A 115775-nucleotide genomic window follows, 5' to 3' on the forward strand; every position below is an offset into this window, starting at 1 on the left:
GCAACCCTTGGCATATTCCCAGTAATAGTTATTGTCCTTCCTCCCTGGTTTTATTTATATTTGACCTTCTAATCAGTCGTTTCTAGACTCAGAGCAGAATTCAACATAATTGAAATTGCATATCAAATTCTAAAAAATACAAAAAATAGATGTTTAGATTGAAGACTCAAAACATCATAAAATTACAATACTAATATCGGCCATGACGGTTTATTATATGGGGAAAGGGGTGGTCGGATTATAATAACACAACCCTCACCGGTTCCGATAGCTTGTGTTTTTGCTGCATTATGTTATCATCATTTTAAATAAATGCTTTTAATTGCTCAAATGTTTAAATGTGCCCTGCTTTGAGGACCTTGTTCCGGTGAAAAGGTGGCATCAAAATGTTTAAAATAAATTGCTGCTCTGTTGGGACTTTACATCTTAAGGTTGCATGAATTGTTTTAGGGATCTACTTCTGGCAAAAAGCTTCAACACATCTAATACACTTCTGTCGTGCATTTTTCTCCTGCCCTTCCTCCAAGAAAGTCCGCCCCGCTGAAGCGCCAGCCCAGCGAAGTGAGTCATCGGGGCCACCCAGTCAGCCGAGGAGAGCCGGGTTAGGAACGCCGGGCTCCCCCGCGTCCCAAACAGCGACCTTTCCACAGGCTTTCAAAGTTGGCCCTCAGGAGTTATCCCTCGAGCTCCCTTCAGCGTGTGCCTTGTGTGCGGGGCGGGGGGGGGGGCACATGCCTTCACACCTAAGTTGCCCCGCGAAGGGCTCGATGTGAGCGCCGGCCTGACTTAAGAGCTGGGCAGCCACAGCGCACGCGCCTCGCGCGTCGACGAGGGCGGAGGGGAAATGTGTGCGAAAATCCGAAGCGGCGTGGTGCCGTCATGACGCTGTACGTAACCCCCCCTCAAGTGACGCACGCCCTGGCGAGCCCGTGAGTTTTCCGTTATGGATAATATTTTTATTATTATAAATAATTATTTTTGTGGGTATGGGCAAGTGACCGTTGGGGGAGGGGGAGCCCCTCGCGGTGTCGAGGGCCGAGCGTTGTCGGGAGCGCGCGCTCCGGAGAGCCCGAGGGGCGAGTGGGGGAGGGGTCTCCGTTCCCTCCTGTCGCATCAAGGAACATGGCGGCTGCCGCTGGTGCAGCGGAGGGACTCGGCCAGGCCGGGCCGCGGCCGCCCGGGGTGAGTGGCGACAGCGAAAGGCGGCCTCGTGAGCGGGGGGTTCCCTCCCGGGCGACGTGGGGGAGCGCAGCGGTGGGACTGGAGCGGCCTCCTCCTCCCGCGAAGTTGCCGCCGGTCCGTGAGTGGGCCGGACACAAAGGGCTGCTGCGCCGAGGAGGGTTTTGTTCGGTCACATGAAACGGAGTAGCCAGTCAACGGGGAGACGCTTCTGGCCTCCGAGCAGCAGGAACTTTGGGTGGTGGGCGAGGGGAAAGCCCGGAGCGGTAATAGCGGTGGTGACCCGCGCAGGCCGCAGAGTGAGGTCACCCTGGCGGCGGATGGGCACCGCTCTGTAAAATCGCTCGGGGAGGCTGGCAGGCTTGTGCCACCCGGCCTCACCTTGCCGAGGACCGAGGATATTCATATTTTGTAGGTGAGGAGAGCACTTGGCGAGGCTTAATTGGTGGTGCAGCACTTCAGATTGCCTTTGCCCCCTCTGCAAGTCACACCAGAGGCAGGAGATAATGCTGTGAAGCCTGCAGCCCTATGCACACTTACTTGGTAGTGAGCCCCATTGGTTACAGTGGTTCCTTAGGAAACATTCCTTGGTTCATACTGCTTGTTGGCCAGTTCTGTGGCTCCTTGTGGAATTCAGGAACTTGTTAACTAATGCTGCATGATCCAGTTTCTTCAGGCTTGGGAGTGGAATGTGCTAGTTACTGCTTTGCTCTGTTGTGTGGTTCCTAAACTTTCTGTTCTGGTTCCTGTGGAGTGTTAAGGCCTGTCATTTTATTTCTACAATATTTGAGTCCAATAGCACCATTAAGACTAACAAAGATTTATTCAAGGTGTGAGCTTTCATGTGCATACTCACTTCCTCAGACATCTGAGGAATGTCTGAGGAAGTGTGCATGCTTACGAATGTACACCTTGAATAAATCTTTATTCAAGTCACACCTTGAATAACTCTTTATAGGTCTTAAAGGTGGTATTGGACTCAAATTTTGTTGCGCTACTTCAGACCAACACAGCTACCCATTTGAAACTGTCCTTTTATTTGTTATGGTACAACCTCTGAAAATATAGGACAAGAGATCTTGTCCGGGGGGGGTGGTGATACTGTGTAATTAACACAGATGTATGTTACTTGGTACCTGCTGCAGCCTTCATACTCTCTTATAAGGCATGCTAAGTTGCTATCTATTAAAGATGCTGTGTATGCTTTATACATCTGTTGCCTTTCTTAGTGTTTAGCATTAATTTGCCGAGTAAAAAAGAGTTTTAATATATCGATCCTGCAAAGTTTGTTCACTTTTTAAACAATTGCTTAACTGTTATATGCAATCATTGTTGAAGAATGTAATTGGTTTTTGATTGGCAGTCTAATGCTTTTAAATTTTTACTGTATGTCTAATACAGATGCAAGATTCAAGATGTGAAAGAATTTGGGCTGAAGAGTTTGCTGCTTAAGCATAGGTAAGATTAAAGGACACCTCAGCTTAACATATTTTGCTTCTCTCTGCCTGACAAGAAAATAGTTTGATGAAGAGGATTTGAGAACCTTTGGAATCTCCAAAGCAAGCTGTACCTCAGTGTACCAAAACAATGCTATTATTTTTCTTACAGAATGACACTAAAGAAAAGGTCAGTGTGACAGGACTTAACATTTGCCAACACAGATGGTGCAGGAGGCTTGGTGGAAAGTGCTGACTCAAGAAAGCAATTTTTGTGAACTTTTAGATGCTGTGAAACTACTTGTTATCTGTCAGAGATTCCACAATTTTTGCCTTTTCTCACATGTGTTTAGAGTGTGAGATGGGAACCAGAGAAAACAAGGATCTGAAAATGTTATTTGGTTCATGGTAAATTATGAAATTCAGATATAACCAGAAATTTGCTAAGCTATGGACAGTTGACACCATGCAATGAGAAGTGGTTTAGGATTTGTTACAGGGCTACATTTTGGTGTTCTTCTAAAAAACCCTATGTTTTCAAAATCAAAGGATGCCTATTTTGAGTACATCTCAATGTATTCTGATTCTTGGACTTTGGGAAGGTTTGTGGTAATGTACTATTCTGCATAAAGAGAGTGAGTGAACTAATTTTCAGAAATAGGTTTGAAATACTGTTTTAGCCACATACTGACGTAGTCGCCAGCCACTCTCTTATGCTCTGCCTTCCTTTGCAAGATTGGACAAAATAGTGATCTATCTTGTAAGTAAGGATTACTATAACAATGGATATTCAGCACTGACCAGCCATGGATAAATACCAAACTAGCACAAGAAAAATGCCTTGTATGTTTTGAAGAAAAATGAATGTAACATAACCTATATGCTTTATCTCACATGTTCCTCAAGGTGTATTTTCCTTAGAGTGTCTGTTTAAATTGTATTCTTCCAGTACCTTCCAGCACTGTACATGATTCTCCCCCCCCCCCCCTTTGTCCTGACAACAGTCCTCTGAAGTGAGTTAGAATGCGAGAGTGATTGGCAAAAGGTCACATTGACCGTTTATGCACTGGGAACTTCAGTGCCCCAGCTCCTGTGCAAGAGCACAAATTGGGGGCGGATGAGGTGCACCAGGCCAAGTGCTCCCCCGTGTAGGTGCAGGAAGAGGTGGGGCAACCTGCCACGACTAAAACTCCAGCCTGCAGCCCGGCATGAAACCTCCAGTGCATAAAATTATCATTGGGAGCATTATGACTGAGTGGTGATTTGAACACAGATCTCTAGTTCTATTCAGCACTCTTCCACTATACTACATCAACTGATATATAATAGTTATGAGTCTTTTTCAGTTTTTCATCACATCCCCATGTATTTCCTTACAGATCATTTGATGCTTAGTATTCAAGAGTGCTAAGACAAAATTGGATCTAAATCTCCTGTATTGGCTAGTTCAGGATATTGCTAAATCCACAAATAGGAATTTCTTGTCAAGAAATCTCCCCCAAGATTGGTTTAGGCTAAACTTCTATATTATTAGAATTTCTTTGAAATCTTTGTGAAACCTAGAAATAGTTATTTGTTTGAGATAATGGTAATTTTAGAACTGATGGATCTATGCTTATCCTGAAAATACACAGTACTTACTTAATTTCACTTTGATTTTATTTCATTGTTAAAATTTGAGAAAAATGCATAGCTTGTTTGATAGCTTATCACTGGCCAGATTATTTTAAAAAAGAGTATGCTGCTCTTCCAGAGACTTAGTCAGATTGACTTAGTGAAATTAAGATATCTATGTCCCTTCTCTTGTTTTCTGTTCCCTTCTTCTGTGTGCATCTTAAATAGATACAGAGAAATTGGGTCTAAGGGTCAGTGATTGGGGGAATGCTGCAAGAGCTGCTTCTGCAGTTGCTTTGGGGTTCCTGTGGTGAGCAGGTAGTGGTGAATTTACTGCTTTTTGTAGGGGATTGGACTAGATGACCCTGGAAGTCCTTTCCAAGTCTATGCTTCTTCCATGTTAGCTCCCATCTAAACACCAAACATCTATTTATTTTGTAGCCATCCTTTTTCTCTATATGCAGAGGGTAAAGGTAGGGAAGTATCAGCAAGTGAGAAGGCACGTGAGCTGGTTCTGTTCTTCAAGGAATAGCTCCACCTCTCCATACATTCAGATTAAACCTAGAAGGCGTAGAGTGCAAAAGGAAGTGCCACTGTGTGCACAAGCAGGGCACTCAGGAAGCTGGTAGCTTTTGCTTATTTCTCCCAGAATATCTGCCAAAGGGGCAGAGGGAGAAATACACCAGGTAAGGATCTAAGCATTCTATCATATATGCTATTTCAGAAACAGTTCAGTGTGGTTTATTATTATTATTACATTTGTATACTGCCATCCCCTGAGGCTCATGGTGCAGGTGGCTAGAAGCTGTGTACAAGGTTATACTTTTCATTCAGGATTTGTGCTGTTATTTTAAGGCTGGAACAAGTTAAAGGCTCTGTGCAATCTTCAGAAAGTAGTTGCCATACCATAAAGTTCTCTAAATCTGGGGCTCAGTGCTATTCCTTTCTCTCTTCCGATAACAGAAAGTCCATGGTTCTTCTGAGAAACAACTACTAAATCAGATGAGTGGCAATGACATATAAAACAAATGTGATATATATGTAAGTCTTGGGCCTATCACTTATTAAAACAGGTCACCTGTCATAAGAATGAATTGTCAGATGCCAGCTTTTCTTTCAACCTCAAGATTTTCTGGATCCTGGACAGAGGCTTAAAGAGCAGAGAAGATTTTAGCTGCTGGATTATTAGTTTATCACAGAACACAATGCTTATGTTTGTTTAATTGCCATAATTCTTTAGGTTTGTGCATTTTAGTAAGTTTAAATGTAGTATATGAATTGTCCATTGTCCAGTTTAGCTGTTAGAATTTATTTGCTAAGAACAAAAAACTCTTGGGTGGAAAATGTGAAGGCTAGAAAACTGTTGAATTGCTGATATGTGAAGTTCTCTCCTATCTGGGTGCTGGAAAAGGGGCTTTTAATGTTTTTTGCCCCTGCATACAGCTGCTGTTGTTAGATAGTGAGTGAAATCAAACACATTTTTTGATTTGCAGATGACTATTTTGGAACTAATAAGAATATCACCTTACTTTTGACTCTTTTATGTGATAATTTGCCCTCTGATTGGGTTTATTGCCAGTCTCTAATAGTATTTATAGTAGTTGTCTGAAAAGAGTTTGCATTTATCCAAGGTTGTGGGTTGAAATGGTGAATTTTGTGATTGTATAAATCAGGGGTGGCCAAACTGTAGCTCTCCAGATGTAATGGTGCCGGCAGGGGCTCGTGGGAATTGTAGTCCATGGAGAATCACAGACCATTTATGCGCTAGAAAATTCACTGCCCCAGCTCCCGTGCAGGGGCAAAAATTGGGGGCAGATGAGGAGCACCAGGCCAAATGCTTCCCCGTGTGGGTGCAGGAAGAGGTGGGGCAACCTGCCATGACTAGAACTCCAGGCTGCAGCCCAGCATGAAACCTCCAGTGCATAAACGATCACAGTTTGGCCACCCATGATATATAAGTACACATTATATAAAATTATAAAATGGTTCTGGAATGCCTCCTGCTAATAATTCTGGATATCCTATCACAGAAACTTGGCTTTGAACTGGGTTCGGCTACAAACCCTTGTCTTTAACATATACTAGTATTATTCCAATAATATAAAGGTTTGAATTGATTAAAATATAACATTTAAACCACAGTGAATTTACTTTTTTCCACTCTGATATTTCAGTGCAAGTATTCGTTGCTATTCGGAAATAAAAACATGGAATAGTTTTTTTTTTAATTTGGTTACTAAATGTGGGTAGAAATAAACATGGTAAATCAAATCATACTATGGGTTGGGGGTTTCTGGCAGAAATGATTGAAGCTATGTCTTCAGGACTTTGTAAACTTATGGCAGAAAATACCACCTCAATTGCTGTTGAGATTGCTCTGCTATAGTGTAAGTGAAGTAATAGTCATAGTTTTATCCAGATTCTAATTTTTTAAAGTATTTCTTTTGTTGGTCTGCATCTCTGACTTTGGAAATAATGTGAAAATGTGTTAAAGCTTGTGTATCACCTTTATCTCCCCAGTCCTTCTGAATCCCAAAGCAAAGATGCTCCAAAGCATCTTGTTCCACAGAAATTGCAAGGTATGTTGTGTACCTTCTACTTTTAATTGAGGTTATCGTTGCACACCGTTAAATGATTTTTCTGTTCTCAGCAACATAATAGTTTTCTGTTCACTTGAACGCATAATAGGAATTTGGGTTCTCAAATGAAAGAGGTCAGGGAAAGCTGTCCAGAGGCCTATTGATACTGTAGCAGCTGTTTTACCTGCTACTTGAAGAATACAAGTTAAATCATTTGAGAGAAAAGAGAAATCAAACTGTTTCTTGTAGGAAAGAGACATGATATAGTTACTTTGAGATGTAGCGTGGATAATAACTGTTTTTAAACTTGAGGGGCACTGGGGTGGTAATTCAGTCTGGCTAATTAGTAGTTCATTTTTAGTCCATGTAGTAGTGTTTGGCATTTTTAAATTTAGGACAAAACTGAAAATGACATAAGATCTACTTGAAATTGTCTATTAAAATCATATATCTGGCAGTATGTTGACAGATTATTGTGTAAAGTGATAAAATGAGATTTTATTCCAGCATATATAACATGATATGTGATGCCAGTGCCAGTTTGAATGTTTGTTAAAAGAACACATTTATAATGGATTAAAAATGAATAGATTACATCCTAGTAATAGAATCCATTGGAGACTCAACGTGGTGTTTTTTAGTAGCCAAGGCTGATAATTTAAGTAATAGGATCAGGATCTGATCTTGTTGTAATATAACATAGAAGTAAATCAATATTATAACCAACCCCATTGATTTACTCTTAATTTTGTTCTATAGTTTCGCATTCTCTGACAAATTTCTTCAGTTGTGTGATCTGCCACTTACTGTATATACTCACATATAAGCCAAGTTTTCCAGCACAGTTTTTAGCACTTAAAAGCCCTTCTCGGCTTATACAGAGATAATTGATTAACAGTCTGCCCCCAGCCATCCAATCGCAGCATTGCATTTGCAACTTGAGCTCTTTGCAAGTGAGCTAGTTGCCTCCAGCTAACCATTGCCTTGTGCAGATATCTTGAAAGCTTACTCTGGCAGCTTGTAGGACATCAGTGGTTTGTCTGAGGGATTCTGATATTTCTCCCCCTTCTTTTCTTAATCACTTCTTCCAAACTATTCTTTTGGTTTCTGTGGGTGAGGTGGGTTTTGGGGGTGCTTTGGGATTTACTGTTTTTTTAGTGTTTCTTCTTTTATCTGAAGGGCAGCATTGTTTGCCCTTTCTTCATGGAGTTTCTTTTAAAAGTTGATTTTTACAGTTCTTTTTTCAGTTTTCAGTTTTACAGTTCTTTATTTCAGTGTTTTATTCTGGGAGGCACTGTAGCCGCCAGTTTGGTAGCTGTTGTACTTGCTTTAGTAGGTTGCCAACTTTGGGTACTATTGTTCTGCTCTGGTTTACTGGCCTGGGGGGCACTGTTTGGTTCTCCTGCCAGAGCTGTTCTCACAGAGCAGTTCTGTTAGTGCTCTCTCAGGGTGTTTAGCATCAAGAGAGGAAGGGAAGGCAATTGTAAGCTGCTTTGTGACTCTTGGTTAGTGAAAAGTGGGGGTACAAAAACCAGCAGCTATTCATCCTCTTGACTTTTCTGTATTTGTCAGGAGGGAGGCTGGATAGCCTGTGATGATTGAGCATGGATTAAGCGCTTAGGCCACCCTGTAAATTTACCAGTAGCCTGCTGCATTTCCCACCCTTGGCTTATATGCGAGTCAATAAGTTTGTCCAGATTTTGTGGTAAAATTAAGTGCCTCAGCTTATATGCATGTATATACGGTGGCTTGCCTTGTCTTTCTCTTAGTTTGACCACAATTCTGCTTTCTGTTCTGCTACAGGCCCTGTTTCTATATTGTTTTAAACCTCTGTTCTTTGCTTACTAATGTTACAAAGCTTGCAAATAATGTGCTTAAAATGCAGTTTTCAGTTTTGTAATGTCCTTTTTATTTGAGTCAATCCTCTGTACTCTCAAATTATTCTTTCACCGAATCAAATGAGATGGATTTTGGGTTTATGTGTTGCTTTGGCATATGCATTGTCAGCAGCATTCATTGTTTAGTGCACTAGGCAGTGAGTAACCTGTTGATTGCTGAGCTCCTTTCTCTTAAAAATATTACTTGACTTCTGAAACCAACAAATGCTCTTTAAATGGAAATGTAATTTTTAGAGGAGAATCTGAATTTGCACATACCCCAATATATAATGAAATGGTAATTAATTACTCAGTCCTACAGTTTATTAGTGAATCTGTTACCTGTTTTGTAAACAGGCATGTAATTTAAAGAACAGAGTAAGCTCATTATATTCATGATGACAAAGTCGCACATGCCATGATCATGAGAACATGCATACATAAAGTGTTTGTGATCTAATTTATAACTCTTGATGAATTAAAATATACACATTCACAATTTGCAATGATAATTCAAAAGGAGAACACTTTTGCCATCATTGTTTTAAAGTGTTAGTACTTTCTTGCCCTTTGCTGTCACTTTTCTCTCTGTATGACTCTTCATCTTCCTGACACATTGCTGGAATCATTCTCTGTCATTCATTTGGAATGCTCTGCCTCATGACATACATGCTGACCTCTCCATTTGTCCTATGAAGTGATGGTGAAGATTCACATTTTTTAAGCTTTTCCTACCTATCTTTCTTCTCATTCTCTTGCCCTTTGATGTCATACTCCAATTTCTTTGTAATTATGGGCTTGCAGTCAGGCTTTGTGTTTTTGACATCTATAAAAAGTTTTAGATACTTTCTTGAACTGTTGCTCTAGTAATAAATATCTGTTCCATTTAATATTTCTGTCAAGGCCTTGGAGGAGGAGCGTGTCTCATGGCTTAAGTGCCACTCAGCGCTTAACACCCACTCAGGGTGAGTGCCTACTCCTCCAACCTGCTTGCCTGTCCAGCAGCTTCAGATTGACTTCAACCCCCACCCCTGACCACCCCCTCCTTCCACTTCCCTCTGAGGCTGCAGATCCCTGCTGCAGAAGAGCTGCCCCTGCTGGTGAGTTCCCTAACAGCTGCCTGCAGCCTTTCCAGTTCCTGGGGGGATGGGGAGGCTGTCCACAGAGTCGTGTGTCCCCCCCCCCCCAATCTAGCACCCACTGTATTCCTGAATGCAACAGGCTTAGCCCCTAGTTAGTTAATATTACTTTTATACTCCAATTTTCTGCCATCATGGAACTGAACATATCATACATAAATCCTCCAGGAAGTCTCCGATCTCATGATTGTTGCTTAACTTCTCCAAGTGTTTTGTGATACATCTTCCACTTATACCCTGGGACTACCTCCAGAATTGATTTCTGTAACTCACAGTACTCTGGCCTGCCCTTGTCTCTGACCCAGACATATGTACAAGAGGGTTTTGTTTTCAGCACTTGCTAAATTTCCAATTTTTTTATTGGGAAAATTGAGAAAGCTCTCAGATCATCTTGCATTCTCCCAGATTTATTTACATTCTGAGTGGAAAACTCCTTTCTTTAAGAAGCATTTAATCACTTTAAAAGAGAAAATATTTCATGGGAGATTTTTCATAGAATCATAGAGTTGGAAGGGGCCATACAGGCCATCTAGTCCAACCCCCTGCTCAATGCAGGATCAGCCCTAAGCATCCTAAAGCATCCAAGAAAAGTGTGTATCCAACCTTTGCTTGAAGACTGCCAGTGAGGGGGAGCTCACCACCTCCTTAGGCAGCCTATTCCACTGCTGACTGTGAAATTTTTTCCCTGATATCTAGCCTATATCGTTGTACTTGTAGTTTAAACCCATTTCTGCGTGTCCTTTCCTTTGCAGCCAATGGGAACAGCATCCTGCCCTCCTCCAAATGACAACCTTTCAAATACTTAAACAGGGCTATCATGTCCCCTCTCAACCTCCTTTTCTCCAGGCTGAACATTCCCAAGTCCCTCAACCTATCTTCATAGGGCTTGGTCCCTTGGCCCCAGATCATCTTCGTTACTCTCCTCTGTACCCTTTCAATTTTATCTACGTCCTTGAAGTGAGGCCTCCAGAACTGCACACAGTACTCCAGGTGTGGTCTGACCAGTGCTGTATACAAACTCTCCAAATTTTCTAGGATTTTTTTCTGTTGGAAAAAATAAAAGCCCTGAAAAGGGAGAGGAAAAAAGTATTTTATCTTTCCTCCCCTTTTAGGTTTTCATTTTTCTGTAGTGTAGTTGCATTAGACATCATAAATCCTTATCCATTGTTGTTCCTCTATATATTTCTGAAACAACCTAGGGGGTGGGACATGTCTGGCTGTCCAAGTTGGAATAGGGCCAATTAGGGTGCAGCCAGCTTTGTCCTGATTGCCCCTGCCCCTGCAGCTCCCACCCTCCATCCCTGGATTCTAGCCTCTTTGCTCTCAGACACCTCAGTGCCTGGAGCCAGCAGCAGGTAAGGGGAAAAGCCCTGGGCAAAGGATCGTGGTAGAGGGCCTCCTAACGAGGGCCTCTTGGCCTGCTAGGCTGGGCCTGCTGACGAGGGCCTCCCGGCCTGCTGATAGCTCATTAGGGACTGCTAAGGAGCTGACTAGCTGACTGCGTGCTGCCCAGCCCTGGCCTGCCCCACTTGATCTGGCTGCAAGCTGAGGCCCAAAGCCACCTTAAGTTGCCTGGCCAAGGGAGGTGGCCTTTTCAAGGCCTGTTCTTAGGAATAGGCTTTGAAGCTAGTATTCTAATAATATCCAAAGTAAATTATGAAATCTCCTATGAACCCTTTCTGGGATTAGGGTTTTGTTGTTGTTGTTGTTGTTGTTAGGTGCAAAGTCGTGTCCGACCCATTGCGACCCCATGGACAATGATCCTCCAGGCTTTCCTGTCCTCTACCATTCCCTGGAGTCCATTTAAATTTGCACCGACTGCTTCAGTGACTCCATCCAGCCACCTCATTCTCTGTCATCCCCTTCTTCTTTTGCCCTCATTCGCTCCCAGCATTAGGCTCTTCTCTAGGGAGTCCTTTCTTCTCATGAGGTGAGGTGGCCAAAGTATTTGAGTTTCATCTTCAGGATCTGGCTTTCCAAGGAGCAGTCAGGGCTGATCTCTAGCACTGACCGGTTTGTCCGCCTTGCAGTCCAAGGGACTCGCAAGAGTCTTCTCCAGCACCAGAGTTCAAAAGCCTCAATTCTTTGACACTCGACCTTCCTTATGGTCCAACTTTCACAGCCATACATTGCAACTGGGAAGACCATAGCCTTGACTAGACACACCTTTGTTGGCAAGGTGATGTCTCTGCTTTTTAGGATGCTGTCTAGATTTGCCAAAGCTTTCCTCCCTAGGAGCAAGCGTCTTTTAATTTCTTTGCTGCAGTCCCCATATGCAGTGATCTTGGAGCCCAGGAAAATAAAATCTGTCACTACCTCCATTTCTTCCCCATCTATTTGCCAGAAATTGAGAGGGCCGGATGCCATTCGTTTTCTTGATGTTGAGTTTCAAGCCAACTTTTGCACTCTCCTCCTTCACCTGCATCAAGATGCTCTTTAGTTCCTCTTTGCTTTCTGCCATTAGAGTGGTATCATCTGCATATCTGAGGTTGTTGATATTTCTCCCTGCAATCTTGATCCCAATTTGTGACTCATCTAACCCCACCTTTCTCATGATGTGCTCCGCATACAAGTTAAATAGGCAAGGCGGCAGTATACAGCCTTGCCGAACTCCTTTCTCAATTTTGAAGTTTTAGGCAGCCTAAATTAATTGTTGCCAATTTAGGCCAGCCAAAGTTAGTTGAGCATGCTTTTGCTAATTTACCTAAAAAACCAAATAGAGATGTAAATAACAGACACCTATAGTAAATCTATCAGTTCCCCCCTAACAGTAAGCTAAATGCTATGGATAGTCCAGGCTAGCCAAATGTCATCGAAGCTAAGCAGGATCATCATGACCAGTATTTTGATGGGAGACTCCCAAGGAATGCCAGGGTCACTATGCAGAGGCAGGCAGTAACAAATCACTTCTGATTGTCTCTTGCCTTGAAAGCCCTACATAGTGGTGTCAAAATCATTTGTCACAAGTTCTGGATCTGAAATAAATGTCGCTTTCTTGGGTTAGGCCACGTATGCCATAAAATATAATGCCAGCTATCAGAGAGATACTTTGTAAAAGACAAAGGCAAACCCAAGTAATTATATTTTTTACCCAAACTACAAACAAAAAAAAATTGATTCCTAGCAGTGGAAACTATTGATTTATTGGGGAACCCACAAACCCCCCAATAAACGTATTTAGTCATATGCAAGACTATTTCCCCCCAAGGGGATTCCATAAAAGTGGGGGTATCATACATTTCCATACAAATTACTTACTTTTTGTATATACAGCACTATTAAGAGATGATTCATCTTACTTCAAATAATAAGCTATTTTTTCAGTACCCCCTTCTCCCTATATGTTCTAGCCTTGGCAGTCAAGCATAGCTATGATCCATCTCTTGCTCTTCATTTTCTCTTTCCCCATCCTATGGCTGCAAATCTCAAGTAGTTACACTGGAGTTCCTCCTCCACTGCCCCATCTCCTTCCAACAACCCTATGTCATGGGCCAGGCTGAGCCCTGGGTCATTCAGATGGTGGGATCCTTGCTGAGGAGAGGTGGGTTCTAAACCAGGCTCTCCTAGATACCCTCACCTCTACTCATTATTCCTACATTTCTCACAGAAGGAATGGGGTGAGGTAAAAGCCTGACTGTGTTGTTTCTGAAGCCTCCATGTGGTGTTTTTTGTTCTCCCGTGATACCTTTTCCTTGATGGGCTGATAACAGGTGGGGGGAAAGGGGATCGTTGTCTCCCACTTCCACCCACACTTCATTCTACCTCCCAACTCCTCAGATATTTAGATGTGTAGCGGTATCCCTTTTTCGTTTTGCTCTTCCACTTGCTTCCAAAGTCAGGACTTTTTCCCCCTCAGCAGTGCACACCAACCAGCCCAGCTGTGCACCAGCTCTTGCGGACCTCCCTCATGGATATAATTTGAAAAAATGCAAAGCTAGTTGATGCAGTGATGGTAATGCTGGCTGCTCGGCTCTGCCATAGCACCCATGTAATGGCTTTGCCAATCCTTGCAGAATCGCTGTCAAAGGAGGGAGGAAGGAAAAAAAATATTTTTCCATTGGCGTTGCCATTCCACTTCCTCACTATTTTTCTTCAGGCTCATAGTCCCACCCCTAACCATTTCCTTTCTCTTAATAGCTTTGACCATATCACCTTACATGACAGCATCCCCCCCCCCTCCAAAAAAAAAAGACTATGACATTGGACAGACTATTGAAAACTGATGGTTTGTGAGGAAAGTGACTGAAAAGAATGCTGTTGAAGGTCAAGAGAAGAAATAGGTAGAGGAGAATGAGAGAGAAGCAGGGTGTGATAGAAAGACATGAGTGGAAATCTGCCTGAATATCACCATGTCCTTGAGGTATTGGCTGAATGTGGCTGTGTCACAGAACAATTTGGGAGAAAATCTTCACATTGACTAGAAAGCAGTAGGTTAGTGTGCTATTTAATGTGAAAGTGGAGAAGCAAGAAGACTTGTTTTGTATGGAGTTTTATATGTAAAAAAGCAAGTATTTGTTTTTGTGTGTTGTAATGTGTTTTCCTTTGGAATAGTTTCATTCAAGTTCTTTAATAAGAATAATAAAAATCAAAGAAGTTTTGTTGTGCAGCTGTATATATCTGAATGGTGGTGTATGTGGAACTAGACCGCAGTAGTGCTGCTGACTACCTTCACTATGATTGAAAAGAACACACGTTAATTGTTGCCACCTTCAGGCTTAAAGAGAGAGTGCAATAAGAAACATCTGTTTTATATGAAAAGAAAATGGCTATCAGCAATGAGTGCTGATGTGACAGCATGGCTTGCCCGCACCACTTTTATGTGTTCTCTGTTTTTTCAGTGGTTCTGTTTATAAATACCAGAATAAATAAGAAGTGTGACTTTAAAATAAATAAAAATAATTACAAGTCTCAGCTTTAGTCCATTAATATTTGTATTTAAATATTAGATTGCTCAGAAAGATGTAGAATAGCCTGGCTTTTTCTATTGCTTTAAGAATTAGATTCTGATCCATCAGAAATTATATTTTTTGGACATATTAAGAAAACAGAAGTGTTTTTAGCTCTATAAAATAGTTATGTTTAGACACTATAGATGGTAATGGAGCCTATGATTGTGTTAACCCTTGAAGTATTTTCTTAAATGCTTACAGACGGCCTTTGCTGCTTACTGCAGTGACATGTCAGTCACCTCTTCTTTCAACCAGTCTTTTCTTTATTTTGTTTATGGTTCGCCTTTTCACTAGGACTCAAGGCAGCTAAAATTGTTTGTGGCTTCATAGGGTGGGGAATGATTAAACCTAAAGCTCTAAATCTAGGAAAGATTTACTCTGAGGTTTGACAGCTGATTGGTATATCAGAGTGGCCTGTGAGTGGGTCTCAGGTTAAGGAATGAACCCAGTGGAATGGAAACAGTTGGGCGACATTTAGATGCCCTATAAATGTGGGGTATTTACTCTTCCATTCCTGATCATTGTTAAATTGATTTCACTCCTTGCTTATCTTTTCTTCTCTTTACCTAAATAAACTGTGCCTAATTTGCTCTGTGGTAGAGAGAACAGAAAGCGGTGATACTTTGATGGGCATACTGAGATGACAGATATGGAGCATCCTTTTTTCATGTGTGTCTTCACCATTTTATTGCAAACATTTGATTCTATGCAGAAGTATTGCAGTATTACAGAATAGAGTTTTTAACTTGCATGATTATATTGCCTTTGAAGAATGGAGGTACACCTGATTATCTTTCAATGATAATGGCAATTGAAGTATCTGTAATGAAATAATTCTAGATTACTGTTGTTTGTCCATGTTTATTGCTTTTAGTTGGAGCACAAAACATAGGAAATGGGTCTCAAACTATAAACTTGACAGAAAAAGCAATTTGAAAAAACTTAAATCCTCTTTATGTACACCAACCTGTCTCAATTCTTTTTAACATTGAGAAACCCCTGAAACATTCTTTAGGTTTTGAGAAACCCCAGAAGTAGCATCATCATGCAGGATATGCTTGGGAACTATAGCTATGTACATACCCATCTTACCCTCCCTTCCCATCCCTTCCCATCCCGTAATTGACCATTTTGGGAGGTGGGGCACAGGTCAACATGACCATATATCATCTGATAAATGTTTGACAAATTTTAAAAGTATATTAAAATCAATCCTGCCCATTCAGGAAACCATTCCAGGGCCATCAAGAAACCCCAGGGTTTCTCAAAATCATGGTCTCCTACCACATTTCTGGGCTGAGGGGAAGGGGAAGAGTGGTGGTGATCTCTCTCAGAGATTTGGCATGTCATCAGAAGAATCATGCACATATTAGAGCAGGGGTAGTCAAACTGCGGCCCTTCAGATGTCCATGGACTACAATACATCTGGAGGGCCGCAGTTTGACGACCCCTGTATTAGAGGGTATGATGTTTTATTCACTCTTGACACTTGAATGATGATAGTACAAAGTTTCAAACTGGGGGAAAAGCCCTTTCATTTATAAACTAATATTTGTCCTCTAAGTCAATCTACTTCAGTAAGAAGAAGAGGAGGAGGAGGAGGAGGAGTTGGTTCTTATATGCTGCTTTTCTTCTCTTTCTTCTCCCCACAACAGACACCCTGTGAGGTGGGTGAGGCTGATTAGTCAGAACAGCTTTATCAGTGCCGTGACGAGCCCAGGATCACCCAGCTGGCTGCATGTGGGGAATGCAGAATCGAACCCGGCATGCCAGATTCGAAGTCTGCACTCTTAACCCCTACACCAAACTGGCTATTTTAGCACCACATTTATTAAGTTAGTTTATGATTGTAGTTGGAAACTTGGGGACAAAAATGTATATGCTGTATTTTTCACAGATTGGAAAAAACAGAAGCTTAAGCACGAATTTCAGTGGTTGCTCTGATAATAATAATAGCAATAATATTAATTTGGATAGTGCTCCTCCCCATATGGGCTTGGGGCAGTTCACAACAATAAAAAAATCAATTAAATCAGTTACAATATTAAATTACAGCAAAATACAATAATATGCAATTAAAACCCCCATCCCCACCTCCTTCACACCCCCCACCATCTACCCCTGGCTGTGGATGACATCAAAATAGCTAAAGCCAAGAAAGAGGAGTTGGAGTGAGGTCAATATAACTTTGGACTTGCCCTGGTCTCAGCCATAGCCCTGGTGGTAAAGTGTCTTCTTGCAAATCCTGTGGAACTTTGACAGTTCCATTAGGGCTCAGATCTCAATAGGTAACTCCTTTTTCCAGGCTGGAGCCAGGGCCAAAAAGGCCCTGGCTCTGGTCAAGAATAGATGTATGTCCATGGGGTAGGGATCACCAAGAACTTGGGGTTAACTAGGTGTAGTGCTTTCCAGGGGATATACTGGGAGAGGTGGTTAGATTTCAGTTATTATTGGTATTTCTTCATATAACCGGTATCCTACTCAAGAGTATAAAAGCATGGTTTCAAGATAGGTTTCTATAAAGTCTTTTATTTTTTGTTTATAGGTTTGTCTTTGTAGTGAATTTGAACTTGCAGCTTGAAGAACATCAACCTGAAGTAAGTTGTAAAAAGTTCTGTAAATGTATGGCTTTATTGGACCAATAACAGATAACAATTACTCAAAAATGAAATGTTACATATGATATTAGTTGCTTTTCTCTGATAAATTCCATTAGATGAGCACAGGTTATTGTTTTCCTAATAACTGTTTGCTAGCAGAGACCTGCACAATTGAAAAGCAAGAAAACATTTAACAGACTGCTGTAGTCAGAATGCAAGAATAGAAAGTGAAGCTCCAATTTTACTGTTGTAACTAGAAAATGACAGCAGCTGTTTCCTTAGGAGGCTCTAGGCCAGTGATGGAAAACCTTTTATAGACCAAGTGCCCAAACTGCAACCCCAAATCCACTTATTTATCGCAAAGTGCCAACTTGGCAATTTAACCTGAATACTGAGGTTTTAGTTTAGAAAAAACAACCTCACACATTAACATCTTTTGTCTTAATAGAAAAACACAATAACAAAGCCCTTTGTTTTTGGACCATTTATTTTTAGGTTTTGTTCCCCTCTCCCTATTTTCCCCGCACTTTCCACTTCCTCCCTCCCTTCTTCACCATTGCTCCATTGAGAGGATTTATGCGTGCAGGCAGCGATGTGTGCTGTCTCTGGTGGGGCTTGGCCTGCCTCTCCTCTCCCTGGGCTCCATTCAGCTCAGTCTTCCTGCTCCTATCGATGCTTGCATATGCCAGCCCAGCTGAGTGATCCATCCTAGCCAATCACTTCCCGGGCCAGGGAACACGTGGGAAGAGTCCTCCCCATCCTCTGGGTGCCGGGAAGCCAGACCTCGTGCAGGCTGACTCAGCGAACTTTCTGCTGGGGCAATGACACGCGTGCCCACAGAGAGGGCTCTGAGTGCTGCCTCTGGCATGTGTGCCATAGATTTCCCACCATTGCTCTAGGCAAAGCAACAAGAAGAGAATGAAACTAATGGTGGAAAAAATAGTGCAGAATTAGAGTGTACACATGCTAGAATATGATTGTGATTTGGGATGGAATGAGGTGCTAAAAGGAAGAAGCCCTTATGTGTTGTCATGGGAAGGAATAAGCAGTTTGTGGCTCATTTAATCAAAAAGCTATGTTGAGTATCTTAGGGTAAATACAAAAGAAGCAGAATACATATGCCTGTTTATTTTGCCGTATGTATTTGATTTAAATTCGGTTTATTCTTTGTCCTTAATTGTACACATATCAGCTCCATATGTTTTATTCAGCCAATGTCTCTATGTTTAGATCCATGTGGCACATTTGATTGAAGCCTAAAATGGGTGATAAAATTGTTTGTCAAGGGAACGTAATTTGTGTGCAGTCTGTTCAGTGGTTGGGTGGTACTCAGTCTTGTAAGCATAGCAATCATGGAATGGGCATAGAATATGTGATTTGAATGATGAGGTAGACAGTAAGGTTAATATTGCCATTAGATCATCTGATTTTATACTGTGATCATAGTTTTTATTTTTAGGTTTCTGGATTTATCTTAAAGTTTCTGAAGAAATATCTGCTTTCTTTTGAATCTTTGGTGATATTTTTTGATGACAGATGACCTGTTAATTACTCAACCTCTCACTGTGAGGTCTAATTCAGTGGTCCCCAACCACCGGGCTGTGGCCCGGTGCCAGGCCGTGAAGGCCCCGGCACCGGGCTGCAGCTCCCTCTCCCCGCCCCCCCAGGCCGCAAGCTTCTTTTTGCGGGGGGGGGGGAGAGGGAAGCACGGCCGCATGCGCAAACACACATGCGCGGCCGGGCCGTGCATGCGTGGTTGCATGGGCGGCCCAGCTATGCATGCATGTGCGAAACTGCCATGCATGAGCGGCCGCCGGATTGCCCTTCCACACCCACCAGTCCGCAGCCTAAAAAAGGTTGCGGACCACTGGTCTAGTTGACCTGGCCAGGATAACCCTGGCTATACTGATCTTGTTGGATCTTGGATGATAAATAGGCTAAGGCTTAGTACTTAGATCAGGGGTAGTCAAACTGCGGCCCTCCAGATGTCCATGGACGACAGTTCCCATGAGCCCCTGCCAGCATTTGCTGGCAGGGGCTCATGGGAATTGTCGTCCATGGACATCTGGAGGGCCGCAGTTTGACTACCCCTGGCTTAGATGGAAGGCCAGGGCAAAGCAAGCAATAAACTACATCTGAATGTCTCTTGCTTCAGAAACTCTATAGAATTGCCATACTTCAGCTGTGACTTGATTTTTAGATTGTACTACACCTGAAAGAAGAAATGAGCACCTCTGATTAATAAAACAAACCTCATCCTGTCTTACAGATGCAAAATTTCTAGCAAATTTGAAGCCATGGAAAAATTTCCTAGAGAAAAAAATGAAATTTGTAGGAAAAATTAAAATATATACAATATTTTCTCTGAAACATACATTTATTTTAGCAGTATAAAATTATTTATCACTTAGTTAGCATATAAAATTATTCTTTGTCATATTCATGGGATTATAAATGCCCGTTTTCCACAAACAAAACTACTATTACTTGTATCATTTCATTTATGCCCCACCTTTTCCACAATGGGGACTTGAAAAATGGTCTTATATTCTGCATTTGATGTGTGTGAAAACAATTATGTAAAGTAGGTTAGGACAGCAAGCTTTCATGGCAGAGTGAGGTTTTGAACGTCATTCTCCGTGATCCTACTTCACCACTCTAACCACTACAGTTGCCAAAGCTGCAAACTCTTGTGCTGTGTGGCTACAATCCTAAAGACACTGTTCTGGAAAGAACTTTCTTCTGAGTAGACCCACTTAGGATTACTCCCCAAGTTATCCTAGCACATGTTTCTGAATTTTTGCCATCTGACTTGTAGGAAAAAAATAATGTTGACATTAAAACTGTGTAATGAACAATTGTATTAACTGGACAGAAATAGTCTGAAACAAAAGATTGCCAGCATATTTGGATCACTTTTTAACATTGGAAACACAAAATTCTTTAAGAATGTATAATTAATGTATCCTTGAAGATACCCTATAACAGTATTATTTATCCAATACTGTAGAATAGATTGATAGCAATAAAAACATTATGCTGCACATTTTGAAAGAATAAATCCTTCAGCATTTCATTAATTCCAAAAGAAAACTTTTTAAGTGAATGTTTTTAGTGCTCCCCAAATGTTCTAATTTTTCCATTAGAAAAAAAGCTTCCCACCCTCCAAGATTTTCATATCTTGATACTGCTTACATTCTTCTATTCACTCTATCAAATCTATTTGATTTTATTTGCTTATGTTTTTTTAGTCCACCTTTCTCATTGAAACTATTTGAATTTGATCCTTTTCTGCTGTCTGCTGCTCACCATGATTCTTGACAACACCTTACAATGTTAGAATATACATTATTGATAGAATTTACATTCACCCATTTTCCATGGCCTTCCTAGAAACTTGAGGGATTAGAATTTCCCTTTTTCAGTATGCGAATGTTTTTCAGTACTATGGATACGTATGTGTTCTGCTTGGCACTAATAAAAATTTAGTGTTTATCAGCGTATATGTGAAGTAATACTCTTTTGCATTGATGTGCACTTACTTGAATGAAATCTCACCTGTCATTTTGATATCTTTCAATTAGAGATCCTTAGAGATCCTCTTGCATTTGATGTAATAATTCTTTTGCTAAATTTTGCAAAAATTTACAAGTTCGGTATTCTTTTATTGCATAATTTCTCAAGGCAGGGTATGAACTAATAATATTGTTATTCCTAGTAGCTGATTTAAACTTTTCAGTTGATTGCTTAAATGAGGTATGTTATAGTGCTGAGGGTGCACCATTGTTTGCCTGTGTTTCTGAAGCATCATTTGGCCTTAATCTAGCCCTGGGCAGCAGCCATATTTTATACTAACTTGTCTTTAACCTTCCAGAAATACCCAGGTATGGGTATTTTCTCAGCTTCTACATTGAAGAATGATATAAACAATGTAACTTCTTTGGTATTTTTCATTCTTCCTTCAGTATTGTTTCTTTGCTAAATGTAATTTATTTACATTTCAGTTTTTCTTCTTGTAGATGCTTATCAGACAAAGATAAACTAATGAATTTGAGAATAATACTTGGTCTGTGTTTTTGATCCTGTTTTAATACAGTGTTGCAAACCAGAACTGCAGTTCTGATTTTTAAAAATTGGGTAATATTTATGTTGCCCTGGCCTGGATAGCCCAGGCTAGCCCAATCCTGTCAGATCTCAGAAGCTAAACAGGGGTCGGCCATGGTTACTAGTTCGATAGGAGTCCACTAAGAAAGTCCAGGGTTGCCACATAAAGGCAGGGGATAGCAAATAACTGTACAATGTTTTAATGAATTCTGTTTAACGTGTTTTAAAGTTTTAATGTCATGATTGTATTTTACTATTGATGTCACCCCCCTGAGCCACATGGGAAGAATAAAGTTGGTGGTTGTTGTTGTTGTTGTTATTAAGCACCTCTGAATGTCTCTTGACTTGAGACCCTTATGAAAGGTTGCTATAAGTCAGCTGCAGTTCATTGGCATGTTCCACCACAATGTTTATGTATGTATTTTCTCAGCTGTTGCCCCTAAACACATGGCATACAGTGCCACTAAATAAATGAAATCAAAATTGAACAAAATAATAAAGTCTACAATGTAAGGGGGAAATAATTCATTTAACAGTCACCTAGACTGGACTACTATAAAGTGCTCTATGCAGGACTATCTTTAAAAAAGCTTTGGAAACTGTAAGTGTTCCAGAATGCAGCTGCACTGGCACCCAGTTCATTTTTGATTAAAAGTTTCAGTATTCATCTTTAAAGCCCTGTATGGCCTGGACCCTCACACATTCAAGACTGCCTCTCCTGGCATGATCCTCTCCGTCTTCTCTGATCTTCATCTCAGAAGTTATTGAAGGTTTTTGTCCCGTGAACTGCTCACCTTGTGTCAACAAGGATGAGGGTCTTCTCAATAGTGGAACCAGCTGCCTGAAGAAGTACATGCCTCGTGGGGCCTTCCTAAATTCTGCAGGGCATGCAAAATGCTCCTCTTTTTCAGAAAACCTTTGGGTGATTGTGATCCACCAGGCAGTTGATATACTTCAGCTATATCTTCATCATCCACATTCCTACCAGGCTTGCTAAGGGATAGATTTTAATGGGGAAAGATTGTCAACCAGTGTATTGTCAACCACAATAAAAATTATTTATTGTGTCTTTGTATTGTTTTTAGTGGTGTATTTTAAATCCTGTTAACTGCCCTGAGTCCCTTTTAGTCCCCCTGAGCCTTCGGGGAGGGCGGTATATAAATCTAAATAAATAAATAAATAAATAAATAAATAAATAGGGTAGAGGAAGCAGGATAAAAATGTGATAGATAAAGTAAGGAGACTGATAAGAATCTTGAATACTTGTTTCAATTGGTGTTTGTCCTTGGATTTCAGTGTTGTTCATAATTTCCTCAAAATATTTCATTTGTAAATGTAATATAGAGGGCATATGCACCTCACCTGCTCTACAGGTTTGGATCTCAACCAGTGTAAACTGCATTGTACTAGACAAAGACAGCTTTTCTATCTCCTCCCTCTCATTGTAGCTTTCTGTGTCTCTTCTCCCCCCCCCCCCCCACAATGTTCTTGTGGATCTATAGACTGAAGGTGGGGAGCGCTCTGATAATCTGCATCAGGAACGGGAATTCGCAAAATTTCCTCTTTCCTCTATGGATGCAAAAGCCATTTTGTCAGAGGGTCATGGATCAAAATGGGTAGCTGTGTTAGTCTGTTCCCAGTGGGAAAATTTTAACCTCCCAGGACATTTATTTGTAAACCTAGGAATAGCAGTTCTCTTACAAAGGAATTGCAAAGGGAAATTAGAAAAAGTGACTTCTGAATTGCAATTGATAATGAAGCTCAAGACAATGGTTCCACATGGACTTAATTGAGACCTAGGTTTCCTATCATTACCACCTACTGCCCCTCTACATATCACACCTAATCCAGCCACGCTCTACTGGCATTCGTCTGCTATTGGCATTTCCTTGCTAATGTCATTTGCCATCTGAAAGCACTCCTTTTTCCAATATAGAGGACAGATGGACTCACATTCTAGCTATATCTGAAGAAGTGAGCAGTGATTCATGAATGCTCATACCTTAACACAAATTTTGTTAGTCTTTAAGGTGCTACTGGATGTTTGCTCTTTTCTACTTTCAGAGTTGCGTCTTCAGAACAGCACCTTAGAATCCAGTCCTTTTCATTTGAATGCTTGGTTATTCAAGTGTTGTGTACCCAACATAAGGGGAAAAATGGGATTTTTTCCCAAATAAATATTGTCATCCTTGTCTCAGTAAGATATATATGGTTCAAAGAAGAAGCTGTTAGGCTGGTCTAGGCACAAATAAACTTACTGAATCAACTAAAGGAAAAATTGTAATGTGTTAAGATGGTATCCATAATTTTAAATAAGTTAAGGCATTTAGAAAAAAAGTAACTCCTGTGTTCTGTCAGCTTTATTGTATTGCATTTACTTGTTCTGTATTTTTTGCATATTCTGTCTGGGAAGTTTTGATATTTGCTTATCAGAAGTTAACATTGAACAGTATTTTGGATTAATTTCATCCAATGAACATAAAAATAGAAGTTAGAGTAACATCTATGATGTGGCTTTAAATTATTGAAATTTATACTAAACGGATGTCTCAGCAATAGTAAGTGAAACAAAAATTGAGTATGTAATAAGCAAAAACTTGTTAGCAGCTTTAATGAGTGTTGAATTGCAGCTAGAGGAAACTGCTGGTTACTTGCCACTGAAAAATATATTCATTTTAAAGGTAATCATGTGACAAAGGTGCATACTAAGTTCTTAGTTCACAAAACAAATTTTCCGGTTCTTGACATTTCACTACTTTAAATGGAAAACTCTGTAGTGTTAATTTAGCTCCAGGCATTTTTACCTTTTTACAAATAGGTTGATTTTGTTAATAGAACATGCATAATGTATGCTACTTAAGTTCAGAAAGAAGAACCCATCCATTTATAGTTAAACTTTAAAGGTTCCGATCTGTTAGGATTTACAGCATATGTACATGATATTAAAAAGTACTTAATGTTTTATTATATATGCCGTAGGATTGTTAAACTCCCCACATATATATATATATTCTGGTAATTAGAAGTATATAATTTTAATTCTGGAAGATTGACAGTACCTTATGCTCAAATGGAGAAAAAATAATTCGACATCTACTCCAGTGATTCTTGAATTATCAGTCTTTCCATTCTCAAGTACTATTGTTTTCAAGATCTTACTTGCATTTTAAACACCTATTTGTAATTCTGCCTTGTGTTTAGTTCTCCATATATATATAACTTTTGACAGTGTTTTTTTTTTTGTTTTAGCATAGGTATTGAGGTTTTGAACAGAAAACTGAAATATTTTATAACAGCAGTTTTTGTGGCATATCTTGTGGGAAGGTCTAGATATGCAAATACAGCAACATATAGCCATTGCATTGGAACATTTTGATTCTTTCCATCCTGATACTCATATTTATATCTGTCCTAACCCGGATATCTTTTTCTGTTATCAGTAATGAATCTGAATGGCACAATTAGTTTTTTTTCCTAGAAACTAAAAGTGTTTCATGTATAGCTTATATTTGAAATTGCATGTTAGCCCTCTAGGATTTAGTGAAACAGCTGATTCTTTGATATTCCTACTTGTATTCTATAATGACGTGGTGCTTCTGTTTGAAAATTAATATGGAAAGATGATATCTTTGCTTCTTTCAGGAACTATACAATGTGTGTCTTACTGGTTTTGCTACCCGAACTATTGGGCAGTTCCTGTGTCTGTGTATTACCTTTTAAAATGCAGGGCTGGGTTACAGATGGCATTTCATTTGAGGAGGATATCTTCTACTTACAATTGAATCTATTGTTTGGCAGATTTTTAGTATGAAAATTAACATGAAATCCAAAGATGCGCTTCTGTTTGTGCAAGCGGAAGCAAGAGAAGTAGTTGCCTATGTATGATAGCACTGCATAAACCAGGGGCAGTCAAACTGCGGCCCTCCAGATGTCCATGGACTACAATTCCCAGGAGCCCCTGCCAGCGAATGCTGGCAGAGGCTCCTGGGAATTGTAGTCCATGGACATCTGGAGGGCCACAGTTTGACTACCCCTGGCATAAACACTTCTGCTAGTATGTACATATTTGCAAAACACTGCTAGTAGCTATACTTCCACTCATAGTTCTTTAAATATAAGTTTAGTTTTTTTTAATTGAATTCGACGAATTCTTAAATGTAACTGTGCTAGTGGGCACTAGCATAACATTTAGTTTGGTTTTGTGTTTAAACGAGCTAGCATTTGTATGAGGAGACTGTCATAATTTGTGTAACCATCTTACATGGAAAAGGTTGCCATTATGAAACAAGAATTCAATGTATATTAACCCACTTGTAATAAATACAATTAATAATGTACATAAAATACTAAAATTAACTGCCTTTTGTTTCAAAGAATTCTTAATGAACAGAAAGTGGGCAGCATAGATATGACAGGAAGGTTGAATCTAATCGGAATTACTGAGTGACCTAGGAAGTTTGCTCAGAGGGGATTACAGAATAATTATGTTAATATGCAATTATCACCTCATTTCTTCTGTAGTAACCTCAAGATGTAGTGTAGCAAGGGTGTTATAGCAAGTGCTGATAGTTTGCAAAAATACTGATGCTTGAGATTTTTGAGACAATAAGATTAGCCTGAGGCATTTAAGTGATGATCTGTCATCTTGAAGACAGATTTGACCTTTGTGCTTCATTTCTTGAAGCTTACATTATATGGCTACAGGCAGCTATAGCTACAGAACTCATTATGATTTTTTCCAGAAAATGAAATGTTTATGCAGAAAATTAAATAGAGCTCTTTAAGGCATGCTTGTTTCTTTCTGAAAGAATTGTTAAGTCACTGTGTCATTGAGTACTCACATAGAAATCTGAAGTACTGGTTTGTAACCTGAATTATATTTTACAGATCAAAACAAGCTGGATATTTGCTGGGGAGAACATTTTGGAATCCCCCCCCCCCTCCGCTAAGTCTCTCTCAAGCTCTTGGAAGGCTGGGCAAATGGTCCCCCTTCTTTAACTCACACTCAGTTGCTCTCAACATCCTGATCCTTATGGAGCATATTAAGTCCTCATTAGACTGTATATTTTTCCTTTTGATTAATTTACTAAGTTATATTGCTTTGTGTGCCTAGGATGTTCCCCAAGTATGTAGAAATACCATCCTTGTCTTTGGATGGCTCAATTGGAAGGGACTGCCTGGGTCATCTAGTCCAACCCCCTGCACTATGCAGGACACTCACAACCCTATTGCTTATCCACTGTAACCTTCCACTCCAGATGGCTTTCCAGCCTCTGTTTAAAAATTTCCAAAGATGGAGAACCCACCACCTCCCGAGGAAGCCTGTTCCACTGAGAAACCACTCTTTCAGGAATTTCTTCTGGATGTTTAGACAGAATTTCTTTTGAATTAATTTTATCCCATTGGTTCTGGTCCATCCCTATAACTTTAGTTTTAGCTATAATTATTTTTAGGACTTTTGCTCAGATTAGCCAAATGCAGACCCCCTAATTGTAAACAGCTTTGTGTCCCAATTATGGAGAGAGTTGGGGTGTGAATGAAGTAAACAAATGCTGATCAAGGGTTCCCTCTGCCACTTTAGCTCCTTGAGGGGATGGATGATATTGTTCTTGGCATGTTAAAGAAATATAATGTTGAACCTTTAAAACCAAAGAACTCTTTTTCATGTTTAATCATTTTGTTACTAGCTTTTTAGTTGACTTTTTAATACTTTGTTGTTCCATCTGTGCAGTAGCATCATTATTAACATAGCATGTCATTTATTGTTTTCTTAATCATTTCCACACAAATACTCGTTTAAAATCTTAATCTGTTTCCAGTTTAGGAATAAATTATTAAATGGGGAACGGGTCTAGACTGGAACCATCAATTATTTTTGCATTCCAGTATCAGAAGTCTGAAATGTACTGTTTAAGATTTTAGAATCTGACAGGTGGAATAAATTTAAAGACAACTGTTGTGAATTCTAACAGTCTAATCCAGGGGTAGTCAAACTGCGGCCCTCCAGATGTCCATGGACCACAATTCCCAGGAGCCCCTGCCAGCATTCGCTGGCAGGGGCTTCTGGGAATTGTGGTCCATGGACATCTGGAGGGCCGCAGTTTGACTACCCCTGGTCTAATCCATATTTTGTATGCACTTTAAAGCGTAATAGACAATCTAGTTAAACATAAAATAAAAACTACCGAACCTTGAAGTCCATTGCTAAGAAAACAATGTCATAATGTTCTTCTCACAAGGTCTGCAAATCAGTGTTATATAACTTTTCTGCTGCTTTATTGCACAATAAGAACTACAGGCAAACATTCCTAAAAAGGACTGATGGTGTTTCAGCATGAAATTTAGACAGCAGAATCCAAGTCTGTCATGTAATAACCCTTTAGACATGTAGATGATGGTGCAGTCCATGTTGAAACTTCTGACTTCTGTGGCTTATAGGGATTGAATGTGCTACATGATCTCTTGAAATAGATTGGGGGGGTTAGTTTTGTTAGTGGCTTCTTTTGATTTTTATGATTCTCATAAACATTCAAGGCTTATAGTATTTCATTTAAATCAATTAAAAATCAGAGTCAGTTGAACAGGCTTCATTGCATGAAAATATTTTATCTGATTTAACAAAAGAAAAGCATTTCATAATTATCAAATCCCAAAATCATCTAAAGTATTTGTGCATTTAACATTTCCTGTATGTGGAAGCAACGCAGCTTGGTATCTTCATGCAGATTTGTGGAAGGTTTCCTTGGAGCCATTCTGATAATGAGAATTGCCATCTCTGAGCAAACATGATATCTTAGTTTACCACCCTGCTGTTCAGGGGGTACCAACAAAGTTGCTTTAAATGGGAAACGTCTGTTCTTTCTCTGAACCCCTAACACCAGAACAGATGGATGGAACATGGTACATGAAAGGTTTTACCTCAGAGGTGGCAACAGTGAAGCCACTCATTAACACTGAATTTACCACTTCGTTAGCAACGTTGCTTCCTGTTGAGAAAAGCTAATACAGACTTACAAATTGACTGAGCATACATTTGTCTACTTCTGTGAGTGTAATGTGCTGGAGAAAATATACATCTTTCCAAGATCATAAATATCCTAAAAAACAAAAACTTCATTTCAGTTGATACGTTTTCAAAGGTAACCAGTGCAGTGAGTGATCTTGAACTTTGCATTTTATTTCATTAACCCCTTTGTAGTCTTGCTTAACAGCTTTTGTACTGTTTTTCACCCCCTTGAATGTACTAATATAGCTCCTACTGGGTGCTGCATTATCACCATTTTAGGGTGATTAAGTTGAATATGATTTATTCAGAATCTATTTTTTTCCTTTGTAAATCTGTTAATATCAAAAATGCACAGTTGTTAAAAGCAGGTAACTCTTGTTTAATTAAAAGCTTTAACAGGGGCTGGAGTATAAATCACTTTCAACAATGGAAGATAATACATCCATAAATATTTATGACTTTATTTTCAGCTTTAACTCAGCATGGAAACCTCACTACTCAGCTTTTAAAATAGGCTGCAAGCAATGATCTGATTTTAATCCCATCTGTTGCCCATGAAAGTGTGTCCATTACTAATATATTTTGTAAGCCTGTATTTGTAAGTCTGTATTTGACAAATGCATTAAGATGTATTTTCCAGCTACTTCTGATTGTAAAATGTTTACCTTATTAGCCTTAGAATACTATTTTTATAAAGTTCTATAATATGATTTCTCAGACAAATTGGTTAGGAGAAAAATTATTTATTGAATATGACATATTCAGATAAAGTATAATGAGAAAACTGCACTTAGATTCTTAATAGCTTTTGTCTAGTAATATCTAAGAATTTAGTCACAGCGTGCTTTGTAGTCTTCATTCATTTAGCCAGGGTATCTAACAGTACCAACCAGTCAGTGGGCTATAAGGTGTAACTCTGAGCAGGGTGGCACTGTCTGTTACTTTAGACAATTGGGCATGTCTATTAGAATTTGGGAGGGGTGGGTTCCTCCTTAGAATTGCATATTGGAATGCCATATAATAGATACTTAGGATTGACGTATATGTCATAAAGGTAAAGGTAAAGGTATCCCCTGTGCAAGCACCGAGTCATGTCTGACCCTTGGGGTGACGCCCTCCAGCGTTTTCATGGCAGACTCAATACGGGGTGGTTTGCCAGTGCCTTCCCCAGTCAGACATGTCATATGTATATGTCATAGAGGCCTAGTATTTAAAAATACAAACCTAAAGCTGTTTTGAGAATTTGGAGCACTGTCAGTTACTTTAGACATGTCCCCAAAATTAAACATGTCTATTAGAATTGGGGGTGTCCCCTTTAGAACTGCATATGTAAATGCTATATAATAGATTAGGATTGACGTATATCTCATAGAGCAGTGGTCCCCAAACCCCGGTCCGGATCAGTCGGTACCGGTCCGTGGCTCCTCCTTGTCCTCCTCCCCGGCTGCTGCCTTGGGGGTTGCCCTGCCACTCTGCCACAGGCTCACCTTTGGCTGGGGCTCCCCTTCGGCTTGGCACTGCACAGCTGCTGCTGGCAGCGCCCCCCCAGGGGGCGGCGGCGGGAAAGCAAGTGGAGCAGCGGCGACATCCCTCGGCAAAAGACTACCCCCCCCCCCGGGCCTCAGTAAAATTGTCAAGCGTTGACCGATCCCCAGTGATAAAAAGGTTGGGGATCACTGTCATAGAGGACTACTATTTAAAAATACAAACCCAAAACCATTTTAAGAATTTGGAGCTAGACGTACATTTTATATCTAGGTCATGGTGTTAAGTTGTTTTACATTTTGTGTCCAGCTGATGCTCTCCTTTGATGGTGCTCTGCATGAGAAGGCATTTCTTATCTTCCCCCTCCCACTGCTGCCTGAAATGCAGGAGACCCAGAAAGCACTATAAAGGGCAAGTTAGAGGGTTGCTGCAGGAGGTGGTGGTGCTGAAACTCTTACTCCTTTTATGCATGTGGATCTCTTCAGCAGGTCCAATTCCATCAGGTTGTAATCATCCATATTTTTTAAATTAAAATATGTTACAAATGTGCAGTAATTTAGAGAAATCTATGGCAATATTCTCTTGTGCTACTGCTTACCATTAAAACAAATATTATGCTGTGTTTTATGCCATCCTTATGTAACTCCCATTTGCATATATAGCTGATTCTTGTTCATAGCATCTCAGTGGTGAAATTGTCATGGCTGGAACAGCAAGCCACGCATACAAAATAAATTTGAATTATAACAAAGACCTTAATATTGATATTTAAAGCATATATATAATATTGATTGCTATTTAAAGCATGAAATGCGTAGGGTGGGGAAACAAAACACTGAAACTGGATTTCTTCGTCTGGTGTTGAAAATGCGCACTATTAGCAGAAGGAGCTCTAGAAGCAGATATTTCATTCTACCTCCTTTACTCTGTGCCTTCCACCAGTCCCTTGTGACCCTAGAAAAATTGATGCTGGTAGACTTATGGCTGCTAAAATTGCCCATTTCTCTCATGTGTAAATGGAAATCTTGCTCTGCCATTCTGCTTTCAGCAATGGAAGAGAGAGATGGAGACCATTTTGTATGATTTTTCTCCAGCATTTACTGCCTACAATACCTGGTTGGATCAAAGAGGTTCCTCTAGGCTTCATTATTAAATTTCTAGGGTGTATTTTCCACTTTCTGTTTGGAAACCATTTCAGTTTCTTAGAAGTAATATGGAGGATAAATGTTTTTAGATACAGTATTTGCTGGTGTATAAGACTACTTTCCCCCCTGAAAAACATGCCTCCAAGTGGGGGGGGGGTCGTCCTATACGCCGGGTGCACTTCAGTTGGGATAGACATAGCTGCCCATAGTGGCCCATAGCACTGTAATGTAATGTGACAAACTCTATATTTTGAGTGGAAATGTTGGGGGGTCGTCTTATACGCCGGCAAATACGGTAAATGGCAGTTTTCACTGAAATTGCTTACCTTCATTAACTATTGTGAAGCAGAGGGTGTCGAATCATCTTAGATTTGAAAATTGCTTTAATGTCATCTAAATGTAAAAAGAAATTTCCTTAAGATAAATGCAAAACTGTTTTCCTCATTTACACAGTAGAAATTCTAATAAGGATGTCTTTGTTTTTGTTTTAGCATATGTGATCTTAATGGGCAAACCAACAGTATGGATGATACAGAGATAAATACTGAGATTATTGGTGCTAAAGGAGGACTGCTAGATGACAGCAGTTTCATCTCTGGAAAATCACAAGAGACTGAAACATCATTTCAGAAAAATACATTGCCTGAAGAGCTATCAAAGGACAAGTCTGAAAAAGCCTTAAGTGGAGGCCAGACATCTTTATTTATACACACTGGTGCTCCTACTGTTTCTAGCGAAAACATTCTCCTGCCTACAGAAACTGTTGTTAATGGACCAGTTTTACACTCCACTTTATCTAAAACTTCCATGATGAATAAAGGCAGCATTTCATTAACCACTGCACAAACTGCGGTCCATCAAGCAGATTCTTGTTCATCTACAACAGTGGTACATGATCCCCAGCTTCCCACAAAGACTTCATCCCAGAACTCAAATCAAAACCAAGCTTTGTTTTTGTTACCTGAAACAGCACATTCTAAGAACCTGACACATTCCACAAAAAATCTACCTCCCTCTGCTTCAGTTGCTTGTGATACACAGTCATCTATAGGAAAAAGCATAAAATCAGACAGCACTTTAGTAAGTCAAGTAGATGCATGTGAGGGTAGCAAAAGTTCACTAGAAAAAGATGACAGTAACAAATCATTAACAGGTGCTTCCTCAGGTACAGGTGATTTCAGAACAGAAAGTGATGCAAACTGGGATCCACAAAAAGAATTTATAGAATTTCTTATGACAAATGAAGAAACTGAGGAGAAGTCACTAGCTCAGCCTGAAGTGGTTGTACAGAAAAGGAGAAAAAGAAAGATGGATGTTAGCAAAATAACTCGTTATACTGAAGACTGTTTTAATGAATCAGATTATATTCCTGATAACTCAGAGTCATTAGATGTTGAATTTTTGGAGCAGGGTGAGAACCTTCAGGTAGTAGAAGCAGAGAGATTTTCATTAGCAAAAGTGAAGCCTGAATCAATAGATGAGGAGTTGGATGTTGTGGATGCCATCCAGCAATTAATCTATAATCCAAGTGATAAATGTGCAGGTGATACTTCTCCTGTTCACACTGGCACTTTTCTTTCTAATTCTCTGTTAAACAAATGTGAACAAGATGATTTAGAATCACCATCTAACTTCAGTACTGATGAGCCATCATTTTACCCCTGTACCAAGTGCAATGTGAATTTTAGGGAAAAGAAACACCTGCACAGACACATGATGTATCACTTGGATGGCAATAGTCATTTTCGACATTTAAATGTTCCAAGGCCTTATGCATGTAGGGAATGTGGCCGGACATTTCGAGACCGCAATTCCCTTCTTAAACATATGATAATTCACCAGGAAAGAAGACAGAAGCTGATGGAGGAAATTCGTGAATTGAAAGAACTCCAAGATGAGGGTAGGAGTGCACGGTTACAGTGTCCACAATGTGTATTTGGTACCAATTGTCCCAAAACCTTTGTGCAACATGCTAAAACCCATGAGAAAGATAAAAGGTACTACTGCTGTGAAGAATGTAACTTCATGGCAGTGACAGAGAGTGAACTTGAATGCCATCGAGGAATCGCTCATGGGGCAGTGGTGAAATGTTCAATGATCACTACAGATTTATCTCAGAGAAAGTTCCAGAAGAAAACATTGGTAAAAGATTCCTACATGGAATCATCAAAGAAGTCAGTTGACTATTTGTGCAAAATGTGTCCATTTACTACATCAGCCAGAAGCATTTTAAAGAAACACATGGAATACTTGCATCCAGCATCATGCATAGATCCTTTTGGTAGCCATTTTAGATTAGAAAAGCGAAAAAGTCACATGATAGAAGAACCTTTAGGTTTTGGTAGCAGGACTAAACATTTGATCAAACAATCATCTACCTTTCCAAAGAACTCTGTTTTGAAACAGGATATAAAGAGACCGTTTGGTTCTGCATTCCAGTCAAGTAACTTTGCAAAACTTCACAGGAGACCCTCCAGGATACAGAAGGCTCGGAAAAGCGTTGCACAGTCAGCTGTAAGTGTGTACAGTCAAAGCTCTACAGACAAGCCTATTTTGAATAAAAATAGTGTTGGCCAAAAACTTAGATATTTACATCATGCAGGAAAGCAAAAGACTACTGTCAAAGCTAGCGGTAATTATTTATACAGGTATAAACATGAAAACCATAGGATTAAAAAATCTAGCAGCCCTTATCTTTTATACTTAAAAAAGGAAGCTGCAAGATCTGTCAGATCTTTACCTTTATTGTCTTCAAATAATTCTCATAATAAATTTATTATGGATTCTCTTAACTATGAGGCAAAAAGACCAGGGGTCTATTCAGATAGACATGTAACTGTAAAAAGATCGGTTAAAAGACCCAGAAGGGAAGGCTCTGTAACAGCAGATGATTTGGACAGTTATCCAGACTTTCTACATAAAATGACTGTTGTTGTTTTGCAGAAACTTGCTGGGAAAAAAGACAGCTATGAAATGGAGGATGAAAGTTCATGGGATAATGTTGAACTGTGTGATTACACTACTCGGTCTGTGGAGGATGGCTCTTACAGTGATATTAATCAGGAACATGTAAACCTGTTCCCTTTATTTAAAGGTAAAATTGAAGAAGCTGGCGGTAAATCTTCTCTTAGATATGAGCAAAATGATGGATTTTATTTTGAGTATTATGAAGACGGAGAAGGTAGCAATTACCTGCATGACTTTCAAGATCCTCATAATTTAGAAAGCATAGGCACAACATTGCCAAAGCATAACTCAGTTTTCCATTGGACTGACTTATCACTTGAGAAAAAAACCTGTCCGTATTGTCCAGCAACTTTTGAAACTGGTGTCGGATTGTCTAATCATGTGCGTGGGCATCTTCACAGAGCTGGGTTAAGCTACGAAGCTCGTCATGTTGTCTCACCTGAGCAGATAGCAACAAGTGACAAAATGCAGCATTTCAAAAGAACTGTGACGGGAACTCCAGTTAAACGAGTTAGAAAAGGTAAGAGTCTTTTTTAGCAATGGTGTGCTGGGTAGGGAGAGATGTAAAAGATGTTTGATGTAGAACTAGTTTTGTCTCTCTAGGGATGATTTTATTGTTTATGCTGTTGGCTGAAAATGTGACACAAACCGTTTGGGCAGGCTGCTTGCTAGTGTCTGATAAATTGATAACATATTTTCCTTTTTCTAGCTATTGAGAAATCAGAAAGTTCTTCCGAACACACCTGCCAGCTCTGTGGAGGTTGGTTTGACACTAAAATTGGATTGTCTAATCACGTTCGAGGACACCTGAAAAGGCTTGGTAAAACCAAATGGGATGCTCACAAGTCTCCAATCTGCGTTCTAAATGAGATGATGCAGAATGAAGAAAAATATGAAAAAATCCTGAAGGCACTGAACAGTCGGCGTGTGATTCCCAGACCATTTGTTGCTCAGAAACTTTCATCCAATGATGATTTTTTATCTCAAAATGTTATACCTCTTGAAGCATACCGCAATGGCCTAAAGACTGAAGATATATCGGTGTCTGCCTCAGAGGAAGAAGGGCTGAGTTTCCTCAATGAATGTGATGAAGCAAAATCAGTACTACATGATGAAAAAAGAAATCAGTCACTTACACTGATAGAACTTCTGAAAAATAAAAGGTTAGGAGAAGAAAGAAATATTGAGATATCTCCTCAAAAGATCCATAATCAGACTGCAAGAAAGAGGTTTGTTCAAAAATGCGTTCTTCCGCTAGATGAAGACAGTCCTTTGATGTATCAGCCACAGAAAATGGACTTGACTATGCAGTCAGGTAAGATGCTTTGTTATAGTTATTTTTATCATTCCATTACAGCATCAACTATAAGAACACAGTGCACCATAGGATTTTGTTAATTTAAAAGTAGTTCTTACTGAAGTTTTTTCTTGCATGATTCTAAGCATGTAGAATCAATTTTTTGCATGTAAGGTGAGTTCTTAATAGAACACTGCTTATGATCTATAACAATTAAGGATCTCATAGAGAAGAAAATATGTGAACTCAATTTAACCAAACATGATGTAATACTCAGATGCTTCACATCTTGGGTAACCCCTACATCTTTCAGAGATACATGGTACAGATAGAACTGTAACAACATATAATCTGCTCATATTGTTAGGATTGTTTTTAATCTTAGCGAGTGGGAGAAGAGACTGTAAACATTTTGTAAGCTTAATGCATGCTTGGTTGGTTAATTGTAGATGATGGATGGACTGCTCTATTTCTAGGTTATTATATCCTGTGTGTGCCATAGGCTTGTTTGAACACAGTTGTTGCCATGAGGGTTCTGATACAAAATCTCTGAAATTTTATTAACTGAGAATTTCTTAGGCATTGTGCAAACAAATTAATACTATAGGCTACTCTTGTTCATAGTCCTCATAGCATAGTTTTAGAGTACTCTTTTTAAAGATACCTCAATCTTGGCTCTCATGGCTCAGGGACATTCTACTTGGAATCCTTTGACAACACCTCTGCACAAACTGTCTTACAGCTATTATTGTTTTATTTTGAGTAAATATTTATGTAAAATACTCTGTGATTGAAGTGCATGATCTTGTATTGTTATCATTGCTTTAGGTAGTGCAGTAATTGCCCTAATACCTGATTCTTCTTTAGGAACAGTTACGTGATCAGCAGACTTCATGCATTAGGTCTGTGGCTGCAGGATGCTGCTTCAGACTGCAGGTGAAACCATACGTTTTCTTGATGGGCTAACTTTGAAACATTGGGTCCTACACCTGCAGCATGAAGTTGTATAATACAGCTATGGGTACATTGCATGGTTCTACTGATTATTCTCTGGTTCCTTTTTTTGGACATTTCAGTGATGTCTTGACATTCTAAAACTTGATCTGTATAATAAAGGCACTGGAAAAGTTATGGTATTTATAAGCTATATATGGTTTATTTAAATATTTTGATGAACTCCTTTAAGTTAGCTTTCCCAATAAAACATAAACTTTGAAGACAAGTACCTTAATGCTTTGTTGCCTTGTATCAGTGCTGCTTAATGTTAGGTGGCACATTTCCTAAATTTCATCCCAAAATAGAAAGCCACTTGCATCATTATAGTTATAAATAGGACTCTTTAGGTAAATGTGATTAACATAGGTATTGGCTATTAAGTTGCATTGCTCTATTAGTTACTAAAATTAATGATCTCAAAACTGTCCCCGTGCAATACCTTTTTTTGAATTAAATTAAATTTCATGTTTATTATATAGCTTTTTTATTTTAAATATTTTTATCTTTCATATAGCTAAACATCACTATTTCTTCAACTGGCTTTTTCTTTGATAAACGTTTTGAATTGTTTTTTTTTTCCTAATGTAGTTTAAGAAATATGAAGAAACCTGTGTTGTCCAGGACAATATCATTCTGAGAAAGGCAGTGAAACTTTTATTTGTGTATGAAAGTCCAATCGAGAAGAAACCATTTGTACTGGTTTCTTTGTCTGATGTAGTTTGGTATTGTTTCACCATGTGTTCTCCCCTGTGATAGTTAAGATGTTAGTTTGTTGATCATTTGTTTAGCACAAAGATTTTAGCAAAAACTACAAATCATTAACTTTCAGTATTGATTGCGCATTCAAAGTAATGAAGATAAAATGCACTGAATAAAATGTTTTGTCTAACAGCTGTGCAGTGGTGTGTTTTACCACCTTTTTCTCCCAGCCTTCATCAGCAGCCTAATTTAGTATTGAGCCTTTTACAGTCGTGTGGATAAAACACTTTAATTACCACTTTGTCAACTAGACTTTCTAATTCTCTTTATTGGGAATGTTTCAAGCTTTGAAACTTCTTAACAGAATTGTGCTATTCAAATCACAGGATTGCATTTTGGGGTTAGGAAATAATCTGTATAATGTGAAGATCAGCAGGAAAGTGATAATAGGTGTTAAATTCAGAGAAGCTTAGGGATTCAAATCGCGCCTTCCATTTTTCTCACAAAATAGCATGTTTTGTGCTAAATGCCACATATGAAAGTAATAGCCATTAGCTCGAATCCTTCTGGTGTATGAAACAATTGTTCCAATGCCGTGAACATACTTTAAAGCGGTCAGTTTTTAATACAGAATTTTTCAAAACGCTTTGAGAGTTTCATTTTTTTTAAAGAGAACTGGATTATAGTTTTCTTTTGAATGATAGGTATGCCTGTGAAGCTTAGAACGTGTGTGCATTGCAATACGGCGTTTACAAGTGCTGTTAGCCTGTCCAACCACTTACGCGCTTATACACGAAAGAAGAGTGCTGGACTTTTGACTGGGACAGGTATGTTTGTTACAGACGTAAAATCAAGTCTGTCTGTATACGTTTTTCTCATCAGACTTGACAAATTCATTTACTAATTCAGCTGACATTTGAAATTCTCTGAAACAGACACTGAAATTTGAGAAACAACTTTAGCAACTTGTAAACTTAGGTTGCTATTGTCCATTTTTTCATGCCTGTTTTTTTTTTTAATTCTCATTGTTTTATTTTTGATCCAGCGTTATTTCATGTATGTAAATAGTTCAGAGATGAATTCTTTCCATTTTCTGGCTAAATTCAAAAGAGGCTGCTGCTGTTAATTAGAAGATATGCCAGCTTGATCGTGTTGGATTTTCTTTCTTGTAATCCGTCATTACAACCCATTTCTTAGATAAATTAATACTGATATAGACTATACACAGACAATTGTTTGTACTATTTTTGGCACCTCATGTTTAATCATTATTTTCCTCATATAGTCATTTTTTTCTAGTTTATGTTGGTCTTTCACAAAAATAAATTGGATCCTAATATCCGAGAAGAACGATATTTTCTTATCTTTTCAGTACTTTGTACTGTGGCGTGGCATTTGCGTGTACTGCATGGGTTCTTGCATGAAACAAATGCACTTAATTATTGTGGTCCATACTAGCAAAAGAAGCAAGAGGAACCAAGGAGACATTGGGTTATTAAAACTTCATGAACATTGGAAGTTAGAGGAGCTTGAGTAGTCAAATGTTTATACAATATTTCTTCAGGTGAAAATATTTCACAATGCTGCCATCTAAATAGCTATCAAGACTACTCAGTGGGGCTAAAATGGTAGAAGCACATGCATATGAGCCCTGCAAAAAACATTATTAATTAATCCAGACATTTGAAATAATTAGCAACCCATAGAGAAGCTTGAAAAATGGAATTTCTGTCTTAGACTTTACCAATTTTTATGCTATCTGTCTCCTAATAACAGTTACTCTCTGGGCATACCAGTACTGAGTTGCTTGAAATTGTTCTGCTTTTTGTGAAGGATGTTTGAACAGCACATGGGGTTTTTGTTTATTTTGCCTTGCTACACTGTTCTGTGATGAAAAGATAAGGAAAACCTTTTTTAAAAAATGAAGGCAGCTGATTGTTTGACCCTAGCATAGTGTTGTCTAATGTGAATATATAAAGTTGCTCATTGGCACTCTTTAAGTTCAAGCACAGTAGTTTAAGAGTTTGCATACATTACCCAACTTTATCACTTAACTATAGCGAAGGATATTGTGTCCTTTGTTACTTCCCTGCCTCCCTCCCTCCCTCCCAGTCTTAATCATAGTTGTTGGCTGATCCAAGATTAATGTTTACCTAGATTTGTTTTTAACTATAATTTGAAGCTGGGCTTAAATTTGCTTGTAAATTAACCTGTTTAATGTTAATACTATTGCAAGCTTGGGGGGGAAATTAGTATGTAAAAGGAGGAGGGTCTAAGGGTAGCTAGCGCAACGTACTACAGGTGATCCCTTAAAGATTTGGGGATGTTAACATCTACATAAACTCCTTGAAATTATCAAAGTATCCAGGCATTACCTACTTTGTTGTCAGAAATAATTGTGATAGTTTCCATATGTTAGACTCTGTTGTTGGAAAGTCATGCTTTGTCATCACACTGCAAATCACTTAATAATCAAAATTTATAGGAATATTTGTAATTTGTACAGAACTTCCAAATTTCACAAATTTAGACTGCAACAGATTTTGGATCTGGATTTCTTGTTTTACAGAGTTTTAGTCTTGCAGAAAATTTAACTGTCTCCAAAGTAGAAATAAATACCTCATGGCTGAGTTATAAATTTTAGGGTAGATGAAAAGGTCTAAATCTTGCTCATCTCTTTCTTCCCATTGCAACCATCAGTGTTCCCTGAAAAGCTGAGCTCATGGTGGGAGGGACATCTCCAGGACATCCTCAAGAATAGTAGTGGGTACAAGGTAGGGGTTTACAGTGATTGGCAAAAGTTGCCACTCCTTTTTACATGAGCAGAAGAGGACTGTGAATCTAATTCTCAGTGCTTGAGTGTCAGCGCTATCTGTGAAAATTGTGTACATGCAAACTTCTAATTTTCTTCTACAGGCTTCATAAGAGGATCTCGGATTGAGTATTTTTAGCTGACTTACAAACCACTGTAGTATAGTCCTGTCTGCTCTTTTAATATAGACCATGCTGCTGTTATTCTATATATTATAGTTCTATTGTGAGTAAAACCTTGATGTTCCAATGGACAAATGATATATCATTTAGCATAGTAATAGTCTCATATTCCTTTCATTTTCAAAACAGTACACCACTATTTTGTGTATTTATATAATTTTGAAGAAAATGTTACTTCCTTAAAAGAAATTCCTTTCAGCTTTTTAAGTTTCCCCTCCCCTCCCTAGTGCATAATGGTGACCATAAATGCCCATTATTGGTATATATGACAATTGTATAGGACTTCATCTGTATTTTGTTTTTAAATAGGAGAAATATAAACTGACAAACTAGTTGAAGCTGAAAGAACTGTTTTCCTGGGGCTAAACTGGTTTTTGGGGCAAGGCTAACTGCAGCCTTGGAAACTGGACTTTCCCTTGACAAATGGCTCAGAAAATAGACCTCTCCTTCTCTTGTCACCATAACATTACTTGGTTAAGAAATGGTAGGCAATTCAGTTCTGAAGTCTGAACAAGTTCATGTTCCAAACAGCATGGTAATTCAAGAATCAGTGCTGCGTAATGAGAGTCTCATTCTACTTCCACTCAGTCAATTACAGTATTTGCTGCTGTATAAGACTACTTTTCCTCCTGAAAAACATGCCCCTAAGTGGGGGGGGTCATCCTATATGCCGGGTGCACTTCAGTTGGGATGGACATAGTTGCCCATAGTGGCCACCCGATGCCCGCCCAGTGCCTATAGTGGCCTCCAGATGCCCGCCCACCTCATTCTACATACCATCCAGTATCGCACGGTATCTAGCGTGGTCGCAGCGGGTCATCAGCGTGGCTGTGTCAAGCATCAGCAGCGAGACAGGGGTGCCAGCCTTTTCGGCATGACCGGCCCGTTCTGCTCGGCAGGAAGCAGCGGCGCTCTGGCCTGCCCCTTGTCTACGCAGAGCTCGCACTTGTGCACTAGTGCCGGTCACAGGGAGATGCAGGGGCGGGCCAGAGGCGCTGCGGTCGCGCTGTGGCTGTACAATGGTGACAGTGACAGGTACTGTATTGTAACAAATTCTATATTTTGAGTGGAAATGTTGGGGGTCGTCTTATACGCCCAGTTGTCTTATACGCTGGCAAATACGGTATTCCTGCCAACTTGAAATGAGAAATTGATACAGAAGCAGTTGCATGGAAAAGGCACCTACCAGATTAAAAGCAGTGTTTTCATATAGAACATTTTTTTACTGCTCTTTCACCACAGAGTTAAGGGATACTGTATGTGATTTTTCCTCCTTAAATGTATCCTCACAGCAACTAGTGAGTTTGATGGCAGTGTGTAAATTTGAACTTGGGTCTCCCATATCTTTTAACAGTCTAACCCAGGATTTCTCAATCGAGGTTTTGTGAAACCCTGGGGTTTCTTGATGGCCCTAGAAGGGTTTCCTGAATGGGTGGGAGTTAATTTTTAATATATTTTTAAAAAATTGTTAAACATTTATTGGGTGATATGACCATATGTGGCAGTGGTTCTCAACCTTCCTAATGCCACGACCCTTTAATACAGTTCCTCATGGTGACCCCCAACCATAAAATTATGCAAGTGTTCTTTCACAGAAATTAAACTGAAACTGACCAGTGGCGTAAAGATCCATTGTTCATGATGATTGTATATAAAGTGGTTTTTTCCGGGGTTTCCCAGTTCTGTTCTGCCTCTTGTCCTGCTGAGCTGTGCTGCCACCTGGAGTGCCTGGCAGGAGACTACACTGTGCTGGAGTTGCTGCTGGAGTGGCTGACAGCTGAGCGCGGGTGCCTGCAGGAGGAGCAGCAACAGTGGTAATGTTCCCCTGGCCAAGCTGCTCGCCCTGCTGCAGCCCCTGTGAAAGGGTCGTTCGATCCCCAAAGTGGTCCCGACCCTCAGGTTGAGAACCACTGATATATGGTCATGTTTACTTACCCTCTTACCCCCACCAAAAATGTCCAATAATGGGCCTAGAGGGGGTGGGAAGGGGAGGAGCCCTGGGTGCTTCCCAACCATATTCTGCATGATCACACCACTTCTGGGGTTTCTCAAAGCCTGAAGAAGGTTTCAGGGGTTTCTCAATGGTAAAAATGTTGAAAAAGGCTGGTCTAACCATTACATTATACAGAAGCTGTCGTGCATTTTGCCAGTGGCAAACAACGATCCTAAGAAGTTTAATCCTGATTGATAGGGAAAGAGAAGAAAACTGCAGTTCACCACTGTAACTGATTTGGAGCTCACAACAAATGATGACTTGCTGGCAATCAGGTTATCTTCAGTGTATGAGCTTTGTGCAAGGGGAGGATGAAGTATATGAGCCCAGAGACTTTCAAGACTTGTTCTGATAACATGCTACTGTCTGCTGTTTCATCTAAATGAAGACAGTTTTCTATAGCATAAGAGAAGCATAAGAGAAGCCAGGTCATCTCTCAGGTGCTAAGAATAAGTTTGGCATAGCTGGGAATGGCAAAGATATTTCTGTTATTCCTTCTGAGATTTTTCTTATCTCTTTTTGCTTTGTAGTTGTCTTCTTGTTGAAATACTTCCTTAGTAGCCTAGCACCCCTCTTTTTTTTCTTCTTTTTTCTTTTGTTTTTGAGTCTATGCTTTCTTGCAACTGAGACTCCTTTCTTTTTAGTGAGTTGTGCTCTAAAATTTTTTCCTGTGAGTCTGGTAGAATATTTTTCATGATCAATCCATCTGGCGTTGATGAATTAGTTGGAAGTATCAGATTCTCTTATGATAAAATATTTCAATTTACCACTTGTTTCTCAGTTGCCTTACAGATTGGTTTGGCAGCAATTTGATGGCAGGTATCATACAAGTATTGTAGACAGGAATTTACATCTTTTCAAGGAAATACTATGTTAGAGAGAGGAGTTTCACATAAACAGGTTTTAGGGGAGTTAGATAAAATATAACTTCCTTTCAACAAAGATAGAGTCCAGTAGCACCTTTAAGACCAACAAAGATTTATTCAGGGTGTGAGCTTTCGAGTGCAAGCACTCTTCGTCAGACTATGCTCTTCTTTCATGACAGTGAAAATATAGCAAAAATCAATTCTGTTACATCAGCAGACTGTGTCGATTAGAATAGTTTGTTTTTATATATTAAGTGTAATTCTTCTTGGTTCCAGTTTTCATTGAGTATGTATAATATTCTTCCCAACATATATTTGGACTCACTCCCCTTTTTTGCATCTTTTATCATCTAAACCTTGATCTGTAGTGCATACAGTTTACTCATTTTATACTCTTTTCAATTATGTTATTGGATTGTATTTACAGGATACTTATAGTATAATTTCAGTGAGTCTTAAGCTTAAATTATTTTCATCTATTTTTGCCATGCTTAAAAGTTAAGAATAAATTCATTGGTTGCATAGACAACAATTAAAGAAAGTAAATGGTTAATTGTGAAAGAAAGAGGAAGACTTTATAAGTAAACAGAGCTTATCAAAAGCACCAAACTGACATTCCTAGGGAATAGATGTACAGAAAAACTGTGCTATAGTTTGTTGCTGGGCAATGTTAGTGTTTCAGGTCAGGTTCAAAAAACATCATTGGATGGAAAGCTACAGTTGCACATTTCACTGTATTTATGGACAATACTTTTTATGAATGTGAAAAAATGAGACATTTAAGAATGTCATAGAAATGTAGTTTATCTGAAAGCAATTAATTAAGAATATGGAAGACCTTAACCTGCCCTCAAATCAGAGGAGGATACAGCCTTTGAAGTCCTGGGAATAGTATAGAGGAGCAGAGAGATTTGAAATGGAAAGCAAGGAAGAAAAGCCTCTCTATAACATAAGGGTACTTGAAATGTTGTAAATAAAAGCTATTGACCTTCATTTGACCATACAGAATTGTGCCAGATCTAAGCACCCAAAAGATTCATCAGACCCAAATTGAAAAAAATTCCTGAGTAATAAAGGAACTCTTCAATTAAATGTTCTGAAGCTATTGGACAATTTTTTTGGTCAGGGGGGTAGGAGGGAATCTGTTGGAATGGATCAGTTCTAATTCAGCGGGGGAAGTAGGTCATAGCTCTGGTCGCTCAGGGAGAACTATTCAAATAACTTGGGTGGCCTTACTGTGTGACCAAGAACTGACCTTTCCAAATTTGGATAGCCCCTTCGCTCAGCTAGTTAGGCTTATGGCTAGCTCCTCGCAATTTTTCAAGGATCCTATATTAGCTTCAGGAAATGTTTCTGATATGGAAGAAAAATACATGGAGGTTGCATTTGCAGGTCAGTCTGGCCCTGCAACCCCAAAGCAAAAAAAGAAGGACTTCAAGGAGGCTGCTGAGTCCTGGACGGGGGCTGCTGGCTTTGGGAAGGTGTACTTTAAGGACTGCTGAGTCCCTTCCCAAGGCTTCCAAGTGGGGGAAGCAGTTTGCAGTGTGCGCTGGGTTGCAGTTAGCAGCCCTACTGAGTGGGCATCCTGAGGTCTCAGGGAGTGTGCTTCTCCACCACTGCCCTGGATGACACTGGAGACTCCGAGTGCCACGGGACTGCGGAGGAGCCAGCGTTCCCTTTGGGTGAGAGCTTTCTGGGCCTTGGGATCTCTGCACATGGCCAGGCATCTGGGACCTCCCTGGGCTCAGGAACAGTCCCAAGAGGGTGAACGGGAGCAGTTCAAGACACCTCAAGACATCTGCAAAGACCAAGGGTGGGACTAAAGGCCAACGGAACTGAAGGGGAAAAGGATGTAAGCTGGTGGGCTCTGTAATGGCAGCACTGAGCATAATGGCAGTATCCGTTTACACCATATTTTAAAATATGGTGGCCCACTTGAGCTCACTGCTGGTGGTAACCTCTGTGCTGCATACCAGAACATCCGCGGCAACTGATAGGGCTTGGCTGTAGCAAGCTCTGGCTGGGGATCCCACCAATTCTGTCGCCGCTTTGGATGCATCAGGGCCTGCCTTTTTACCTGGCGCCCCTTTCCATGTGGTAGTTGGGATTGCTGCCATGACTGTCTCTGCCCCAATGGCATCAAGTCCAGCTGGCCCATTTAGTGCACCCTTTCTCCTGGGCCACGCTCTCGTGCCTCTGCAGCTTTTTTTCTCTGGTCCCAGGTGATATGGCACTATCTATAGCAGCCCAGGACCCTTTTTTTCAAGGTTGGAACTGGCCTCCCTATGAGGTTTTTTTTTTTTGGCCTTTTACCACAGTGTGTGTATAGTGGTGGTGGGGGGGGAGGGGTTACTAACAGGCAATGGGTATTCCACCTCAGGGGCCTGACCCTTCTCCGACTCCAGTCCTTTATGGATCTTCCCCACTGATGACCTTGGTTCATCATGCTGCCATGGGGATGCTTTTATGCCAGACTGCTGCAGTGGACACTCCTCCCCCACTTGGGAACGATAGCAAGGACCAATTCACATGGTGGTTGCTACCCAGCAATTTGAGCCAGGGCATGTTGTTCCTCCTGCAGTCCCCAGTGGTAGTCACTATGGAGGTCAGTAAGAGGGACTGGGGGTACACTGTGGCGGACAGTCTGTGTGGGGGTGGTGGACTCAGACTAAGTCAGGACAAGCATCAACTAATTGGAGCTGCGAGCATTCCAGGGAGTGTTAAAGGCCTTTCACGAGCATTTGTCAAGTCTTCATGCAAACCAACAATATGTACACCAAGGCACATATCAAGCACCAGGGCAGGATGAGGTCAAGGACACTGGTCGACAAGTGACAAAGTTGCTCTGATCATTGAAACAATATCTGGCCGGTCTCAGAGTAGAACACCTCAAAGGAGTTGACAACATCTAAATGGCTGAGCAGACAGGGCCTGGACCCAGGGGTGTGGGGCCTCAATCTGGACATGTTTCTGCTCCTGGTGGATTGCTTCAGTCTTCTGTATCTTGACCTGATGGTGTCAGAAAAAATCTAGAGGTATCCTGATTCCTGTCAGGTTCCCCGGCTCTCTGTCAGTGAGGGTGGATTCCATGATACACCACTGGCTGACGAAGCTGCTTATGCTTTTCCTCCCATCCTGTTAAGCAGTCACTTGATCAACAGGATCTGGGTATAGCAGGCGAAAGTGATCCTGGTTGCTCCCTTTTAGCCTGGCAGCCAATGGTATTTGGATTTCATGTACATGGCAACTGAAGACCCTGGCACTTGCTGACCAGGTCTGACTATCTACTTCAAGGGCCAGTGTGTCATCTGACCTGGCCTGAGGTCACTGCACCCAGTCCGACCCTACAACACAGATGCTGCAGGAGTTTGCATTCTAACAAGCACATCAAATAATTCTTCAAGGACTAATTCAAATAGCACCTCTAGTGTGACATCGTTTCCCTTCCTGGAAGTTGTCCATGGTACTGAAAGCAGTAACATTGTCACCATTTCAGCCTCTTCCGGCAGCGGAACTCGCATTCCTGAATTAGATGGTTGCTACACCAGTGTGGTGTAGTGGTTAGGAACGCAAACTTCTTATCTGGCAAGTACATCAAATAATTCATGAAGGAACTGATGCAAATAGCGCCTCTAGTGTGACATCATTTCCCTTCCTGGAAGCTGTCCACAGCGCGGACTTCTTATCTGGCAAGCCTGGTTTGATTCCACGCTCCCCCACAAGCAGCCAGCTGGGTGATCTTGGGTTCGCTGCAGCAGTGCTAAAGCTGTTCTGACTGAGCAGTAATAGGACTCTCTCAGGACTCTCTCAGCCTCACCTACTTCACAAGGTGTCTGTTGTGGGTAGATAAAAGGGAAGGTGATTGTAAGCCGTTTTGAGACTCCTGGTAAAGCAGCATATAAGAATCAACTCTTCTTAGTGGCTGTGATGGTGGCATGCTAGGTGTCAGAAATAGCAGCGCTGTCCTCCGGGAAGGAGTTCTGTTCCTTTCAAAAACAATCAGTAACTCTTTTCATGGATCCTTCATTTTTCCCCAAGGTGAACTCAGATGAACAGATGCCAAGGTCTCATCTTGTCTTCCTTCTGCCCTAATCCCAAAGTCCAAAGGGAGAGGGAGTGGCATACCTTAGATGTGCACGGAGTTTTGCGGATTTATCTGAAAAGGACAGCATGCATTAAACTTTCAAATTCTTTGTTTTTTCCCCCATAGCCCTCAGAATATAAGAAAGGTTTTATCCAAGTCGGATAAAGCAGTGGTCCCCAACCCCCGGGCTGCGGCCCGGTGTTGCGCCGCGAAGGCCTCGGTGCTGGGCCGCGGCTCCCTCTTCCCGCCCCCCCCCCCACAGCGAGAAGCTCGCCAGGCTGCGAGCAAATCGGCCGCCGAAGCGGCCGATCAGCTTGCGGCCCGGCAAGCTTCTTGCTTTGGGAGGGGGTGGAAAGAGAAGCTTGCCGGGCCGCAAGCTAATTGGCGGGGAGAGGGAGCCGCGGCCGCTGGCATGCCGGCAGCGCAAACGTGCACGCGCAGACTTGCCGCGCATGCGCATTTGCTCCAGTCCCTGCAAATTAAGTACTTATGTAAAGCCAGCCTGTCTGATGTAGTCAGAATCTATGTGTCTGCTGTAGCTGCCTAGCCCTGCATCACAGTACTCTTAACCCTTCTCAGGGACTCTTCTGTTTCTATCTAACTTCATCTCTCAGCACTTTAAAACTAGCAGAAATAACTTTATAATGTTCTTTTTAGAATGATAAAAGAGTGATATTATGATTGCTTCTACAGTCATAATGGTGTTATACTTTTCACCAGCACTGGAAAAATCTGATGAATTAACCTTGAATGCGTGTTCTAGCCTTAACACCTTAAAAGATTCAATCAGGATGATGTTTTAGTGGGTCTGGGGGTTTGGTCTAGGGAGGGATGTGGTGGAGGGTGGAAGGCTGTTCGACTTGCCTCAGTTGAACAGGTAAGTGAAAACTGCATTGTGCCAAATGATTTCACACAGCATATTATTTAAAGCTTCTGTTATTTTATAGCCATAACTTGTCTTTGCAGCAGTTAACTGTAGTTTTTAAAACTCTATTTTTAAATGTTTTTACAAAAAGGTTGCTTTTTGTGGTAAGAAATTTTTTCTCTGTATGTCTGTAATGGAAAAGTGGTACATAAGATTCTGTCGATTCATGATCAGTGTCAGCCATTGTTATACAGATATATGTTAATCTTTTCAACTGAATAAATTGAACAACAAGAAATGTATCACAGAAGTGCCATGAGGAGTGTTACATTTATGTTTTGTTTTTTAATCTACAGAATCTGGTTAGGGCTAGATTTACAAAATTTGTACTTAACTTCCCCCCCCCCCCTCATAACAGCCAAGGCAGCTAATAAATTAAAATATACATAATATAATCACACCTTAAAAACCAATAAAATAAATTTAAAAACTCATTAAAATAACTAAAACCAGAATAAAGGAAAGATCTGGAAATTGTTAATATCATGTGGCTGCTGAGCTTAAACCTCTACAAGAGACTTGTTATCACCTATAAATGCACCTTCCTCCCTTCTCTCCTCCTGAGTAGATGGTTTGTCATTAGGAAATTTCAAATATTCCCTACTAGAGTTTTTGTTGATATTATGTGCCATCCTCTTTGTAAGTTAAGGGACCATCATACTTCTACCAGAGGTTCCAGCAAAAACTTGCTTTTGGGATGGACATTGAACTCTAAGCTTTTTTCCAACACCTCTTCCCATAGAAAAGAACATGAAACCTGTCCCCAGGTATACTCAAGATTAAAGCCCAAGTTGTCATCAGCTCAGAAGTCTACCATTCAAACAACTACAAAAGATAGTGAGCTGACTGCAATATATAAATATGGCTTTATCCTGTGTAATTCAAGAGGCCAGAGCAACTTCCTTTGCCTCTTTGCCCTCTTTAGAATCTTCTTTTTGCTCATTAGTTGGTGTTAATTGTAAGAAACCCAGAGCCTTTCCAAACGAATCCAGTAGGTGTGGGAATCACACAAAGTGCTCCAGGCGTTACCCGAAAGTATACCAAAGGAAAAATTGGAATATACAATGACTCCATCTTATTGTCCAAATAGCTGGGAGGACTGTGATCTCGATTCACATGTAATCCACATCTACATCTCCTAAAAGTCACCTAGTAGACATCATAAAGCCAAATGCCTCACTATGGAGCATGCTGAAGCAATAAAATAGAGCTTAGACATCAAAAGCTTTGAAGAAACTCGAAAGTCTTAAAAACATCCTCACTCAAGAAGTTCCAGTATTCAACATCCAAGAAGACCTTCAACCCCTTAATCTACCAGATAATGATGGGACTGTGTTGCTTGTGAATTTATCTTCCTGTCTTCTCCAGAATGTTCCAAGGGATGACCCTGTTCAACTAAAGACTGTTTTTTCAATTCCAGTTTTCCCAGTGATCCAAAATTGACTATCTGGACCCTTCTCAAGAATCCATATTCTTTTGTCAAATATAGCAGGCTGGGCCAGAGAAACAGGAGATTTGGGTTTTTATTCATTCATAGAGGATTTTTATTTGTTTTGCTTGCAAGAAGCTTGGGCCATCAAGGAACCTACCCTCCTTAGTATTTCGCCTTCCTGTTTCTAAATCTGATAGTTGGAAATGAAATAGAGCTGGCCTTTGTTTCCTAGTAAGAGAATATCTAGCTTTGGTTCTGCACAAGAGATTGCTGAAACGATGTTATTAAGATGCATTCCCAATATCATTTTCGTTAATATTTGTATTCCCCCTGTGCACAAATATCTAATAGAAAACTTTATTGGGAGGAGCTATTTTCATTTCTCTTTGAATAGGGGTTATTTTATTGATTTATTTCTTATATTTTTAGCCCTCCACTCTCTGGAGACTAGTGGTGGAGTACAATATAACCCCCCCCCCCAATAAAACATGATAAAAACCCTATCACATAACAGAACAACAGAGCATAGCTGAAAAGAAGATAAAACAAGATTGGTGGTATAGTCCTTTCCTCCCATTCCCTGCAGCTGTGCACCCCCCAGGAAGGGGTAACTGCACGTTACCACATAGCGTGAGAAGCATCCCCCATTGTTCTTGACTCTGACCTCAACCAAAGACCTGACGTAAGAGCTCCGTTTTGCAGGCCCTGTGGAACTCTGATAGCTCCATAGAGGCCCTCAGCTCTCCCAGGAGCTCATTCCACCAGGTCAGGTTCAGGACCGAAAAGGCTCTGGCCCAGCTCATCGCCAGGCATGCTTCTTTAGGGCCAGGGACCTCCAGTAGATTAGCACCTGCAGAGCAAAGTGTCCTGCGGGGGCATAAGGAGACAAGCGGTTCCTCAGATAGGCAAGGCTCAAACCGCAGATGGCCTTAAAGGTCAACACCAAAACCTTGTAACTGATCTGGGCCAGGATTGGCAACCAATGCAGCTGCCTCAGCATAGGCTGGATATGGGCCTTCCAGGGTGTACCTGTGAGGACCTTAGCAGCTGCATTCTGCACCAGCTGGAGTTTCCAGGTCAAGGACAAGGGTAGGCCCGCATAGAGCGAGTTACATAAATCCAGCCTAGAGGTAACCTTTGCATGGACTACTGTGGTTAGGCAGTCTAGGGGAAGATGGGATGCTAGTAGCTTCGCCTGCCGAAAACGGTAAAATCCCATGTGGGCTACTCTTATGACCTGGGCCTCCAATAGAACGGGAAGTATCCAGAATTACCCTATTATCCTGATGTGAAGTGTATGTTGGTGGGAGATTTTAATGCCCCTTTTGGGGTAACTAGGAAGTTTTGTAGCCCTTCCTGTTTACCAATTCTATTGAAGATCTGTGCCCTATTAAAGATTCTAAGTTCAATATGGCCTCCAATTTCTTTGTCCAACTGTATCAAAATTATAGACTAAAAATTTTGAACGCATTTTCTGCAGAATCCAATCACTTTATTCACTTTTCTTCATAAGGCAATAGTGTTATTATGTTTATATATCTCCTGAGCTTTTTGATATGATTTCCAGCGTTAAGATTGGTTTGCAGGTTGATAGCAGTTACATGCCCCCAATGGTCTCCCTAAAGTTCACAGCTCCATCTCTTTCCCTGGATTCTGTTTTAACTAGCATACCATCTTTTAAATTTTCCATTATGATAGTTTGGTCTTCTGAAAAGATTACTAAATATTTCAACTCTCCTTTAATTTTAAAAATGACAGAATTTATCCGTGGTCCTTTCCCAAACCCCTTGCCGATTTGTTTCTTCGAACTATTAATTGATTCCTTGTCCCAATTTGGGAAATCTTGTACTGGACATTTCTTCCTCTTGGTTTGATTTGGACTACCTTCATCTTAAAAGAACCCTGAGGGAAGTTTTTAACTCAACAAATCAATTCCAACTCAGTTACATCCGAAAGAGAGAATATCAGTCTATTCTTAAGCAAAAACCGTGTATTTCTTTTAAAAGAGATGGGACTCTCTTTTCTTAGCATTAAATTCAACAAATAGTCCTCTCTTTTGGAAAGCCTTAGTTAGAGCATTAATCCCTAAGAAATGTTCTCAGTGTCCTGTATCTTCTTCTGATTGGGTCAACCACTTTTCAAGGATCTTTAAATCCTTTCCCCTGCAGCCACTCCACAGCCGCTTAGACCACTGTTCCAATCTTCCTCAGTAGAAACTGAGAAGGTTAAAGAACACCATAAAGCTACAGGTCTAGACAGTATTCCAGACAAACATTTAATACATGTCAATTGGTGGACCCTCTCTTAGTGAAATTGTTCACTCTGATAAACCATGCTGGCTAACTACCAGAATCTTGGCTAAACAACATTATCTGGCCAATCAATTAAAAAAAGTAAGCTAGATCTCCCAGCAAATTACTGATTCATTAGTTTACTTTCAATTTTAGGTAAACTCTATGCAAATTGCTGGCCTCAAAACTTACCACTTGGGTATCCTCCCAAAAAATCATTGGTCCTGAACAGATTGGATTTAGAAAAGGAAATACCACAATAGATCACTGTGCCATATTAGCTTTCCTTAGCACGAAGTACTCCTGACTAAGGGGTGGTAGACTTTTGTGGCATTTATAAATTTTAAGATGGCCTTCAATTCCATCACCAGTGATAAAATCTGGGACAAATTTGCAGAACTACAGATTGATCCCCGCCTTTTATTTGTCTTACAAGATCTACATCTAGGCAATAATTGTCAGATTAAACTAGCAACTGGTAATAACCTAATAGGAACAATTCCCATTAACATCAGGGTAAAACGGATGCATTTTGGCTCCCCAATTGTTTAATCTATATTTAAATGATTTTCCCAGCTTCCTGCAGACTATAAGAGGCCATCACTCCCATTTTGGGGAAAAGGCCCATTCTTCTGCTGTTACTTGCAAATGACACCATCATCATGTCAAGGTCATGTATTGGTCTTCAACGGTATCCTGGTTTCATCGATTACTGTCACATCAACCAACTGGAAATCAAGGTTGTTTTTGCAAAAACCCAGTATAAATATTCATGGAAGATTGATGGACACTGTATTTGATCAAGTGTACCATTTCAAATACCTTGGCCTCAACCTGTCCTTTAACAACAAATGGATCTATCACAGAAAGCAGACTGCTTGAAACAGCTCTAGACCTGATAACCAAATTCTACCATCAAAAGGGGAACAAAAACATTCTGGCTGCATTAAAACTTTACTCCATGAAATTCATTCCATAAATACTATATGGCATTCCAATCTGGAACTTGAGTCTCTCCATTCCATGTTTTTAAGATCTTTACTCAAGATACCCAAAAGTATTGCTAACAGAACCATTCTTACTGAATTAGGTCAGCAACACTTGGCCTTAAAAGTTTTGTTATTGACCTTTAAATCTTGACTAAGAACCCACTTCTCAGCCAACCCTGGAAGCTGTGACCTACTGAGTGACTCGTATATTTCCAGTTGACACAATAGTTTTACCTAAACTGAAAAATATTTGGCTAGACATTGTGTAGCTTCAGAGACTGAATGAAAAGGATATATTCAAGGAAACTTTGCATAGGCTTGAGGATAAAAAGGTAAAGGTATCCCCTGGGCAAGCACCGAGTAATGTCTGATCCTTGGGGTGACGCCCCCTAGCGTTTTCTTGGCAGACTCAATACAGGGTGGTTTGCCATTCCCTTTCGCGGTCATTACCATTTACCCCCCAGCAAGCTGGGTACCCATTTTATCGACCTCGGAAGGATGGAAGGCTAAGTCAACCTTGAGCCGGCTATTGAGATCGAACTCCCAGCCTCATGGTCAGAGCTTCAGACAGCATGTCAGCTGCCTTACCACCTTGCGCCACAAGAAGCTCTAGGCTTGAGGATATTGAAATGCAAATACTGTTTTCCACCCCATGTAATACCTGCTTCCGTCAGTTCTGGGACATTCCATCTAAATATAATTCTTTATATCCAGCATATTTATACCAGCTGGATTCCCACTTAGCTAGGAGGGCCTTCCTTCTTGCAAGAGTTAACTCCTTTTCCTCAAGAGTGTCCTGGGGAAGATTTTACCAAATACCTGCCTCTGAAATCTCTGTCTACATGGCTGTCAGGTCCCAGACATACTAATGCGTATTATTTTGGAGCCTCCAACCATTCCTCTCCCAACGAGCTCTAATTCAGTCTTATTTGATGGATTTACATTCCAAAGACAATTCTAAGTCCCTTATCATTAAACCAATGCTTTCAGAAAAGGATCCTATTAAGCTTGCCAGGGATGCTCTTGGGAACAGTGGTTTAAATAAATAACCACTTTTTGTTAACGTGGAAATATAGCTTTGTTTAATCTATTCTCGATATTTGTTTTCTTTGGATTGTGATTTTGTATGCCAGTAAAGGTGTCTGAGTCTGAATCTGAACATACATGTATTAAAAACATGAAAACAACAATTAAAACATTGGCAGGAAGGTGGTCACTGAGGGAACATGAAACAAACAAAAAAGTTCACCTGCTGGTGGAAGATGGCAACAGAAGAGGACAAACCAGATTCCATAGGGAGAGAATTCCAGAGTCTTGGTACTATGACTGTAAAGGCCCTCTCCCAGATTGCCATACACCTAATCAGAAGGCAGGGGCACCTGAATTAAGGCTGATGTTGTTTCAAACACCTGATTGCATTTACCTATGGTAAGAGTCCTGTAATTATGATGGGAATTTGGAAAGAGGATACAAATCTTGCTTGTGGTTGTCTTAGGAAATCTAGTCTTAAGAGCTGTGACTAACTCATAACACTGAGAGTTCTTGTTTCTTCTGTTTAGATAGAAGGGACCTTTAGCATTTTTTCAGTCTAGTTTATAGCCCTCCTATAGCCTATAAGTCTAAGAAACCAATCAAATCAATCATTCCTCTAGTATCCTAAAGTACAAAATGTGGTTTCTTGTGGTTGGGAATTGGAATTGGTCTAACAATGCAATATGTTGCTGGTTGTTTTTTTTAATGAGGAAATTTGCTCTCAGATGCCAGTGTTCAGTATTTTGAAAATACATAACCTTAATTTCTGCTTCTCTATATACCATCCCCCCATCCCTGTAATATAGAACTTTGTTCCCTGCCGCAAGCCAGCTTGCAACAGTGGTGAGCTAGAAATTAAATAGTAAAGAAAAAAGTAAACAAATAAAAAGATGGTGTGAAACACTTGGCTCTAATCATGCCTATATAAAGTGACAGCATCAGTGTAAGGTTTTTTAATTCTGATTTTTTAATGTCTGAGTCTGGAACAATAATTGCCATTAAGATCTTGAAATGTTATTTTGGTCCACAAGTTTCCTGTTTTATTTTCAGTGTGGTGGGTGTGAATATTAGGCCTAGAGATCAGTTAGAAACTGAAGGCTGTTCTCCCTCTTTTCCTGCTATCCCTTTGACCAGTAAATGCCTTAGTAGCGGAAGCCATAGATAATAGAGTGCTGAGATCATTTGACTTTATGCAATTTTTGACATTTTCCCCCTTGGGGAAATGGGGTTTATATTAATATTTATCTGGAAGTTAGAATTTTAACTACTGTGTATTGCCATCTTGGTTTTCTTGTGTGTGTTTGGTTTTTGTTGGGTGGAAAATGTGAAATGCCACTTTTACTAAATATTCTGTGATTGGAGTCTGATTTCCTGTTGTTGGGGTCTAATTTTATTAGGAACCAAATAAGGCACACTTTTTTGTTATGCGACTTCTTTGTAATATAGAATTATTAAATGTTTCAGAAGAGAAATGACAGCTGTGAAATTTTGTTAAAACTTCGTTTCGGGGGGAGGGGGACCATGCTGGTCTGCAGTACAAAATCTAGATTCAAGTCCAGTTGCACCTTAGAGATCAACAAGGTCTTCGGAGTATAACTTTTCCAAGAATCAAAGCTTCCTTAGTCAGATATCTCTACAGTACTACTGGACTCAAAACTAGCTCTTGTTAAAACTTAGTTTACATTTAATCATTGATCTTTGTATCTTACAGTCGGATGAATAGAATGTGTTACCTTGACATTGCTGTTACAATTCAAAATTCATTAACATGTGATTTGTATGATCAATTCTAGTATAATATTCTGAAGATATACCTTGTTCAGCAAATTATACATTGTAGTACAAAGTTTGGACTGTAGGAATCAGACATAAGAGTTTGTGCATGCAGATAGTCTGAATACTTTGATAACTGAATATGGTATTCAGATATGGTAGGAACAAAGGATCTCCAACATAATATGAGGGTGGGTTAGGAGTGGAAATCAGGACAAAATGACTAAGCATTCTTTATTTATGTATACATATATCTATGTAAACCTTTTTCTCTTACTAGCCATAGATTGTAAGCAAAAAAAATCAAGATCAAGATCTGGGAGCAAGAAAAAAATTCTGCCATTACCTCATGGTGCTGATGAAGTTTACATACTACGATGCAGGTATATAAAGGATTTTAATTTAATGGGTAAACTGAAATTGTTGGTTGAAGTTGTTTTTGTTTCATTAGTTACATCTATATATATGTGAGCCTTAGATGGCAGGATTAATAAAAATTGAGGACTCTGTTTTAATACGGTTTTAACCTATGTAAAAAAAGCCTTGAAGTGTTTGATCTCTTTTGAATAATCTTTTCCCCTTATGAAAACACAACAGATGGCTCTCAGCTGAGATGCTTCTAAATAAGATTTTGGAATGTCTAAAAATCATCTGGAAAGTTGGCTTTTGGCAAAACCTGATGATAACTCTGCTTGGTGGAAGCCAGCACTTGTGTCCTGAAGTCCAGGGAGCGTCTTATAAACCCTCCTTCCCTTGCTATTAGATGCAAAGCTGAAGCTTTTGAATACTTCTAAAATACAGCACCACATAGGTGGCCATTCTTGAGTTGTTATGTTCTAGCTTTCAGGAAAAGCACTCTGTGTAGTTGATAGATAGTGAAAAAGATCATTAGGATATGTTCACTCAATTCCACAGGTAGTTCAAACCATGGAAGACTGGGTCTCTTGTTTCCCACCTTGCTAGGGTGAAAGTGTGCATGGCCATATGATCTATACCTCCTAAATGGAGGTCATGTTTAGGTGGTTAGGGACATATTGTGTACATAAATAAGACTCATGCTATGGAAGACTTTCCCTTATGTTCAATGGGGAAAACAACCTGTAGACGCAGCTGTACCCAAATATCTGAAATCAATCATCATTCCAGGAAAATCCCTAATCTGTAGGACACTCACTATTAGCATCTGTTTCATCTGGTTTAAATGTTAGTTTCATATGCTAGATATAGAAGATAAACAAAGAAAGAGGGTTTTGGGAAGAGAGCATGCAAGGTACCACCAGGAATTATCTACTTATTATATGATGTAAAATGTGATGTATAATTTTTGGTGTATAGCTTTCTCTTCTGTATAGCTCCAAATGTTTGAAATTACATGAACAATTGTTGGATACATAGCCAGAAAGCCTGTTTACATTTAAGCAACGATACGGACTTTTCATATAGTTATTTTGTTAAGTCACCAATCATTATACTAATGCGCCTTATCTGGATGCCTTTAAATATTGCACAGGTTTTGTGGTCTTGTGTTTCGAGGTCCCTTATCTGTACAAGAAGATTGGATAAAGCACCTGCAGCGCCACATTGTCAATGCAAATCTTCCTCGGACTGGGGCTGGCATGGTGGAAGTCACATCACTGCTTAAAAAACCTGCCTCAATGACTGAAACTTCATTTTCTATCCTGATGGCTGAAGCAGCTTCATAGGACATGGAAACACTTTACATTTGCATTGGATGTATATTTGAAATACTTTTGTTAGTTTTTTTAAAGTTAAAATAAATTATCTGTTTATAAAACCTGGAGCAGGATAATGGGGCAAAGAACGGCAATTAACATCCAAACAGTTGAGTACTTAAAACAATTACCGTAAGTAGTCTTTATATTTTATATAGGGTGGCAGATGTGTTTTTAAAGTTTACTAAGTTTTTTGTCAATTACTGTGTTCACTATTGATACAAGCCCATTACATGTAAGCAGCCATTTTTAAATTGTTGCACATGGGTACTTAAGACTGGTTTTATTAAATGAAAACGTTCTTTACAGTGTTACCGAAATCAGTGCTCTGTTTATTAAAGAAAAATCCCCTCGCTTAGTAAAATATTATATTTTGTTTGTATGTATGTAGTGTTTTGTACAATACCAAGAAATGCTAATGCAACTTATTCAATTTAGGGCATTAAATATCATGTACTTCATAGTTCAAAAGACTGTTCCATTCAAATAGGGCAATTAGTACTATTCTATCTAGCTGTGTACGTGTTTTTTAATCACACAAGACTCTTTTGTACTAAAAGTGGAGGGAAACTTGTTAAACAAATTTCTAAAAATGATGTATATAGTACTGGAAACTATTTGTGGTAAGGAAATATTCTTTACTTCACTTGCATTTCTCACTGACAATAAAATGGTGCATCCATGCTACCTCCAACTTTGTCAGCTGTAACAGCATATATCCTTCTGTTGCAACACAAACTCACGTTTTCTTTAATGCAAGACTTTGTTTTGTTAAGTCTCTTTCTGTTGATGCTTTGCTTAAAGAGATGATTTGCTTTTGCCTCCTCTTTTAGTTTATACTATAGACTATAGAAATGTACTACAAGGCTCAGCCAGCACTTTTTATTTTACAGTTGCTTAAAGAACTCATAACCCCATTGGACACAAATAGAAAAATTTCTACATATAAAGAGAATGTTTACAATTCAAATTTTAGAACTTGTTTTGGATGTAATTATATGTATGAAAACTGTAACACTATGCTCATGCTAAGGACCTATTTACAGAATTATTGAAATAAATGTGCTGTGAGGATGGAAAAATATGGTGCAGGTGTCTTGATCACGATGAATATTGGCTGTTAACAAAAGTGAAATGTCACTTTTCAACAATTAAGCAAATTCCTTTTTGAAAACTGGTTCTGTATGCAAGTATTGTTTCATTTTATTCATGTAGGGTGACTAATACTGTAGTTAAGCCAAGGAAATGCATTGATATTGTTTTGCGTGTAAATAAAGTTATAAAAGCAGTTGAGATGTGAGGAGTATTTTGGTGGAGAATATACATACCTCACAGCCAGTGAAATTGCTTTCCTCATGGTATATCTCCTTACCAAGAATATATCTCTAAATAAAAAGGGTTAAAAGAAAATTAACTTGTCTGTAATGTGGAGTATTTCTTTTTTTAAGATATAGAGTTGATGTGTCTGTCTTACGTTTTAAATACTATGAAGGACTGCTTCAAATATGAGTCCAATGGCATTAAGACAGACAAAGTTTTATTCAAGGTATATAAAATTCATATGCAACTTTTAAAGAATTGTGAATGCACATGAAAGCTTATAACTTAAATAAAATTTTGTTGATGCCATCAGACGGAAACTTTGTTCTGCTGCTTCAGACCAACATGGTTACCCACTTGAATCTGCTTCAAATTTGTTAATTCTCAGATGCAATATCTGACACTACCAGTTTGTAAAGCAGTGTATATAACCATGAGTTGTAAGAGTTTCTTTAAAGATACTGGAAGTCTGTGGGCTAATACCAGGCAAATTTTGAGTTTTGGAAGGTTGCAATATGGGGAGAAGTTCTTGAATTGAAAAAAATCAGGATGCATTTGAGAAGACGTTTTTTATACCCCACTTTTCACTACCTGATCAAGTCCCAAAGCAGTTTACCAAACATTTCCCTTTCTCTCCCCACAACAGACACCCTGACCGCTTATGCACTGGAGGTTTCATGCAGGCTGGAGTTTTAGTCGTGGCAGGTTGGCCCACCTCTTCCTGCATCCACACAGGGGAGCTTTTGGCCCAGTGCACCTCATCTGTCCCTGATTTGTGCTCCTGCATGGGAGCTGGGGCAGTGAAGTTCCCAGTGCATAAACGGTCCCTGTGAGGTAGGTTGGCTAGGTGCACATACTTGGTATAATTTCCAGTGAAATGAAATTGTAGTTCATCTTCATAGCTTCTATACTGGCACACATGGAACTGCATAATTGCAGGCCAGCCACAGAGAAGAGCTTTCCAATCTTTTCTGAAGAAACTTCTAGGTTTTGGAGTACTCTTCCTTCCTCTGGCCCTTTTTCCAGCCAAAGGGTCATGTGACAGAGGTGGAGCAAGTGTATCTGCTCTCAGTTCTTAGCACGGTGAGAAGATCTATTTCTGTATATTGCTTTATGAAGCCTAAAGAATTGGACAACAATACTGAAGATTTTCAATCTACAATTCGGTAGGATAGCTTATAGACACCAAAGTCACATGAGAGGAGAGCAGCAAAACTTAAAACTGCACTTTTGGAAAAAGCCTGGGTGCACCAGACTCACATGGGGAAAACTGGACACTGGACCCTGATGGACAAGGGTGTGAGGATCCATTTGGTTACTTTGACAAAGACATCCTCATTATTGAAGCCACGATCTCATGCCTTTGTCCTGAGGTTTGCATCAGAACGGCTTCCAAAAAATGCTAAAAATAGAGTTAAACACCCACAAAGTCTCTCCTAGGAGTCGAGCTTCAGCACTGATGATATTCTAATTGAAGTCTCCCCATCAAAGCTTGATGTCAACTCATTTTTTCATCCAATGATTCCTGCACTATTGAAAAGTGTTTTACAGTGCAGTTTCCTCAGAGAATGAGGTCTTCAAAGGACCCGCCCACAACAAAAGATAAGAAAAAGATATGCAACCGCCAAATAAGTGGCTATCTCAACAAAATCCATGGTGTCCATTCATTTTCATGGTACCACTATAACAGGCATTCCTACAAGCCCCATATTTTATTTTATTTCTTATTTGATTTTTAGCCCGCCACTCCTGTGTGCAGCTCATGGTGGGTAACAAGGCCCCCCAATAAAACTCCCAATAAAACCAGCCTATAAAGCTACAGCATCCCTGGGGGCTAAAGTCCTCCCTCCCTCCTCCCATACAACATCCTGCCTCAGGACTAGTGAGGAGTGGACCAATGACCTGGCCCAACTTGGGGAAGAACCCTTGATCTTACCCGCCCTGTCCTCCAATAAAGACCTGGCTGAAGAGCTCCATTTTTACAGGCCCTGTATAATCATGGCAACCAAAACAAGATCCAATGAGATCCAGGCAAGACCTAAAAGAGGGCTCCCCCACTGCGGTTCCAACAGAGGATATAGTTTACCAAATATCAGAAGTAGGAGAACACTTCAATGCTACCTCATGACTGACCCATCAGCTCCCTTGCTTACGTAGGATCTGAAGATTTATTCAGAGCAGTTGATCCAAATGGAGTTCTAGAGTTCAAATGCATCGGAATCTTGACCATCCAACCCTTTAATAAAGGTCCTGTACACTTCCTTACTTGGGCCTTGTGGCTCTTCCTTCACTGCACTGGATTCAGGACATAGCATTGGCTACCTCTGCTAAATTAGCCTCGGCTCCAGCATCAACAAAGAATCATAGAATCATAGAGTTGGAAGGGGCCACACAGGCCATCTAGTCCAACCCCCTGCTCAACACAGGATCAGCCCAAAGCATCCAAGAAAAGTGTGTAACCAACCTTTGTTTGAAGACTGCCAGTGAAGAAGCTGGATAACTTCTACAGAATCAGGGAAGAAGACTGAGACTTTATATACAGACACCCTCAGAAGTTAACAGCCAAGGGAAGAGCTGGGAGCCATTCATCTCCCCTTGACAAAGGAGGGTAGATGACTAGACCTACTAGGAAGATCTACTCAGGAGCTATGAGACTGAGGATCTCTAATTTCACAACAGTCATGGACTGCTATCAAATATTATTGTGCGGGGAAATGTCACAGCATCTGAAATTGTTACTGGTGGATAAGCAGAAAGTATCTAAAGTCCTTATTGCAGAGGAGCAAAATTTAGGAAAACAGCAGCTCTCTGCTGCAAGACATCGAGCAGACTGATGATCAATTATCATACGGAGGTATTGTGGGCTACACTCTACAGTCTTGCCATTGGATGCAAGGGCAAAAGTAGAGGACCTCTAAATTGAAGGTTGAGACCTTTTCAATGACCAAACCAATGTGTTTTTGGATAGAATTAGAACATGTTAATGCATAATTCCTGGGTATAACTCATTCATCTTCTACACTTTTCAAACAAAGATATAAGCAGATACATTCTCAATCAAAACCTTACAAAGCACAGGGCTATAGATACCAACCCCCTCCAATCATTTAGTGAGTCTTTAGGGCATGTTACACCCAACAATTCCAGCCCAAGAATCAGGGAAACAAATGGGAAAGAACCTCCTTCAGTCCCCTCAGAACCAACAATCTAGAAGTTCTCCATTGGCCCAATTAGAATCAGACCATTGGTTTTTTGGAGAGGTGGTCCATATAGGAATGAAAAGGAAGAATAATTGAATGACCTATTAGTGCATTGAAATATAAAATAAGAATGTTAATTGCAAGGGGGATGCGGCATACAAACGTTTTCATGTCCAGTTGTAATATACAACTGTTAGTGATTAGTGATTTACTTTGCTATTGAACTCAACTGAAGAACATACAGACTGAAAAGTTTTCAGTTCTTCAAGCAAATTTTGCTATCAATTAAATATTTTCATTGAAGGAATAAACTGACAAGTCCACAAATTATTTTATGTTTATTGTTACTAGCAATTTCTGCCACACAGCATTTCTCTTTCCCCCCCACCTGGAGCCTGGCATACCTGCATGTCCATAGGATCCAAAGCCAGAGAGTTTCCCCTCTCAAATAGCCTTTTTCTCCAGGGAGACTGATCTCTGTTGCCTGGAAATGACCTGTAATTCCAGCCAATCCCCAGGTCTCAACAGGAGATTGGCATCCAGCAACCTCTCTCAGGCAGAGTGCCAGAGAGTTCCCGCCTCCCAAGCAAGCCCTTTCATCTCCAGGAACCTAGAGATGAGGCATCATTACAGAGTTCCCCCTCCAAAACAGCCATTTTTTCTTGGAGAGCTGATGTCTATAGTCTGCAGAGGACCTCCAATTCCAGAAGACCTGGAGCTTGATGACCAATGTTCCTAGAGGTTTAGAGGTGGGGCCTCAAGACTCCAGTTGGCAGGAGCTTTTGACATGTAGCCAGTCCCCAGGAAGGCCATAGTGCAAATGTGCATCCTAGCACCCATTGATTCCCTGGGTGCAAGGGGGTTTGCCTCTACTCACTAAACATAATAAATCTCAAGTCTGACAGCTCACTCTTTACCTGATTGGCCCTCCCTAGGGGGAGGAGGTTGCTGCCAATATAGAGAGCACTCTTCCAACGAGGGCCAATCAGTTCAACTTGCATGCAGACAAATTCCTCTCTACCTGATTGGCCCTCCCTGGGGGGGTGCCACTAATTAGCAGAAAGCATTCTGCCAATGTGGGCCAATCAATTCAAATTGCATGCAAACAACTCACTCCCTACCTGATTGCCCCCTCTGGAAATATTCCCTCAATAGGAGATAGGAGATGGCCCTCAGACAGGAATGGCCCGTCCTGGTAGTGTATCCCTAATCAGGACAGAGCTCTCAATTAGGAAAGGCTAATAAGGGATCAGCTTTCTGCCTCCAACTTTCTGCCAGTTTCAGAAGTTTGCTGGGTGGAAGAGGAGCCAGACTCAGAGCATCCCCTGCTGTTAGTAAGTTGCCCTGGCCTCTTTCACCACAGAGTACATGGGGGGGGGGGAGTGAGCCACCTCTTGGCGCAGCCTCTGCACACCTTTTGGGGGGGGGGGCTGTTCAAAGCCCAGAACCAGCCCCTTGTCAGCCCTATGGGACCCAGGGCAGCCATGAAAAGCCTCTGCCCTGGGAATGTTTACTTATGAGTAAGTCATGTGAGGTTTGTAATTTGCAATCTGAGAAGGGCTAACCTTTGGGATATACTTTGGGGGAAACCCTCACAGGCAATTGCAGTAGGGAAAATAATACTGATGTGGATGGGACTGGGAAGATATAAACTGTCCCTATTCATATGGATACTACCTTGATCTTACTGCAGTCTGTCCAAGACCATCACAACAAAGCAAATTTGAGACCAATGGCATAGAAGATGAGGAAACTGTAAACAGAGTATACAAGCACCATGATGTCATGGGGACATGTGGAAGGGGGACACACTTTTCCAGTAGCAGGTTCCTAGTAGAAGAAGAGTTGATGTTTATACTCTGCTTTTCACTGCCAAAGGATTCTCAGAGTGGCTTTTAATAACCTTCCCTTCCTCTTCCCACAACAGACACCTGGTGAGGCCGAGAGAACCTGGAGGTCGTTGACCTCCAGGTCAGGAATGTTCATTGAGGTTTTGAAAGCGGGGCCTCAAGACTCCAGAGGTGGGCAGGAGCTTTTGCCATGTAGCCCTGGAAGGCCACAGTGCAGGTGTGCATCCCAGCACCTGTTGCTTCCCTGGGTGCGATGGGCTTTGCCTGTAGTCCTTTAAATATCCATGTGTGGTTGGTCTTACTAGATTTAAACAATGAGTACTTCCACATCTCAATACGTGAGAACAGTAGGAATCACTTGAGGTGCACCTGTTTTGGTAGCACCTGTGAGTACACAGTGCTCTGTTTGGACTTGCAACTGCTCCTAGAATATTTACCAAATGCACGGCAGAAGCTATAGCTTATTTAAGGTTCTACAGTGTGCCCTTATCCAGATGATTGGCTCGCCAGATAGACTACTTATGAGCTGGAAATTGGCTCTACACACCATCCAGTCATCGAGTTTGGTAAAATGTCTTGCCCTGAGCCATATGGAAGGGCAGTATAAAATCTAATAAATGAATAAATAAAATAGGATAAATCCCTCATTTCTCCTGCTCAGTCAATTGACTTTATTGGGGCCTCACTAAATTCTCAGAAAATGAATGCATCAGTCCCCACCAGAATAAAAACTATGTTGGCACTTATGAATACATTTCTTTCTAACAGATACTAGTCAGCTAAACACACAAAAACAACTGGGTTACATGGCTTCCATCACTGCAGTGGTCTGTAACACAATAGATACGCTAAACAGAGGCATAATCATAGAACAGTCCATATCAGGTCCAATCTTTGAGAAATGGTGCACAAGTCAAATGTATTTGCTTTAGTGGGTGACAAGAAATGCAGTTATTTCTGCTCCAGAGCAGCAATGAGCATGGGATGCCTTTCATTGGCATTGGCATGGACACCTCTTTTATATGCCCCACACATACACTAATATCCTTCACAGAGTAATTCCAAAAATAAAAGCAGATCAGGCATACTCCTAGCTCCTTTCTGGCTCAGAAGAGTATAGGTCCCTGCCCTATGGAAACTTGCTAATGGATGACATGTGACATTATCCCCAGAGCAAGACTTTCTCCACATACGACCTGTTTATCACCCTCAGGGTCGTTACATCCGATTGCATGACTAATACTGCAGTAGAAAGGTTTTTGCAGAAAGTTGAACCAGGTTAACCAGAACTCTTGTAAACCTTCAACAATCAACAAGAAGGTCATAAATGTGGGAAAGATTTGTACACTGGAGTAAGTAAATGGACTTCAACTCACAGTTATGCAGTTTGAGTAAGATCTTTGAGTGCTAGAATTGCAAGAGGGAGGTCTTTCACCTTCTTCTATAAAGGTTTACCCAGCTGCCATCTTGGCGTTTCATATCCCATTCAAAGGTTGGTCCATATTGTCTATACTGGAGTCCAAAACTGGAACTAAATATGTCCCCATCAGGTTTCTATAGCAGGCTTTTTCAACCTTTTGACTATGGAATAACCTCTGACAATTTTTGCAGACTTCATGGTAACACTGAAATGATGTCAGCTGGCCACACCTCTGTGCCATGACCTGGAAGTGAGATGTCACCCCTTTCTGTCCTTCCAAATGAAACAACCAGCCACAAGAGGACTCACCTGGCTTGAGATCAGTGTCCTGCTCTGCCCACCACTGGGATCAAAATGCCAGGCTGCATCAGTAGATGGGAGCTAGGCCCTGGTCCCCACTTACCCCTAAGCCCTGAAGTGGTCTAGTGGCTTATGCCAGGCCTGAGGCCAAGGTAGGCCCCCTTTCTCCGTCCAACCCACCCAGCCAAAGTAAAAATGAAACATCCCCCACCACACTCACCCAACCCCAAGAGGACCCCCCGCACTGGACTCCAGACACCAACAACAGGTTGACCATGACAGAGGAGCCTGAACCAGCAAATGTTGGTACAGTTGGGTCCCCTCCTCTTCCTACCCCCTCCAGGTTGCCCTGCCCAAATAAGGCCAAAACTACCCCAGGTCTTTTCAAAAATCTTAAATATATATATTTTAAAATTAAATCCCCCAACCAGCACAACCTCTCTGGGACTCTGGAATAATCCTGGAGTTATGAGCAACCCCGGTTAGGAAACATTGTTCTGTAAGGAGGGAACTGATTAGACAGCAAGACTATTGTCCACATTCAATTTAATTTTTAGTTGAGTAATACGCCTGCTGGATAGTCTAAGGCAAGGATTCATCCTCTGTGCTGCTGGTCAGTTCTGGGCAAAAGAGAACGTCAGGGAAGGCTAACTATGCCAGTGGAACAGGACGGATCCAGTTATCTCCCTTGCCCATCACAATGCCTTTCTTGCTTACAGGTCTGGGCAACTGCCTGACCTACTCTTCTGGCTACAAGTCACCCTTGTCTTTTTCTGCTTTTGCCTCTCCCTGCTGCCTTCTTCAACAAAAATACACATGAAGTGATCCTCTGGTTGAGACCTCGTTACTTTCTCAATACGTGAGCAAAAATTCTAAAATCTCTCTGGTCCAAGTCCACTGTTCACTATTCGGTTGGATCCAGCACAAAATGTGGAAAGTGGAAATACAAGTGGAAATACATTCTAAGGAAAAGGGCTGCTTGTGTTGACACGCTTACTATATCCTAACTTGCATTTTCCACTGTGCAAGACCTCAGGCAATTAAGTTCTGGGCATTCTAATATAAGCAAGAAAAGGAATTAAGCTATGTCTGGTCTATGTTTCTGCTTGTGAACTGTTGCATCGAAGCCACTGTTCCTCAGAGGATGGTTTACGGGGCAGGGTAATGTGTGAGAAAGAGTGGTGCACTACAAATTTAGGCTGCTGCCTCCGAACAGCTGCTCTCATCCTTAGATCTGGCTCTGCCTCGTTTCTAACTTGATTTTCTCCAAGTAGCCTAAGGTGGCGTATGCAGTGTGATCCCCTTTTATCCTCACAATGACCCTGCATGACAGATTTGGTTTAGCATACGAATGACCTCCCTGCAGCCATCAGTGAGCTTCAACACTACACAGGAAGTTCAGTTCTTTCCAATTTTTTTCAAAAAGTTTATTATGCAAACGTCATCATATCTGCTACACCAAACTAGCTATCGTATTTTGGGGAGTCTCCACTTGCTACAATAATTCATCCTTCTGAACATTTCTAAGGGATGCTGGGGATGCAGAAAAAGAGGCAAAAGCCAAACTCCCTATCCCTTAACCTTCATCATCAGACACATCCCATAAGACCATGTCAACAGCATTATAGGTACCATAATTCATTCTTAGGCAAGACTTATCTCCCCCCCCCCAAAAAAAAAAAAACCCTCACAAGTTTGAAGTATAATAGCCAGCCAAACATTATGGAATGTTTTGGGACAAAAAGCATACATCTGAGAGTTTGGGGCACCCCCCCCCAAAAAAAAAAACAACAACAGCACATTTGTATTGTATACCTGGAATCTTGTTGCCAGTATGACTGTTCTTCAGATGTTTGGGATATGCACTTGTTAGAATTGTCGCTCTGTCTCCTAATCAGGTACAGACACAAATCATGTTTCTGTATGTCTGAAATGTAACCCAGTGCAACTTGTTAATGCCTTAAGTCTGCTGCAGTAGCAAATGCCACAGTAGAGATTTCTTCTCGTTCTGACTAGAGTGTGTAAAAAGAATGACTGACAAAGCAGAGTGTGAGTTAACAAGATTAAACTGCATTTTATCCGAATACGAAGCTGCATGTCAACTGGTGTAAATACCACTTGCTGGAAATGCCTTTCATCATCTGCCTCTTTCACATGAAGAAGCCAATTATATCATGTAAAATAATGTATGAAATAGCATATCTACTTACTTGGATGTAGAAATTGCATTGAACATAACTCAAAATGGAATAAGAATCTGAAGGCAGCAGGAAATAAGGTTTGTGTGTACACTACTGCTAACTTGTCACAACATTGATTTATCAATATTCATTGATCTTGATAGAATAATACCTATTGGTGAATTTTGTTTAGCTGATGATTAAGAGATGGGACCAATCCTAAATCCCATGTTATCCTGTGGGGTTTAATCCTGGGAAATTGTTGTTAGGACTGCAGACCCTCTCTCTACCTATATATAATGGCTAAGGAAATGTTGTCCCATTGTATTGGAAGAAGTGTGCATGCACATGAAAGCTTATACTTGTATTGGTCTTAAAGGTGCCACTGGACTCAAGCTCTAAGGCTTTAACTGTAAGGGTAATACTTGACGAGTCAGAATTTGATATGTTTCAAGCAGAAAGAAGAGAATCTTTGTGAGTGGACATTCTCTTCCTTACATAGCTGCAGAATTTTCCCTAGGAACAAGACTATGAAGCACTTGAAGCAAGTATTTGGCCCTGGATCAAGTGCATAGCTGATAAGGTTACTTAACAGGCACCTTTTCCCAGGGAAATGTAAGTGAAAAGAAACAAACAGTGGTGGTACAAACAGACTGGAGAGTAAAAGCAAGGAATTCCTGTTAATAATGGATGTAATAGATGTCACAAAGCTTTTCATACAAAATTTAAGTCAGTTTCTGATTTTACCTGGAAACCTGCCAGATACACTTGAACTACCATTGCTAGAAGTAAACAAATTAAGCAACCTGCCGGCTAACATAATTTCTGTGCAGCATGGAGCAGATGGCAAATGATTTAATTAGGGGTGGAAAAAGTGCTGCCTTTATGTTGCATCTTGCTTAAGGTGCCATTCTATGAAGAAGACAATGCCCGGTGCATTCCGCACCGCTGCCAGGCTAACGTACTTGGGCAGCTATGTAGCTTTTGACGGCTTCCTGCCTTAGCAGTATGTTAGGGATTACTATTTGTTTTCAGACTGTTATTTTTCACATAGGATGTCTCATAGATCAGTAGCCACTATTGCACTATTGCAACAAGGTTTTCCATCGTCTTTCCTGGAAATTTGGACTTTATCTTGGAGGGCATATGAGATGGCAGTGAAAGCAGCAAAATGAGAGTTTTTTGCTGCGGAAATTGTGTCCGCAAGCTTTCGCCCGGTCCAATTGTTTAGGATACTTCGATCCTTGACTGCCCTGGAGGATGGGCGCCAAAATATTAGTAGATTGGAACTCGGCTGCGAGGCATTAGCAAGCTTTTTTGTGGATAAAGTCTTGTCGCTCCACCGTGACCTCCCTGTCACGCTTGATACAGTAAATGAACTAGAGGCCTGTTGGCCAGCCTTGGATGTGGTGTTTGATGACTTCAGACGGTTCTCTATAACTGAAGTGGACAGATTGCTGGGGCAGGTGCAGGCGACCACTTGTCCTCTGGATCCCTGCCCTTCCTGGCTCCTCAAGGGAGGGGGACCAAGGGTAGGAGAGCAGCTCTGTGACACTGTTAACTACTCCCTCAAATCGGGGGAGTTTCCGGACCTGCTAAAGGAGGCTGCAGTCTGCCTGCCCCTCAAAAAACCATTGCTGGATCCATGAGACCCGGACAGCTACCACCCAGTTGTGCATTTAGCATTCCTGGGAAAGGTAGTTGAAAGGGCCGTAGCGGACCAGCTCCTGGTGTTCCTGAGGTAAATTTCAGCGCTTGATCCATACCAGTCTGGCTTCCGTCCTGGCCACAGGGTGGAGACATGGTGTTGGTCACCCTGATGGACAACCTCCGTCGCCAGCTGGATCGAGGTGGCTCTGCTGTGTTAGTTCTACTAGATTTGTCGGCCGCATTTGATGTGGTCGACCATGAGCTACTAGCATGCCGCCTTGCCGGGACAGGGATAAGGGGTACAGCATTACGCTGGATATGCTCCTTCCTTTTAAACCGGATCCAGAGGGTGGTGTTGGGGGACGTGTTATCAAGTCCGTTCGGGCTCCCTTGTGGAGTTCCACAGGGCTCGGTGCTCTTCCCCATGCTTTTCAACATCTTTATGCGCCCTCTGGCCCAGCTGGTCAGGAGCTATGGCTTGGTTGTCATCAGTATGCTGATGACACCCCGCTATATTTCCTGATGGATGGCCACCCGGATTCCTCCCTGCATCCATTTGCCAGATGTTTGAAAGCCGTGGCTGGATGGCTGGAGCACAGCCGCCTGAAACTCAACCTTGCCAAGATGGAGGTCTTGTGGTTTGGGGGGAAGGGAGCAACTCAGGAAGTGCAGCTACCCACCTTGGCCAGGACGCAAGTGACCATCACGTCCCAAACCAGGAATTTGGGTGTGACCTTGGATGTCTCATTAACATTGGAGGCCCAGGTGAAGAAGGTAGCGGGCCAGGCTTTTTTCCATCTTTGCCAGGCTCAGCTACTAGCACCCTACCTGTTTCCTGATCACCTGGCCACAGTGATCCATGCGATGGTCACCTCCAGAATAGATTTCTGTAACTCGCACTCCAGAAATTACAGCTGGTGCAAAATGCAGCTGCTAGGGTCCTCACAGGAACATCTTGGAGTACCCACATCCAGCCTGTGCTGAGGCAGCTGCATTGGCTACCGATTGCTAGCCAGATCAGGTTCAAGGTTTTGGTTCTAACCTTTAAGGCCCTCTGCAGACTGGGACCCACATATTTGAGGGACCACCTGACGCCCTATGCCTCCCCCGCAGGGCCTTACGCTCTGCGGGACAAACTTGTTGGTGATTCCCAGCCCCCGGGAGGCGCATCTGGCTTCAACCAGGTGGAATGAGCTCCCGGAAGAGCTGTGGGTCTTGTCTTGTCTTGTCTTGTCTTGTCTTGTCTTGTCTTGTCTTGTCTTGTCTTGTCTTGTCTTGTCTTGTCTTGTCTTGTCTTGTCTTGTCTTGTCTTCTCTTCTCTTCTCTTCTCTTCTCTTCTCTTCTCAGGGTTACACATGCAGTGATCCCTGGTCTCCTCCTTGGGTAATGTCACCGTTGTTGGGTTGAATGATATGATTGTGTGTTAGGGTGTTTTTATGTATTAGGGATTTTATGGGGTTTTATATGCTGTTACCCACCACAAGCCTTAGGGGAATGGCGGGCTATAAATCCAAATAATAATAATAATAATAATAATAATAATAATAATAATAATAATAATAAAGGTAAAGGTATCCCCTGTGCAAGCACCGAGTCATGTCTGACCCTTGGGGTGACGCCCTCTAGCGTTTTCATGGCAGACTCAATACGGGGTGGTTTGCCAGTGCCTTCCCCAGTCATTACCGTTTAATAATAATAATAATAATAATAATAATAATAATAATAATAATAATAATAAGTAAAGGTAAAAGTATCTCCTGTGCAAGCACCCGGTCATGTCTGACCCTTGGGGTGACGCCCTCTAGCATTTTCATGACAGACTCAATACAGGGTGGTTTGCCAGTGCCTTCCCCAGTCATTACCGTTTACCCCCCAGAAGGGGGTTTACCGACCTCGGAAGGATGGAAGGCTGAATCAACCTTGACCGGCTGCTGGGATTGAACTCCCAGCCTCATGGGGCAGAGGTTCAGACTGCATGTCTGCTGCCTTACCACTCTGCGCCACAAGAGGCTCTGATGATGATGATGATGATAATAATCTCTTTTTTTCCCTTTAACAAAAAGAAAATAAGGGTCTGTCATTAATGTTGAATTCCAAAGTACTGTGGTGACTTTGCTCTAACTCAGCCTTTCTTAACTTTTTAATTGTTGAGAACCCCCTGAAACATTCTTCAGGCTTTGAGAAACCCCAGAAATGGTGCGATCATGCAGAATATAGTTGGGAAGCACAGCTGTGTATATGCCCATGCAGGGCCTCTCCCCTCCCCACCGCCTCCAGGCCCATAATTGGCCATTTTGGGAGAGGGGCTGAGCAACATGACCATATATGGTCATATCACAATAAAATATATAAAAAATTAACTCACACCCATTCAAGAAACCCTTCCAGGGCCTTAAAGAAACCCCAGGGTTTCACAAACCCTGGCTGTAACTGATGTCTCATATTTATTACATTACAATGCACATCAGTGAAAGCCACTAGAGACAATGCAGTTTGCACACAGTGAACATAAGTAAGGCCCTGTTGAATCAGACCAGAAGTCCACCTACTACATCCAAGGCAACTCACACATAGCTCATACTAGTTGAATTGAAGTAAAGTATCAAAGCAGTTTGCCAGTACAGCTTTTACTAAGGCATAGAAAACAAATGAAATGGCGGGGAGGGAAGGTAAATATTTTGGACTCACTTAGATGGTCTTGTTTGACAGGAATGAAAAGAAGGAAAAGTTGAATGACCTATTAGTGCATTGAAATGGAAAGTGAGAATGTTAATTGTAAGGGGGGATGTGGCATACAAACTTTAAGAGGTTGTCATGTGATTCAATATCATGATTCAGCAACAGTCTGGTCAACAGGTCCTGGTTACACTACATATGCCATATGATAGAATTGATGATGATGATGATGAAAATGAAGAAAGGGAGAGAAAGAGTCCAGTTGGCCTCTATAGAGATGTTGTCCTGAGAAACACTTTAACATCTGGCCCAGTTTCCATAAATCCAGCTCCATGAATGATATGCAATCCAGGAGTATGTGCCTAAACATCATCTTAGATAAGAAGGTTGTGTTTGTTTACCTATGAAAAATCCAGACTAACTGCCCTCCTGAGCTGCCATGGTGGACAGTGGTTGTTCTTCAGCACTTGGAATCTTCTGCTTCTGAAAGTTTCTTTCCTTGGCCCAGTAGAAAGCTCCATTTTGGCAGAGAGGATCCATAAGATGCAACCTATTATTAATTTTAAAATTTTTTTTTTGCAATTAGTTCTGAAAAGTTACAGAAATGGAGCAGTTTACAGATATTTCAAATATTCGTTCCAGTAGTTTTTGGAAATCTTCCTGTGGTCTGTGGTTGACCAGATCCATTAGTTGAGCCACTACACCTAGTTCTCTAAGTTTTGTACTCCATAGATCCATGTGAGGAGCCTGCTGCTGCTTCTAGCCGGAAACAATGATCAGTCTTGCTGCTGCTGTTGCATGGAAGAAGAATTCAGGGCCCTGTTTTGGTATACCTGTGAGTTATAATGCTTAACAAAATGCAACCTATGCTTAGGGCTGATCCTGCGTTGAGCAGGGGGTTGGACTAGATGGCCTGTAAGGCCCCTTCCAACTCTATGATTCTATGATAATATATGGTTAAGCAACTGGCAATTAGACTAGTCGACAGGCAGGTTCCATGAAGTACCTTACAAAATACAGAGTGGTGGATTTGCTCTTCTTCTTACCCAATCTTGCCACCGATCAACTAGTGAAGGAATGCAGTCCATAGCTTCAGGGGCACAGAGTGATATGTGCATGTGTACATTGGTACATTTTCCTTCCTGAAACACACACATACACTTTTTACATTCTTTGGTCCACAATAGATTACACCGTGGAGATTGCTCCCTTAAAATGTGAAATCTATGGTTTCTGAGTAACAGAAATAAAAATTCATTTGTTAATCACATACCCTGTTGTGCTCAGGTAATATATGTGAAACTAGGGTGTTTTTTTTTTGCATATACCTGTGTTCGTTGTAATAACACTTCTATAGACACAGCAAACTCAGTTCTAGCCAACAGTATTTTTCAAGGTAAGAAGAGGAAACTGATTATCCTTGATAATTATCTTGACAGTATGCATTGTTTGATCTTAAGGTAAAGAAAGTTACTACAGCATTCAAGGTAGAGTGATAAAGCACTAAGAGATGGTCTGACAGCTGTTGACATTTTTAAAACTAACAATAACAAATTCCTCTATCACCTCTTCAAGGAGGTGCTCTTTTGGTTCATTTATATGAAGATGAACCCAAATAGGCTGATAACAGTCTTGAGCTCAATCTGTAGCTTATTGAGTTCCTCAAGGATGGGAAGCAACGGCTGACCAATTGCAGCTCCCTGACTGCTGGCTGCAATCAGCCTTCCCAAAAATCTATGGAACAGATGGTCAAGCAGTATTCATGGCCTTATGTGCCTGAGTTGTTTTAAGACCCAGGCAGGAGTCCTGGCAGCAGTAGGATTCCTTGTAATGATATGACATAAATTATGTCTACATCATGGTGGTCTTCCTTTTATGTATGTTTTTAAACTGATGATTATTCAACTATTTTTCTAATACAACTTTTAAAAAATCTCACTCGCCTTCTCTTTGTAAAAGGCAAGAATGCTGCAGCTGGAGACATCTGGTAGTTCAAGTGTGACTGGATGTAAATATGCTCTATATGGGAACAGAAACAGACTTCAGAGGCAAGGGTATTCATTGTCTGATCAACAAAAAATAACTCTGCTTCTTTAACCTGGTGTCAAGCCATCCTCCTGGGCTTACTATTTATTTAGAAAATGTATATGCCATCTTTCCAGAGACCTGATCAAAGTATTCCATGAACAAAACCCAAGAAGTCCTTCAATTTAAAGCCTGGGTAAAAACCTTTTGACCTGACATCTAAAAGGACAGTAAAGCAGGTACCAAAGTGAACTTTGAGTGACAAGATGTGCTTCTAGGCTGTTTCCTTCAGTAAGATTCAGAAGTGCCCTTGGGGCATTTAGAGAGGAACTAAACTACAATGAATGCCTCTTTTTGCCTGTCCCACCTTCCTTCAGCCATCCAGAAAGTTTTAAAATGTACAGCAGCTGAGCAGATACTTCAAAGGTATCAACCCACCAAATTTGGAAGCTACAGTATATTAGTAAGCTTTGACAGTCAACAAGAGATTCTGCCTTGGAAAAGAATCGTACTGTCCCACTCAAAATCTTAGGACAAGAAGTAAGGATATTTCAAGACCTTCCGACTGATACCCTGCGTAAAAGAGCTCAATTCAATTTTTTGACACCAATACAATAAGAGATCAGATATTCTTGGAAAATACGTGTTGCCCTGTTATATTGCCAACAGAAGGAGAATCATCAAAACACTTCAGCAGGCACAGGGCTTATCAGACCAACTCTCCCAGGAGGCAGAGATACCAACATCACAAATTCAGCAGCAGAATCCAGCTCAACCCACACAATAGGGTGCATCAGGTCTATGGAGAAATTAAGAATTTTTGGTTCAATGTTAATGGATTAAATGCTCCAGTTAAGAGAACATTTTTTAACCAACTAAAAAGACTTCAATCTGCTATTATATGCTTATAGGAAACCCATATCTTTGATGTCTCCCTTTCAATCTTTGATGCCTCCCTTTCGATGGATGCTCAGATCACAAAAGAAGCCCAAATAGCATCTGTGCCAAACATGGCTACTAGCACACTATGTGTCCTCAGACCCCCCAACCCTTGATAAGTCTCAGAAAAAACAAGGCGCTACGCTACCAAAGATCACATTATTGAATTTTTCTCAACTGTCATTGGTTGATGTTTAGAGAGAACTAAACCCACAAAAACAAAAATATTTTTTTTTCATAGCAACATGATTATTATTCAAGGATTGATCAATATTGGCTCTCCAAGTCACTATTACCAATATTGGCAAATATAGAAATATTACCCAATATATTTTTTTATCATAATCCATTGGAATTGGTATTAAACTACCAAAGAATAGGGATAAGAAGATGGAGGATGAATTGTTACATTCTTGAAGATAAGCAAAGATTACAGAAGTATGAAGCAAATCTACAAGAATTTTTTCAAATTAACCAAACACCTGATGTGCAAATTTCTACAATTTGAGGTGCAAGTAAAGCTTACATGAATGTTAATCAGACAAAATACTTTGCTGAAAAGGAAAAAAAAGACAAGTTTTAAAGATTCAAGATCAATTACAACAATTAGAAGAACATCGCCAGGCAAGTCAATCTAAGCAAACTTGGAGATTAATTAAGAACTTCAGACTGAAGACAGATCATATTGAAACTGAAGAAATGAGAAAAAATAAACAGTTTTTTAAAAATATGCAGATAAACCAGGAAGATGGTTGGCTTATAGGCTTCAAAAATATACAGAAAAATCTAATTTAAAGATAGAAATATAAAGGTGCCAAAACCCTCTCTGAAAAGGATATTCAAGAGAGTTTGGCAAGCTTTTTTCAAAGTTTATTTCACTCAGAACAAAAGGAGACGATTTAGAATAAGAATTGGGCTGTCTGAAAGATATCCCTATAAAGAAATTTACTGAAGAACATCAGTGAATTTTAAACCAGAAAACATCAGCTCAAGATATTAATGATGCAATAATCAAAATGAAGTCACATAAGGCATGGGTAGTCAACCTGTGGTCCTCTAGATGTCCATGGACTACAATTCCCATGAGTCCCTGCCAGCATTTGCTGGGTATCTGCAGTGTTTTACAAAAAAAAATATAGATATGGTCACACCATTATTACATCGATTAATTGATTAATTGATAAAATAATGGAAATGCCAGAAAGACTGATTTCAGCATCATGGGAACAAGCATCAATAGCTCTCATCAGTAAAGAAGGGACAGACCCAGCTCTACCACAATCATATAAACTGATTTCATTATTAAATGTGGATTATAAAATTTTTCTTAAAATTTTTCTTAAAATTTTAATGGAAAGGCTTAAGTGATGTATAGGTAATGTATATAGTGATCAAACTGGTTTTATGCCAAAAAGGCATATGACAAGTTATATCCGTTTAGTACTAAATTTAATGCAATATTTACATAAGACAAAACAATGTGCCGCCTTTGTGTTTTTTGATGCAGAAAAGGCATTTCATAATGTTCAATGGACATGTGACTTCACAAACAATGGGATGTGGGGAGACATTTTTGAAATTAATCCAACAAACATATTCAAAATAGAAAGCCCGAATCTTGGTTAATGGAATGCTTATATGTGATAAAATTCAGATAAAGAAGGGTACCAGACAAGGTTGCCCACTATCCCCTCTATTATTCAATTTAGTTTTAGAAACAATAGCAACAATAATTAGACATACAACGGAACTCTCTGGGCTGCATGTTAAAGGAGAGGAATTTAAGATGAGAAGAGATGTGGCTGATGAAATTTTTATTTTTACTAGTCCTGAAACATCAGTATCCTGAAAGATTTTGGTCAACATCCAGGTTATAAAATAAATAGACAAAACCCCCAAATAATGGTGATTGGGGCTTCAGAAAAACTCTTGAACAATTTAAAGATAGAAACTGAATGTGAAGTTAATCCAGGAAAAATCAAGTGTTTGAGAGTTGTTTTAGATAAAGATTTGTTGCTGTTGTTAGGTGCAAAGTCACGTCCGACCCATCGCGACCCCATAGACAAAGATAAAGATATTAGAAGCCTATTTGAAAATAATTATATTTTGCTATATAAGAGAATACAGGAAGACCTACAAAGATGGTCTAAAATTAACTTTTCCTGGTCAGCAAGAATGGCAACTGTTAAACTGAATGTTTTACCCAGATTGAACTTTTTATTCCAAGTGATTCTACTGGAAATTAAAGATAAAACAATGTGCAAATGGCAAAGTATTATCAACAAATTTATATGGAATAACAGAACACCAAGAATAGCATTTAAAGTCCTGCAGAACAACAAGAAAAGAGGAGAACAAAATGTGCTGAATTTAACATTGTTTCTTCATGCTGCAGCACTAACATGGTTAACAAATTGGATAATGGATCCGATTTCAAGAGTTTGGCTTAGAAAAAGGTCTATATAGCCTTTCATGGCCCATGCATAAGGCTAAGGGAAGCTTGACCTTAATTACTGGGCTAGGAATATAATGAACATTTAGAAAAAATATAAACAGAGAATAACATGTAACTTATCTTTGTTGAAATCTCCAGTAGAGGCTTATTTTGACAAAGTTCAACAGAAAAGAATGGGTCTCATAAAGGAAGGTACAAGGATATATTGATGACCTCTGGAAAACGGAAAAGCTGTAACACTTAAAAATGAAGGGATAGATATGTGGTGGATTGAGTTATCTTCAGATTACAAGATTAAAGGTATCTACTGGGCCTGTTTAAACTGAATTAGAAAATATTTTAGATCATGCTATGCCTCATCTTCAGGGGCAAATATACAAACTTTTATTTAAAAATATGAAACAGAGCGAACAGGTTAAAGATTGTATGATTAAATGGTTACAGAATATGAAATGAAATATACCTCTGGAAGAATGGGAAGTATTGTGGGGCAAAACTGTAAAACACACTAAATGTCAATTGGTATAAAATATTTTATAGGTGGTATATAACACCTAAACTAATCGATGAAATATCTAAAGAATATGATTATAAGTGCTGGAGATGAAGGGCAAAAGTTGGTTCCTTTTATCATATGTGGTTGAGTTGTAAAAAAATTACAAAATTTTGGATAAAAATTCATAGTATTTTGGAAATAATGTTGAATATTCAATTCCATATGTACCCTGATTATATGCTATTAAATGTGATGCCAGATAATATTCCTCAAAATGCTCAAGATTTTTTCTCTCAGGCAACTACAGTGGCAAGAATAAAAAGGTAAAGGTAAAGGTATCCCCTGTGCAAGCACCGAGTCATGTCTGACCCTTGGGGTGATGCTCTCTAGTGTTTTCTTGGCAGACTCAATACAGGGTGGTTTGCCATTCCCTTCACAGTGGCAAGAATACTTATAGCCAAAAACTCAAAACAACAGGAGTTACCAAAGATAACAGATTGGTTAGGCGGAGAGTTATCTAAGATGGATAAAATGACCAGCCTGATCAATGGTAAATCATCAGAAGAATTTAAAGAACAATGGCATTATTACACAGATTATATAGCTATATAGTAAACCAATGTATTAGTCAAATAAGGGTCAATAGCAACCACATGGGGGTTCAATATATTTTTGTATTTAGCACTTTAACTTTTTTCTTTCCTATCATATTTCATGCTGGAAATTCCAACAGTTTTAAATATGGCTATTAGCATACTGTCACCTCAGCTGCATGGGTTGGACCCGATATGTCCATTCAGCTGATGGAGCATTTTTACAGTCTCCAGTAGTATAATTTGTTGGGAGAATCTGTTGCCACTGTTAAAAAGTAAAATTTGAGGTGACATTTGTTGCTGCCCCATCATAGCTTTTTTTCAACTAACGTGCAGCCATGTGTATGGATTATACCAAATTGTGGGCATTGCACATTAGCACGTTAATTTTATGTGACTTACTCATGTAGCAGCTCTGAGTAATGAGGTGTCCTTGACCTTGCTGAGGAGCTGGAACAAGTCCAAAAGGGAGCAACAAGTCTCTTGGTCTCAGCAGAGTAGTGTCAAGAGGGGTGGACAGAGCAATGCTTGTGTTACAAGGAAACATGCACAGCAAGCTCCAGTACCAGCAACTTTCAGCTCTGACCTGACTGCTTTTCTTCTCTCCAGGAGGGATGGCCTCACCTCTGAGCCCATGTATCTACATCCTTTTACAGCACTGTGACCGCAAAATATTTTCATCTGGGTTTGGATAGAAACTTAAGAAAGGGGATTTCTTTTTTGGGATGTTGGGAACTGGGTTGTGACAAACATGAGGTGTCTATCTGAGAACTATTAGAACCACTAAAGGGATAAAATATCAGACATAAAAAAGAAAGTACAATGTAGATCACAGTCAGATGTCAAGGTGACAAGTTCCGAGGGAGGTTTCTAAGCAAGAGCAACAAGCCCTTCCACTTGAGAATTGACTGTTTAGAACTAAAAATGAACCCAAGTGTCTATAAGCATTGCCATTCCCAGGGTGAAGTGGTCACTTTGACCAGATGAACAGCCTCCAAAGGTAAAGATGCCTTAATACTTGAGGGTCAGAATTGCATTGATACAGTAGATGAGAAGAACAAAGCCAATCTATTATCAAGCGAGACTGCTACAGTTCTCTGCACAGTACTAGGGACACTTGTAGTAATGCACAAACTCCCATGAAATGCCACTGCAGTTCACAAAATCTAGCATGAAACAGGCACAAGTAAGTTTTGAGAGGAATGTGCAAGGTAAGTTATGTGTAGGGCATAGCGTTCCATTACTGTCCTTCTTGGGCTGTGCAGCTTCCCTGTCCCAAAAGCGGAACTCATTGCCAATCTTGTATTGTGGGCTCTGAATTTTATGCCACTAAATCACCAGTTTAAATTAATTCTGTTTACTGTGCCATGTTAATATGAGGTACGTGCCTGTGGAAGTTTACCTTTGTGCCTCCTGCACTAAGTAACTCCCTTTCTTCTCGCAAAAAGGTAACCTGAAAGAATCCGAGCTATTTGATTGCTTGTCTCCTGCAAAACGTAACGTGTGATTTCACCCTTATTGTTTAACCCAAGACTGATTGCTTGTGGTTTACTTCTGGGACAAGCTGATAAAGTCTAGTTTGTGTTTTTCGCAAGCAAACTGTCAGTCCAGGCAGAAGATCTTTTGGTACTATGTCTGTTCATCAGACTCCCAGGCAATTGATGACATTACACTGGTCGTTCATTTCAGATCTGCTGAGCCCCATGAAAATCAATAGTTTTCCATTATCAGGTCTGGCTGGGTCATTGGTCTGTCAATGAGCTGTTACAATTGCTGTACAAGGGTGAACCTGACCAGTCAATTGCTGCTGACAGGAGGAAAATATGCTGACAGCCAATAGAACAAGTCAGAACACAGATTTGCACTTCATCGAAAGAGGCTCAGAGCAAGGCCATTGACAAGATGTAGGGCATGCATGATTCGGAATGAAGGCATTTCCTCTTCATGGTACACAAATGTGTAGACCTTCACAGAGAACTATACACTAGCCTGTTGTAAGACATAAGACAATCCAACAATTGAAATTGTACAGGGAACTAGTGTTTTTGAAGGACAATGGCCTCTTGGCACTTTTAACATTTGGATGCAGATGTTGTTAAACCCTTCTAGAACATTCTGGCCTGCGGTAAACCTTAGTGGAACAGGTTTAACCAATGCCCTGTAGACCTGACATTTCATTTCCCCCAACTCTTCCTGTATTCCATATTTCCATGTAAGCATTTGTATAGAAATTATCCCAATATTATGATACCTAATTTTCATCCCTTTATTAGCTCCTTTCAAGTATTACAGCCTGGGCTTTCCATATATTTATGCCTATGGGCCTGCCTGACTGCTTTTCAAGTCAATATCTCACTTGTGTTTTTCCATCAAACAGCTATAAAAATTAGCAATCACTGGAAACCAAATTGTCTTGGGTGGGAGAAGGAACCGACTTCTCCAGGAGAAACCTATGGTTGTTGCTTTTTTTTCCAAGTGGAAAAGGGTCTTTTTAAAAAAACAGAGCTAAGTAAAGTCTTCTTTCTTAGTAATCATCATAATTGACAAAAACCCGCCATATGACTCACAGCGTTTGGTGGCTCAAAAACTGCATCCGATCCCTTGTAGCATTAATTAAAAAGACTATTTTTTTCAATAAAATGATTTGTGGCTGAGTCTCCCCTCCCCCCTCCTCCTCTCCTGTGTGAGTCTGTGGGCTGAAGGGAATTCAGGTTAATATGTTGACACACTTAACAATGTGGGGTCATGTTGCACCCCACGCTTGACTGCTTTGCTTGAGCGCCGCCTCTGACAGGTTCCTAATCAGCCACTGCCCTAAAGGCAGAGGCAAAAGAGAGGGATTTTAATTACTGCTCCAGCCCAGGCTTTGCCAGCATTAAATTGAGACATAATTAGGCCTCTGAATTTTAATAATTGTCCTAACTAATTGGGCAGACAAGAGCGTTTCTGCAGCATGGCATGATTAGATAATTAGTACCTCCAAATGACAAAATGGGGCTCTTGATTAGGGAGGGGAGAGGAGGAGTTAGGGGTGTGGGGAGGGGGGAGAGGCGAGGGAGCAAGGTAAGTGACTCCTCAGGAGTTGGTTAGGGGAAAGTGGAGCAAGGAGGGATAATTTGCTAGGCATTGATAGGGAAATACAAATCAAGGAGTGCCAACCTGAAAAATCTCCCTATTCCATTGGAGGTTGGTGAGACCAGGCTTTGGGGCTCTTGCCCAAGTCTTCTCAATGCCCATGGGGATTTATTTATTTATTTGCTCTTTATACCTTGCTCTTCTCCTCAATGGGCACTTTTAGGGCTTACATTGTTCTCTTGTTAAGTCCTTACAGCAACCCTTTGACGGAAATTAGGCTGAGAGTGGGGGACAGGCCCAAGGTCTACATTTGCTGGTAGCCAGTGCCGAGACTCAGTTTCGGAGGCTGCATATGCCTGTAAATAGGCATGTGCACAGATGACTTGCCTCTGTCCTCTCTGGCCAATGGGTTCCTTAATTTTGTCCTGTAGCAATCAAGGGAGAGGAGCGAGGATGGGTTGAATTGGGATGGGAGATACAGTACATTTATGCTCTCTTGGGGCTTCTAAAGCTTTACACTTTGCTTTTTGGATCTGGTCATTCCAGTCAATGGTATCTTACAGTAATCGCAAGTGGTCACTGATGGCTTCCCACCAGGCCTGGGTGCTGCCTCTAGTGATCTGCATATGTAAACCAGGAATATTCATGAAGAATCTATGAATTTCCCCATAAATTATTTTGATGTAAATGCTGTGCTCAATCATGTAGCCAACTCTTCTGTACTGGTCTACAGGATATAAGGAATTGCAGAAGATTAGGTGAAGAAAGGAATGCTCCTTCCTTCCTTCCTTCTCCATGCTCTCAAGTTACTTATTTCAGTATAGACCTTCTCTCACATATTCAGGATTACAACTCTTAGTCACCATGAAAGAACCATCTGGATAGGCATTTCACTATATTCCGATGAAGAGGTTAGCCAGTGTGCTAGTATAAGAAATGTTCTGTTTGTACCTTTGATCTTGGGCTTGAGTTCAGATTCTCTATCCAGAATGATTGCCTTTACTTGCTTTGTTTATCAACCAAAGCAAAACAAAACAAAAAAACAGGTACCATTGGACAAAACAAGAAATGAGAGCCAGTGCGGTGTAGGAATTAGAGTGTTCTAGAATCCGGGGAGAGCCAGGTTTGAATCCTTTCTCTGCCACAAGAAGCTTTCTGGGTAACCTTGGGCTAAGCCATCAGACTCAGCCTAACTTGTCTCACAGGGTTGTTGTGAGGAGAACAATGTAAGCCAGGGGTAGTCAACCTGTGGTCCTCCAGATGTCCATGGACTACGATTCCCATGAGCCCCTGCCAGCATTTGCACACAAATGAAATCACACAGATTTCATTTAGGAGTAGGCAGTCTCTCCCATCTTCATCAAGTCAAACAGATAGGTTTCTACAGACCAGGATTGGGAACCAAATAGCTCATCTATGTATGTCCAAAGGGATTATGCACACACTGCAGTGGGGTTTATAGCCCCTCATCTGCTTTGAACACCAGACCTCTGTGCAGGCTACTTACAATGCTACCTTTTGTTTCAAAAATAGTCTGCATGTGGCTTTCAGGTTGAGGTGGGCAGTTGCTCTGAAAACACAAGTCTCACCTCTTGGGATTGTCCAATAGACTGCACCGTCCTTTGAATCCTATCCCATGTGAACAGCTGTAGGCATTGCTAAATATGAGCACAGATATAAGGCAAAGGAGGTACAGAACAAAGATAGTCCTCACTGTGGCACAGATCACAGATGCCCAGAAGCCTATGCCATCGATTTGGAAAGGAGAGGTCTTTCTGTGATTTGGTAGAGTATTTTCTTAAACTTCTGGGAGGAGATAGACTCTGGAATCCTCTAGAATAGCGATCCCCAACCTGTGGGCTATGGACCACATGTGGTCCTTCGACTAATTGGAGGTGGGCCCCAAAGGACGCCTTCTCTCCCCCCCCCGGCCCTTTACTTCATCCCCCCCAGCCCTTTACAACACACTTCATTGTTGTGGCGTGTCTGTATCTTATTTTGAAGGGATGTTTAAACATTACCATAGCGATCAGAGAGCGCTAGGGCAGTGGTTGAGAGTAGAGGAGTAAACTACCCCCCCACCAGGCCTCAGTAAAAGGCGTTGAGTGGTCCCCGGCATTGAGTGGTCCCCGGTGATAAAAAGGTTGGGGACCACTGCTCTAGAACATGGTTATTTTTGTAATTATAATCTTCTTTGAAGAGCCTACAGCACTGACCTTAGATCTGGGAGACCCAGGCTCATGGAAGCTTGCTGGGTGATGTTTAGCCATCATTTTCAGCCTAAACTTGCTCACAGTTGTTGGGAGCACCAATGGAGAGGAGAGGACTATAATGTCACAAGCCACTACTGGGCCAAAAGCGGAGCATCAGTGTTTAAATACACAAAACGTAACATTCTAAGGAAATAATGCTTTAAAGGCTGGATTGTCTGACTGGCCAAGTCCAAGTTTATTATTTTTTTTGTAAACTAGACCAGGCCAATATTAATTCTAAATACCTTTGGAGAGAAGGTGTGTTTCTCCAAAGCCACATGCTGCTTCGAACACCCCTGGATCACCCCAGCTGAGGCTTCATGACAACGGCTGCTATCCTGGCTTTAAATGTCTGGGAATCTCTATTTAGCAGTAGCTGGGCTCCCATTTTGAGTACACTTTTGCTTTCTCCAGATAAAATCTAACACCCACCAAAGGAAGGTGTAATATCAGACTGTCACAAAGATTTCTCTTTCCTGTACACAATGCTAAGGCTCTTTCTTTTTTTGTTGAAGAATTGCTTTTATGACTGATCACTCAACACCTTGTTGGCTCTGATTGCAAAAAACGCACCTTATAAATATATGATAACCACCCTGTAATAGGGAGTGTGACAATTTACTTCACAGTATGTTTCAGGCTGCTAATTGATCGTTTCAGTCCAGGGACTATGCAGAATAAATTACAGCCATCAAAAGGATATCACAGTTCATTTTTGTAGAATGGTGGCTGTGTCGCTTCTTGTTCATCTTTTGTCGAATAAGCCGCATTAACCCGATGGTGCTGGGCGCCGCGGTTTTTATTTGCAGCAGGGGGAGAGAACTCTTCAGGCGGTTCCTCCAGTGGCCACCAGAGGGTGCTCAATTTGCATCCTTGAGCCAAAACAAGAGTCTGTGTAGGGAATGGGGATGAATATGAAATCTTACCTAGGAAAGATTGTGAATCTTTTGTAGTTGGTCAGGATCATTCAGGACAGTAACTATAGACTGTGCATCACTACTTTTCACATTATCAGGAGGCAACCAATACAGAAACAAAATGTTTTTTCATGAGATTTTCCACCCTCTTCCATTTTAAATTCCCTATGATCAAAGAGGATTCAAGTGTATAAGAGAATCATACTGTCCTGGTAAGTCCTTTACTCTGTTTAGACTTTTTTTTTGCCAGTCCTTTGCATAATTTTCTTTAGTTATGGTAATATATAAAAAACGCTGCTAAGGGTAGGACCTTTCCTAACACTGTAGGTTCTACCCAACAGTAGGGGTTGGAGCCCATGGATTTCTTCTGCTAACCGAACTTACCCTCCGGCACACGGATCCTTCTGCTGACATTGAGAGGCTCCTCTTGCACCACCAGAAGGCTCCTTGCATAGAAAGAAACCACATTAGTAGAATGGATCCAACCACAAATCTTTTAACAAAACGCTTGAATCGATTAAAACATTCAAGTGAAATTACACTAGATGTACATCATTTGCAGAGAGCTGTTGCCCCAAATAGTAAGCTGCAAAAATATTTAAAATTCAAGCAAAGTTATTAGAAAAGAGCTAACTTCTTTTCAAAAAACAACCACCTAAAAGAAAGTAAAAGGGCTAAACAATTTCTCTGAGTAGAATTAATTAGAAACCAGACACTTAAATTGCATGATCAACTGTTTCATCAGACTTCAGAGAGCAACCCTAAGCAAGTCTACTCAGAATCCTATTCTACTTGAAGTGTTTACACCCAGGGAAATGTTCTCAGTCTTCACTGTTAATCAATTAACAGTGTCATGCTTAGCAGTTTTATCTGCCAAAGTTCAGTGAAGTCAATTGGTTTGTGCTTTAGGGTGGCCCTGTTAGTTGCATCTCTGTGGCAGGTTTATATGGGAGCAGACTTGAAATGGTGGTCAAAGAGTGATCAACGTAGAGATTATGAGGTGTGCCAACAGTTATTTGATACTTCTGTTTGGGATACATCTGAGACAGGCTAGCTAGTACCCAAAGTGTTCCGTTGGTTAGAAAATAAAGGGGCCTTAGAAGGTTCTCTGTAGTTTGGTCAGAATTAATTGCATTGTTAGAATATAGACATTTTTCTCAACTAGCATACCCACGTGGCTTGCTTTGCCTTCTAGCTCATTCTCTCAGAATCACATCTAAGGAAATCTGTTGCATTGGATCTCTTCCTGCACACTTTTGAGTAAGAAGCAAAGCTTGAATTAGGAGGAGCCAAGTAAGTTTTTGGGATATCAGTAGCGGGAATGGTGCAAAAACACTGTATTTTGAGGGCTGTATTCTGAATGGCAAAACAGAACCCTCATTGCACAGAGACTTCTAGCTTATAAGTAGATGCTCAGATGTCAGAGACTTTCTGAACAGACAGAAGTCATCTGTAATCCATTTCTTCATGTTATTCAGGCAACATTCTCCTTAATGTAATGATATTATTTACTTCTGTCAAAAGACCATGGCTACTTGTAGATATTGCTAAAATATATAATCCTAGCTTTGCTGCACTAGTAAGAAATTGCCCTTTGCTAGACTTCAAAATTCCCAGACCAGAGTTTTTCAAGGTACCCTTTTGTTACTAATATGCCTCGGAGATTAAAGGGTTTACTTGAATATAATTTTGCGATCACAAATCTGTTATTCACAAAACGGAAACCATTTTTTCATAGCACATTTCTTGAACAAACCCATACTTGCTTGGAGAAGAAAGAAACGGAGAAACCTGAATAACTTTTATATTTGTTCTCTCCAAAAGGGAAGGATTTATACTCTACTGTCTTTGAAAGCTTATCTCTGTCCTTTCCGGTCTTTATTTTTAAAAATATTGGAACAATGTTTTTTAATCCTGTATTACCTTGCACGGGCATGTAGTTTGTATTACTTCAATTAGTCATGGCAAATGTCTAAGTCTGAATCCTGCAATACCAAATAGGTGTAACGTCCACAATTTAAGTGTCGCTGATGCTGAGCAACACAGCAATACAATTAAAATGGAAAAGAGGGATTCCCTATTCCCTCTGTTTGATAAACCCACCAAATAAACTCTCACAGTCCAGTTGCTTCCAAAATTGAGTCCTGTACAAATCCACAGAATTGAAAGCAACATAGAATATCCTGTACCTAAGCTATATCCTTAACAGATGGATCGACCTCTCTCCCCCCACCCTACTACAGAGGAAGAATTAATAATTTTGATGATTTATTATCAAACCAACCACACAGTTTAAAAAGCACTCCTAATGTTTAATCCAACTATTGTTCCATAAGTTTAAAATCATAGATGTACCATGCCACTGTATTTGCTGCAGCATTATTTCAGGCTAAATCCTTTGATATCTAAGAGGGCAGACTAGAGTAAGCTTGCATAGGATCATATCATTAGGAAAATGAGTAGGGAATTTTGTTCAGAACAGGAAGTAGATTTCCCCCCACCTGACTTGTTACCCAGTCATATAATTGGCCTGGGGCACATTGGAAACCTTTGGATGGTATGAAGCTCGGCTATATGTCTGCCCTATTTACTTAAATTCATACTGACCTGCTGTATTGAGTAGGTTGACCAAAATATGTCTACTGCTCCATTCTGCAGACTAGCACTTTGTGCTTAAACAAAGGTATCTGTTCTCTTATTCACATCCATCCATCTCTTATGTTGCTTCCATAATGGAATTCAGGGCGGCATACATTGGATTTCCAGGATTTTTCTGTCCAGACACTGACCTGCTTAGCTTCAGCAAAGTTTCTGTATCATGTGCTTTTCAAGCATAATTGGGGACCTTGAGCAACCACCACTTCCATATCCCTCTGGGTATGGCCATGACAGTGAAAAGTGGTTTACACCCATTTTAAATTGAAAGTACAGATGTTCTCTAATTGTCCCTTCCTCTAGGGGTTTTCTGAGGCTGAAGTCCGATTACATATGCCTCACAGCTTATGAATTGTTTACAAAATATCTGGACAAATGTTCAATAGTGGGACATAAGCAAGCATTTATATTTTCAGCATGTAATTTCTGAAATGTATTAAAATATAATTTTATAAATGGTTTCTAAAATACTAAATGGAAGAATAAGAGATGTCTTCCACAAAATCCAAGAAATCAGGGGGTAATTTAAAGCACAGTCTTGCTGAAATATCAACATGGAAATGCATTAAATGGACAGAATAAGATAATGAAATGGGACCAATACACTGAAGAACTATATAGAAGAGATGCAAGAGCAACAGATTCCTTCTGAGAAAAGCCTTTTGAAGAAGACCTTGCAATTTTAGAAAGCTGCATTCAAAACATTTGGGAGAAACAAATTACCAGGAACAGATGGGATGTAAATAGAGTTATTTCAAGCCATAGAAATGTGTTTATCAAAATCTTAACAATAATATGGCAACAAATATGGAAAACAAAACAATGGTCCATGGACTGGACATGGCCAATTTACATTCCAGTTCTAAAAAGGGAGATGTCAAAGACTGCAGCAGCTATCAGACCATCACATTAATTTCTTATGTGAGTAAAATAATGCTGTTACCATTTACGGAATGAGAAATGCCAAATGTTCAAACTGGATTAATAAAAGGAAGAGACATAAGAGATAATAATGCAAACATAATGGTTACTAAAACATACAAGACAATTTCAGAAGAAAATCAGATTGTCTTTTACATTGTGTACATCATGAAAAGCTATGTTTAGTTTTAAAAGAAATGAGTGGGCCAGGAAATCTGATTGTTTTGATGGACAAACTATACTCTGGACAAGAGTTATAGTTATAGTTATAGTTATATAGTTAGAGTTATAGTTCTCCATATTCTGTTAGGACAGAATATGGAGAAACAGAATGGTTTCCAATTGGCAAAGGTATCATACAAGAATGTATTTTATCTCCTTGTCTATATGCATATCATAAGGAAAGTTAAAATAGGTTTTTGGTGATGGAGTGAAATGTGGTGGAAGGAACACTAACCATTTGAGATATGGAAGTGACCCCACATTACTGACAGGAGTATTTTCCTGATGAAAGTTATAGCAGAAAGTTCCAAAGAAAAATCACCACTGAATATCAAGAAGACAAAATTAATGATTGTGGGGCAATTACAAAATTTTAAAGTTGAGGATGAAGAGACTGAAATTGTTTTTAGTCCTTGACTAGGGAGACTACAACCAGGAAATCAGAAGGCAAAGAGCAGCCCCAAGGGAGCTAAAAGAAATTCCTTGAGAGTAAGGACGCATTGCTGGCAACCAAAATCAAGACAATTCAAAAATCGATTCATTTAAAATGTGGTGTTAGAGGAGAGTTTTATGGATATCATTGATGGTAAAAAAAAATCAATATATGGCTTCTAGAGCAAATCAAGTTTGAATGACTGAGGCTATTGTTCTTTGGTTACTTTATGAGAAGACAAGAGTCACTGGAAAAGACAATAATACTAGCAATAGTGGAAGACAGCAGGAAAAATATTAACTCAATAAAGGAAGCCACAGCCCTCAGTTTGTAAGACCTGAGCAAGGCTGTTAATGATAGGTTATTTTGGAAATTGATTCATGGGGTCGCCAAAAGTCAGAAGTGTATTGATGGCACACACATGCACACACACACAGGCCGGTACTTACCCATTAAACATGCAGTGTGTCAAAAGTATAAATAACTGCATAACATTTTGGATAGTGAACAGACATTTGTGACATGGGACGTTGTGTCTAGAATCACAATAAAGTAAATGCATAAATGCTTCTTCTCAATTTTACCATTCTAAGTTTTCTGAAATTCCCAAAGAGGATGCCCCCATCCTCCAAGTCCAAACAATAGTAATTAAAAAGGGAAAACTTTTAAAAAACATCAGTGAAAACTGTACAAGTTTTCTTCAGCAATGATCAGAACCAGTCCAGAAAGCCACACAGTAGGGTATCTCAAGCAAGCCAAGCAGCAGAATCAGGAAGGCTCAGAATGGCAGCAAGCAAAAATTATAAGCCATATGTCTCCAGCAGCAGACTCAAACAGCAAAGCAAGGTAGAATAAGCCAACCCCTTGTTTTTATGCCCTCTGACCATGCACAGAAGGATCTCAAAAAGGACCAGCTTCTGTGATTGGTCAAATAGCAGTCCCCCCCCCCCCAAATCAGCATTTATTTTGGCCAAATTCTACCCCTCTCCCTTGGCTGAAGCCTGCAAAAGCTTTGCAAGTTTCCAGACCTCAAGACAATGCAGTTTGAAAAATTCATTGCCCTAAGGGACCACACCCGCTTCAAGGATCGCTGCCTTGTTGTGGCAAGGGGGCTTGCGTAGTCCAGTGAAGCTATGAGCTATGCCGTGCAGGGCCACCCAAGACGGACAGGTCATAGCTGAGAGCTCTGACAAAAGGTGATCCACTGGAGAAGGCAATGGCAAACCACTCCAGTATCTTTGCCATGAAAACTCTATGGACAGTTCCAATAGGCATAACGATATGACGCTGGAAGATGAGCCCCTCAGGTCGGAAGGTGTCCAATATGCTACTGGGGATGAGCAGACGGCTAGTATGAGTAGCGCCAGAATGAATGAAGCGGCTGGGCCAAAGCCAAAAGGACGCTCAGTTGTGGAAGTAACTGGTGGCGAAAAGACAGTCCGATGCTGTAAAGATTTTTATTCCATAGGAACCTGGAACGTCAGATCCATGAATCAAGGCAAGCTGGACGTGGTTAAACAAGAAATGAGAAGACTGAACATCGACATTTTAGGAATCAGTGAACTAAAATGGACAGGAATGGGTGAATTTAATTCAGATGACCATCAGGTATACTACTGTGGACAAGAATCTCGCAGAAGAAATGGAGTAGCATTCATAATCAATAAGAGAGTAGGAAAAGCAGTCTTGGGATACAATCCCCAAAATGACAGAATGATCTCAGTTCGAATCCAAGGCAAACCATTCAACATCACAGTGATCCAGGTCTACGCCCCAACCACTGCTGCTGAAGAGGATGAAGTTGATCAGTTCTATGAAGCCCTACAACACCTTCTAGAAGCAACGCCAAAAAATGATGTGCTTATCATCATGGGGGATTGGAATGCTAAAGTAGGAAGCCAAAAGATAACCGGGATAACAGGCAAGTTTGGCCTTGGAGTACAAAATGAAGCAGGGCACAGGCTGGTAGACTTTTGTCAAGAGAATACAATGGTCATAGCAAACACTCTTTTCCAGCAACCCAAGAGACGACTCTACACATGGACATCACCAGACGGTCAACACAGAAATCAGATTGACTATGTGCTCTGCAGCCAAAGATGGAAAAGTTCTATCCAGTCAATAAAAACAAGACCAGGAGCTGATTGTGGTTCAGATCATGAGCTTCTTGTTGCAAAATTTAGGCTTAAATTGAAGAAAGTAGGGAAAAGCACTAGGCCACTCAGGTATGAACTAAATCATATCCCTGACGAATACACAGTGGAGGTGACAAATAGATTTAAGGAATTAGATCTGATAGACAGAGTGCCTGAAGAACTATGGACGGAGGTTCGCAACATTGTACAAGAGGTAGCAACTAAAACCATCCCAAAGAAAAAGAAATGCAAGAAATCAAAATGGCTGTCTGAGGAAGCTTTACAAATAGCTAAGGAGAGAAGGGAAGTGAAAGGCAAGGGAGAAAGAGAAAGATACACCCAATTGAATGCAGAATTCCAGAGAAAAGCTAGAAGAGATAAGAATGCCTTCTTAAATGAACAGTGCAAACAAATAGAAGAAAACAATAGAATGGGGAGGACCAGAGATCTTTTCAAGAAAATTGGAGATATGAAGAGAACGTTTCATGCAAAGATGGGTATGATAAGGGACCAAAATGGTAGGGACCTCACAGAAGCAGAAGAGATCAAACAAAGGTGGCAAAATTATACAGAAGAACTATACAAGAGCGAGCTTAACATCCCTGATGACCACAATGGGGTAGTTACTGACCTGGAGCCAGACATCCTGGAATGTGAAGTCAAATGGGCCTTAGGAAGTCTGAGCAACAATAAAGCTAGTGGTAGTGACAGCATTCCAGTTGAACTATTCAAAATCTTAAAGGACGATGCAGTAAAAGTGCTACACTCAATATGCCAGCAAATTTGGAAAACTCAACAATGGCCACAGGATTGGAAAAGGTCAGTTTACATTCCAATCCCAAAGAAGGGCAATGCCAAAGAATGTTCAAACTACCGCACCATTGCACTAATTTCTCATGCTAGCAAAGTTATGCTCAAAATCCTACAAGCTAGGCTCCAGCAATATGTGGACCGAGAACTTCCAGAAGTACAGGCAGGATTTCGAAGAGGCAGAGGAACTAGAGATCAAATTGCCAACATACGCTGGATCATGGAGAAAGCTAGGGAGTACCAGAAGAACGTCTACTTCTGCTTCATTGACTATGCTAAAGCCTTTGATTGTGTGGAGCACAACAAATTGTGGCAAGTTCTTAAAGAGATGGGAATACCAGAGCATCTTATTTGTCTCTTGAGAAATTTATATGCAGGTCAAGAAGCAACAGTGAGAACTGAACATGGAATCACTGACTGGTTCAAAATTGAGAAAGGAGTTCGGCAAGGCTGTATACTGTCGCCTTGCCTATTTAACTTGTATGCAGAGCACATCATGAGAAATGCGGGATTAGAGGAGTCACAAATTGGGATCAAGATTGCAGGGAGAAATATCAACAACCTCAGATATGCAGATGATACCACTCTAATGGCAGAAAGTGAAGAGGAACTAAAGAGCCTGTTGATGCGGGTGAAGGAGGAGAGTGCCAAAGTTGGCTTGAAACTCAACATCAAGAAAACAAAGATCATGGCATCCGGCCCTCTCAATTCCTGGCAAATAGAAGGGGAAGAAATGGAGATAGTGACAGATTTTATTTTCCTGGGCTCCAAGATCACTGCAGATGGGGACTGCAGCAAAGAAATTAAAAGACGCTTGCTCCTGGGGAGGAAAGCTATGGCAAATCTAGACAGCATCCTAAAAAGCAGAGACATCACCCTGCCAACAAAAGTGCGTTTAGTCAAGGCTATGGTCTTCCCAGTTGCAATGTATGGCTGCGAACGTTGGACCATAAGGAAGGCCGAGCGTCAAAGAATTGAGGCTTTTGAACTCTGGTGCTGGAGAAGACTCTTGCGAGTCCCTTGGACTGCAAGGTGAACAAACCAGTCAGTCCTAGAGGAGATCAGCCCTGACTGCTCCTTAGAAGGCCAGATCCTGAAGATGAAACTCAAATATTTTGGCCACCTCATGAGAAGGAAGGACTCCCTGGAGAAGAGCCTAATGCTGGGAGAGATCGAGGGCAAAAGAAGAAGGGGACGACAGAGAATGAGGTGGATGGATGGAGTCACTGAAGCAGTAGGTGCAAACTTAAATGGACTCCGGGGAATGGTAGAGGACAGGAAGGCCTGGAGGATCATTGTCCATGGGGTCGCGATGGGTCGGACACGACTTCGCACATAACAACAACAAAAGGGACCACAGTCATTGGTGTGAAAAGATGCCTCTTCCCCCCTATTGCCATGGAAACTAGAGCAAGAAGAAGAAGAAGAAGAAGAAGAAGAAGAAGAGTTCTTATATGCTGCTTTTCCCTACCCGAAGGAGGCTCAAAGCGGCTTACAGTCGCCTTCCCATTCCTCTCCCCACAACAGACACCCTGTGGGGTGGGTGAGGCTGAGAGAGCCCTGATATCACTGCTCGGTCAGAACAGTTTTATCAGTGCCGTGGCGAGCCCAAGGTCACCCAGCTGGCTGCATGTGGGGGAGTGCAGAATCGAACCCGGCATGCCAGATTAGAAGTCCGCACTCCTAACCACTACACCAAACTGGCAAAAGGTGGAAAGAAGCCCCAGGAGAGAGAGTAGGGAGAAAGTAAGTTTGTTTCTCCTTCCTTTTAAACTTTAAACGGCCCGAATCACTTGAATTAGGTACTGTATTGTTATGGGTAGTTGTGATTCGGCTTAGGGAAACTGGAAAAAAACAACTACTCAGCACTGATTTATTTTTTGGTCAATTGAACCAGATTGCACACCCCTAATTCAGACTACAGGTAAGATTCAAAAGGCTGGATGCTTCTCTATGCATTTACAAAAAATCCTGTCTATAAAAAACTTTATATCAGAGACATTCCCACCCCCACCCCCCACCCCCATGCTAGTGTTCTGTGAGGAGGATTTTCTTTGTGTTCGTATGGAGGGACATGTCAAATGCAGCCCAAAGACAGCCTTACTTCTTTATCCATTGCACGTGAGAACTAGGCCTTGGATTCAGAAACGTAGCTATACAGTTCTTCCACGTGCAAAATGCGAGAATACAATTTTTCATCATCATTTAGGATACATTTTTCTGTTTATTCACAATGTAGCAGTATGTTACACCTGCTTCCTTGTGTAACTCAGAAGTTCCACATACTGTAAACTCAACCTTCCCCAGACTCTGCCCCCCAGATCTCCAAAAAAAATTTCAACCTTGCCAGTATTATCTTCCACCATTTCTATTTGATCAACTTGCTGTCCTTGGTGAGGCCTCCCCCACCCCCTTATGGGGAACACTGTGTGTCAACGAAGCAAGCCAGTAGTCAGGACTGTTTCCTGACTGCTTCCTAATGAACGTGGGTTTAGGGAGAGAAGGCTGATGGGAGCTAATTGCTTTAATTGGCTGCCGTTCCATTAAAATTTCTTTTTGTAATTACAGAGATTTTTTTTTACATTGTGAGAAACTAATTTATCTCCCCCTCCCCCTGAAGCAGGGATTGGGAGATGTTTCAGGCACTTCCAGATAAATTATTCAAGCCTCCCTTCTCATTCCAACCTCCAGTCTCTCATGTATGTAAATCCCCCTCCAGCCCCCATATTCAAGAACCAGGAACCCTCTGCCTGCTTCTCCTTTTCCCTCCTGAGGCAGAGTGCATCCTTCCAGGGGGTAGTTAGCTGGGGGGACGTTGCTGGCAATGTTCCCATCATCTTAATACCACTGAGGCCTGTATCGTGCTAAAGCTACCACTAATGGGAAGGCTCACTGACCTATTATTGAAGAACTCCTAGAGCTATGAAGTGGAAGGTCTGTCTGGTTTCCCTCCGCTGGCCTGGAGGCTGGTGCTATGAGCATTCCCTGATATTGCCACTTTCCTGCCGAAGAGCTGTCCCCTCTATTTTATGTGTGTGTGTGCGTGCGTGTGTTTCCTTTTCCTCCTTCCCTCCAGCAGTTTTTGTGAACTCAGTTGAGCTCCACAAGCAAGCTGGGTCAGCAGCTAAAGCTCGTTTTCTAAGGGACAGGCCGGGGAGAAATGATCCCCATTAAAGCTATTAAAAAGGATCTCCCTGCAGGACACAGCATTCCTCACTCCCTTCTCCAACTGGGAAGGGGTATGCCTGATGATAACAGCGGACTGAAACTAGAGGAATTGTTAGGAACCTTTTATCCTCTGTCAAGCAAGAAAGATTTGAAATGCTTCAAAGAAAGGGTGGGTCAAATATGCTGGAAACGGTGCCCAGGTGAACTTGGGGGACGGTGTTCTTTGTCATGAAACCCTTGCATTCTGCTTTCAGATTAATTTAAGCAAATGTAAGCTGTGCTCATGGTGTTCTTTACTTTCTATATACAGCAGTTTTGAGTTAGCATTTTGCTGTCTACAAAATGTATTGATGGGGACTGTACTGAAGGACAGAAAGTTGGACAAATGAAGACCTAATGAAGGGAGAGCAAAAGGGGCAGATTAACAGTAAAGTACACCTGACTGGATGCCTATGAGCCTCATGTTCTTCAGCGCTTAGTCTCAGAATTTGCATAAATTAGCATTAATTATCCTTTAGCAGAATGTGAGTTTATTTAAGTAATATTAAATTAAATTAAATCCTCCCATATAATTTAAATAAGAACATATATATGGAGAGAAGGAACATAGTATACAGACAGCACAGATATCCTACCCTTGAAATCCTTTGGCTTTGAGCTCTTGGGAATAACTTCATGTTTGAGTTTCTTCACTATAATAATATGGATTACAAGAAGTACAAAAATTTGTAGATGACCATGTAAAATTCTGTGATTGTGGGCTTGTTTGTTTTTTGCAGAAAATCTGTAAAATGATCTTATATTGGTTCCTGAATGTGGATTTTGAATATTGCTGCACTGCATAGAGAGTTCTGAAGTCAAAATTCATGATGCAGTATCACTGAGAACAACAAAGTTTACATCATATTATGGTGAGGGTGAAGTTTGGTGATAATCCTAAATGAAACCCTAATGCTGGGCATCTCTCTCTTTATCAGGTTCTGGGTATGTACATAATTCATGCAGTTTTGTGTGTGTGGATTGCTTTAATGCTTCTCTGCACCCTCTCTCAAAACAAACATGAAAATAATATCCATGGTTATGCATCGAACTGGGTTCCCTCCCTACCCCAGTCGTGCTGATTCTGATGAGAGAATCTTGTTTCCTTATTATAAAGGAGTAGGCTAAGAGCAGCTGGAAGGAAATATTGCTTTGGAGGCTCTGTGACTTATTTTTATTTGTAAAGATTTATGAACAGAAGCAGCAGCTAAAGTTTAATACTTCACAGAAGATGGCAGTGGCAAAAGGGACACTAACAAAAGAAAGTGACTGAATAGCAAGTACATTTTTTATGTGAGGGGGAATTATTCTTTAAGCATCAAGAATAAGGGGGTTGGCAATCATATGTCCAATTCGGCTGCTTTCTGATTGGGATGCAAGGGTGAGATCTTGCTAACAGCACACAGATCGGTATATTTAATTGCGACCTGGTTGTATATTCCTGTTGAGGAAGGATGCAGATGACAAGCAAATTATATATATGGATATATATATATATATATATATTTGACAAAACTGGGAAGGAAATAACTGACAGATGAAAAGACAGCCGGTACTGAGCTAACAGGCAAACACATCAGTACAAAGTCACCTACTTTCTGTGGGGAGCAGGCATTTGTTTTATTCTGCATCTCCAGAGTTTTATCTACTGCCGGTGTGAAGGGAAAGGGAGAGAGAAAAAGGGATGAGCTAATGTGCCCAGTTTAGGATATAAACATGCAGATGAGATCAGAGATCTGACACCGTGTTTCACTCAGGACTTTAAACAGCAGAAGAAAACAGGCTTGCTGCTATAGTGGAAAAAAGAAAACGGAAAGGGAAAGACAACATCATTATCAAAAATAATCTTGCAGCCTGATCTTTATGCATGTTGATTCAGAAGAACTGTTCAGAAGAGACACCTCAGTGGCAGGATATCTACATTGTATGTAGGAGGTTCCAGGTTCAATCCCTGGATCGCCAATTAAAGGATCTCAGGTAGTAGGTGATGGGAACGTCCTCCACTTGAGGCCCTGGAGAGCTCCTGCCAATCAGAATAGACAATATTGATCTTGGTAGGCCAATGGTCTGACTCCGTATAAGACAGCTTCATGCGTTCACTTACTCCCAAGTTCCTACACATAGGATCTCTGCGTTCAAGCCTTCTGCATACAAAATGTATGCATATACACACCTATGTAATATTCAATGACATATATTCTTTGGAGAAGGTCCTAGACACTTTATATGCATGTTCACACATATCTATAAAGCAAAACTGGCATATGCATCCAGAGATGTGGGAGCATGCCTTTAATGTTGGACATCCAAAGTGAGGGATAGTTCAGATTTTTGTTGCTGTTCCTTCACATTTATAGTTTGCTCCAGGCTGGAGATTGGCACAGCTAATAATAGGTTAAAATGTTGCAGGTGGGGGAAATCAACCTAATATATTCCCACCCTTTAAAACATAATGATGGAACCCTCATCTATTGCGTAATAACGGTCTCCATACAGGAAGGACTTAAGACAGGGGTAGTCAAACTGTGGCCCCCCCAGATGTGCATGGACTACAATTCCCATGAGCCCCTGCCAGCAAATGCTGGCAGGGGCTCATGGTAATTGTAATCCATGGACATCTGGAGGGGCACAGTTTGACTACCCCTGACTTAAGACATTTCCAACAGTCTGTCATTCCAACACTGTTGAGCAATATACAGGCACACTACACATGTTGGAGAGGGGATGCATAACACATTCATCTCTTGGTGTTCATGTGGAGCTAAGGCTACAGAGATGCATGTGTGTTGGTCTGCATTTGGTATCTCTGTCTAGGCAAGAGGACTGACTCTACCCCTTGGTTGTGTCTTCAGGTAGGGGAGGTGGGCAGTGCTCACCTACACAGGAGGGAACCCTTTGTTGAGCCTGCATCAACTTTCTATGGGCCTTTTGAACCCAGACCAGGTTCCAGTGGGGAGGCCCTTAAGCTTCCAGACTTTATTGTTTAAGATGTGGGGAGAGCCTGCCCCAGCTCTTTATTTTTTATAACATTGCCTTCTTTGTGAGGCGACGAGTGGAATTAGGAGACGTTTAACTTTTTGCCAGATGCTTTCACTGTGGCTTTGCAGCTTGTCCCTTTGCTTTTAAGGGAACTAATAACATTCGCAGTGAGGGGCAAATCCTGTTAATGAACAAATTAAAGTTCAACCTGTTATTCAAGTTCACAGCGATGGCCCCACTCGCTGCTCCTTTAATAACGAGAGTTATACATGTTACTTTCTCTGCGCTCTTTGATTAACTTGTCAAGCTTTTCAGAGCCATTCCTGGGGCAGAGCGGTGGTTTCTACCCAAGCCTAGATGGAAGGGACCCTTAATCCGACCTTAATTTGGCAACTTTTGTAAAACACATAAAAGACCCTGTGCAACCTTTGTGCGCTCAAATGATTCCATCAGAGCCAAGCAACCCACAGGAAGGACCCCCCCAACCCCCCCCACAAGATCTTGATGCTGCCTGACCAGCTAACTCCCTCTAGTATATAGATTTTTACCAGTGACAAGGTGTGTGTGTGTGTGTGTGTGGAGGGGTGAAATGCCATCTCCCAAGAAGGGCATTTGGGACTCTCTCCTATGGAGTAATTTCCCTTCCCCACCATCATTGAATAAACCTGAGTAAGATTTCTGAGTAGATCCACTGAGGATTTTTCTGTAAGCCTGACTCCTGAAGACAGGGGCATAGACTGCTGTATAAGGTGGAAGGGCTGCCACTGCTTTGAGAGGGGAGTAGTCAAAGAAGCTCCATTCCTCTTCCCCATGACAGGCAGCCCACTGGGTTTGTAGAGCTTCAAGCTTTTGCCTTTCCAAAAGTGAGAAATCCGCAAACACATGCACAGGACTATACAAAAAGTCCACAGCCAGATCATCTCTCTCTTCTCTAAGCTATGTGGAGACCTGATTATGCACTAATATGCCCATTTACTTGTAAAGTGGAGGTCAGGACTGGTATATTTTCTTTGCAAAATAAAAAGGAGTATGGAAGGAAGGGAAGTTATTTTTCCAAGCAAGAGTCCTGGGTCCTCAATGGACACCAGGAAGGCAAATTAAATAAGACTTAGGGTTGAAGAAAAGTGCTGAATGAATTAATCTAGCACAGGGCCCATAACTATGCACTGGGCTCAGTGTCCGTAATACAAGCTACCAAATAAAAAGACGGAGGGACCATTCATTGGCACATGTCTGTGTATCCACTCTGCAAGACAAGAGTTTTGTGTGAAGAAGGTGTGGAGAAGCTGGGAATTTTACTTGAGAGGAAGGATACCTTGCATGAGGGCTACAGGCTCAGAATTTCACCAGTTGGATGAAGATAAAGTTAACGATACAATGTAAATGACAGCCAAATACAGAAAAAACTTCAAAAGTTTCCACATAATGATAGAATAATAGAATCATAGAATAATAGAGTTGGAAGGGGCCATGCAGGCCACCTAGTCCAACCACCTGCTCAATGGAGAATCAGCCTAAAAGATCCAGGATAAATACTGTATCTGTCCAGCTACTGTTTAAAGACTGCAAGTTAGTGGGCGCTCCCCACCTCCTTAGGCAGCCTATTAATTATGTTTTCAAAATACAAACAAAACCTTTAATAAATATACTATTTATTAATTTTATGGCATGTATGTAGTGTAACAACAGCAAGCAATTCTGGAAATCATAGAATTGTGTGTAATGAAGCCAGGAGATCCTAAGATTGTCTGACTGCCAGGCTAGAGAGACGTTCAGGGGTGGTTTGCCATTGCCTGCCCCATGTCACAACCCTCGTAATTCCCCGGAGGTCACCCTTCTAAGGGCTAGCCAGGGCAGACCCGGCTTAGCTTCTGAGATCTGACGGGATGGGGCTTGCCTGGGCTATCCAAGTCAGGTAAGCGGAACAAGCCATAAAAACAACATGTGTTTATATAATCACATACGTTTTAAATAAATAAATACTACTTTTTCACCTGCTCAGCTGGATTGAAAGCAATGAGCTAAAAGATTCTTACGCCTGTCTGAATTAATTAGTCTTAAATGATCTGGTTTTGTTTATTGATGCTTATGAGGAACCTAGATATTTACTCTGCATTGGGGAATAACATTAGGAAAGGAACTGGGTGGTAATGAAGAAGGAAGATTGAATTTGGTTATTTTACTGTAAACTACTTTAAGCATTGAAAAAAGTGATTATTGTTGTTAGGTGCGAAGTTGTGTCCGAGCCATCGCGACCCCATGGACAATGATCCTCCAGGCCTTCCTGTCCTCTACCATTACCTGGAGTCCATTTAAGTTTGCACCTACTGCTTCAGTGACTCCATCCAGCCACCTCATTCTCTGTCGTCCCCTTCTTCTTTTCCCCTCAGTCGCTCCCAGCATTAGGCTCTTCTCCAGGGAGTCCTTCCTTCTCATGAGGTGGCCAAAGTATTTGAGTTTCAAGAAATGTGATACCAAAATATAATTAATTAATATTAACCTACTAGTGAATACATGAATTAATCGTTATATCTAATTCTTAATGACCGTAGAGCACATTTTCTTGACCTTTTTACCACTGGGAAACCGCTGAAACATTCTTCAAGCTTTGAGAAACCCTGGAAGTGCCATCAGCAGGCCACCTCTTCCTGCCACACCTCAGAAGTCCCATGTCGCCAGAAGTGACATCACCTAGATACTTCCATAACATGTGACATTGCCAGACCATTCCTACAGCACAGGAAGTGACAGCACAGAAATATTTTCATATGATTTGTGATCAGAACCATACCTGTACTCTGGGCGGGCTACCAGTTTGTCCTTTTTTTTTAAATTATTTAATTAATAATAATTATTATTTTTACCAAAAGGAGGCCTGCAGAAAAAGGACCAAGGTAGGCCTATGTCACTCCCCACCAATGCCAAAAAAAGGGCTGGGTTTGGAATAGAACCGTCGATTCCTCAAGCTGAAAAAATAAGAATCACACAAGGCTGAATAAAAATCTATATGAAAAATTCTCAATTTTTTGTGAATTTGATGAGAAGGAGTCACCAGAAGGAGTTCCTTGGTACAGTTCTCATTTTCAGCATAGGAACTTTCCTCAGTGGTTTCTTCCTCAGTGCTGGTAAATATTAATGCTCTTCTGTTAAGATAACAATTGGTTGATCCTCAAATATCACTTAGAAAAAAGCTCAAACAGTAACGGGGTCTACTTACATGAATTGTTGTGACCCATATTCCAATAGAACATCCTGCTTCTGTTTCCCCAAACTACAGTGAAACTATGGGGAACCCTTGCCCTGTTTTTAAAAGGAAAGCTCTCCCAAAGTAGCTGAAGCAATGGCAAGCTTGAATAAACTATGGTAATACTTGGCGCCAAAATATTGACTCACTCAAGGAAGCCACTGCCCTCAGTTTGCAAGACCAGAGCACAGCTGCCAATGATAGGATGTTCTGGAGGTCATTAATTCACAAGGTCTCCAGGTGTTGGAAGTGACTTGATAGCCCTTAACATAGGCACCAAATATGGTGCATTAAGTTCTAGTTATTTGTTTCTGTTACTTTTTATCTCACCCCAAGAAGTTCACAGTCTGGTCCCTTTATGCTCACAATCCTGTGAAATGGGTTAGAGTGAGAGATGATGAGCAGCACAAGGTCATCCAGTTGGTTTCACCATGGATGAACTGAGGTCTCCTGGTCAAAGTCCAGCATAATAGCTATTATACCACAATGGTTCTCAATAACCCTTGCAATAAGGGCAATAAAGGTAAAAAGGTAAAGGTATCCCCTGTGTAAGCACCGGGTCATGTCTGACCCTTGGGGTGACGCCCTCCAGCGTTTTCATGGCAGACTCAATACGGGGTGGTTTGCCAGTGCCTTCCCCAGTCATTACCATTTACCCCTCAGCAAGCTGGGTACTCATTTTACCGACCATGGAAGGATGGAAGGCTGAGTCAACCTTGAGCCGGCTGCTGGGATTGAACTCCCAGCCTCATGGGCAGAGCTTTCAGACTGCTGCCTTACCACTCTGCGCCACAAGAGGCTCTGTAATAAGGCCAATATCAACGCTATATTGCAGTGGGTGGCGGCTGAGTAGATAGTGATGTGTCTAAGATCTTATTTTAGCTGAGTCCGGATGACCAACCAAGGATGACTTGGCTTGCTCTCGGTACCACATTAGTTCCTCTCAGTGCTCTAAAGCAGGGGTAGTCCCAGCGTTTGCTGGCAGGGCTCATGGGAATTCTAGTCCATGGACATCTGGAGGACCACAGGTTGACTACCCCTGTTCTAAAGGATGTTAACGACCCTGATGTGGATGCTATTGACAATATGGAGTATCTTGCAAAACAAACACATTGAACCATTATGCAATAGCCTTAGTGGGGCCCCCAGGAGAAGACGTAAGCAAGGATTGTGACATCTTCTCCATGGCAATAAGGGAAAGGAGGCAAATGAGAAAGGGAGAAGAATGGAGACTCCTTTCTAAATAAAAAAGCCAACTTTCAGCTGTTGTGGCAGGCAAGCCCTTTTCCTGACCATGGTGCCCTGACTATAAACTTCCTCTCTGAGGGTTCTTTCAAGGGCTTTTCTTCGTTTCCATGGCCCCATTTAACCTCCCCATCTTCCCCGTGTTCTTCCAATGACCCTCCTTCTTATCTTGCTCTTTTCATACTTTGGCAACGGGCTTCAAAACTTTGTTTCAGAAAAGATTCAAAGAAAGGTTGCTTGCCTTTTCTTTTCTGGGGCTAATAACAATCTGTGTGTGTGTCAGTTTCTAACAGTGAAACTGTGTGTACTTAAACCTTGCCCTCCTGGCACCATGGCCCTTGCTGAACTAAGGGCCTGTGCAGCAGCTATTAAAATACTGGAAAAATCTGATCTCTTAGCATCACCCCTGAGAGAGAGAGAGAGAGAGAGAGAGAGAGAGAGAGAGAGAGAGAGAGAGAGAGAGAGAGAGATCCCAGCACTCACCATCAGAAGATGACACAAATGCAATTTTAGAAAAAGCGACACCTCTAGTGGATCCCCCTTGTCCTCTCCCAGACTCAGCAGTATTGATGTGTCCGAAGTTTCTGTGGCATTCCAAGATTAAATAGGAGAACCAGTGAGTCAAAGAGCAAATGCCAGTTGTCAGTTTAGGAATCAGTCTCCTCCTGGGGCAAGTGGCTGTTATCCATCTACAAAAACATAAGATGATAAGCTTGCTAAGGGTATTGTGGCTGGACTGGAGGGGTGGCTTTGGAGTAATACCCCCCCCTTGGGGGAGCATGGTGGTGGTCTTGGGGGCATATACGGAGCTATTGTGGTGACTGCAGAGTCCCGCCTCTGCCCCCAGCTGATCTTGAGGGATTGGCCAGATGGGCTGCCCTCATCCCTGCCTCGCCTTAGTTGCATTTTTAGGCTCCTGGGCTGCAGGGAAGCTTGATATAATCACCATGACAACATGCCATCTATGAGCATACAAATCATGGAGATGAAATAGACAAAAGATTAGGCTGCCCTGAAAAGTACAATAAGTTTCTTATTTAGCATTTAGATAACTGCCTTGCCTTTTGGAGCTGGCTTCAAAGTTGAACCCAGTTTAGACCAAGAGGATTAATTCTTTCTCCCACATGCTTCATTGAATCTCTCATTACCAAACTTTGTCTGTATTGATGTAAGATTTGATTGAAGATTAGAGCATTTAGCAAATCTTGCTTTTCTGCATGTATCAGGCCTTTTCAAGCACAGCCCGGCGCTGCCCCAGTGGTCAATACCCTTACTTTTATCCAGTGTCTGCTTCATTTAAACTTAATCAACTCCATCAATGAACTGGAACAGGGAAACGTCCCTGTGGTAAGAATGCTGTTCTCTTCTTAGATAATTCTTTGCTCCCTTTTCTCAATCTGTTGGTGTTAAACCCAGAATTGCACTCTGATGAACTTCATCAATATGATAATGACAATTGGGGCTCAATAGCTTGCTTGGGTATGAGCGTATGCACACACACAATGTGGGATGCTCAGGGGGAACACGGTACAGTAACTTGTACCCATTGTTCCAACTAAATTCTCCTTGGCTTGCCTTTGTTTGGGGGCTGGACATTGGCGACCTTGGATCTGGTGTGAGCTGACAAGCTGGTAGGCTGTCATCTGAGCCTTGGAACACGTGATGCCATAGTAATGCGATCAGCAATTCATTCTGCGGTAGTGCTTATGGGGAGGTGGGGTCAGTGGAGCTTCCAGTCTCAAATCCCACTACTTATGCCCAGTAGCTTGGCTGAGTTCTGAGTCAGGATTCACTCAGACTTCACCCAGGAAGTGGTAAAACTCATCCTTGAAGGATGGTCTCTGAGCATGTACGAAGTGCTTTTCTCTTACTACTCATAAACCACAGCAAGTTTAGCATTCATGTTGTAGACAGTCCTTAGACATTCTTTATGGAAATGAGCCAGCATTCGGTATCTGCTTTACTGAGAGAAAAACAAACACACACATACACCAAAGTTAAAGCCCTGCCTTTGGTCAGAGAGAGGATTTGTAGTCAGGAATCTGACTGGGCAGGTGAATGAGGTGGATTGTTGCCTTGAATTATTTGCCAGCTCACTTCCTCTTGTCAACAAGTTTCCCTGTGGTAGAGAACAGATCAATCAAAGCTGACAGGGTACATGTGAAGCTTTTACTGTGTAAATCTGGACCTCTTGTCCTGGCCCCGTTGCTGCTGCATCTGTATATCATTTTTATACGGCTACCAGTAGAGCAATTTCCAAAGTATTTGCAAGGAAAATGGATGTCCCCATCTGTTCGCAGCATCATAAATGTGCCACTTTTGGAGGCTTTTCCCTGGTAATCATATCTTTAATGATGAACAAACTTGTGATATATACCTTTCCATAAAATGGGGTTTTCTTTCACTTTATTGTGATTGGCTGGAATAAATAGCTTTTCCATATGTTAGGGAGATAAAATATAAGGATTAGCAAGGCTCGTTTGCTAGATCATAAACAAAGGAAACAATTCATCCCAAAGACTCCTTAAACAGAAACAACTACAGAATTGAGAGGCGTTAATGAGGGAGATCTGTGGCACCCCCACAATAAAGGAGAAGAGACATTAGAAAGATGGCATTTGAAAGAGAGATTTGCACATGGCTCTCTATCACTTTCTAGCACATTGAGCCCTTCTGAGGATCAGATCATTACTCTTTAAATTTTTAAGTGCCATCATGACCCTTGGTCTTTATTGTAACGTTAGTCCTTGGTGTGATTCTGCCTACAAGACAAGTTGCTGTGGTGTAGTTGTCAGCAGAGTGTTGGAACTGATTCCAGAGGACTGGGGTTCAAAAAAACCCTCACATGCCCACTGCATGACTTCAACTCCAGGCTTCATCCATCTCACAGGGCAAAACGGGAGGAGAGCACAATGTGGTCCTCAGCATCTTGATGCAATCCAGGCATAGTAACTAGATTCCAGACATTTCAGCATGTATTTGGGATTTCAGGTCTTTGAGGATGTGGCTGGCCCCTTCTTCTGTTCTAATGAGGTTTGTGAAGTTAGACTTTAGAATTTTGATTTCCACAGGCCTGACGGTAAAGGTGAATTGGCAGACTGTCATACCTATCACATTGTGCATTTTATATCTATTGGACTGACCTAGTGAGAAAAATTGCAAAGGAGTTGGCAGAGCAGACCTGTTCCTATCTCCCCGCCTCTGCAGCCTACTGATTGTCCTAAAGGTTGGCTCTGAGACCCTTTCCACACTGGAGGTTTGTGCCTGACTGCAGGCTGGAACATTTGTCCTGGTTCACCTGTTCCGCCCCACACACACACACACATACAGATTTGAGCTCCCACACGGGAGCTGGGGCAGCAAAGTTCCCAATGTGCAAATGATCTGAGCGGGCTTTTCTTTTGCTGTGTGTGTGAACAAAATGCACTATGTATGTGTTGGAATATGCAACAACTGCAGTATGTGTGACTGAACAGAAAATAGTGTCCTGCAGGAAGCATTTTTGGTACATATCCCTTTAAGCATGCAAAATTACCACTCCCATTAAATAGAAATGAAGATCCTATACACACAGGAGTTCTGTGAACAACATAGAATGCAGGGAAGGATTGGGTTATCAAAACAACCACTGAACAGGTTGAGTTGAGTGACCCCTCTGGCACTACTAGGATTACAGGAGCTCCTTGATTCCACTTGCGCCTGGCTACCAGTGGCCTGCAATGGAAATAAACCACTGGGAATTTTTGCAATAATGTAATGAGCTAGTATGTTTCTGCCAGAAAATGCATGGCATGTCCCTCTATATGGGCTGCCCGTGCCCTTTCAGTATAGGGGGCAATACTGCGAGTGCTAAGCAATGCATGGAAAACCAGATGTATGTGTTTAATAATTCTAATAACGAATGTAAGATCAGAGAGAGAACCTGGGAAGCTGGTATCTGCTGTCCGATTCATAGAGGGTTCATATGGCATAATTTAACTTTATAAAAATCATGGTAATCTAAATTTCTTCAGTTTTAATGTCAGAAAATAGGGTAACTACTCGATAATTGTATTTATTTATTTATTTATTTATTTATTTATTTATTTGAATTTTTATACCGCCCATTCTTTATGGCTCTGGCCCATAATTATAAAGATATTGCTTTGCAATTATAAAGATATATACATTTATATATATAAATGTATCGGTGGGTCAAACAGATCAAAATGTATTTATTTATTTAGTATATTTATATGTATAAAATAGCTATATATGGGGGCAGATGAAAATTAGGTTGGTGTGTAGATGGGATGGAGAGAAGAGAGCAGAGAAGGATAAGGATATGGGAATTGCCAGGAGGAAGGAACGTGGAAACAATACAGGGAGAGGGACACAACAGAAAATGAGGTCCCATCTCTTTTGTAGTTTAGCTGCAAGAGGCTGCAAGAGGTAGGGAAGGAGAGAAAACTGAAAAGTGTGGGGGGGGACAGATAAAGGTAAGATGGCTGGTGGGAAGAAAAGAAAGGAGTAGGCAAAAAAGGGGGGAGAAACTATAGCAGATTTCAGGGAAGTGAAAGAAGAAATATGATGTGCGGGGGGAGTGAGATGGCCCCTGCACATCATTGTGGGCTCCTACTTGCATAATACTGATTTCGTGATGCACATAATACTGAAAAATGCATGTATCCTTATAGGGAAAATTCAATACCAAAAAATGAATAATAGCACAAAAATTTGTTCTATTTATATTAAAGAGAATTAAAATCAGAACAGATATTTTCCGTTAAAAAAACAAGAAAAACGAAACATCCCAAATCATTCCTATTCAAGGCTGCATCCTGATAATATAATTGAATTCACTCCTATACAGCCAAGGGCTAGTTCACACATGCATGTTCATTCATTGACTGATGACTACAGGTGCTGATTTGCATGTGTGAATGGGCTTCATAGATAAACTGTTATATCACATCACCACAAATGCAAAGCTTTTCAGTGGAGTAAGTTCACACATTCAGCTGCCAGTTATCAAGTGTAGAGAGAAACACAGTGCAGCCCTAGACATGTTTACTCAGAAGTAAGTTGCACTTAATTCAAGGGGACTTCCTGCCAGGCAAGCATGCATAGGAGGATTGTAGCTTCTGGGATAGACCTGCTTGTGTGAAATGGCTCAAAGATGTTATCCTCAGAAGGAATCATTCAGCTCCTATAGAAACTGGAGAATGAGAGCCAATATAAACAAACACTCTCATAGCTGTTATTGCTAAAACAATAATTCCTGTGGTGTGTGTATTTCCTGAATGCAGGATCAAACCCTAAATGCCAAGTATGACGTGTTAAAAATAAACCTGCTATAGTTCTCTGTATGAAAAGAAAGCATCAGCAAATGTGTGAATGTGTGAAAAAGCCTTAAAAAAAAACTTTCCTGGGGCCCAATCCTATCACTGCCAAACCCCCACTCGCTTCAGTGGCACATCTGCATAGTGACTCGTTACAGTTCCTTTTTAAAAAAAAAAGTAGAACAAAATAGAATATTTATTCCTGTCTTTGCCAACAAGTATAAAAGAACACCTTTTGGCTGAGAAGAAGCCTACAGAGGATTTTTCTTTAAGAATGTGCTATAATTAAAGTTTCCCTAATGAAAGCTTGCCACCCATTTATCACCCAGAACTTAAAGCCTTGTCCACAGCCACCCCACGATTTGGCCTTATTAAGAACCTAGTATGAAAGGGTCTGGTGGGAGAAGAGACAAGGAATTGCTAATGGTACACAGGTCTTAAATTTCTGGTCGTTAAGTAGAGTAAAAGGGATAAATTATGTGATAAATAAACTCTTGCAATATGTTGTATAAAAAGATAAGTTAAGACTTTGTTGTTCAGCTGAAAGAGTTCATCTTGAAAATGCCTCTGGTCAGATGTACTGATATATACTGAAATAGGTAAAAGGCAATAATAAATCAAACTGAAAAAGCGGCTTTAAATATTAGTAGGAATGTTTCTCTTCTTTTAAAAATATACTGCAAAGGTATAGGAAGCAATTTGTTTGTCTTTAGAAGCAAATAAATAAGGTGTCATCTCTCACAAGCTCTGAGGACACAACCCAACATTGAGTCATAGATACTAGGCTCCAAACCCCCCCCCTCCTCCATGAATTTCAGGCAAGGGCTAACCCCTCATCAGCCATGACATTCTGTGTTTCGGTCTCTTTATTAAGAGTCGATTTGCAGAGGCTGCTCCCCTACTCCTCCATGCCCTCAATGGTCCCTGCTCTCGATTGCAAAGGGATTTCCATGGCAGTTTTGGCTGCTAAGACGGCTAAGGTTTCTCATGGCTGGCAGTCTGAGAGGGGAGCTGGTATGGATTGGCTCTTGCCTCCTCAGGTCCTCCTGTCAGCTCTCCAGCTGACTTTCGCTGCCTCTTAGGGCCATCCAAGAGCTTCTGTGTAGAGGCCCTTCTGTCCACTGCTTTAGCATTGTTCCAAAAGAGATGTGTCACTTCTGGCATGGTCTGTTGCATTTCCATTTGGCTTGGGAGCTGCTTCTGTGGCTTTGGTGCTAGTTCCAGAGGTTGCATGCCATAGGCTCTATTTCTTTTTTCTTGGGCATGATACTTGGGAGGCTCATACTGTGAGCAAAGATCTGTATTAGCATTATCTACTGACCATCAACATTGTTTCAGGAACAGGACCCATCGCTGGATACCTGAGTTCTGATGTGATGTTACAACCTGTCCAACTATTTTAATTGCATGATTTGTAGCAATACCCAAAAGGGTTATTTGTAATGTGTGCCGCTATGGCCCATTTGATGACTTAAGGTGTCTTTTCAACAGTAGCCTCTTTGCTTTCTAGGGAATAACATTTGGTGAAGAAGCAAGACTAGAAGAGATTTACTTTGATGTGCCTATGCTGAAAGTGCTCCCAGCCCTAATCCAAGGCATTTCTGTACAAGGCACATAAAGTCTTGTCCCTTTGAGACTGTTGAATGAAATAAGTTCTTCACCGATTCTTAAAAAGCCAGCTAGGGGATGATAGCCCTATTCATTGATTGGTTAAACCATTTATATCTTGCCTCTTCTCTTGATTCAAGGTGGCTTACAATAATAGTTAAACCATCCCCAGCTAAACCCAAAGTTAAAACAAGAAGTCCCAGATCCCTCCTGCCTTAAAAGAAGTCTGCTGCTCAAAACCCTTCAAATGCCCTAGCGAATACACAGGCCTTACAACACCTTCTGAAGATCTCTGAGGAGAGGAGGTCCTCTCACCTCTTCAGGGAGCCCATTCCACAGAGCCAGAACCATGAGGGGAAAGGCCCAGACTCTTATTGATGCCAGATGAGCCACCCTGTGGGATGGCCAACAGATGTTTGCCCATTTCTCACAGTTGGCACACAGTGACATATGGAAGGAGACACTCCTTCAAATATGTGGGTCCTAGGTTGTGAATAGCTTTAAAGAGCATAACAAGCACCTTGAACTGAACTTGGAAACAGACTGGTGGCCAAGGAAGCTGTTTTGCAACTTATGTTCCTAGAAGCTAGCCCCTGACAGCAGTTGGGCTGCCACATTATGGGCTAGTTGTACTTTTCAAGGGCAGCTCCACGTAGAGTGCTCTGTAGTTCTTGCAAGCCATATATGCACCTTCTCATGATGCTCAGTTAAGTTGCTGTGCTGGTAAAGCATCTGGCAGGGTATTTTTTAAATGGGTCCACTGACCAATTTCTGACTGCTCCTTAGGCAGTTAAACATCTCCCTTATATAGGCCCCTCTACCTGACATTCGAGCATCACTCTGCAAGAAGTATGAGTATGTCATTCCACTTCTAGCTGGCCTGGCAGCTGTTCCAGGAGCTTTGCTGCTAGACATTCCAGAAGACATTACGTGACTATAGGCTACATTTGAGCATGTTGTTCTGCTAAAGGGTTGTGGAGGGGATTGTTACAATTATGATTTACTGGGGATTTGTATACCATTCCTCCATCCTAGAGTTCATAATATATCAAAAACAAAAAAAATTAATAAAATAAAGACAGGCTCTGCCAAAATGTAATCTACCCAGTTTCCAGAAAAGCAGAAGCCTTTTAACAACAATGCCATAAACAACTCTTAAAAATTCAGTTCCCCGGTTAGGACTTTATATACCAACAGCCTCTTGAAGAGGATTCTTGTCACCATTCAGTAGAACAAAAATTGGGTTAGGTGGATTTCCTTTAGGAAGAGTTCTCACAAAATGTGTTGCTATTATAGGGAAGGCCTTGTTTCTCATGGTTACTCACAGTGGGGGCCCACAGCTGAGTTCTTCAGTGTCTCAGCATGACTACATGAGAAAAAGTGCTTAGACATACTGTGATCTTAGACCATTTATAGATTTAAAGGACACAACCACCATTTTAAATTGGGCCCAGAAACCGACTGGAAATCTTTTTGGATGAAAGAGAAGTACTCCTTGAATGAAAGCTGCCTTGTAAACAAATATAGGGGAAGCAATGGTACAGATATGAAAGCCCCAGATCATGAGGAACGTTAAAGATTTTTTTTTTATTTCTTAATTTTGTATTCTGCCCTGTCTTTGTGAACTCAGGGCAGTCAACGTCAACACCTTGAACTGAACACAGAAGAAAATGGGCAGGCAACAGTGGTCTTAAAGTTGAGTAATAGATTCAAAATGCATAACTTCTGCCAGCAGTCCTGCTGCCGCCTTTCGTACTAATGACAGCTTCTATGTTGTCAAGGCAGCCCCACATAGAGCACATTAGAATAGTCCAGTCATGAGGTCAGTGTAGCATGGATTAGCAATGGATAGGTCAACTGAGTCCAGGGGGAGGGTGGCAATCTCCATGCCATATGAAGCTGACTTTTTGCCATCTGGCTTGTCAACTTTTACAGCAGAAGAGCTGGATGAACAGAATTCCCAGACTCAGAGAGCCAGCATGGTGTCGTGGTTAAGATCGGTGGCCTCTAATCTGGAGAACCAGGTTTGATTCCCCACTCTTCCACATGCAGCCAGCTGAGTGAACTTGGGCTAGTCACAGTTCTCATAGGGCTCACAGAGCAGTAATATCAGGGTTCTCTCAGCCCCACCACCTCACAGAGTGCCTGTTATGAGGACAGGAAGGGAAAGGTGTTTGTAAGATGCTTTAGAACCCCTTTTGATAGTGAAATAGCAGCTTTTCTTCTTCTTGACTGAGGCTGTCAATGACTAAGGGCACACTCTCCAAGGCGGGTAGCACCACCCCTTCCAGAAAACCAGCCTCAACAACCCAGCACCAGTTCCATCTTATCTGCATTAGTTTCAGCATGTTTATGCTCTGTGACTTGACCAGTTTCCAAAATCTTCCTAACATGGAGACAGATGCTTATATGGATGTATCCAATAAGATGTTAAGGCGTGTATCAGTAGCATATTGATAGCACCCCCTTCCAAAGCTTTGGACAATCTTGGTCAATGGTCCTACATAAATGTTAAATAACTTGGATGATGCTACTGAGCCTACTGTTGGGGCAGTCAATTTGGGGGCACCAATGCCCTAAGTGGCAAAGGCAGCTGGAGGATGTGGAATATGAGAAGGAGGGCTTGTAGTCCTGGCTGGCTATGGCATTGTCCAGGCTGCCTGCTGCTCTAGTGCTGTGCTGTTGCCAGCTTGCTGGCTCATTAGTTGAGACAAAGCTATACAAATCACAAACAATATACTAGGCCAGTGGTTCTCAACCTTCCTAATGCCACGACCCTTTAATACCTTTCCTCATGTTGTGGTGTCTCCCAACCATAAAATTATGCAAGTGTCCTTTCACAGAAATTAAACCAAAACTGACCAATGGCTTGAAGATCCATTGTTCATGATTGTCTATAAATTGGTTTTTTCCCCCAGGGTTTCTCAGTTCAGTTCTGCCTCTTGTTTCACAATGCCGATCTCGCTTTTTACTGCTGCTCCAGACAGACGAATACTCTATCTCAGGGGTAGTCAAACTGCGGCCCTCCAGATGTCCATGGACTACAATTCCCATGAGCCCCCTGCCAGCAAACTCTGGCAGGGGCTCATGGGAATTGTAGTCCATGGGCATCTGAAGGGCCACAGTTTGACTACCCCTGTCTATCTCGATCTACCCTGCAAGGCTGTTGTGTGGATGGTGCCCCCCCTGGCCAAGCGGCTTGCCCTGCCGCAACCCCTGTGAAAGGGTCGTTCGACCCCCACAGGAATCCCGACCCCCAGGTTGAGAACCACTGCACTAGAGTGACGTTATCCTATACCAGAGCCAGTTTGGTGTAGTGGTTAGGAGTGCGGACTTGTAATCTGGCATGCCAGGTTTGATTCTGCGCTCCCCCACATGCAACCAGCTGGGTGACCTTGGGCTCGCCACAGCACTGATAAAACTGTTCTGACTGGGCAGTGATATCAGGGCTCTCTCAGCCTCACCCACCCCACAGGGTGTCTGTTGTGGGGAGAGGAATGGGAAGGTGACTGTAAGCCGCTTTGAGCCTCCTTCGGGTAGGGAAAAGCGGCATATAAAAACCAACTCTTCTTCTTCTTCTTCTACTTTGGCATCAGTAGGGGTTTGCTTGCCAGATCAGATTCAATAGCAGGATTTTTAAAAAGTAAACATTCTGAGGTTAGGTTTAAAGATACATCCCTTCTCCAAAAATGGGGAATGTCTTTAAATAATTCGGCACTAGCCAATTATTTGTTTCACAGCCTGCCCTTTGTGTGTTCAAATTCTTCAGCTAGTGCCCTTGACTTGAATTCTTTTCCCCCTCTCCCTTTTGTCTCTCACCCTCATTGGTTTGCATGTGCTGCATATTATGTTTCTATTTCACTATATTGATGTTCTGCTGCGCTGTATTATGCAGGTGAAACCTTATTTCCGCTAAAGCTGTGTCACTGACTTCAATGAAGCCGGGATTTATTGCAACGTTTCCTCTGCATGTTTTCACAGTGCCTAGCTTGATCTTGACTACGATCTTTGGGGAGTTAACATAAATAACAACAATGATCACAATCCCTCAGAAGCAACACAGGGCTTTGTTCACCATGGGCTTCAATGGGAATTGTGTACACTCAAGACCTCTGAGTTAGTGACTAGGCTCAAAAATACAAAAAAAAAAAAAAAAAGGGTTCCAGAATTCTGGTTTCTTTATTGTTCTGGTTCTTGCCTGTAAGGATATCCTAGACCTGAATTTACAGAGGTGATAAACATCTTTCCTTGATCTAACCATCTTTGAAGTTTCAGGCATGAGGTGTTAAGCTGGGTTCTTAATTGTTTTAAAAAGATATCATGTCCTAGTCTAGCAACCTAGCACAGATCTTTTCAAAGGGGCCCCTCCCCTGCTGTCCTCAAAGAATATGTCAAACCTCCTGGGGTGTGATCCTAAATACACATGCATGAAAATAAATTCTTTTGGAATCTATGGCAGTTACTCGCAAGTTGGCTGCAGCAGGAAGCATGTTAGTCAAAAGAACCACTGAAAGAAGCAGAGGAAACATGATCAATTTCAGTTGAGGAGTGTAAACCTGAAGTTCTAGAGCTGAGGGGCTAAAGCAGCATGTAGTTTCTCAGATGATGATGATGCAGTTATGAGGAGAGCTAAATTTGCTGAATTGCTGGTGTCCTGCAGTCATTAAAGGAAACAAAGCTTTTCTGGGGTAGATGGCACTCCCAATGCAAAAAAAGATACGCAGGCAAACTCCTCATATTTATGTATATCTAAAAGTAAATGCTTTCAAGACAATATTTTTAGCTTTGCGAGGCTGTTGCTCAGTATCAGCTCCTAATACCATTTTTGAACCTATCAATCCTGTTGTAGGAAACTGACTTTTCTCAGCATTCAAATTATATTGTGATGGATGGAAAATATGATTCTCTAGCCTACCCCCCATTCTGGCCTCAGCTAATACAGATATTCAGTCATTAATGTCATATTCAGTTCCGCTTCATGTGCCCCTATTGGCCAGGACATAACTAGTGATGAGCAAAACCACTCATTCTCTTTGTTGTCATTTTGTGCCCTTCTAAAACGTTACTCATTTTTTAAAAAGCCTGTAGAAGAGTTGTTTTTATACCCTGCTTTTCACTGCTCTAAGGAGTCTCAAAGCGGCTTACAACCACCTTCCTTGTCCTCTCCCCACAGCAGAGACCCTGTGAGGTGGGTGAGGTTGAGAGAGCCCTGATATTACTGCTCGGTCACAACAACTCAATCAGGGCTGTGATGAGTTCAAGGCCACCCAACTGGCTACATGTAGAGCGGTGGTCCCCAACCACCGGGCTGCGGCCCGGTGCCAGGCTGCGAAGGCCCTGGCACCAGGCCGTGGCTCCCTCTCCCCCCCCCCCCGCAATAAGAAACTTCCCAGGCCGCAAGCAAATCAGCCACAAAAGTGGACAATTAGCTTGCGGCCTGGCAAGCTTTGTTTTGTGGGGGGGGGGAGGGAAGCAGGGTCGTGCATACACGTTTGACAATGCGCAGCTGCAAACGCGCATGCATGGAAGTGCCGTGCATGGCGCAAACACGCATGTGCGGCCGTGCGATCGCCCTCCCCACCACCGCCGGTCCGCAGCCCTAGAGAGGTTGCGGACTACTGATGTAGAGGAACGGGGAATTAAACCTGGCTCGCTAGATTAGAAGCTGCCGCTCTTAACCACGACACCACAGTGGCTCATACTCTTTCTGTTTTATCATGCAAGCCGAAGAACACCACTCTTTTCCACCAATAGCAATGGTCTTATCATGTCACAGACCTTTGCTTTGTTTTTTTAAAAGAAGGCACACATTTTGCCAATGGTCCCCCCTCCCCCAAATGCAACAGCTTAGACATTTCTCCATTCTACTTCTGATAGTGTAGGACCTGACAAAACCTCTGTTAGGCTGGAGGAGATGAGGCTATTGGGGGGGGGGTTGATGCTGGTGCTTGCTGTACATAGCAGTCTGGGTAAACCCTCAGGTAAAAATTTGCACGATCTTGGGGGGGAGGGGGATCCTTTGGCAGAAAACACATTCAGTAAATTTTCAGATAATATTTTTGATTTTTTCAATTTTTTATTGTGTCCCTGTTTAAATAAGGACATCATCAATCTGGAAGACTGGCACAGACTCTGTGCAGATTTTTTTTTTACATGGGGGGGGACTATTCAAAAATGCAGTCATTTGCCTGCAGTCTGAAATAATATGGTTCCAAGTGGATTCTATCCCATGATTTTGTAGTGCAAGTAGTATGAAACATATTTTGCAAACAAAAATGCTGGCAATCCGGGCTTCTGACACCACGACAGTCTGTGTTTTAAATTCCCCACATCTCTTCACTGTTGTTACCTACAGGAAATATGGATTTCCAAGCAGACTTACAACCCTTAGCTCACGGGTGTTGATGCTAGGTTTCCACCTGTCTTTCTAGACAGTGTGACAATTCAACAGGTGCAGCTTTCC

At 41.1% G+C, this 115775-nt stretch overlaps 1 protein-coding gene across 10 annotated transcripts; it reads left to right on the top strand.

The window, feature by feature from the left end:
* Positions 1-839: 839 nt before the first annotated feature.
* On the top strand, positions 840-58592 carry ZNF644 (zinc finger protein 644). 10 transcript variants are annotated; one of them, XM_077333053.1, is made up of 9 exons: positions 840-929; positions 2581-2637; positions 6750-6808; positions 17319-17370; positions 31605-34600; positions 34790-35395; positions 37777-37899; positions 55732-55834; positions 56962-58592. In XM_077333053.1, the coding sequence occupies exons 5-9, from the start codon at positions 31636-31638 to the stop codon at positions 57152-57154; spliced, it is 3990 nt and encodes a 1329-aa protein (XP_077189168.1). In that variant the 5' UTR covers positions 840-929; positions 2581-2637; positions 6750-6808; positions 17319-17370; positions 31605-31635; the 3' UTR covers positions 57155-58592. The 10 variants fall into 10 exon arrangements, with proteins under 10 accessions (XP_077189168.1, XP_077189172.1, XP_077189167.1 ...); XM_077333055.1 differs by lacking the exon at positions 840-929 and adding an exon at positions 1047-1182; XM_077333056.1 differs by lacking the exon at positions 840-929 and adding an exon at positions 1404-1594.
* Positions 58593-115775: the final 57183 nt, after the last annotated feature.

Source organism: Paroedura picta, chromosome 4 (genome assembly GCF_049243985.1).
Source record: "Paroedura picta isolate Pp20150507F chromosome 4, Ppicta_v3.0, whole genome shotgun sequence".
Classification (NCBI taxonomy): domain Eukaryota; kingdom Metazoa; phylum Chordata; class Lepidosauria; order Squamata; family Gekkonidae; genus Paroedura; species Paroedura picta.

Coding starts and splice junctions, on each gene's coding strand:
- ZNF644 (XM_077333050.1), top strand. CDS start 944: ATGGATAATATTTTTATTATTATAAATAATTATTTTTGTGGGTATGGG. Junction 34,601..34,789: donor AGTTAAACGAGTTAGAAAAG/GTAAGAGTCTTT, acceptor TCCTTTTTCTAG/CTATTGAGAAATCAGAAAGT. Junction 35,396..37,776: donor GGACTTGACTATGCAGTCAG/GTAAGATGCTTT, acceptor TTTGAATGATAG/GTATGCCTGTGAAGCTTAGA.